Source organism: Trifolium pratense, linkage group LG1, assembly GCF_020283565.1.
Source record: "Trifolium pratense cultivar HEN17-A07 linkage group LG1, ARS_RC_1.1, whole genome shotgun sequence".
NCBI lineage: Eukaryota > Viridiplantae > Streptophyta > Magnoliopsida > Fabales > Fabaceae > Trifolium > Trifolium pratense.
This window is the reverse complement of record NC_060059.1, coordinates 52,241,152-52,385,330: the sequence shown is the minus strand read 5'-3', so window position 1 is coordinate 52,385,330 and position 144,179 is coordinate 52,241,152. Positions and strand designations below refer to the sequence as shown.

The window sequence follows — 144,179 nt, the reverse complement described above, 5'->3', positions numbered from 1 at the left end:
ACTGACTGAAGCGAGTCTGAGTAACATGTAACCCGACGGAACCCACTATCCCAACATATGTGTAAACCATGTAACACAGCCATGAGTTCTACGAATAAGATACTTCGAACATTAGCAGCTCCGTAGAAACCCGAAATAAAAACACCGTTATGATCCCGAATCAGACCACCGTAACCAGCTATATGTATGCAACATACATATTTAATGTTTGTATCTGAAAATTTCATATATTAGTTTTTTTTTTTTTGGTACATAATTTCATATATTAGTTAATTAGTTTGTATCTGAAAATTTCATATATTAGTTAATAACTTTCGTTATTTTTTTTGCAGGAGTATAAAACATTCGTTATTAATTAGCAAGTATATATGCTATTTTGTTTTATATGAGTATAAATATTATATTGTTTTTTGACTAAAAATATTATAGGCTTAAATGCAGTTTTATCCCCCATGTTTTGAAAAATGCGGAATTTTATCCCTCCTATTTTAAAATGCGAAATTTTACCCTCCCTATTTTATAATTTGTTGGATTTTGCCCCCCACCAAAATTCTGCACAAAATCTGCTTCTGAGCCTCAAGTTCAAAGCTTCGCACAGAACTCAATTTGGATCAATAATTCACAAAATTAATACCAAAATGACCGTAATCGAGTTAGCTTTCCATAAAATCAAACCCCATTAAATTTGGAGTTACACAGAAAGATTAATTACCGTTTTAGTGAAGGTCTGTCCAATTACTAATTCTGCAGAAATCTACTTGTGACCTTCAAATTCAACATCGTCTATCGAACGCATCGTCACTCCAAATTTGACGAAATTGAAATGCCAGCAAGGTTAATTTCGTTAGCTTTCCATAATGTAAATACTATTAAAAAATGAGCTACAGGGTGAGAGGCATGACGAAAATACCAGTATTAGTTTCATACGATAATTAATTTGGACAAACCTTCACTAAAACGATAATTAATCTCTCTCTGTAACTTCAAATTTAGTGGAGTTTGATTATGTTGAAAACTAACTCGATTGCGGTCGTTTCGGTACCAGTTTGGTGAATTATTGATCCAAATTAAGTTCTGTGCAAAGCTTTGAACTTGAGGCTCAGAAGCAGATTTTGTGCTGAATTTTGGTGGGGGGCAAAATCCAACAAATTATAAAATAGGGGGTAAAATTCCGCATTTTAAAATAGGGAGGGTAAAATTCCGCATTTTTCAAAACAGTGGGGTAAAACTGCATTTAAGCCAATATTATTGTTTGACCACTTGGAAATTTTGCTAAATTAGTTTTTATAAATTAGTCAAATTTGTAAATATACATTATGAAGTATAAAAATTATGTTATTATTATAAATAGATTTTTTGTTTGTTACAATGTTGGCAATGAAGATCGAACCTAGGATCCATGCATACTACCCAAATCTCTCACCACTAGACCAAACCTAGTAGCTTATAAATAGATTATTTATATGATTTATATTTATCTTGACTAAAGTAAATATTTATTTTGACAAAATTATATATTGTGCAAGCAGTTTCAATTTCAAATGTCAGAGATACGATTTAAATTATTATGATTAAAATTGCATGTATAAAAATAAAATGAAATCAAAATATAAATATAGTGAAATCAAAAGTCTCATATTAATTAGTGGTTAAAGTCAATTCCTTGCAAAGTGATGCAACATTTAAAACAATATCTTCTCTTGATTGCAAACCAGCAAATTGAGCTATCCAAATAAAAGATTTACCTGTCTTGCATAGTATCTCTCATTTGTTTTTTCAAGACCAAGTGGTTGACCAAGTGAGTACCAAACAAAGTTTAGCGCTTTATTTATACCGATAAAGTAGTGAATAATCCCTCCGTCCCAAATTGAGTGACATAATTGACTATTTATTTGATTGGAAAATTGATATAATTGTTACACATTAATATCATATTTTATAGCAATCCGGATCCTCGGCTACCAATTTCTCTGCAGCCACTTCTGCTGCACTGTTTCCAACCTTCAGATTGATCGCATGGCTGAAATATAAAACTCAAACCAGAATAAAAAAATTGCAAAAACACATTATCGTCCCCTTTTCCATTCGCGGTCTGCCAACACAATGATATGCTAAGACTGTTGAACGACTGAGAGAGGAAGAGGCTATGGCCACTTTACGGTAATGGTGGCTTCAACTTTATTGCTGCGATCGAGAACTTAAGATTTTAGCTTTCATATTGTTGTTGTTAAATAGAAAATGAATTGAAAATGGATTATGAGTGTTTGACAAAATTAAAATGAAAAAGATGATTAATCAATGTTTAGATGGAGAAAATCGTGTGATAGTGGTGGTGAAAGAAGCCCGGCAAATTGCAGAAAACAAAGACGATGGATGGAAAGACATCCAAGTGGGTCCACATTATTTTATGCTAGTTTTTTATTCTGGTTTGTGTTTTATATTTCAGCCATGCGATCAATCCGAAGGTTGGAAACAGTGCAGCAGAAGTGGCTGCAGAGAAATTGGTAGCCGAGGATCCGGATCGATTTTATAGTGATATTTGTTTTCAATAATATTGATACCTGTGAAATTAAAGTGCATTTAATTTTTATAGATATGGAGTACATGTGATTACACTAACATGAGAGGTAATAGTAACATAAATATGTACAAAAATAGTCACATAAATAGGATAGTTTGTTTTGAAGTATCACTATAGTAGTTGAAAAAATAGTATACTCACTTAATTCATAAAATTACCGAGTGCAGCTTTGCTCCTTTTCCTAAAGCTCCTTTTCCTCCTTTTCTTTTTATAGATTGTAGACATGTGGCAACAATAGATCCAATGGCTAGGATTTAAGGAATGTAATTAAATAATTAAAAATGAAATACAAAATAAAATAAAAAAGTAAAGCGCGTTCAAGTTCACTGTTTGGACTCTCCATCTTCTTCAACCCTGCTAGCCACCGCTGCAGCCACCGCCACAACCACCGCCGCCCCTTTCCGGCCACTCCAGGGCGGCGGTTTTCCTCCCCTTTTCTCATTCGACCACCACGCACCATCTCCCCTTTTCTCAATGATATACTCTTTTTATCAGGCTGCATTAATTTGCAGTATGTTTGGTTGTTTTTGGATTTTCTGCATAATATCAAGTATGTTTGGGTGTTTCTGTTTGTCTGTTTCTGCATAATATCACATATAAAAAATAGTAAAAACCATAACAATCTCACAAACACACAATCCTGCAAATTTTAAGCTTAATTTGTTGAACAAAGATGTTGATGTGGTGCGTGGTGATCTATTGAGAAGAGTGGAAGAAAACCGCCGCCATAAGATGGATGGAAAGGAACGGCGGCGGTGGCTGCAGCAAGGGTGATGAAGAAGATGGAAAGAAGAAGTAAGACAGGCGGTTTGATTCTTTTGTTTTGTTCTGTATTTCATTTTTAATTATTTAATTACAGTCCTTAAATCCTAGCCATCAGATCTATTGTTGCCACATGTCTACAATCTACAAAAAGAAAAGGAGGAAAATGAGCCATAGAAAAAGGAGCAAAGCTGCACTCAAAATTACCGGACATTCAAAATAAATAAAAATAATTCCAAGTAAAGGCTAACACATAAGAAATTATACATACACATCATGGATAAAATATATATATTAAGTAGGTGACCACCAACTTTAATACTTTCACCCATGACATGTTTCGTTTGTGCTGTATATCAAAGGTACATGCAAAAAAAAATAGAAGATACATTAGGAACAATTTCACAAATTCGCACCTCAAAAAATATTAACAATATTTTAACCTTATACAAAAAAAAGAAAAAGAGTAGTAAATAGGAGTATTAGAAAAGATGTACGGAGAAAGGAGAAAGGAGAAAGGAGAAAGATGAAAAAAAAAAAAAAAAAACTGAATAAAAAAAAATCGATAGTTGCTGACAGAGGAGAGTAAGAGATACAAAGAACTTAAGCAGGCAGAGGGAGTGAACATAAAATGTTTGAACAGATTGGTAGCCAAATGTAACCTTCAATATCAAAGAAAGATGAACAGAAATCCAAAAAATCAAATTAGAGAAGTTAACAAAAATAAGAAATAAAAAACACTCAAAATCATTGTAACTACACCTATCTTGATTGGTTGAAGAGTCACACTGTGAACCCCAGCCCCACCATTGCAAAATATTAGAAAAGATGTACAACCAAAGATTAAAAAGCAAAAAAAAAAAAAAAAAATTAACAAAAAAACAAACGTGAAAAAAAATGGAGAGAAAGGAGAGAAAAATTCAGAGAGAGAAAGAGATACAAAGAAAGATTCGCATAAAAATATTTGCAAACCTCCCAATAATTGTAGAGCAAGTTTAGCAAATGAAACCATGTACCAAAACGAAGCAAAAAATAAATTTGTAAATCAAACCTATAAATCAAACCTATAAATCAAACCTGTAAATCAAACACTTGAAACGATTTTAGATTCAACACTTACAAATTAGAAATTCAAAATAAATAACTATAAGTAATAACTTACGAATCTAAATTGGTATTGTCATTTCTTTGCCACTAATAAAATTAGTGTTTCTTCCTCTCTTTCTTCATGATACCATATTGTTTAAAGAGATGATGTGCAGATCAAAAAATGGGGTTGAGATGTAGAGACAGAAGAAGAAAGGTAGTGAGAGAAAAGAGAGAGGGAGAAATAAGGAAGTCGTGAATAAATGGTTGGGGGGATGGTCATTAAAAGTGGATTAGGAGGGAAAAAATTAGGGTTAAGTGGTAAGGATAATTAGGGTTTAGAAGGTTGCAAAACATAAAGATAAAGATAAAGATAAAGATAAAAATATAATTTTGAATGATTTTTTGCAGACATATTTAGGGTCTGTTTCGATTTGACTTATTTTTAAGCTTATATAAATTAATAAATTTATGTTAATTTAAGTTTTTACTAACAAAAATTATATCTTTATAAGCTATTTTTAAGCTATTTGAAAATCGTATAAAAATACATAACAACTTATTTATCTGCATAAGCTGTTTTGCGTAAGTTTAAAAATAAACCAATCCAAACGGCCCCTTAAAATATTACAAAAAACATTTCTACACAAAATGAGCTCAAAATTTGATTTCTTGGCGAGAGTTTCTACAAAAAAATCCCTAAAAACATCCGGTGAAACAAATTGGCGAGAGCTTGCTTCTCCACCACAACAAGCTTCTTCATCTTCCCTTCTAGAGGTCTCCACTCTCAATCTAAGAAAACAATGGCTGGCATATCTCCAATTCTATGTTTGCTAACCTTTGCACTCTCATCATTTCAAAATTTGTCATGGTAAGTTTCTAAATAACTTTAATTTGAGATGAGTTTTATTGTGTTTGTGATAATAAACCACTTAACAATTATGTCATTGAAAAATATATATAGTATTTGATTTTATAATTTGTGTTATATTGTTACTGCCAATATGAAATACTCTGGGAGCATTCATTTTCTATGATTGTTCATACTTAGTGGCTTTATTAATTATGAACATTTGGTTTGGTGGCTGTGTGTTCCCTGTGTTCTCAATTTTTCTTTTACCAAGTATTGTTATCAATTGGAATGCAGTTTTTGGTTTATATTTTTTATTTTATTTTAAAAATTGTAGGTTTATTTATACAAAATGCAAGAAGATTGGAAGCCAAAAAAAGACATGGCTTTTGATAGCATTAGTGATGCTTGGAAGTTTTGGATTTATATTATGGCCGAAAAGTTGGATTTGGAATGAGAAAGAAAAAAATCAAGCCAAGAGCAGAAGCTAGAACTAAATGCCAAGTAAGGATAGGACTTAAGAATATGGTGAAGTTTGGATCATACCATGGCTTATCTACATGGCACTTGATGCAAAATTGTATCAAACACTTGAGCAATTCAATGAAAGGTGGAGCACATTTTCTGACTGACTTTAAAAAGTGCTTGTATGGCTATGACGATGAAGAATAATTTGAAGAAGGTTGGAGAAACCAAGTTTTTTGAACATGCTATTTTGGTATAGAAGCAATATCACTCACTTTAGTTGATGCAAGTGTAAACTCAAGATACAATATCAATAAAATATAAGCAAAAATTGGTGTGAATCAGTAGAGCTGTAAAAAGGGCTTTAAGGGGCCGGCCCTTTAAGGGGCGGACCCACTTATTCCTGATTATTAATTTTATTTAAATTTTAAACACAATTTTTTTAGGGTGCCGATCGTGGACAGTGCTGATTGAAGAAAACGAGAATAAGTTCACGACACTAGAAAAATTGTTTAAAATTTAAATAAAATTAATAATCAGGAATAAGTGGGTCCGCCCCTTAAAGGGCCGGCCCCTTAAGGCCCTTTTTACAGCTCTATGTGAATGTATTTGGTTCAAATCTTTAACCAAATTTCTTTGACTCATATTTGCTTATTATATTATGGGACGGAAGGAGTAATTATTTTCATTTAATACTCTTATAAATTTAAATGTATAGCCTTATTTAATTACTCTTAATTAATTCAATTAATTTACTTATTTTTAATATTTTCTCTCATAATAAATAAGGGCATAATTGAAATTAAACGTTTAAAACATTTGAAAATTGCTCAAAGTTTTTTATAGAAATGATCAATTTTTTTTGGGTTAATACCTCTTTACACCCCTACAACCCCCTGCAAATTTTTTTTTTTTTGCTTTTACCCCATGCAATTCAAATATTTTTTGTTTTTAGACCCTCACCGCACATGTAGGCATCTGACTGGACATTTAGGTGACATGTCTTGCCTACATGTCAAATTTTTTTATTTTTAAATTTTTTTAATGCTAGCTGGATATTCTCTTTTTCATCAAAACAAAAAATATATATTAAATTTCCTTTTTTAAACAAATAAAAAATATATTGAAATTTTGTAAAAAAAAAATTGAAATATAAAAAATAAAATTAAAACATTCATCTTTCTCCTTGTTCCATAGAAACCCAGAACATTCCATCTTTCTCCTCTCTCGCACGCATTCTCTCTGTTTCTCGCATGGGTTGGTACCACCACCACCATTTTCTGGGTTTAATTTCGATTTGTGATGTTCCTTTCACCGTCAAAATAGAGACCGATGTGAAGTGTGTAGTCAACCCTATAGAAAGCTTTCTTGGTAAGTCAATAATAAAATATTTTTCTTCAAACCGAGATGTGAGTATGGAAAGAAACAAAACAAGGGCAATGACAAAGGAGCAAAGTGCAACAAGTGATGCTGCAACATAGAGTTTGAAAGCAGACTTTTTTAGCAGTAGTGGTATGCGATACCACTAACCCAAACCCACACCATGAAATCGACTGTGACGACGGCAAAAACGAAATCGACGGCGACGGCGGATCTTCATCAGAATATGTTCGTTAATTTCGATTTGTGTTGTTTTTGGTGTTTTAGGGTTTGATTAATGTATGTGTTTTATGATTTTCAATTTTGCAAATCTGGTGTTTTGGATTTGCCTCGATGGAATGATTCAATTGTTCCTCTTGCTGCAACTATATTTGCTCCTACTGGTTGTCGTTTTAATGTTTTTTTTTTTTGGTTAGATGAAGAATAAATGTTCATTTTTTGTGTTTTTACTTAAGGAGGAAGGTTGTTAGATGAAGGGGCAGAACAACGAGAAAGATGAACGTATCAATTTTATTTTGTATGCTTTAATGCACTTTTGGTCCCCCTATTTTGAAAAACTTGAACTTTTCATTCCCTATTTTAAAATCCAACTTTTTCATCCCCCTATTTTGAGAAACTTGAACTTTTGATCCCCTATTTTGGTCAAATTTTTGTTGATGTGTCAAGCTATATGATGATGTGGCAATGTCAACATGGACAAATTATGTTCCATATCATTAATTTTTTTAAAATTAAATATTATGTTTTTTTATTATTTTTTTTTATCAATATGTTTTTTTATTATTAAAAAATAGCATATATTTATTTTTAAAAATAATTTTTTTAATAAAATTAAACAAATTCAGAATTTTGATGAACATACTCATCATGTTCATCAATCTTCCCTAGATCTCAAAGTAAAAAAATAAATAATAACTTAACAATATTCATCTTCTTCATCATCTTCAACCTAAAAAAAAGTCATACTCAAAATATAATTCTAACTCCATTATCAGGAACACGCAATTTGGTATTCATCTTTCTGACGCGAGTAACAATATCCATGGAATAACCATTATCAACAAAACTCATCTTTCAAGAACAAACAATTTCCAAAACTCTTACTCTATTATCAACAAAGAGATCCGAAAATCAAGAATCAAGAGCAAACGAGATCCAGAATAAAAAAAAAAAAAAACTATTTTGGTTGCTGAAATTTGTTTTTCTCTTGTGTCTTGCGTATTGGTCATGGAACAACATTTAGTAGGTCCTAAATTTTTGTGATTTTGAATGAAATTTATAGAACCACACATAACACCGTGGAAAGCGAGTGGATTGATCGAATGGATTGGATTTTGTAAACATAAGAAGAATTGAAAAAGGAATGGATTGATTGAATTGATTGGATTTTTATGATTTTTAATTTATGGGATTTTAGGTTTGAGTTTGTGGGTAGAAGATGAAGATGGAGAGAGAAAATGATGAATATTGTTTGAGTTTTTATTTTTATTTATTTTTATTGTTACTCGCATCAGAAAGATTACCAAAATGCGTGTTCCTGATAATGGAGTTACGATTTTATTTTGAGTATGACTTTTTTTTAGGTTGAAGATGATGAAGAAAGATGAATATTGTTAAGTTATTATTTATTTTTTTACTTTGAGATCCAGGGAAGATTGATGAACATGATGAGTATGTTCATCAAAATTCTGAATTTGTTTAATTTTATTAAAAAAAAAATTTAAAAATAAATATCTGCTATTTTTTAATAATAAAAAAACATATTGATAAAAAAAAATATATTAAAAATTCATAATATTTTTATTTTTACTTTTCATAAAAATTCATGTAGAGGGCTATTGCCAAAAAAAAAAAAAAACTAACCAACAATCAATCTAGGGGTAGTGATCCCCAAAACATCGGCTAACATAATGTCCCTAATCTCACCTGGACAATCATCAAAATACATAACATTAAAATCAATCGAGCAACCTATATTTGCTAGCGCATCGGCACATTTGTTTGCCTCTACGTAGAGATGTGAAATCTTTACTTCCCACTCCATCGGCACATTTGTTTGCCTCTCTGAAAGGCTATGTTATTGTTATTACAAAACTTGAGAGTAAGTTTTATTATCAAACAAGCCAACAATGTTGCTCATTTGCTAACTAGAGCATCATTGTTTTTTGCTAGTCAACAAGAGTTTGATTATATACCATCTTGTATTGTGAATGTTTTGATGAATTGTCAAAAAAAAAACATAGTCATAATAAAAAGGAAAATATTAACTACTCCCTCCGTCCAAATTTGATTGACACAGTTGATTGTTGTGCATTATTCACACATATTGTTTTGACCTTATTTTTCTACTAATAAACAAAAATAAATATTAGCATATAAGATGTTGTTTGATTCATCTCGATGAGTATTGTCAAAATATCAAATTTTTATAATTTTTACTATTATACAATTAAAAATATTAATCGTCAAAGTTATGCATCGGCATGTGTGAAGCAGTCAACTGTGTCAATCAAATTGGGATGGAGGAGTAGCTTATAATATGATAATATAATCTTAAAATTTGTGCATTCTAATTTTTAAAAATATAAAAAAAAAATACTGCGTAGTTATTATTTTTGATAAAAATTTTATTTATTTTTATTTTTTTAACTAATCCTCTGTTTTTTTTTTAAAACAAACTAATCCTCTAAGACCATTTCCAATGGTGTAGTACCTATTAGGTACTTATGGTACTTATTAGGTACTACTATTGGAGTACCACCCATTTGAGTACCTATTAGGTACTACTTCTAAAATAAGAACTCTCTCTCTCCTCTTTGACCCACCTTATTTTTCATTAAAATATTATTTTCATGAGCCCACTTTATTTTCTATATTCAATTTGAATTAATGGTACAAAAACACAATTTTATTTTTGTACATCACAAAAGCATAATTTTTGAATTGGCATGCCTCTAAAAAAATTTAATGCCAACCATATAGACGTTGGTGCAATATTCGGTAAATAGAACCTAATATAATATGGGGTATTATTTAGCCGATGGTATTTATCCATAATGGGTTACACTTGTCGAGAAGAGCACAAATTCAAGATAGGCGAACTCATCTTCAACTTCAACATGATCTTGTCGAGCATATTTGGCAACGTTTTGGGCATGATGATCAACAAAATTAATTGTTTTTAAAATTATGTAATGTTATTTTAAATTATTTTTAATTATCTAATTCTTAAAATATGGCAATATTATTTTAAATTAAATTTTGAATTTTAATTATTTTTCGAATTATAAAAAAAAATAGTACATACTAATTTTGTAATTTTATCATTCAATCAATTTATATTATAAAATATATAATTAAATAATAAGTTATTATAATGATGTGGAATTATTGATGGGACCCATTTTAGAACTTTTTAAGAAATGCTCCATTGGAGGGGTTGAGTACCTATTAGGTACTATTATTAAAAAATAATAAATTAGTGATGTGTCAATGTGGGACCCATTTAAGTACTCAAAGTTGGAGTGCTCCATTGTGGATGGTCTAAGAAGACTAGTTAGCAAAAATGTGGTAAACGGACAAAAATGTTTTATTGACCGGTGCATATAATCAAGGCACCTTTTCATATTCCAACTCTAGGAAATTTCCTTTTAAATTCCCAACGGTCAAGGTAATTAAAAAAATGTTAATTTCGATAATATTAACAAGTTAATCAGTCAAAAGAAAAATAAAGAGTGAATTTGTTTTTGACTAAATTAAATTGTGCGTAGATATCAATAAAAAATGTGAGTAGATACTAAGTACTGACTTCTATAAATTAAGAATTGTAAAGCAACTTGTATCATCCATATCATTATTAAGAAAAGAGGGAATATGTCACCTTCAAAATATTTATCCTTGTTGCTCACCATTTCAATGATCTTTATTTCTCATGCCAATCCACCAACATCTAGCCCTAAATTGTACCAAAATGTATGTAAAGAACCAGGTTCAAAAGACTTCGAACAACGTTGCTTGAAACTTATAGAAGTCTACCCTCAAATTGCTTTGGCGAAAGATTATCTAACTTTTTGCAGGTTATTTGCAAAGACGGTGGCGATAGAGAAGGCGACAAAAGCCCAAAATTACGTTAAAGAAATGATGAAAAAATATCCTTCTTCTAAAGCTATCAAAGAATGTGCAACCACTGATTACGATTATATAGTTAGTGAGTTAAAGGCCGTGTTGATTGAGGATCCGGAAACTATAAGCTTGGCTGCTAGATATGCTGCAGATGGAGTTGAGATGTGTGAACGTAACTTAGTTAATGAAAAAATAGTTAATGTTTCTTCCATTCATACACTAAATAACAATATGATGTTACTTGCTGGCATTTTAATGACAGCCTCTGGCCATTTATAAATCAATAAATTTATATTTGATTAATTAATAAAACCACATATTTCACCTTATTATTTGTATTATTTTTCTTAATGCTTTTGCTCTCCATTAATTAAGGCATGTTTCATTTAACATAGCAGAGGGGATGATGGATTATAGAATCTTTTATAATCATGAAACTAGTATGACTCATTATTTGTTAGCAATGTTGTGATGTCTAGGTTTATGGATGTAGTATTTCGTAGGTTGGATTTTGTTATATAGAAAGGTTTAGCGGCTCAACTTGTTGCTCGTCTACCTTTATTGTTTTGGTATATTCTTATCGGAAATGTTCTTTGGGAGTTTGGGTAGCTTTTGATTGAAACCAATTTTATTTTTGGTATTTTCTTGACAAGACCGTTCTTTGGGTAGCCAAATCACTTGTATGTTTGATTGTTTGTCTGGAAAAATCCATCATTTGAATAGGGTATTACCTGTCAAATGAATTCTTTTGCAACATGGTGTGTTATTGAAGTAGTGTGTTATTGAATAGGGTAGTTTCTTGACTTATGGAAAATACAGAACAAATTAGTCTTATTGAAGTAGTTCTTCATTGTGTAAATAGACTTTGTTGGTATTTGCCTTGTAATTGAAAAACAGGAAAATTGAAGTTTGCTGCTGGTTGCTGCGCTGGGCGCAGCCTGCATGGCGCCAGGCGCCAGGCGCCGGGGCGGGATATATATTATGTTCCTTCATTTTGTTTAGCCGACAAGAGAGAGAAAAATGTAGGTTTTTAGAGTTCTTATATAGGTTTGAGAAAATGGTAGAAATAGGGAAAATCTATTTCTTGCAACTCTTTTGTATTGAATCTTATTGTAATCAAGAAGGAAGTTTGATAGTGGAACAGAGAGCTCTCTCTCCCCCATAGTAGGTTGATTTTAACCGAACTGAGTAAACAATTTTCATCGTGGTCTTTATCATTTTGGTAGTTTAGCTTTTGTTGATTTATTGCTCGTCCGTTTTGATTTGGTTGATTCAATTCATTTGTCCCACACATCAAAATATTATTGGTGTTGTTTTTTGTTCGAATTTACAAGTTCCCTTAAATAGTAAGTTTTTTATAGAATTTATATCGGAATGCGTAAAGTCAATGCATTGAAAATTGTAGTGTTTAACTTTTTGAATAAAAAGTTTCTTTAAATAGAATACTTAAAGAGTGCCCCGGGGGCACTCGTTAGCAAGACCCTTTTAATATATATCCCATCTCTCGGCATATGAGGGGATTGGATCACATGTTGCGATTCACCAAATTTACGTTTGTTGGCAGCCTGTCACGAAAGAGTCTTCACGCAAAAATAGAAATCATCAAGGGAACTTGTTTGTGCCATATTAAGTCTTATGTGACATCCAAAGTAACAGACTCGTAGGAAGTTAAGAGTTGATAAACGCCACGAACACGAACAAAACAATCCCTGACTGGACCAAGCTGCCATTGCCACTTATCCGAATAATGAGTCTGCAAAACATTATCATGAAGTAAAGCCTTATATATTCCATTGGCTTATTGTCGGGCAAAAGCTAGGTTGTAACTAGCATTAGATGAGATAAGTGACATATAAATAGACAATAAGGATTCAAGCTCGTTCAAATAAATACAACCATTTGTTATTGCATTCACAGCTGTTGTTTGACAATTACTCTCAAACTTGACACGCTTGAAACCACAAGATACAACTATCAAGAGAGCATGTTGCAACACAGTGGCCTCACATTTAATTGTTGAAGCTATGAAAGAGAACACCATAGTGTGAGCTTCAACGGGAAAATTTGAACTGTTGTGGAAATAAATATCAATACCAAACTTCTCTTTTACCAGAAATTGCACCATCAACATTATAATTACAGGAGGTTTACGCTTCTTACTTAGATAATCTTACAAGATGGGATTTTTTAATGCAAACAAATATTTGGTTTGCCTGTAAGTTACTTAGTAGCTCACACTCACACAACTTGGTTGTTTATTTATTCAGCACCCAAAAATTGGAGGACCTGGTCTTGTTGGTAGCTGTGAGTTTCCTGATGGATATGTAGAGTAAGTACGTCAATATTTTCTGTAGCTTTGAAGTACAGAGCTTTTATTTCTTTTTATCCAAAAAATAACTGATTTCTATGCTGATTTTTGGCTCCACATTATCTTGTCTTGATGTACATTACGACCTGGTGAGGAAAACCTTGTTCAGAGATTCGACCCATCATCTCCCCATTATACAATTGGATTCTTCATTGCAAGTTTGCTGTCGGATCTAAAGATACCTGACAGCTATTTGCGATATGGTTAGCTTGGATCTATGTCTGTTTTGAGAATTTCAACTGAAGGAAGTTTTTAAAATTGGCTTCTGACTACAGTCTGGGGAGGCTTCACATACGTCCATTCGGTATTTTAAAGGTGCATTCGAAAACTATGACTACGACTGATTTATTTCATTGTTACAATCTGGATGGACAGCAAATTTCTTACATTTGAGGTAATTTAATTGTAACTTATGGTTTTTCCTTTGGTAGTAAAAAGGAAAAAGATTGTTGAAAATATATTTGGTTAAACAGAGTTTGGTTCTAAAATGTCAGAACCATTAATTGTAGCTCCTCTTTTACTTATGCACGCATGTAGTCATTTTTAAACCTTGTGCATAAGTAGTTTAACTCTGCTTTTCATTATTGAGTTTTCCTATCAAAATGTATGCTAGTGTTTAGACTTTAGAACATAGTTGGCTTATAGATAAGTAGCAATATTTTATAAGGTTGCTCTATCCTCTATGACTTTTTTTTTCTTCTTCCGAGTTGATTAGTTTTTTTCAATTGCTTGAATTTGGCGATGTGACACTCACCTTTTAGACATTTAGTCTTGCTTTGTTCATGTGTGATTTTCCTATCAAAATTCTTTTTTTTTTTGAACAAGCCAAAATGAGATATATTAACTGAATCAGTCACCCTGGCACAAGATGTACCGAGGTAGACTACAAAAGTTTACAAAGGAGTCAAAACAATAAAAATATAACAAAAATCATACAAGGCCCAAACAAAGTAAAGGACTAGACCACCAGCTATGGTAGTTTAAAGCTAACGTAATACTCGTCGACTTCAACCACCTAAAAGAAAATAGCTTGATCTTGTCCAACAAAATATGGGGCATATCTGCTGAGCCTCTGAACAATCGGTGATTTCTCTCCGTCCAAACAACCCAAACACAAGCTAGCCAAATGAGCTGCAGAAACGATCGACGTGCTCGAGATCCACCTGCTGAAGACGTGAACTGAACAAAATGATCACGCAAAGAAACGAAATCCACCAAAGGAATGTCAATCCACGAACGCACCAAATCCCAGAGAGAGCTAACAAAACCACAAGATATGAATAAATGATGGGCCGACTCAGCCTCACCACATCCAAAAACACACATATGAGCTGTAGGAGATAAAACCCGTCGAGTAACCAAATTCACTCTCGTGGGCAACCTGTCTCGCAATAAACGCCACGCAAGGATGGAAACCTTCAAAGGAACCTGAGAGTGCCAAATGAGGTTTTCCGCAACATCCATAGTAACCAAAGCATCAGATATCAGGAGCTGGTAAGCTCCCCTAACAGTATAACCAATATCAAGATCAGGATACCACTGCCACCTGTCCAAGGAAAGAGCCTGCAAGGAAATGTTAGAAAGTAAAGACTGACACTCCCCCAACAACTCCTCCTCCCACGCCCTCAGCTGCCTCCGCCACTCCCACGCTCCTCCATCTGCACCCCACCCTAACGCAAACATCTCTGCCACCGTACAAGATTTGTTCGCCGATAACTCAAACAGGCGCCCAAACCGCTCACACAAAGGAGTATCATCCACCCAGGGATCGGTCCAAAAAAAAGTCTCTAAACCGTCCCCCACCCTCCTCACAACATGCTCCCTAAACCACCTGCCCCCTGGCTCGCCACCTCCCTCCCTAATACGCACTATCTCCCTCCACCACAGGGACCCCCGCTGACCTCCATCCCGAACTCTACCTCTCTCAACCCCATACCGAGCTGCCAACACTCTATACCACAACCCCCTCTGTCCACCAACATCCTCCAACACCACTTCCCCAAAAGGGCCTGGTTAAACTCCCGCAACCGCCTGACCCCCAAACCTCCATTCTCCTTAGGTAAGCTAACAGATTTCCAACCAACCCAAGAAATTTTCCTAGAATCCTCACACCCCCCCCCCCCAAAAAAATTTAATGAAAATAGATTCAATAGAGGAAATAATACCTGAGGGAGCTTTGAAGAAGGAAAGGGCATAGACAGGTAGAGAGGTCAAAACAGATCTCAACAGAACCAGACGACCACCAAAAGACAGGAAGCGACTCTTCCACCCCGACAATCTACTCTTTATACGAATCAACATCGGGTCCCAAAAACTCAGACGCCTCGGATCACCCCCAATCGGAAGACCCAAATAAAGGAAAGGGATCTTTCCCACCTTACAGCACAAGACAGACGCAGCTTCGCCCAACCAGGAATCAGAAATATTAACCCCAACCAACATGCTTTTATTGAAATTAACTTTCAGACCTGACATAGTCTCAAACAACACAAGAACAGCTCTCAAAGCCCGAACATTTGCCCAACTTTTGACCCCTAACAGTAGAGTGTCATCCGCAAACTGGAGGTGCGATACTGAAATCGAACCATGCGCACTAATGTTGTACCCTGTAAACAAATTTCGCGCTACCATAGCCTCCATTAACACATTAAGACCCTCGGCAGCCAAGAGAAAGAGAAAAGGAGACAACGGGTCGCCTTGCCTAAGACCACGCCTAAGAGGGAATTCATCAGTCGGGCTACCGTTGACCAAAACAGACGCCGTAGCCGTACAAACACACTCTCTAATCCACTTCCTCCACAATGCAGGAAAAGACATCCTCCCCATAACAGCATCCAGATATCCCCAGTCCACAGAATCATAAGCTTTCTCAAAATCTACCTTGAACAGCATAAGTTCCTTTTTAGATCTCCGAGCCTCATCCACCGCCTCATTAGCAACGAGAATGCCATCAAGGATTTGCCTATCCTTTACGAATGCAGTCTGAGCCTCAGAAATCACGCTCCCAATTACAAGACGCAACCTATTCGCTAAGACTTTTGCCAGAATTTTATAAAGACATCCCACAAGCGAGATAGGCCGAAAATCATTCAACCTTTGGGGACTATCAACTTTAGGAATCAGAGCTATGAAAGTGGAATTTATACCCTTAGTAAGCTTTCCATTTCGATGGAATTCAGAGATGAAACGCATAATGTCACCCCGCAACTCAGTCCAGAAATCTTTAATGAAACCAAAATTAATCCCGTCAGGACCAGGACTTTTAAAGCTATCACAATCCCACACAGCAGATTTCACTTCTGCCTCCGTAAAAGGCTTAATTAAACTTCCATTCTCCACATGGTTCAAACTTTTAAACTGGAGATCATCCACCCCGGGCCGATCCACATTAGCGGCCTTAAAGTGAGACTCGAAATGCGAAAACACAGCCTGCCTTATTGGTTCCACACCCTCAATATTAACCCCATCCACCTGAATAACTGACATAGCATTCCTTCGGCGGCGACTCGCCAAAACCGAATGAAAATACTTCGAATTAGCATCTCCATCCTTAAGCCACAACGAACGAGATTGTTGCCAACTGATGCTTGCATGCAACCGCGAAAGCGAGTGAATATCCAACGAAACCCCACGAAATTCCACTAACTCCTCCTCAGAAAGAGCCTCTTCCTCACCCTTCTCATCGAGGGCCGAAAGCCTAGCTTTCAAACTGTCAATTCGACTAGGAAGGTTTTGAGAATGAACCTTATGCCACTCTTTCAGCCCTGCCTTAATCAACTTAAGTTTTTCTTTAAGCACATAACCACCCCAACCATCAACCTGGAGCGAATTCCACTGCTCTCTTACGAACACGTGATAGCCAGGCACGTCCCTCCAACACTTAAGCATCCTAGACGGACGAGGTCCCCACTCTTCCTCATTCGTAGATAAGACCAGGGGACAGTGGTCAGATAACCCTCTCAACCTAGCTACTTGCCTACAGTTAGGCCAGACCAAACACCATTCCTCAGAGAGGAGAAATCTATCAAGGCGACTCATTGATAACCCATCCCCTTTAAACCAAGTAAACTTGCGACCAATCAAGGGAAGATCAACCAAGGTGTTATCTTCTATGAACCTGCTAAAAGGAACGTGATCCAAGGAACGATGACCACCCCGAACCGATCGTCGTTCATCCACATGTTTCACGGCATTAAAATCCCCACAAACACACACTCTCTTCCCCGCTAATGAGTGAAGCCGCTCCGAAATAGTCTCCCACAACCGTTGTTTAGCCATATCATCACAAGGGGCATAAATGTTCGCCACACAAAACTCCTCTCAGGACTTAGTGAAACGGCCATAACACCACAAGACATGTTCACGACTCTCTGTCCACCACATCTCCACCTCAGAAGAATCCCACAGGGTTAAGATCCCACCTGAAGCCCCCACCGACGGACGAAAGGAAAACCCGTGAGAAGAGCTACCCCAAAGATTAGAACAAAGGAAAACATCACAGTTTTGAATTTTCGTCTCCTGCAGGCAGAGAATAAAGGGTTTCAGATCGCCCACCAATTTGCCAACTTCCTTCCTCTTCTCTAACCCACCCAACCCTCTTATATTCCAAGAAACAATCTTCATCCACAAACACTCTCCCCCCAGACAAACAGAGATCCACGCACTAGTTCTCGCGCACACTACGTGGTCCTCCCATCGAAACCCGACCTGAGTTTGCCTTCTTGCCTTTGCCCGCCCTAGACAAAATATTAAACATGTTTACGTTGTCTCCCTTAAACTTAATCCCGATCGCTTTCCCTATACCCCAAACATCATCCACCGCCATTTGGTCATTACCTTGAACAGCCACCCAGTTCTTCCAATCATTATTAATGGAACCAGAAGAGGAAGACTCCCCCCCCGGAGACTTGACGACTCACTGTACAAGAGCGATTAAAATCATCCCCACCCCGTCGCCGACGGACACTCTTTTTTAAAGCTTTTAGAACCTCACTCCGATCTTTGGTTGGTATCCTAGCGACTTTTTTAATACTATGAAGCGGATGTCGAAGGACCCCGCTAGCCTTCCTTTTCAAAGGATCTTGATGCCCTTTCGAATTAAGACTCGGGACAGGATGATTCCCCTTCCTACCTTTTTTGCTCGCTGAAAAAATCACACCAGCATCCCCGTGATTCTGGTCATTTAACCATTCCAAACTCCAAGGCCCCGATATGACAGAACGTCTCGACACAGGTGGGCAAGAATTAGTACGTTTATAACGAGGTGCCCGAACAAGGGGACGAACCTGTGGCTCCACTCCACCAGATGGCTTGTCTGACCCAACAGCTTGAAATAAGGGCGCTCCCTGGGAGCACGGTCTCGCGTTAGACGAGGTCTCGACACTAATGATCGGAATTACGGGTCTCTGCTCCAGCACTACCTCAGATTCCTTTTCATTAAGCTTAACTAAAGATTCTTCCTCTCGCAAAACACGGTCAACAGCACAGGCCTCCTCCTCTAGCCCTTCGGAGATATTGTTAATCAACATGTCAACTTCACGACAGGCCTCCGGATCCACGTGTCCCTCACCACACTCTGATTGAGCCGCCTCCGACTCGCTTTCCTCCTCAACAAGACAACAGTCTTCTCCCATAGCAAACCCCCACTCCTCCACGATCTTAACCTCCACCTGAGCACCATCCACCAGAACCCTCTCAACTCTATTAATGATGTTCAAGTCTGGTGTAGCTATCAAAACCCGAGCAAAATCAAGTCTACCCTTTTCAGCTGAATAACAATCCGTTCGCATAAAACGACCACAATCAAAAACACACAGTTTGAAAAAATCCTCGTTCCAAGCGTGAAGTGGAATCCCATAAAGACGAACCCATGCACCTCTCCGATAAGGCTGCGCATCTGTTTCCCAACGAGACCAATTCGAAAAGCATAGTTGAAAAAACTCTTTGGCGTTATTCACCATCCACATAGCTTCTGCACCCGCCGAGCTACGCAAGAAAACTTTGTCAGCCCCCATAGGAATGAGAACCAGGTCATTAAAACCTGCATCCACTATTCTATCCTGCACCAAAGGAACCGCCTCTCCGTTGATAATAGTAGCCACTACGCCATTGCTAACCCACTGCGCATCTGCAGGTTTAGTGCGGTAGCTCTTCATAAAGCATCTACGATCCTTCACAGTGTCTGCTTGCGACTCAATCTTCTCCGGAGGCAGTTTTTTCCCCTCTTTTTGGGCTTTCTTTGGGGATGATTTGACCTTCCTCGCCCCGAGCTCAACAACTATGTCCCCCACCCGTACTCCTTCCTTAGGGGCGCTAATTTCCATCTCCACTCTTGGATCACTGACCCCTTCGCGGTGAGAATATCGCTCCGACAGCTTGATACCTTCCGCCTCAAATTTGGGCACTTCAGGCCTGATGGATTCTTGCTTCCCATCCTTCGAAGAAGGGACATTGAATTGTTCCATTTCGGCCTTTAGTAGCTCCATTCTCCTATCCACCCTCGAAACGTTCCGGTCGAACAAGGCCACACTTGCTTTAACGCGGAAATTACCGAACCAAACATTGTTCAAGGCTTTCGTCATTTTAGGAACATTCTTAACATTAGAGAATTTGACGAATCCATAGGGTTGGCCAAACTTATTCCTTTTTTTAGCGACGTACACATCCTCCAGAATACCACAAACTTCAAAACCTTTTCTGAGATAAAAATTTGGTAGTTGCGCCGGAAAATTAGAAAAGTAAAAAGATACGTACCGCTTAAGGTTCGGACCCGAAAAGTTTACTTCACATTGCTTAAACTCAGCCTGCACTCCATCTCCTACCTTTTTCCCCTTGCACCGACCTTCATCAACAACACCATCAATGGGCTTGCCGTCAAACCTGCCATCACCACCGTCAAGCTTCGTCAACCTGTCAACACTACTTCCACCATGGTGCTGCGCTCGGTTGTTGGCCTTCCCATCCTCCATAACCCTACGTTCATCTCGATTACGCTTCCGCCGGTGCCGTTGAGGAGAATAAGAGTGATTGAATCTCGCATTATCACGTCGTCCTCTCAGTCTGCGATTTTCCTCCTCAATATCACGCTGATACAGTCTGCGATTTTCCTCCTCAAAATCACGCTGATTCAACCGCCGTTCAAATGGAGAAGGATGTCGTGATCTGAAGCTTCTAAATCCTGAAGCATATCGACTGGTTTTCTGGTTACCATGTCGTGCAAAACCACGTTGATCGTCGCTGCAGAAATTCTGAATTCCTATCAAAATTCTTAAATTTGATGGTATAAGTTAGGTCTATTTTGATGGGTTATATATTTTGTGGGTTATGTATTTTGTGGGATATTTTGGTGGGTTATATATTAGTGAGTTATATTTTGATTGATGGTAAGTTAGGACTATTTTAATGGATTATATATTTTGCGGGATATTTTGGTGGATGTAGACATTTTTTGTTGACATTATATATGGTTATATATTAGAAATAGAAGGTCTAGTAAAGAACTACTTAATTTGTATTTTAGATGTACTAATACTAATTGTTTGTTGATTTTCCATCAGCTACAAAGCTATATTTGAAAAAAAAAAAAAAAAAGTTTGCGTCTGCTTTTAGTTGACACTATATTATTCAAAAACTAGTTTATAGCATCTAAAAAAACCAGACGCTAAGCTTAGCGTCTGCTTTTAGTTGACACTATATTATTCAAAAACTAATTCATTGCATCTAACAAAAGCAGACGCTAATATTAGCCAATAGCGTCCGCCATATATTCAAGTCACTAGCTTCAGCTTTGCGTTTAAAAAGACAGACGCTAAAGTAGCGTCTGCTGGACGCAACTGCTAGCTTCAGGCAATTAAGCGTCCGCCACGACACAGACTCTAGGTAGACGCTAAACCCTTGTAGCGTCCGTTTTTTGGTATTTAGCGTCTGTTTTGGCGGACGCTCCAAAGCAATTTTCTTGTAGTGGTATGCGTCCTACTTAACGAGTTACCAATTGTAGTCGTTGGTCATGTCCATATTTGACTCAATATATCTAACTTATTATAAGTGTTATATTTGCAAAATAAAAAGAATATCTAGAAAGAAAAAAAAATGTCCTTTTACATAGTATTATTATTTTTATTCAATTATACTCTTTAACATTACGAAGTCACTCTCAAATTATGTATTTATGATTTTTTAAAAACAAAATTGTGTATTTATGATAGTGAAAAATATACCTCCAATTAACAATTTAATCCTTAATAAAAAAGTTAATAATTTAGTACAATCACCCACTCGTACTCTTCTAAAGCCATTGTGGTGGTACTATTTTTTTTCGCAATGAGAAGGGGCTAGGCCCAAAAGGAATTATACTAAAATAATGCGGGGAGTAGAAACTCCCGAAGAATCAAAGGAACACAATTGATCTACTCCTAACGGAGGTGCATCAAATAAAATAAACGCATCTTGCTGACAACCCTAAGCAGCTAAGGCATCTGCAACTCTATTTTATTTTTACTATTGTTGTGTTTTTTTATAAGATTTAATATTGTTGGTTTGTATTAATAGTCGTTTTTTCATTAAAAAAAAAAGAAGGCAAAGCCTAAGAAAGAAAAAACTATAAAATTAAGCAACTATTTTGAGGCATGCAAGCGCGGGAAACATCATAAAAAATGCGACTCTGAAATTCTCTAGGATGAGTCTCCATTAGAGCTGTCAAAAAGGGTCGGGGCTATCGGGCCGGCCCATTAGCCCTATCCTTTTACACGGGTCGGGCTTTATTAAAAGGGGGTCAGGCCTTATCGGGCCAGGCCTTATCGGGCCGGACCTTATCGGGTCAGACTTTTTCATGGGTCGTCATGGGCCGGCCCACAGGCTTTTGTGCCGGCCCTATTGTTATATTTTGGTCCTATTTTTATGCATAAATTCATATATAATTTTTTTTATTATTTTTGTTGTTTTATTGTTATTATTTGTGTTTTGTTCCTATCTATAAATTGTTTTATTCCTATTTTTAAGTATATCATCTTTTTTTTTTTTTTTTTTGCAATTACAACGAAGGATATAAAACTTGGAATATGGTTATTTTAAGTCTATCATCTTTTTATTGTATTTATTTTATATTCTTTCTATATTATTTTTTTTACTTAAATTACAATGGATGAATGAAAGATATAAAACTTGGAATTTTTTTTGGATAGTAATAATAATAATAATAATAATATGACAAAAAACTTATTGGATTAGAATGAGATTATTTGTTAGAGATTTGTTTGTTTGTTTGATGAGGATAAAGAGGAAGATATTGTTGTTTGAGAGATTATGTGAGAAAATATAGGGATATGAATTACCTTCTTGAAGATTTAGTTGAGAAATATAACATAAATTTAGTAGAGTATTTTTTTTTTCAAAAAAAAAAATACTATGAAAATTAGTGTGCCGGCCCATCGGGCTATGTAGGCTTTTGCTTATCGGGCCGGGCTAAGTAGGCCAGACCATGAAGTTAACGGGTCGGGCTGGGCCGGCCCTTTTATTTGATCGGGCCCCTCCAGGCCGGACCGGGCTGGCCCCTTTGACAGCTCTAGTCTCCATTACATGCAAATTGAAATAGTTCAAATTAAAACTAAAGTTAGCTAGTCAATCAGTTGATAGGTTTCCTTCACACCATATATGACTAATTTGAACTTGCCAAGTTATATTCTTAAGGTCATGAATGCGTCGACTTAGAGTAAAAATATTCTTGTTAATACTACAATTCCTATTACCATGTCAACATAAACCACTGAATCACTTTCAACTTGAAGATGGATAATCTCCTAACTTTGGGTCAAAATCCATCATAATAGTTATGGTTATTCTGTGTTTATTTTTTGTCTTTTAACTTTTAAGTATGCTCTATTGTTTCATGCAAAACCTCAAAAGGAGTTTCGCATTATTGAATAATTTTATGTGAGAAACTTTATTTAATTTGGAAAGTAAACCCTAATCTTGGAGTTTATCTTTTTATAACTATTTTTACAATCATTTACAATTTCTTTTTAATTTGTATAAAAAGTGAAACTCACTACTATGCCACATGATGAGACAAAATTTCTTTTTAATTTGATAAAAAGTGAAACTCACTACTATGCCACATGACGAGACAAAATAAATCTAGAAAGTAAAAGGCAACAACCGAAATATATACATTTTACTTTGAGTTCTTCTTTTCGCGCTCAGAGTCTTTCATGTGTCTTCCGACCTTTTAATTCTACTCCATCGTAACATAGGATGTGATGTGTAAATTGTAAAAGTTGGAAAAAAACTGTTTGTATCTTAGGATGTAAATCTTATAAAAATTTAATATTTTTGTATGTCTCACTCTTCCTTTGCCCTTATTTAATAAGGTTCGTTATTTAAGTAGCGAATTTTTTTTTCTCCAAAATTTACGCTTCCTGAATTCGCTACTTAAATAACGAGAGGATATTTTTAAAATTTTCAAAAGCGCGTAAGAACATCCAAGGACACAAAAACAAAAACACTTTTACTTTTATTTCAAAATGAGTTTCAAAACAAAATAAAGCAAAAATTGTATTTCACTACAAGACTCAAACTTTCACTTCAATCAAGAACTTTGTTTTTTCAGCCTCCAAAGACTTTCAACTGTAAGAACCAAACAAACACTTGAAAAGAAGATAAATTAAAATTTTTTTGACAGAAAAAAGAAGATAAATACTAATAATCCGAAAATAAGATAATTTTAGTAAAAAATTAAAAAATAGCATACTTGGAAAAAGAAAAATAGGTAAAAAAAAATAGTTGTAAACCTAAATTCCAGCAAATCAGTGTAGAATCCCAATCATCAATTTTCCACCTTTATCTTTTATTTTTTTCTTTGCTGTAGTAGAAAGAATCATATAATATTTTCCACCTTTAAATTCATTCTAAAGTTGTGCTCTCTCTCTTTCTATCTCTCTCTAAGAGGAGAGAGAGACCAATCATCTAAAAAACAAAATCAGACGAAAATTCTTAAAAGACGACAACAATAAAAAAAAGGAAAATCACTTCTCAAGAAAAAAAAAAAAGAATTTTTTTAGGGCTTTAACAAAAATCCCAAATTAATTTTCTTCCTTCAATTTTTATCCTTGTTCCCACCAAACACCATTCCCGCTCCTTCATTCATACTTTCTTTCCAAGAAAACGTGATTTTCACGCTTTTCGGGTCTTGTCCAATTCCTAGTAGTTGCTTTTTTTTTTCTTTATCTTTTTTTTTTCCTTTTTTTTAATTTGGTAATTTTTTGGGTGGAAATTGATTACCGTTTTCTGCCTCCGGCGACTCCTTCGCCGCCGGCTGCTGTTGATTCGCCGACGGTGTCTCCTTCAAGGTGAGTTTCTCAATTTTGGTTTTTGTTTGTTGAAATTTTCTCAGCTATGGGAAAATTAGTTTCTTCTGTTAGGTTTTTAGGTTGTTTAGAATACGGTTAAATTAAAAAGAATCGATTTTTATTTTTGGGGTTTAAGGTTAATTTGTTAATATATTTTGTTAATTTTTTTTGGTTTAGGTGTATTTTTTGTGTTTGATTTGTTGATCTGCTGGAGAAGGTGGGTGGCATGAATATAGGGGGAGAGAATGGTTAATGGTTGGAAGAAAAATTAGAAGAATAAAAATTCTGAGGATTTTTGTTACCCGATTTGTCATTTTGTTGAATTGAAACCATTGGTAATTGTTGGATTGTTGAAAGGTTTTGACTACATTTTGATCTATGGATTCGGAAACAGTTACATCTCCCAAGGATTTGTTGAAATGTTGCGACTGCGGATGTAGTTGCTCTTTGTTGGATCAAAATTCTGCAACTTGGATGCGTTCTGTTAAACGGAAGCATGATGAGTTTAAAGTGGAAAGCCAATTACCGATGCAATCGGTTGCGCGGGTTGAAATTGGGAATGAATGTGTAGCATTACGTGAGATGGTTGGTGTGCAACAGAGAACTATTCAAGATCTGAATGAAGAATTGGATGAGGAGAGAAATTCTTCTTCCACCGCTGCGAACGAGGCGATGTCTATGATCTTGAGGTTGCAGAGGGAAAAGGCAGAGATTCAAATGGAAGCTCGTCAATTCAAGCGTTTTGCGGAGGAGAAAATGATGCATGATCAAGAGGAACTTATGTCTTTGGAAGATTTGTTGTACAAGAGAGAACAGATAATTCAGTCGCTTACGTGCGAAGTTCAGGCTTACAAGCATAGAATGATGAGTTTTGGGTTCACTGAGGATGAGTTGGAGGGTGATCAATATGACATTCTTCCCTACGAATACCCTCCTTTAAAATGTAATGTCATTCATAATGCCATGGATGCTGATAACGACGATACTGATATTGAGAAATATGTATTTGGCGAAACTCCTAATGACCGTTTGAGGAACTTGGAGAATAGGATTTCTCAAATGGAGAAAAGTCCCACTTACAGCCAAAAAGATGGAGATTTAATAGGAAAAAATGTTCTAGAGAAAGTAATTGTTGGACAATCTCCAAAGTTGACGAGGCTCTCGAAGAAAGTTTCCTCTGACTCATCAGCTTTCGGTGGGATGGTTAGAGAAATCGGTTCTGAGTTCCCTGTGGAGTCTCCGATGAACAATAGCAACTATAAGAAGGATTATTTCTCTCAGTCAGAAGACCATTCTAATTTGAAGAAGGTAGATAATGCTTCGGAAGGTGATGATACGAGTGACAGAGTTTATACAATTGACTCTGTTCATTCTGGGGCACCATATAATGGCTTTACAGGTTCGAAAGCTGGAGCCTTCGAAGATTATGCAACCAGTCCAAAGGAATCAGGGAATCATCATGCTGAATTTGAGGATCCCTACATAAAGAAGCTTTACACGAGGCTTCAGGCACTTGAAGCTGATAGGGAATCAATGAGGCAGGCAATCATCGCAATGAGCACAGATAAAGCACAGGTTGTGTTATTGAAGGAGATAGCTCAGCATTTGTGCAAAGAGATGTCACCGCAAAGAAAAATGAGTACCAGCAAGCCATATGTTGCTACAAGAACTCCATTCTTGTCAATTTTTAAGGTAATTTATAAATCAAATTACTTACTAATACTATCAATGCAATGCATGCCTTTCTGCCATTTATCTAATGGAAATGACACCCTATTTAAGTTATTCAGTTTTTAGGTTGTATCTCAAGTTTACATTGAGATTATCTTTTTAATCATTCTTCTTATCATTGTTTGCCTTTCAGCTTATTAATGATTTTATTGTAAAGGGCTTTCGGTAAACCAAATTTTCTATTCCAATTTTTCAAACATGCTATAATTTCAGGCTAAATTATGAAGTGAATGAATGGGAAAAATACTGTTATTTAATGTCACAAATAATGGGTGCTAACTGTTTCTCCCTTGTTCTCTCTTGAGGGTTCAATTTTCCTGTATGTAACATTTTGTTGATTATTATAGGCATTGCCTTTGTATACAAAATACTATATTCTACTGTGTGCATGTGTGTGTCTCATCTGGCTATACCTGCAATTTTGTTGAATATTAAATACATTTCATGAAATATTTTGCATCGACACTGACACAATTTCATTTTTTGTGTGTTCAGTGGGTCACATCAGTTGTTCTTTGGAGAAAGAAAGCGCAAGAAAGCAAGTAAGTGATCGTAACATTTTTTCTGGTGACTCAACATACTTTTGCACAAAATTATTTCTAAGTTTGTCATTGTTAATAAGTATGTACCCTATGCTAAGTTATAGTGAAGTGAAAATAAAATAATGCATCATTCTCATGACGACTTTACCTAGAAATCCTTTTATAGAGAATGTGGTTCTTTTGAATTCAAGTAGCCAGTGCTAAGTTATTTCAAAGAGAAGGCAGTTCTTTGAAAGTTCACCTTTTGCCCTTGAAACTTCACAGCATCTGGCATTGATTTTCAAAGTGTGTATGTAACAACATACACTGGTTAGGTGATTGGCAATTTGGCATTATCATAAATTCATATTCTCTTTTCTGTACATTAGTTTCTTCTTTCTAGGCAACATCAAGTCTATTAATTTTGAGAGAAAAGTTTTTACTATGCATCTTGTTATGGAACTTCTTAGGTAGTTTTTGAAATTTGGTGATTCCTTATTGATACAGTTCCATCAATGCATATAGCATAGGAATTATATTTAAATAGAAATTGTGAGACCGTCTGTTAATTATGCTTCCGGGTTTATGAAACTACCCTATGAAATATTACCAATGTTAAGTTTGATGACGACTGTTAATTATGCTATAATATTTCTTAGAAAACTTCTAACAACACATTCTGTTCTATAAATTGAAATTCAAATGGGTCTCGATATTTTGGAAATTGGTCCCACTAAATCATGTGGGGTCTCACAGAAATTTGATGACTCTTGTGAATTTCAACCAATAGAATAGTGTGTGTTAGAAAGAGGGTTAGAGAATATCTTGCTAGCATAACCTCGAGGTCAAAAAAAAGTTTGTTGTGTGTTTATCCTTGAATGACAATGCTTGACAAGAAAATGTCCATAAGCCCTTGTTTTTTTGTCAACAAAAATGTCCATCATCTAAAATTTGCTTGTGACTGCTGTAGGTATATGTTAGGGCTACCAACTGACAGTATGGGCTTGCTGTTGCTCCTGGACAAAAGAACAAATGCAAGGCCATGGAGATGTATTTCAAGTACACAAGTGGGAGATTAATTCTTCATTTTCAAATTTGGGAGCACCAACTGAATTTTAGTAACCCTATGCGATAAGCTTGTTTTCTTAATTTTTGGTTATCCTCCCCAGATCTTGCTGGAAAACGGGGGTGTATTGTGCAGTGTTCTTTAACTCCATTTATTTTTATGTGAAATTGAAATTAATTTGTTTGTTGATTTGTGAAACTTGGATTTGATATGACATATGAGCATTCTCTCATATGGTTCGTCGTTGGTCAATCTTCTCTTGTACATAACATATTGCTGGAAGCTCTCTCAAGCTTCATGCAATGCCTATTCTCAACCTGGATTCTACCAAGTGTGGGGCAGATTTTTGTGTTGAGTGTTGAACATTCAAATGTACCATAACTTCCACTTCTTCAGTGCAAAAGTGATAATCTTGCATATTACCTATTATTCTGTTATATTTATCGATTTCGTGCTTAGTTAGTTGGCTCTCATCTCATCTTTATGTTTTTAAATTAGACTTCTGATCCCTTTTTGTCATACTAATAATGTAAATTGTTAGATATTAGTTACTGTTATAAGGTTGAGAATCAATTACTGCAGATGGCTGTTTTATGTTTGCTTTCATCTCTACATGTCGGGAATGGATTCTCTCAAGTGTAATTTACACTTGAGAGAATAAAGTGTGGTTTGTTACCATTGATCAAGAGAGAGAAACATATAAAAATTTAGAGAAAATGAATTTAGATGGTGTTAGATTACACTTTATTCTTTCAAGTGTAAATCACACTTGAGAGAATCCATTCCCCTACATGTCATAGAAAAGTTGTGTAAGTACCATCAGAGTCTAGTGCAAGTTCCATCAGAAGTTGTGTAAGTACATCGGAGTCTAGTGCAAGTAGTTAGTGTTCAGGGTGAGTATTGTAAATGTCGGGGGGAACTCGGTTTGATTCCTGATAAAAATGAAAAGAGGCTGTATAAGGACTATCATAGTACTTAAGCATTTTGGTGAACATGATACAGCAAGCTTTCATTTCCCAGATTCTGACTCTTTACAATTTAAACCAACATTCAAGCCAGATTGGGTTAGATTCCTTCACAAAACTGTAACTCTCATAACATAGAATCAAACATCATTTAGGTTGGTATTAACAAAATGCATGATGCAACTTGTTTTGAGTTGTGTATAGCATAATTCCATCAGATCACTCTAACAAATGATCAGGTATAATGTTACTTGTGGTCATTAAATTTTGGTTATTTTGTTCAGCTACTATGCACAGAACAATTAGGTTACACAATCAATTAAGAAGAAATGAAGAATTCAATTTGGAGAGAAATATACACAACATAGTTTGAAAGAAATTTAAATTTTGTTTAAATGATTGTGGAATAAACTATCCACTTTTTGGGGAGAGGATCCTCTCTAGTGGATTTTTCTGTCTAGTCAAATCACAACCTCGCATTTTATTGTAATTATAATTTTTTTATTTAAAAAATCAATGGTTGGATTAAGCACTGAACCTCCTTAAAGAGAATCCAGTTCCCACTTTTTGTCACTTGTTTCTCTTTAAATAGAGTTCTTCGTATCTTTTGATAAATGAAAAGATTTTAACTCCGGGCAATGCAACTATGGAGTAGTGGCACTACATTATCTTGAATGAAAACTTCTTCGCCTTGTTTAGGCTTATTTAATACTATTTTCATTAGACTTAATAATTTGTGCAAATCACTCCGATTTGGATCCTCAGCAGCTGCAGCCTCTGTTGCGGTGCCTGTTGCTTGATCTTGACCCTTCAATTCCTCCTCTATTTGGTTCTATATTTTTATTTTTTTGAAACGGTAAAATTTATTAAGCAACTCCAGAATAAGAAAGAAGTACAAGAGATGCAAAAACAAAGAAAAGAAAAAAACAAGGCCCCCCCTTGGGGATACAAAAACAACAGAGCCAAGAAACTCCCTCCCCTAAAACACAGAGGTCCTGCTAAATAGGGTTGGGAATAGGGTAGATCAGGTCAGGCTTTGACAGGCTTGAGCCTGGCCTACGATTTTTCTTCAGGCCTAAGCCTATCAAATACAATTGTTTTGGTCTGACCTGAGTCTTTTTAAAGTCTGGTCTGACCTTGTAGCCTGTTTAAAAGCCTGTATTACATAAATGTCTCTATATAGTTTTTTTTTTTTTAATCACTCTATATAGTCTTTTTAAATAGGTGAAACATGCCTTAAAGCCTATTTCTCATTTAAATTTTTATAATTTCTACAACATTAAGAAAAAACTAATAAAATGATTAGCACAAGAATTAAAAGCTAATAAAATAACAAATATGATTACGACAAAGTTAAGTATGCCATAACAAATATAGTTTTTTTTTTTAATCACTCTATATAGTCTTTTTAAATAGGTGAAACATGCCTTAAAGCCTATTTCTCATTTAAATTTTTATAATTTCTACAACATTAAGAAAAAATTAATAAAATGATTAGCACAAGAATTAAAAGCTAATAAAATAACAAATATGATTACGACAAAGTTAAGTATGCCATAATAAAATTATTATATAAATAATAATAATATTACATAAATAATAATTATTAAATATAAACAGCGCGGCCTATCAGGCTTTGTAGGCTTTTTTAAAAGTCTGAGTCTGACATATTTATGTAAATAGGCTTTTTTCAAAGTCTGAGCCTAGCATTTTTAATAAACAGGTCATGCCAAGTTTAAACAGGTCAGGCCGAAGGCGCCTGTAGGCCGCCTGGCCTATTCGCAACCCTACTGCTAAACAACACACACCACATTTACTAAAAAAACACACACACACCACATAACGCCACCCACCGAAAAAAACACGCAGACAACAAGTGTTGCCACCAGAAAACGCAGAAACTCACCCTCCCCTCCAAACGGACTGAAACAAACAGCACCTGGACAATAAAAGGCAATGAATCTACATTGCCCCATCTTCAACCTCACAAGACTCACTTCCAACTCAAAACTTTGATTTCATCGACTATAGCACTTGAATCTATCACACCATTGAGCAAATAAAGCTATTTCTCGCCTTCCAAATCAACCAAATAGTTGCATGCCAAATCATCAAGAAACCATGGCGGACTTTCTTGTTTCTAACCGCTCCCCTAACCACCTCAAAGAGAGAAGCTAACGATGGAGGAATTACAACAACCACCCCGATCCATCTAAAAATCTCATACCACACCAAAACTCTTCTATACTTTCACATTTTTCGATGATTTTTTGTATTCCCTTTTTTCTTTTCATCCTTAATGCCTCGTTCTAGATATTTATAATATTATAAGAACATCTCCGATAAAAATTTAGAATTTTTTAATATAAGATGAATTATTTATAAAATTTTTTGTGCAACAAACTAAAAAATTCATATTTAATTCATCTCTTGTTAAAAAGATTTAGAATTTTGCAAGAGAGTTTCAAATAATGGACTAAACATGACTGCAGAAAAAAAAATTAAATTACGAATAATATGCACGAGTTGAATGAAAAGTATGGACTAAAAATCATGACACGAACTACATCAAGGACCAAAAAATGCGAAAAAAATCTTTAAGGACTAAAAATAAAATTCTGAAAAATTATAGGACCATTTACTTATTTAACCCAATAAAAAAAACTAAAACAAATAGGTCATTATTAAAGAAATTGAAAATTCGAAATTCAGATTCTCCATTTCTCACACTTATGATCTGTGAGTATAGTTACTACAGTACTTAAAAGAATACCACAACTAACAAGTTCTACCGAAGAAAAAAAAGGTTTAATTAGTATTTTGGTCTCTTAAAGATATTTTAGGTTTCATAATGGTCCCTTAAAGAAAAAAATGTTCGGATTAGTCCCTTAAAGACATATCCGTTTGTCACATTGGTCCCCTCCGTTAATTTATCAACCACAAATGTATTAGATGGTCCAACATTGAAGGTGGTCCACCATATACCACGATATATTTTTTAAGAGAAATGATTAATTGCACGACATATGTTTGTCGTCTAAATGCACGACGCTTAAATTTCTCCCTTCCTTAATTTGTTTTTTTTTTTTTCAACATCACTCTCTTAAATTCAATTTTTTTTTTCTTTCACCCTTTGGTTCCTAGAGGAAGGAGCCCTAGTAGTCCAGATTTTGGTCTCTTGTCAGCTCTTGGATTGACTCTTCTTTGATGACTGCTCAGACTCCTTTTGGATCATTCCGTTCAGTTCACTGCTTCAGCGGGTGGTCTTCGAGCACGACGTTCCTTCATGCAACTCATATGTCTTGTTTGTGTGTGGGTTGTGTGGACCGAAAGAAACCACAGATTGTTCAGACTTTTTGCTTATTAATATATCTCATTTTGACTTGTTAAAAAAAAAATTAAAGACCTATACATGCATTTTCCCAAATGGAAATACTAGGGTTCGAACCACAGTCCTGCATATTACATGCAATGAAGCACGAACACCTCTATAATTAGGCGTGTCACGGTGTCAGACCCGTGTCGGTGTCTGACACGTGTCGGATAGCTCAAACATGTGTCCAAAAATAATTATTTTTTTCTTTACTCTAACACTCCATATGTTGATGTTCGACATTTGTAAGACACTCATACAACACGTCTCGGACAAGTATTCTAAAAAAAATTATTTTTCTTTATTTCTACTTTAGTATTTGTTTCCACTCTTACCAGTTTAATTTGTCCAATTTATGGACTCTTCTTTTACTATTTGTTTCCACTCTTACCAGTTTTGTCTAATTATTGAGTACTTAAATTAATTTTATTAGCACTGTCGTGCAATTTTAACGACAAGGCTGTCGTGCCATATAGCATGGCTGATTTTTTAATCTTAACCATTGAATCTTTTTAAAAGAAAAACAACCATTAGATTTTACATGTCAACCAATAAATTTTTGTTTTGATTTCTTCATCTTCTTCCTCCCTTACTGCATCATTTTTTCTTCTACCATGGGAGCCTCAATCTTCTTCCAACAGCACATCCCTCTTTCTTCTTCCACGACCCTTCTTTCCCTTTCTTCTTCCAACAGCACCACCTCCCACTTTAAATCCACCCTCACCTGCTCACCACCACCATTTTTCTCATTTTTTTCAGTTTAAAATCTATGTAGCATGGGTACTCCTAAAATGGTGAAGTACCCGTACCGGGTACGTATCAGTACCGAATACTCTATGGTACTCGTATGGTACGCACCGATTCCGTACCCATTTTTATTTGGTTGATTTATGATGATGAATAGGGAAAAAACATATTGGCTGTTGAAAAATCTCTTAAACTATTAAGGTCCGTTTGGTGCGCAGGATAGCATAGTGACAGGATAGGATATAAAACAGGATAAGGATAGGATAGGATAACAGCAGGATAACAGTTATACTCAGTTATCATATCCTATGTTTGGTGCACACAGAATAACAAACATGATAATTATTATATTTTGTTTTAAATACATACTTGCTCATAATAATATGATAAGATATATAACATATTTAATTGACAAAATTACTCTTGTAAAACAATTGTTATTTTTTAAAAATTATTTTGTAATACTTTGAATTTTATAAACAAAAAATATAAATAAGTAATCAAATAACTTTATATAATTTAAAATAAAAATCATGAGAAAATAATCAAGTTTAATTTTTTATATGAATCATGATCAAATAAATAACTCAATAATATATACATGTTAGATAAGCCAAATAAATATATGATATATCTCATACGTAAATTATAAAACTACTATTGCAAAAGAATTATATTTAATTTTTTATAAAATTTAAATTAATATCCCTATTTGTCAATTTTTTAATAATCATTTTACTTTAAAATATTGTAATTTTAGTAAAATTTTGATTTTTTAGAATATATAAATTACAAAATTACCATGTGAGAAAATCACATATATATTTAAAAATTAATTATTTTATTATTTATATTTTATTAATTTTATTTTATGTATTTTAAAATATATTTTATAAAATAAATCAGTAATTTTTTTTTCTTCTTATCCTATCCTGCTGGTAACCCAGCTCAAATTCAGGATAAGAATTATAACTAGAGAGACAGGATAGGATAAGCTTCAGGATTAACTTATCATATCCTGCTGTATCACCAAACACTGGATTGCGGCAGGATATGATACAGTTATCATATCCTGTCTCTTATCCTGTGCACCAAACGGACCCTTATAATTTTTTATTATATTTCAATTATCTCTCATTTTTTATGAAAATAGTTGAGACGGTAGACAAAAAAAATTAAATCTTCAAAGCATGATGATAATAATTCACTTAAAAATAATTTTTCTAATATTTTATAGTAACATACTCGTACCTTAAATTTTCTAAAAATGTCGTACCGCGTACCAGTACCGGATACCGTACCCGTACCTAGGCAACATAGTTTAAAATTGAAGCTCCAAAACCCATATCCAAAATTCACCCTCTGTAAAATTAAAGCTCCAAAACCCAGATCTAAAAAAGCGTGTAGAGATTTTAGAATTCCAAAATCAGTTTAGTGTTATTTTTTGAAGCAAAAACAAATTGTTCCCTGTTTCATTTTTTTGGGTACAAACCATTGCATTTTTTGTGTTATCTTTTAGAGTTGTTTGATTTAAAATTGAGTTCAGTTTAATGTTATCCACAGAAAACTTGTTTGCTAACTTATCATGATAGAATGGAGCAGTAAGTCACAGCCGACCATATTTCTTGTGGAGGCTACACCGGAATGAAAGCGGTGGAGCTGTGGAAGAAGGTTGCTGTTCTGTTCCCTTCTACTGCAATTTTTTTGTTTTATTTTATAATTAGAAAAAGGTAAAACATGTGTTGTAATATGAGCAGTTGGATTAATCTGGTGGATCAAAATAGTTGAAAGGTATGCCGTTCCTATAAAAAAAAGTAGAGGATCTCTACCATTTGCCATATGTGCAACAATTAACGATTTTTACAAAAAACTAACGGAATGTACCAACTTGGCAAACGGTAATATCTTTAAGGGACTAAAATAAAACTTTTTTTCTTTAAGGGACCAATGTGAAACGAAAAATATCTTTAAGGGATCAAAATATTAATTAAGCAAAAAAAAAAAACTAAGCTTAAGTAGGGGCTTAACAAAACTTTTATAGTTCTTTTGTAATACCGTGACTCCGTGAGCATGGTTTCAAAATTCTAACCGATGATCGACCTAGTTAAATCATTGAGTCATTGGATTACTGGTCAAACTAGTGGATCAATGGATTACATTATTTGTATAGTTTCTTTTGGTTTCTGTATTTTTTTACTCTAGTGTAACATTATCTGGTCGTTTTTTGCACGTCTTGTGCTGAGAAGACTTTTTGTTTATATATATATATATATATATATATATATATATATATATATATATATATATATATATATATATATATATATATATATATATATATATCATTTTGGCTTGTTAAAAAAAATGGATTACATTATTTATTTGCATAAGTTGTTCTATATAAGTTAAAAAATAAGTCAATTCAAATAGATCATAAAATTACAATATACTAACAATTAAGTTGGGTGGGTCGAGAGGTATAATCTTGAACCCAGATACGTGAGGCCGGTTCATCTCTGTCTGGTTGCAAATTTATCATTTTTTGAAAAAATTAATTCAAGCTCTAAATTGGGTCCGCGGCCGGTCCGGTTCGAGTTTTAAAACACTAACGGTGAGTTTATAGTATTTTCATTCTTAATTTTTTTTTAGTCAGTTGTATTATTTGTTTAAGATGCTTAAATATTAGTAATATAATTAAAATTGGTATGGGCAATCGTGTCAAGTACGGACTAAAAATTTAATTTTATTGACAAATTTAACAAATGTTTGTCATATATTTATTTTGTTGCAAAAATATGATGAAATTTCAGTTTCCGTTCAATTAAAATATCAAGAGCAATTTGATTTCACGGAAGGGGTTAATCTTTTATCGTCTGAAAAATAAAATCAAACCCGTGTGAAAACTAAAGCAATTTAGATTACAACCTTATAGCTCGCATCTTGAATATTTTTGTAAAATGTTAAATTAAAATATTCAAAGGAATTTGATCGAACGAAAAAAGATAATCTATTACAATGTGAAGAACCAAATCAAGTCCGTGTAAAAAGCAAAATCATTGAGGCCATAACATCGAGACACAAAACCATCATATATCATATTTCACATTCAAGGGTCAACGAGGCACAAAGACATCATATACCATATTTCGCATTCAAGGATCGTCGAGTCACAAAGCCATCATATTTTGCATCTAATGTGTCAAAAATCTAAGACCATCATATATAATATTTCCCATTCAAGGGTCATCAAGATGCAAAACCATCATATATCATCTTTCACATTCAGTGGTCATTGAGACACACAACCATCATATATCATATTTCGCATTCAAGTGTCATTGAGACACACAACCAGCATATACCATATTTCGCATTCAAGTGTCATCGAGTAACAAAACCATCATGTTTTGCATCTAATGTGTGAAAGTTTAATATCATCAATCAAACTTTTCGAATACTGGGTTATCTAATCTCAAATATCAACGAAAAACAATGTCTTCTTTTTTGCAACTTTAACATTCAATGGTCAATGGGGAACAATAGCATCCTTGCAATTTGTTGAATTTAGAGTAATATAAACTAAATATCATATTTCGCAATCAAGGGTCGTCGAGCGACTAAACCATCATATATCATATATTTCACAAGGGTCATCGAGGTACAGAGTCATCATTTATCATATTTTTCATTCAAGCAGCATCGAGCCGTAAAACCACCATATATCATTTTTTGCATTAAAGGGTCATCGACACACAAAACCATCATATTTCACATTCAAGGGTCACTGAGACAACAAACCATCATATATCATATTTCACATTCAAGAGTTATCGAGGCACAAACCCATCATATATTATATAATATTTCTCATCTAATGTCTTAAAATGTAGGGTCATCTAATCTCAAATATCAACATTAGCATTCAAGGGTCAACGATGCACAATATTATCCTTGCAATTTATTGAATTTAGAGTCATATCGATCAAATATCATATTTCGCAATCAAGGTTCATCGAGTCACAAAACCTTCATATATCATATTTCATATCCGAGGGTCATCGAGGTACAAAATCGTCATTTATCATATTTCTCATTCAAGAGGCATCGAGCAACAAAACCACCATATATCATTTTTCGCATTAAAGGATCATCGAGGCACAAAGCCATCATATATCAAATTTCTCATTCAAGGGTCAACGAGGCACAAAGCCATCATATTTCTCATCTAATGTCTCAAAATTTAAGACCATTCCTATTTTGGCATTTCTTATTTCTGGAATATTAGCTCCGATTAGAAAAGGGCCAGAAAAACTTTCTAGTTATGAATCCGGAATAGAACCGATAGGCGATGCTTGGTTACAATTTCAAATCCGTTATTATATGTTTGCTCTAGTTTTTGTTGTTTTTGATGTTGAAACAGTCTTTCTTTACCCATGGACAATGAGTTTTGATGTATTGGGGGTATCCGTATTTATCGAAGCTTTCTCATCTAATGTCTCAAAATTCAAGACCATCAATCAATCTTTTTTAATGTAGTGTCATCTAATCTCAAATATCAACTTTAGCATTCAAGGGTCAACGAAGTTGCAATTTATTGAATTTAGAGTAATATTAACTCAATATCATTTTTCACAATCAAGAGTCATCGAGACACAAAACCATCATATATCATTTCACATTCAAGGGACATCGAGTTACAAAACCATCATATATCATATTATTCATTCAAGAGGCATCGAGCCACAAAACCAGCATATATCATTTTTCGCATTAAAAGGCACCGAGCCACAAAACTAGCATATATGATTTTTCGCATTAAAGTGTCATTGAGGCACAAAATCATCATATATCATATTTTACATTCAAGGGTCATCGAGACACAAAACATCATATATCATATTCTCATTCAACGGTCATCGAAGCACAAAGTCATCATATATCATATTTGACATTCAAGGGTCATTGAGGAACAAAGTCACAATATATCATATTTCGCATTCAATGGACATTGAGGGACAAAGCCAACATATTTCTTATCTAATGTGTCAAGATTTAAGACTATCAATCAAACTTTTCGAATGATCGGTCATCAAATCTCAACTATCAAATTTTGCATTAAAAGGGTTAATGAGGCACAATATCATGCTTCCAATTTATTGAATTTAGAGTCATATAGACTCAATATCATATTTTGCAATAAAGGGTCATCAAGACATATAATCATCATATATCGTATTTCACATTCAAGAGTTATCGACCATAAAACCATCATATGTCATATTTCGCATTTAAGGGTCATCTAGACACAAAGTCTTCATATATCACATATAATGTCTTAAGATGTAAGATCATCAATCAAATTTTTCAAATCTTGTGTCATCTAATGTCAAATTTATTGAATTTAGAGTCATATAGACTCAATGTCGTATTTCGCAATCAAAGGTTATCGAGGAACAAAATCATCAATCAAACTTATCAAAGATGTGGTCATCTAATCTCAAATATCATATTTAGCATCTAAGGTTCAACGAGGCATAATTTTAACCTTCCATGTATCATCTTTTATATTTAAGACGCTAGAACAAGTGGTGTATTTATTAAAAGATGAATCTAAAACGTCCCCGTGAGCTTAGCTCAGTTGATAGGAATATAGCGGCGTTATAAACGCAGGAGCCGGGGTTCGAACCCCGGACACTCCACTTATCCGCCTTTAAGGTGGAATTTCTAGCCGTTAGGCTACTTGACCAAAAAAAAAATGAATCTAAAACAATAAATCCTAATAATTCAAAGCAACTTAGTATAATATTGTACCGTTATATTTTGATAAATAATAAGCTAGACTTATGCTAGTCTTAGTTAATAAAACATTTTGCCTCTTAGATATCATTATATGGTAGTCTCTGTAATAAAAAAAAAAAAAAAAAAAAACTATATCTCAGCTCCTTAACTTATGCTAGCAATAATCACTGTCACTAACAGATGTTACTACACTCACATGTCACCTCCTTCGCAATAGCCGCTTATAATGTATATACAGTCCTCTTACAAATCATGAAAATAGCATACGGACTTTATTATCATCTCTAAAAGTAAAAATGAAAATCAAAAGAGGGGGAGGGGAGTCTATGTTCTTACCTTCTCCACCCAAGCATCTTTGTACTCCACAACTAGTAGGACACCCGTGCGTGACGCACGGGGTCGCGGCGTTGACTGAAAATATGTAATCTAACAAAAAAAAGTAATTTAAAGAAAAGTAAATTGAAAGAATAAAATAAAATATGTATCAAAGGAATGTTAAAATTAGATATAATGATTTAAAAAAAGCTTAAATCAAAATAAATTTAAAAATATTAGAGATTAATAGAAACTGCGAAAGAAACATATTTCAAACTGTGAATTCACCCTGTTTCGATCCACCCTGTTGACTGGAAGATGGAACAGTGTAATTATCAGGAAAACTGTGAAAGAAACACGTATTAATAGAAATAGATATGTTGCATGAAGTTAAAAATAAATTAATGATTCAAAGTATTTAATTACGTTTTGATGAAATCTTTGATTTCTTTCAACTCTTGATCTACAATAAGCTTTGTACCGTTCCAAGCATTTGTAACAGTGAGTCATATTGGCCTTCATGACAAATGAAATAGTTATTTATTGACAATGAAGTTAATCAAATTGTGTAAAAAAAAACGAACCAACTTTTTATTACCTTCAGGCTCCTTGATTTTAGCATGTTTGAGTACAACAATAAATGGTCCGCTATTCCCATGCTCGTTAAAATTCTGTGTGAAGGTTGATCCAAATACTCCCCACAAAGTAACCAGCATAGTTTCCAAACTAAACATGTGTAACATCTAAGTTAATAGGTTTGTCTATGGGCATGACGCAGGAGACAAAAATGTAAACTTGCAATTTTACCATGCATCAACTAATCTGAAAGTTGTGGGATACTTCTTTCGAGCGGTACTTAGTTTTAACAGCTCCAACATCATTAACAGCTCCTATAATGTCTGTGATAAGGTAAGTTAATTGATTAATGTCGTGCAAAGACAAAGTCAGTAATGATTGAGGTTGTAAGGTATAGTAAGAGTTACCAACTAAGGAATTAGCCTGATATTCGCCACGTTTGATGTCTGAGAATGACTTGAATTCAAATTTGTGCAACGGGATGTTTGGAATATCTTTTGGAGTTATACTTGTTCCGCCTTCACCGCCAGTAACAACCAATTTGAAAGGATGGTCAGAAAACTTGATTTTAAAATCATTCACTTCGACCTTAAAATTTTGCATGACATAAGTTTGGCCGTCTACCAAGTTTTATCGCCATACTGGACACAACGGTGTCGGTAGCAAAACCTGAATGTTGTCCCCCTAAAAAATAATGAATGGAAAACACAGTGTAAGATTTAATGATGTATCATCCAATAGTTTTGAAAAAAAAAAAAAAAAAAGAAGAAGACTTGACCTGTTTGTCTAATATCAGGAATTCAATGTGTTCATTCCTAGTTCCAGAGTAAAGTGTCCATATATCTTCAAACCGAACAGCAAGTTTCCAGAGTTCCTTGGTATCATTGATATTTTTAATTGCGTCCAATCCGCGAGACATTGTTGAAAATCTTTGAACAATATGTTATTACGTAAAAAGTAGTTAGTTAAGCCCACAGTCTATAACATCACCAATGTAGCTAGGTAAACGACATTAAGCCACTAGGTTTGGTCTAGTGGGTGAGGGATTTGGGTAGTACACCATAGGTCCTGGGTTTGATCCCAAGCTCATTGTAAGCCAAAAAAAAAAAAAAAGACATTACCTTGTTATAAGATGTTAAGTAATAATCAGTATTAGTCTGGAGTGCAAACTTGTAATAAGAACTGGTTTTGGATCATTTTATTTTGTTTCTCTTTCTATTGATTTAACATGAAAAAGGCTCAATATTTACTGATTTAACAAAAAAAGTAAAGAAGCAAAAAAAGTAATATTTTAGAGTACAATGTTGTTTGAGTTATTTTTGGATATATATATATATATATATATATATATATATATATATATATATATATATATATATGTCTTTTTGAGGTATTTTTGGATCTAATCTTTTGTATCTCTTTCTATTTAACAAAAAACTTAAGCTGGTGTGAAAAAGTGAGTAAAAAGTGTAGAAATGTGTTAGTTTTTGCCATACACTGTAAAATCATGTAACCTGCAGTAAGCCAACACTTGCAGCCTAAACTAAAGGCAACAATGGAAAATAGAGACTGAATGTAAATGTACAAATATTGACGATCAAACGAAAGGTTGTAGTGTTTCAACAGATACTAAACTTAAAAAAGAGTCATGCAAAACGAAAAAATGAAAATAAATTTCGAACCTGTGAGGTAATGGAACGCCTGAATAATGAAGCTGAAAAGCGAGTAGAAACTGAATGTTAGCGTTGATGAGTAAAAGAATGAATAAATATGAATGTTAAGTGATGAAAGAAGTAAAACTGATATTTTGAGCTTCTTTACTCACTTGGGGGTTGAAGAAGGAAATGATTTTTGCATCTAATGTATCACGATTTAAGACCATCAATCAAACTTTTCGAATGTAAAATTATATAATCTCAAATATAATTTTTAGCATTCAATGATCAACGATGCAAAATATAATCCATGCAATTTATAGAATTTAAAATTATATAAATTCAATAACATTTTGCGGGTCACCGAGCCGCAAAACCATCATATATCATATTTCACAATCAATGGTCAACAGGGTACAAAGTCATCATATATCATATTTCTCATTTAAGAGGCATCGAGCCACAAAACCATCATATATCTTTTTTCGCATCAAAGGGTCATTGAGTCATAAAACCATCATATATCATAGTTCGCATTCAATGGTCATCGAGACACAACCATCATATATGATGTATCAGATTTCGTATTCAAGGGTCATCGGGGTACAAAGCCATGATATATGATATTTCTCATTCAAGAGGCATCGAGCCACAAAACCATCATGTATCTATTTTCGCATCAAAGGGTCATCGAGGGACAAAACCATGATATATCATATTTCCATTCAAGGGTCATCGAGACACAACAATCATATATGATGTATCACATTTCGCATTCAAGGGTCATCGAGACACAACCATCATATATGATGTATCACATTTCACATTCAAGGGTCATCGAAGTACAAAGCCATCATATATCATATTTCTCAATCAAGAGGCATCGAGCCACAAATCCATCATATATCTTTTTTCGCATCAAAGGGTCATCGAGGGACAAAACCATCATATATCATATTTCGCATTCAAGGGTCATCGGGGTACAAAGCCATCATATATATGATATTTCTCATTCAAGAGGCATCGAGCCACAAAACCATCATGTATCCATTGTCGCATCAAAGGGTCATTGAGGGACAAAACCATCATATATCATATTTCGCATTCAAGGGTCATCGAGACACAACCATCATATATGATGTATTACATTTCGCATTCAAGGGACATCGAGACACAAAACCATCATATATCTTTTTTCGCATCAAAGGGTCATCGAAGGACAAAACCATCATATATCATATTTCGCATTCAAGGGTCATCGGGACACAACCATCATATATGATGTATCACATTTCGCATTCAAGGGTCACTGAAGTACAAAGCCATCATATATCGTATTTCTCATTCAAGAGGCATCGAGCCACAAAACCATCATATATCTTTTTTCGCATCAAAGGGGCATCAAGGGAGAAAACCATCATATATCATATTTCGCATTCAAGGGTCATCAAGACACAACCATCATATATCTTTTTTCGCATCAAAGGGTCATCGAGGGACAACACCATCATATATCATATTTCGCATTCAAGGGTCATCGAGACACAACCATCATATATGATGTATCACATTTCGCATTCAAGGGTCACCGAGACACAACCATCATATATGATGTATCGCATTTCACATTCAAGGGTCATCGAGACACAACCATCATATATCGTATTTCTCATTCAAGAGGCATCGAGCCACAAAACCATCTTATATCTTTTTTCGCATCAAAGGGTCATCGAGCCATAAAACCATCATCATATATCTTTTTTCGCATCCAATGGTCATCGAGACACAGCCTGACAGCCATCATATATGATGTATCACATTTCACATTCAAGGGTCATCAGGGTACAAAGCCATCATATATATTTTCATTCAAGAGGCATCGAGCCATAAAACTATCATATATCATATTTCACATTTCAAGGTACAAAGTCAACATATATCATATTTCTCATTCAAGAGGCATCGAGCCACAAAACCATCATATATCATTTTTCACGTTAAAGGGTCATTGAAGTACAAAGTCATCATGTATTATATTTTGTATTCAAGTGTCATCGAGACACAAAGTCATCATATTTTGCATCAAATGTGTCAAGATTTCAGACCATTAATCAAACTTTTCAAATCTTGTGTCATCTATTCTCAAATATCAAATTTAGTATTCAAAAGGGTCGAACAAGCACAATATTATTCTTCCAATTTATTGAATTTAGAGTCATATAGACTCTATCATATTTCACATTAATGAATGGAACAAAACCATCAATCAAGTTGCTCTTATAAAGTGGATTCACCACAAAACATGAGGATTCAATGAAGTGAGCTTTTAAAATTAAATTCTTATATAGAGTTAGGAGCAAAAACATTTGTAGTGTAAAATTTGTCAATGTACATGGGATGTCGGAATCTGTGCATATGGTCTTCCCTTTCTCAAATTTCAACACTACCCTATCTTGTTAAAAATTGGCCTGCAAAAACACTTCCAGGTATGCTATTTTATAGCAATATAGTCTACAATCTAAATTCTATAGTTACCCCATTCATGACCAATGGGCAAGGGTCCAATAACACTTAATACCACCCTGTTTTCCCTCAGACATCCCTTCCCAAAAGACTGGTTTACTAAAAGGCTTCCATAAAGCAACTGTCCATAATCAAAAGCTTGGAATCAGTAGTGAAATCCTCATGTTTTCTTTTCAAATTATAACTATTCAGTTAGAAATAAAATGCATAACAGTTCAGGTAGGTCCTTTAGTCGCATAATAAAAATTATTGTAATGCTCCAATCTTTTTCTAGTTAAATTTCAAAACCCACATCAGTTGAATTTTTTATAATGATATGACAGTAACCAAATTGATATCAGGACAAAAAAATTCAACATCAGCTTTTCAAACAAAAACAACATGCATATTGTGATTCGGAGGCTGCCAGTGAAAATCAACTTGCTTATGTCATAACAATATTGTTGTATGGAAGAGTTAATAAAAACAAAGCCTACAACCAAATAAATATATCAAGGTCAAATCCATTTGTATTATCTTTTGGTATGTATCTATTCATATAAGGTGTAGATTAACTTAATAAATAACATTTTTTCCAAATGAATTCATACTATGAAATCATAGAACAACACTCCTTACTATTTAAGCACCAGCAAACTTGCTACCGTGGTTTTTCTTGCAAATAGTTTAGGCAAAAAGTTAAATCATGTTTAGAACCACAAAGAAAATTGAACCTTTTGCAACTGCAAATAGTTTGAAAAAACATTTCCATTGGAATCTAACCTTATTTAAACGAGGAACAATGCGCATGACTTCAGGTCCTATGCTATCAATTCGAATATTGGACCCAACAGCATCAGTAACATCAATGGTCTCTGTATTCTTCAACTCCCAATTTCAGGCTTTAAATGCAAAAGGTTTTGAAGTGAGTGATCCCACATGACAAATATCTATCATATATTCATATTTCTAGAGAGTTCACTTGTCATGAGTTTTTCAACATACGTTCCAATCTCTTCTCCACTGCCACGAGTTAACATGCCAACGCAAATCCAACACACCTGTCGAAAGAAAGCGGTATTCCACCATATCCATTAACACTCAGATAGCATTGTTTTTCAATACATCTATGGCATTTAATTTAATTGATAACAAAAACAGCATGGTTCCCAAATGTTGGAAATTAGGGTTTACAAAATTGCTAACACCTATTGCTACCAAATGTTGCTAACATGAAATTATGTAAGAAAATACAATGAAACTAAATTATCACCCCATAATGTTACTCGATCCATCAAAAACAATAAATTGATCAATTTTTGTTACTCCGCCGTTTTAGGGTTTTTCAGTGTACGACGGATCGGAAGAGAAGAAAACCCTAAAATTGAGTTTCTCTCTCGTGAATTGGAAGTTGATGCAACTCGATGGAAAAATCAAATTGGGGAAATCACCGTTCAAATTAAAGAAATAAAGAAAAATTAGAACAAGAAACGTAAATAGCGGTGAATAATACGAACCGGTGGTTTGAAAATTCAAATCAGAACTGCAACGGAATCTTGAGCCAAGACGGGAGAAGAAATGGAAACGAAGTGAATAATACGAACCGTTGGTTTGAAATCAGAACTGCAACGGTCGCAAGTGTCATCAGGCTCTGTTCAACCCAAGGATAATATGTCACGACACGGCATAAGGTATTGTTTCTATTGCCATGTCACGATAGTACTAGTTGTCATTTGTCGATACGTTTTGAGTTTTGACAATTTATATTTAGGCAAATGCTAAATAGTGCTCCAGGGGCACTAGTTAAAAATTCAAATGTAGAAAGTTTATCTTGAGTATTGTGTAATCAACACATGAAAAGTCTAAATTTTGATTTTTTCAATGTATAACTTCTCTTTTATTTCCTCTTTTAGTTCCTTAACTAGTGCCTCGGGGGCACTAGTTAGCAAGACCCTTAGAGCACCCACATCCATTGTACTCACTTGAGTTCTTTAAATGGGCCCCACTTAATTTTTTATACTATTTTACATTTCTCAATTATTTAAACAATTCACCTACATTTTTTAAATATCCATACAATCCATCAAAAAATCTAATATAGGTCCCACTAAACCCAAAATATATCCTTATTTGTATGATAAAAGAAGTATAAATATTTGAGTAGACCCCACAATATTCCACATGTAATGGCACTATGGCACCAAAGTAACAAAAGAGACGTTGCCGAACAGTAGAACGTTTGATAATGTAGCAACGCTTTACAAAGCTAATTATCGGTTTCAATCTGACACATGGGTAATAACAGTCTGTAAAAACTCTAAAATTTCAGGCGATATTCATGCTCTTATATTTATATTTATCTTGCAATATCATTGTTTTTTTTTTTAATAATTTAAATTTAGTGTTGCGTCAAAAAAAAATGTAAATTTATTGTGAAGAAATGATGTCTCGATCTAAGATAAGAAAGACTTTAAAGTTCAAAGAACGTTTACAAATTTATTTATACTTACCTCCCTCCAAAAAACTAGCGGGACTCGAATTCGGGATCTCTCGGATTCAAGACCCGTATTTTTACCACTATAGACCAAGTCTTTGGAGTTTGCAATATCATTGTTATGAACATGTGTATGACCAAATAGAGGGACTGAGTTCTTGTGACCACCTAAGTCTTCCTATTTTATCCTATATAAATAATGACATTCACTTTTATTAGGTTTAGCAATAATTTTATAATATTTTAGTAGGATTTTAAGTATAATTATATGATAAATATAAAGATTTTAGTTCACCAGAAGACAACACAAAAGCTTGAAGATAAATCACAAAATGGAGAAAACTTTTTAAAAAAAACCCACGCCACGGTCCATCTGAACTGTGACACGACTTCAAGTAGCCAAAAAGAGAAAAGTAACCGGAAAAAATCGTAGCACGGAAATTACAAATCGTGGTGCGATTTGGTCCGTAAAAACACAGCCACATGGAAAAAAAATTAAAATCATGGCACGATGCAAGAGCTCAGTGGCGCAACTTTTTAGCACTTTTGAATGTCTATAGAGACTCACACAAGACTTTTGAGTAACAAATTTTATAGGGAAAAGACGGCAAGAAGCACTCTAGAGACCATAGAACAAGGTTTTCATCATTGGTAACAATAGTGAAGATTGTTATTAACGTGTAATGTGTATAACTCTCAAAACTCTTTTGTGATGTTATTATCAAGGTAATAAAAATCGGACCTACTGATTGAATCGGTTGAACTGCAAACCAGACCTTGGTTTAGGGACGGACCTGTTCAAGGCTTGGTGTGGTTATAGCCACACCAGTCCGGTCCAAATTTTTCTAAAAATTAAAAATAAAAATTTTATAAATAATTTTAAGTCTTTTTTGTATACATATTCGTACAAATATTAATGTAAATATTAGTTTAGAGTTTATTATTGATAACTGTAAGTCTCTTGTATACATATTAGTTTAAGTATTAGTGCAAATATTAGTTCATAGTCTATTATTGATGATTTCAAATTTTTGGTTATACATGAATTATTATTTTAAGTTATATAGTTTAATTTTATAATCATCAACTTTGACATTTTTGTCAAAATATAGTGGACCACTAATTGAGTTTATAGAATTGGGTAAAATTAGCAATTGAACTAGCATATAAATATGACATGACATAAAAAAAGAATTTAATTAATATTTAATCCTTTATATATCCTTTATCCTTTATATATTAAAACAAGAAACACTGTTCATCTCAATTAGCGCCAAAGCTGCCCGCCCAAGTGCTCCTCCATCCCTTCAACTAATTCCTTTTTTTCTTTTTTTAATAAAAATGAATGTTTCTGTGCTTTTAATCAACATCATGTCATCAATTCACAAACACCACTTAAATAATTCATATGTTGCCTATACCTCTCACCTTATTTATAAGCAATATTCAATCAAAATTTTTGGCCTTAAATATAAGCAAAAGTTACCTAAGTCAACTTTATTTAATATTATTCTTTCAAAAGTAGTCTCATTAATTGTTCTACTTTTTAACATGATTGTAGAGTGACTCTAAGTCCCAATGCAAATTTAATACTCACTCCGTCCTAATTTGATTGACACAGTTGACTGTTTCACGCATGCCGATACATAACTTTGACGATAAATATTTTTAATTGTATAATAGTAAAAATTATAAAAATTTGATATTTTGAAAATATTCATCGAGACGAATCAAACAACATATTATATGCTTAATATTTATTTTTGTTTATTAGTAGAAAAATAAGGTCAAAGCAACATGTGTGAATATAGTGCACAACAATCAACTGTGTCAATCAAATTGGGACGAAGGAAGTATATTATAAGATCATTTTTGTCATTGTAATAGAAATTTTACATAAAATCAAAATAAAGAAACTTTTTAATAAGTGTGCAAATTGATATATTTGCTTAATATTGAGGCCAGAGGGAGTACCATAAATGCAGCTTATAACCTCTAAAAAAAATTATGCTAATTTTTCCTTTATTCTCGGAAAAAAATCCTCAACAAAAAAAGTTTTGGAAAAAAATCTTTGAAATTTTTTCGAGAAAAAATTTATTGAGTTATCTTGAGAGAAAACGTTTTGGAATGTTTTCCGGAAAAACTCCTGGAAAATTTTTTGGGAAAAAAGTTTCGGAAAATTTTCGAGAAAAAATCCTCGAAATTTTTCAAGAAAAAAAGTTATTGAGTTATCTTGAGAAAAAAAGTTTTGCAATGTTTTCTGGAAAAACTCCTGAAAATATTTTCGAGAAAAAAGTTTCGGAAAATATTCGGGAAACAATCCTCGAAATTTTTTTGAGAAAAAAAGTTTGGGAAATTTTTCAGGATAAAAATCCTCAAATTTTTTTCGAGAATAAAGTTCTGAAGTTATCTCGACAAAAAAAGATTCGGAAAGTTTTCGGGAAAAAATTCTTGAAACTTTTTCGAGGAAAAATTTATTGAGTTAACTTGAAAAAAAAAAAGTGTCGGAAAATTTTCGAAAAAATATCTACGAAAATTTTCTATCACACTTTTAGCTATTTGTTACTCTCTCTTTTTTCAAATTTTCAATTTATCTTTTACACCCCATTAATAAAGGACAATTTTGTAAATTAATTCATAATTTATCTTTTTCCTATAACATTAATTACATTTCTTAATTTGTTAATATGATCAAAACAACTTATAATTTGGTACGAATCGTAAGAAATGATGCTATTTTCCTTTTCTTTCATTTATTTTATCCACGCTTCATTTTTTACTTTCTCTGTTTTTGCAATTAATAAAGTATTGGGAATATAAATGTGAGTCAAGGTCATTGTACACTACAAGAAAACAAGGTATTACTGGCGGCCAAAAGCCCTCAATAATGCACAAATTTCGTCAAAATTGCATGCATTATTGGCAGCCCAGGACCGTCAATAACGTTACTGGCGGCCTGACAAACGCAGGAGATGTGACAAAAGGAAGGTCATTTTTGGCGGCCTGCAGCCGCCAATAACGGAATTCGAGGGTGAATTCCTAGCGGACTACAGATGATGAAGTCTTGTTGATTTAGATTTGATGATCTCTGTCGATGGTATTCGGTGAAACCAGTTTGTTGATGATTTCTACTGTTTCCGCCACTACTGCTTCCACTTGTTTGCCCAACAGGATCAAAAAATTGCAAATGAACTGGATCATTAAGCATTTGACTCATATCCTCTATGCTCATACTCAATATCGGATCACCCTCTCGGTACTCCGGCAGCTGATTCAAATTGTACATGCTATTCAAATCCGGTCGATATTCTTGTTCACCGGCATTTTGATTTTGTTGTGCCGATCCCTGAGATGATGATCCTTGCCCCGCTGCCCTCATCTGCGCAATGTATTCCAGAAAACGAAGTTCAACTTGTTGGTCCACCCGCTCCTCAATTGTTGCTTCCAACTCTCCGTGAACTTCTTCTCGAATCGTGGCCCTCATTCGTGCTATATACTCTTCATCGGTTTCGTCTCTTTGAGCTGGCCGAGATCGTCATGTACTCATACTAGATGTGTAATTGACATCTCTCAATCCACTTGGGTCACTTTCATACAAAGAAGATGTAGACTCAACAGCGAATTTGCGACCTCGATTCATACCACCAGCATTCTGAACAAAAGCCAGCGAAATCTTATTTGCGATCTCGCCTATGAGGTGGTAGTCTTTGTTGCTTGGCATTATATTCTTCAACAAAAATCTGCGTCAACCTCTACAATAAATTAAAAAATAAAGAATCATTAATTAATTATAATGTTTAAATATAATTATAATGTTTAAAAAATAATGTTATAAGAAATAAATAATAAATAATATATATTATATATATAAATACTTACCGAAACATCTTCCGCCCTTGTCCTCGTCCATTCATCGGAGTCTGCATACTTGTGCATCATTTCATTCATTTCCAGAAAAGTGGGTGGACGACCAAAACGTTGAATGAATTCAAGGCGAAGTGTTGCGGCAGATTTTTCGTGGCTGATACTTGAGTATATGGTGTAAATCCATCTGAGCATAACCCAAGTCGAACATTTCGTGGCTCCGAAGCAAATTCGGGATAAACTTGATCAAAATGCTTCCAAGCCATTCCATCAGAAGGATGTCGCAACTCACCTGACATTTTTCTCCTTTCATAGTTTTCACGATGCCATGTCATTTTACTGGCAGTTTGCATCGATGCATACAACCTTTGTAACCTTGGTATTATGGGTAAATAGAACATCGCCTTTCTTGGGATTGGCTTCCTTCTGACTGACCGTGAATTTCTTGTTACACGATATATTGGTTCTTGACAAAATTTACATTCAAGTAATGCACCGTCAGCTACACCAAATTCGTTGTTATAGTACAACATACACCCGTTAACACAACAGTCAATTCTCTTCGCTCCGAGTCCTAACTTTGCCGCTAATTGTCTTGCTTCATAATAATTTTTTGGCAAATCAAAAGGGCGGTCTATTGTTATATCCAACATCAGTTTCGTTTTCAAGTCCATGGTGTATTCTGAAACAAGACATTCAGACTTGATACCCAAAAGTCTAATACACACTGTTAACTTTGAGTCTCGATAGCCTTCACACAACGGTGTATTTGTCTCTTTCAAAAGATCAAAAAATCGCTGGGCTTCCTCGTTTGGTCGCTCGACGTTAACATCAGCGTCATATTCATCATCAGCAGGGTCGTCGACGTCATTTGACACATAAATCGGTGTATTAAACCCAAGGGCATTAGTTATTATATTGTCCATCTCATTTAACGGATCATAATGCTGATTATAATATTCGGGGACAACAACGGGCTGAAAAACACTACTTGAAGCACGATTTTGATTCACGAGAACACTCGTGGAACGTCCCTCGCCATGACTTAACCAAACCCAATAATTAGGTTGAAATCCCTTTTTATATAAATGAGACCTAATTTCATCTTCGCTACATATTCTTGTACATCGAAAAAGTACACACGGACATCTAATTCCCCCTTCACGTATCACAATGTCATTATATTTTACTGTATTGATAAATATTTCGACCCCTAATTTAAATTCCTCTTTAACTCGTCCTCTCTTTCCAGGATTATGTCTATCGTACATCCAATTACGATTGGTAAAATCCATATCTGCGTAGTTTAATTAATATATAATTAGATCAATGTATTAAATTTACTTTATTTTTCAAAAGTATTTTGGACATATGTCTACTCAACAATAACATATTATATATTTTGGGTCAACAATAACATTTTAACAAAAATATACTAAGTTTTTATTTTATTTTATGACATAAATACTGACTTTTAACATTTTTTTAAATATAATATTTATCGTTGTGTTGTTTATTATTTCAAAGAATACTAACTTTTTATTTTTATTTTTTGACGCAAATATAAACTTTTAACATTTTATTTTTAAAGTTTATGGTTTATTAAATCTAAAAAATACTAAGTTTTTTTGTTGACAAAACTACCGACTTTTAACATATTATCTTTTTTTAAATATAATATTTTTCTTTTATGGATTATTATTTCACAAAATACAATTTTTTTGAAAAAAAATAAATTCTTTTTTTAAAAAATATTTACTGTTTTCGAAATTTTCAAATTTAAATATACTTTTTTTATTTTTTTTTACAAAAACAATAATTTTTATACATAGTGATAATAAAATGTTAGTAACAAATTACAAAGTATTAATTAATAACTATTACTAAGTATACGGTCAAAAAAAACTATCACTAAGTATTATAAATTAAAATTACATTATTTACTTGGGTGCCGAGTAGATTCTTACTTGGCGCGCTCCTAACCACAAACTCCGCTGCTAACCCACGACCTCCGATGACCACGAGAATTTGCTATTAAAAATGGTAAACAACAAATATTAGAACATATACATTTAAATAACAAAGCAAAAATTTTAACTTTGTAAAAGTAAAACACAAACACTTACCACTTTTTGGATGGTGATATGAAAATTACATTACTTTTTTAAAAATACACAAACTGTTAAGATTTTTCTTTTTTAAAAAGAATTTTTTAAAAATTTCGGTTTTAAAAAAAAGAATATAAATTTACTGTTTTTTGAAAGAAAAAAATATTCTTTTTTTAAAAAAAAATTTACTGTTTTCGAAATGTTCAAAATTAAATATACTTTTTTATTTTTTTAAAAAAAACAATAATTTTTATACATAGTGATAATAAAATGTTAGTAACAAATTACAAAGTACTAATTAATAACTATTACTAAGTATACGGTAAAAAAAAACTATCACTATGTATTATAAATTAAAATTACGTTACTTACTTGGGTGCCGAGTAGATTCTTACTTGGCGCGCTCCTAACCCACAAACTCCGATCCTAACCCACGACCTCCGATGACCACGAGAATAAGACTTGCTAATAAAAATGGTAAACAACAAATATTAGAACATATACATTTAAATAACAAAGCAAAAATTTTAACTTTGTAAAAGTAAAACACAAACAGTTACCACTTTTTGGATGGAGATATGAAAATTACATTACTTTTTTTTTTTTGATGATGAAGAGGGCAAAAGCCCTAATTACATTACTTTTTTAAAAATACACAAACTGTTAAGATTTTTCTTTTTTAAAAAGAATTTTTTAAAAATTTCGGTTTTAAAAAAAAGAATATAAATTTACTGTTTTTTTGAAAACAAAATAAATTCTTTTTTTAAAAAAATATTTACTGTTTTCGAAATGTTCAAAATTAAATATACTTTTTTTATTTTTTTTTTACAAAAACAATAATTTTTATACATAGTGATAATAAAATGTTAGTAACAAATTACAAAGTACTAATTAATAACTATTACTAAGTATACAGTAAAAAAAAACTATCACTAAGTATTATAAATTAAAATTATGTTACTTACATGGGTGCCGAGTAGATTCTTACTTGGCGCGCTCCTAACCCACAAACTCCGCTCCTAACCCATGACCTCCGATGACCACGAGAATAAGACTTGTTAATAAAAATGGTAAACAGCAAATATTAGAACATATACATTTAAATAACAAAGCAAAATTTTTAACTTTGTAAAAGTAAAACACAAACACTTACTACTTTTTGGATGAAGATATGAAAGTTAAAAGTATGAAATTTAAGATAGAAGTTAGAGAAAATTTAGAGAGAGAATGAAAATGTAAAAATGAAGTGAAGTAGAATGAATTTGTTGAGGAGTTATATATAGGAGAAGTAGGAGAAGTGGATTAAATAAAATATTCACGTAACGTTCATATTTGAAATTCGAATTTTTACATTACTGGCGGCCCCTGACCGCCACAAATTCTCAACGGTAAATGTATTACTGGCGGCATGTAGCCGTCGTAAATACTGACAACTTTTACGTCGTCCAAGATGCATTACTGGCGGCCCCTAGCCGCCACTAATGTTCAATTTGACCGTTTTGAATTTTTACGTCATCCAAGATGCATTACTGGCGACCTTATACGTTATTGGCGGCTGAGAGCCTTCAATAACCCACAAGCCCTCAATAAGTTTGGTCAATAATGTTATGTTTTCTTGTAGTGGTAATGATGTACTTCATCCGGTCCTTAATATTAAAAGTCCAGTTTTTAGATACATTAAAATATTAATGTATTTAGACAATAATATAGTGTAGATACATCAATGTATCTAAAAAATAAACTTCTTTTTATATTAAGGACCGGAGTGAGTAATATTTAGTGTGTCAAATTATTTAATATATATTGTAAAAGTATTTAAAACTATAGTAATGGAGTTAGACTATGGCTACGTTTAGATTTTTGGAATAAGATGAAATGAAATAGAAAGATATGAATTTGAATAATGTTTCATTGTTTGGATATATATTGTTTCATCTCATACCACTACTTACCTTCAATTTTATTCATCTCCTTTTAAAATATCCAAAAAATGAAATGAATGATTTATTCTATTTCGCTCTATCTAATTCCACTCTAATTTTTTCCACTCTGATTCATTCCATTATATTCCAGCAATTCAAATAGAGCCTAAGAGTGTGTTTGACATGCTAAAAAAAATAAATTGCACAATATAACTTTAGTTGTATTGTATTTAATTTTAAAAATGTTTCTGATACTGGAAAAACTACGACCAATTGTGGATTAAAACCATATTTAAACTTTTACATAAAATATTTAAACTTTTACTGTAAAAAAAAAAAAAAAAAAACTTTTACATAATATATAATTATTAACTTAAAACACATTTTTATTCTTTTTCATAATCAATTTTATTTTTTTTGTTGATAAACAAAATGACAAAGTCATTGAAAACTCACACACACAAAGTGGAATGACCAGTGTTCGAACCTCAGTCATGATTTCATAATCAATTTTTATAAAAAAGATTATTGAAATATATAACTCCTCAAAAATTCACACGTGCATCGCACGGGTAGAAGAACTAGTTTTTTCAAGTAAGATAATACAGTAAATTTGGAATAAAAATTAAATACGGGTAAATTTGGAATAAAAAATTGGCAAAATTACACTACAGGTCCTTTATCTTAGTTTTTTGTAACACTTTAGTCCTTTATCTTTTTTTTGTAACAATTTGGTCCTTTATCTTTTTTTTTGTAACATTTTGGTCCTTATCTTATTTATTTATAAAAAATAAAGGACCAAAGTGTTACAAATAAAAAAAGAAAAGGGATCAAACTGTTACAAAAAAAGAACTAAAATGTTACAAATAAAAAAAGTAAAGGACTAAAGTGTTATATGTAACACCCTTAATTTACCCCTTTATTTTTATTTTCAAAAAAGTTAATTTCACTTATTTAATAAGGATGTCACACTTACTCCAATTAACTAATCCCTCAAATGATTAAAAATCATGCAGCGGAAAATACAAAAATAATATAAGTTTCAAAGTCCGAATTGAAAATACTGAATCAAGTGACATAGTTCAATTGTTATAAAAATTTAACAACATAATTAAATAAAAGTTTCTCCCAACAACATCCTAACAGAGCGACTCCAAATAAATAGCAAAGCAACAGCGATCCGAACACACCATCTATTATTCGTATCCTACCTGAAAATCTATGGTTGCACACCGTAGGGCCAAGCCAGAAGGGGGAATGTAAAGGTGAGTCAAAATACATCAAGAAAATAACTGAATTAAAACAACATCATAACTAGCAACATCATAAACAACAACAGCGCGGATGGCCACGCGCATTCATCAGCCAACCACAATCATCAATCAACAATTAAATAAAAAGAAATAAACAACATCATTTAAATGACCAATATAATTAAAATGCATGCAATGCGCCTAGACTCGCTACATGCATGTGGTACCAATAACAACGTCATTTCCAGTTTTACATCATGGAGGATCAACATCATTATAAGCCACATCATTTTCAACTTCATTAAGCAACGTCATTTTCAACATCATTTATACAACTTCAATAGGCAACGTCATTGGACAAATGAATGAATGCATGTCATGTTATAATAAGCAACGTCAATAGGCAACATCATTTAACAACTTCATCGTCATTATAACAACATCAACAATCAATGGCTTAATCACGGAACAACACCAATAGTCAACGGCTTAAAGACAACAGCTTATGAACAACGGTTTATTATAGCGGCTTATAAACCACGACTTATAACAACAACGGCAACACGACAAACAGGAACACAACAACCACCATAGCAATCAATGACAACAACGATAATTTATTTTTAATACACTTAACTTTGATTCACAAATGTTAATTCAAAGAACTTAATCCTCTCTATACTTTTATTTGTTTTCTCTTTTTAATTATTTATTTACTTTTATAAGTTACTCAAATCATGATCAACTCACTTCTCAAACAACAACAAACACACTTCAAAGAAAACTAGTTTATTTCTATTAGTTTATTTTTAATTATTTTCTTTTAAAAGATCAAGACCCTATTACCACTTCACAGCACAGTTACTATCAACGAGCAACGACTTAAAACAACACCGCTACAAAACAATTATTAGCAACTTCGATTACAACGCCAACTAAAATTTATTAACCCAATTAGTCATTCACTCCCCTCAGGGCAACAACTTATTACTCGTCTTATCAAAACCTTTAACCCAATTTAACTCGGTTTAGTTTATCAACGAAATGTATGAATTTTAAATCAATTTAATTAATAACAATTGTGAAATAAATTCAAAACCTTAATATTATATAGAACCAGGGAGAGTGAGATACACCAGAGGATTCCAAAATATTCAAAATACCATACATAAAATTTTGGGAAATTTTCACGAAATTATAATATTTTTAATCACCTTTTTACTATAAATAATTAATTAAAAATAGCTACGAGTGTCCAAAAATTACCAAAGAGGTACCAAAATTTCAAGAAAATTATTTACTATGTTTTCGTAAAAACAATTTGTGAAAACGAGATATCCTAGACAGCTCACGCGCCCCCACGCGCCTACTGCGCGATTGGGCGAAGGGAGATGACACTGTTCATCGTCCCTGTTACCCGGTTTTGCAGAAAAACGGGTCGCGACGACCCGCTACTTGACCCGACTCGTTCTCCCTCGTTTCTTAACGAAAATTGACGCCCTAGGTACCGTTTTGATCGTCATTAAATTTTAGAAAGTTTCGCCATATTAGTTTTTAAACTCGGCGATCGAATCATATATAAAAAGGAGACTAAAGTTCTCTTTGAAATTCAACAACAACACCATTAAAATCATGCAAAAGCTCTCGGTTTTTGATTAGTTTTCAACCCTTATGAATCCCAAAAGTTTAAAAGATTTATAGACACGTTTAAAACACATTAGAATACTCGAAAACGTTTTAAAATTGAGAATCATTCAATTCCGAAAATTCAAACTCTTAACAACTCAAGAACAAATCCCAAAATTGTAACAACTCTCTTAAACTGATTTGGACACTTAAATTATTATGAAAACTGAGTTTTGTTTATTAATAGGCCAAAATCACAATTCATCCGATTTTAGTGTTTTTCTTTTACAAAATAATCAACACCACCCTTGAACCCCCAAGTACCTCTTATTCACGAAATAGAACACACAAATCATAATACAAGGAAATCAGAATCGGATTTAGATTCCTCTCAAATCAAAACAACAACGACGACAATAACAACAACATCAACATCATAGAAAAAGGAAGCATAAGAGCAACAACTTAAGCACACACATAATAAGTACATCGAATATTCCTATTGAATTCAGAATTTCAAGAGTATAAAGCTCCCTTACTTGGATTGCAGTGAATTCCCTATATTGAGGTTAAGCTTTTCATTCCCTTGCTTCTCTTCACTCTCCCATGTGCTATTTCTCCTTTCTCTCACCCACTAACACTATATTTTTTTTTGTTTGTTTTCTTTTGTTTGTATGAGTATATCAACTCTTCTCAACTTCACCACCCTTTAAACCATTTAATTACAAGGGACAATATCATTATTATTTTTAAAATGATTTAATGGGAATTAAAATTGTGTTTCTTCTTCTTTATTCCTTTCTCTACCATTTTCCTATCTACACCCCCTCTATGTTCTCAACATCTCTATATATAACTTTCTACTTCTTTTTCTTCTTTTAATTTTTATTTAGCAACATCATTATTTTTATTTATCAATTATTTAATTATTCGCCACAAGATAATTAAATAAACATCGTCAATCAACACCACAACAAGAAAATCAACACCACAACAACTAAATAATTAAATAAAATGAATCCTAATTTTTGGGGCGTTACATTATAAATAAAAAATAAAGGACTAAAGTGTTACAAAAAAAAGATAAAGGACTAATGTTACAAAAAAATAAGATAAAGGACCTGTAGTGTAATTTTGCCATAAAAATTCATAAGATATAAGCTGATTGAATTAAACAAGTGATATGCATTTAACATATATTCAATACATTAGTAGTTTTTTTTTTTTTTGAATAGAAATTTTGTGGCTTTTTAGATATAGTTTGTTGGTTTATTTTTTTGAATAAATATTTTTCGGTTTTTTTTTTTATATACATGTTGTATTAGTAGTAATTTCACATATTGTTTGTTGTTTAACTGAATTATTATTGGGACGAAAAAAAATTGTAATGCCTAATTTTTTTAGCCCTACTAGAAATTTATGGCTAGGTCCGCCCCTGCCTTGGTTCAGTCCGGTTGAGCCTAAAAACCGTTGTGTCAACAAACCGGGAAAACAAATTGAAAACCGATAGAAAATCGGAAAAATCGAACAATATTTTTAAAAAGAGAAAAAAAAATAGGCCCCATTTAAAACTTTAAACTCTTTTAAAAACATTAAAAAAATGAAAATGTATTGCTTAGTAGTAGTAGGAGGAGGAAGTAATATTCCCCTTTTTCTTTTGACAAATTTTTTTTATAATATTTTTTTATCATATTATATTTTTTTTATCATATTTAACAATATTATTATTATTATTATTATTATTATTATAATTATTATTATTATTATTATTATTACATTACATAATTTGCATTGCATGCATGCAATATTTATTTTCTCGTCATGTAATGAGGTGTAAGTAGACGATCATGGCCATCGTCTTCTCCATTTCCTGAATCAATCCTCCTCCTGAATAAAATAATAATAATCATAATCATAATCATAATAATCACACACATTAATCAACCACCACAATTACCATTCTCTTTTTCTTCTTTTTTTTCATCAATTTTTCCAATCAATTTCTTTCAACCCAAGCATCATAATTCATAATATTCCGATTAATATTATTAGATCTCTTCACAATTCTCAATTTTCAACCTCTTCAATTTTCTTCCACATTTCATCCAACGATCACAAATCTCGAATTTGGATCAATTTCACAATTTCCAAAATCGTTCTTCATTTTCCATCGAACCTGGAATTTTCAAATCCAAAATCCATTTTAATTTCGAGATCCGTAATTTCAAACAAGAAATTAGGGTTTCTCGTAGCTCTTAATACTCACCGTCAATGGCGTCGTGGAGTGACTGAAACGACGTCGTTTTTATATTTTCATGGGCAACAACTGCGTCGGACCAAACATCGGCGGGAATGGTGGTTTCCTTCAATCCGTTTCGGCTGCCGTATGGAAAACACGTCCACCGGAGCCAAGGCTTCCTGCACCTGACGACGACAAAGACAAAAATCAGTCTCCGGCAAATGCTGCAACAGAGTCGACTGCCACCGGAAAAGGTTCCGAAGGTTCTAATAATCCTCCCATGCCGGTTCAAAGTACGCCGCCTGAACCGGTGAAAATAGCTGCTGGAGAAGCAAAACCGCTTCCGCTTGACCATGAAAAACCCGTTAAAGCTAAACCAGAGGTAGTAAATAATCCACCACCAGCATCTAGTACTACCGGTGGCGGAGGTGGTAGTGGAGAAGCTAAGAAACCTACACATGTGAAAAGGAATTCAAGTGTTGGACTTCAGGTAGAGTATGTATTGGGTAGAAAAACAGAGAATATAAAAGAATTTTTTAGTTTGGGAAGAAAATTAGGGCAAGGGCAATTTGGGACGACATTTTTATGTATGGAGAAAGGAACTAATAAGGAATTTGCATGCAAATCAATTGCAAAGAGGAAATTAACAACACAAGAAGATGTTGAAGATGTTAGAAGAGAGATTAGGATAATGCATCACTTAGCTGGTCACCCAAATGTGATACAAATAATTGGTGCTTATGAAGATGCTGTTGCTGTTCATGTTGTTATGGAGTTATGTGCTGGCGGGGAACTTTTTGATAGGATTATACAGAGAGGGCATTATACTGAGAGAAAAGCTGCTGAACTTGCTAGGTTGATTTTAGGTGTTGTTCAAGCTTGTCATTCTTTAGGTGTTATGCATAGAGATTTGAAGCCTGAGAATTTTCTTTTTGTTAGTCATGAAGAAGAATCTCGGCTTAAGACAATTGATTTTGGACTCTCTGTGTTTTTTAGACCAGGTAAAATTTGTTTTACTTTATTTTGTCATTTGACAAGCATTGTTGTTCTTGTTTTTTGTTTCTTTCTGAAAACTCTATAACCGGCCTACTAACTAATCTCAGGGGTCCAATCTCACCGTCCACAAGTGGGTCCCCATTTAAAGTCAGGGCTTTCTCTATATAGACTAGCCCACCGAAATTAGCACTAGAGGGAATCGAACATGAGACTTGAGAGGAGCACACTCCAAGGTCCCAAACCAACACCACTAGGCCAACCCAAACGGGGTTCATTATTGTTCTTGTTAACTAGTTGAATGAAAATGATGATTTAGACTATAGTTGACATAAGGGATTGGTGTTTAATGCTCATGAAATGCTAGGAAAGTCATTATACTTATGATCTGTGTATTGTTACTTATGATCTGTGTATTGTTGAACAGTGTGAGCCTACTATTCTACACACATGATAACCCACAATTGACATAATAGCTTATACAAGGCTTTGATTAGGGAGTTTTATCTATTCAAATTGGGTGTACAACCCATGTGCCTAGTATCGAGATTATCAAAATTTTCAGTTACACCTAGTTTTGATTTGTATGATCTTTGTCCGTTGAAAATGGATTATTTGCTGTTTATAGGAGCCAGTTATATTAAACAAGTGTAATGATGGTGTGTGAAGGAGAGACATAGAAATGGAATAGAAATAAAGTGAGTGATGTGATTGGGATGAGAAGTAGAAGGTGAGATAGAAAAGAAGATTATATGTGAAAGTGTTGTTAAAGAAAGGAGGAGACATGAAAAATATAAAATCAAATTTGTTCTTACCAAACATTTCTTTCTTGATGCTTTAATATTTGTCATATCAAGGACTAGGATGACTGCTCTGCAAATGCATAGCTATGCCTTTTATCACCTCGGCAGGTTCTCTACTAAGAATCATGTGAAAGAAATTGAATAGTAAAACGTAGTTGTTTATAGTGCTTGTGTTTATAAAATTCAATGGTGAAGAGAGAAAGTGGACTGACTGAACATGTGGGCAAGGTATTGGATATGCATGCAAGTGTATTATAAGGTGAGTGCATTTTAGTTGTTTAAGACTTTTAAGTCATATAAATAGGACATCATGCTACTCCATATCGAAAAACACATTCTTTTGATTAACTAGGACGACCTTAGCGATTTTGTTTAACTGTGTTAAAGAATTCTACTTTTCCTTTTATTTTGGATTTCACTTTTTCTAGTTCAGATTGAGAAAAATGTCCATTATACAGGTGAAACATTTACTGACGTGGTTGGGAGCCCATACTATGTGGCCCCTGAAGTTTTGCGGAAGAACTATGGTCAAGAATGTGATGTTTGGAGCGCTGGAGTGATCATTTATATTTTACTCAGTGGAGTTCCTCCATTTTGGGATGGTGAGAATGCTATGTCAGTTGTTTTTGTTGTTTGTCCATAGCAGTATTAGTTGTGTCTGTGATGTAGCATGTGCCTGATGTGTTTGTTCTTTGTATCAGAAACGGAACAAGGAATATTTGAGCAAGTATTGAAAGGAGAGCTTGACTTTATTTCTGAACCATGGCCCAGCATATCTGAAAGTGCAAAGGATCTTGTTCGAAAAATGCTTGTAAGGGATCCTAAGAAGCGGTTAACGGCACATGAAGTTCTTTGTGAGTATGCATACATCTTTGATGCTAAATGGCTTGATCTTTGAATAGTTTGCAATTTTTTGTGACCAGAGATCTATTAAGTCCAATTCTACAAGGTTATCTTTTTTAACACTGTTATTTTCATGGGCAGATTATTTGGTTTGTCGCAACGTAATACTTTAAACTTATAGCTGCTCTTACGATTCATATTAAAGACCGAGAGCCTTTTCATTTAAATAAAATAAAATTATGGCCTGTTTGCTTTTATTACCCCGGGGAAGGGTGAGAAGGGAGTAAAACATGGTTCTCAATAAAACTTGACAACTTGAATTTACAGCTAAGATGAGCATGAAATGTACTGGGAATTAATTTCATGTTCCATATGTTGGACAACAAAACTTTGATCTTTGTCATGTCATTGGACATTCACATTTGGTAATATTACGCCTCCATATCATTTTCGCGTAATGTAACACCCTAACCCATACTACCCTTAAAAACGTAATTTTAAAAACTTTTCAACAAGTGTAAAGGCAGAGTGCCACGCGGTAATTAAAACACATGCATACACACAGAGCGTCATGAATTTTAACATGAAAAGCAACAGCGGATTCAATCTTGCCAAGCATGCATATATATACATATATATATACATAAGCCATATTCATCCCTAAGGATGTCACTTATACAAGAACTAGCATATCAAAAAGGTAACACCGATATACGATGAAATCCAAGCGTAATCCCCGACTCGATGTTACATTACCAGAGCATTTACTATTTACAAACTCTAATCAAAAGCTAGTACTAAGAGGAGTAATCTATGCTAAGTCTCCTCACCAAAAGGTATTTCAACGCCCAGCTAGAACAGCAGTCTAAACGTCGGCACAGTCCTCAGCCTGAATATCTGAACCCCCAAAGGTCCAGCAAATAACACAAAGCAGAGAGTTAGAAAACATAATCGCATATCATACGAGTATAAGAAAGGTCTTACACTTTCGAACTACATCATGCATATTCTAACTCACGCCAAAACATCGCACTAAACAATTATCAATTAATAAGGTTCAACACATTTCAACCCCATAATGTCACATACCATTTATCAAATATATGCGCATTTACCCTAAGGTATCTAATGTCAATTAATTCACTGTCATGCCATCCCTAGACATAACTAAATGCATGTGGTACCAAAGTGTCTCACCAACGGTGGACCAAGAACAGTTTTATATCATGCTGGATATGTCGGAACTTACCGAACCATCTTATCTCCCTTGGATAAGCCAACACAGTTTTATATCCTGTTGGATAGCAGCTCTGGACTCATGGATTCATCTAATCCGATCCTCGGCTTCATTATGGACACATAATCCATTTTCGTTATTGGAACCCAAGTTTCCAATGTTCACACACAATCATGAATGCATGTATGCATACACATATCAACCATATGATATTCTCTAGCTCGAAGCTACTCTTTTATGAATGCGGGAACACAATCCTAACACATTCACTTAACATTACAAACTAATGCCAAAACATAACATTGCTCTCTTTAAGCTACAACTTATTGCATACACGTTTATCATTCATATAACGATTAACAATAAGTATTAACAGTATCAACATGTATCAACAATCATGTAAGGATACCCTTAAACCATGTTACAAGTGCCTAATCACACTTATAAACATCAACAAGAATTGCTGTCACAGAGGCCCTCGCTAAGCGAAGCCTTAGCGAGACATAGCGAACCTCACCAGGAAGTCACCTGCTCATGGCGAGCATTGGCGAGCTTCAACGAACTATTCGCTGAGCGAAGGCTTAGCGAGCCTACGCGAACCACACCCGGAAGTCACCTGCTCATGGCGAGCATTGGCGAGCTTCAGCGAACCTGTTCGCTACAGCGAACTCCTGGTCGCTTAGCGAACTATACCAGAAAAATATCTGTTCTTGAGTTTCAATAAGGCGGTTTAACCTCAAATCAACTCAAAAATTCAACCAAACATGTTATAAATTCTTATAAACAGCCATTCCAAACATATATGGTATCAAGGAACATTAATCATCCCTTCCAAACATCCAAATATCTCTAACAATCAAAATCAAGCCAATTTCTTGGGTTTTAAGTAACTTTCATAAACTTAACAAAAATGATCCCAACACATACATATTTATCATGGAATCAAGCTAGTGATTAACACATACAAAGTAATGATGAAGAACATCACACTCACATACAAAAGCTTAATCAAAGTCTAAAAGAAATTGAGTGGGAGAGTTCGGGAATGGAGACATAGACAATCTCCCCTCTCCTTGCCACTCAAGAATCATGAATTCTAATCTCTTACCTTAAGTTTGGTGATGATCCAAGCCTTCTCTTGCTCAAGCTTTCTCTCTTGATCAAACCCTAGCTTAGCTTTGCTCTAGCTCACTCAAGGAAATGAAGTTATGATACTATTCAAGGTTGATATTGCTACTTATACCATTCCCTAAAGTCATGGACCAAGCCCAATTGGCTTAGGCCCATTGCCTCTCACGCCCATTAAGCCCAAAACCAAGGTTCTCGCGTCTAATAACTTACGTTCGGCTAAATAATTATTCGTCGCTCACTAAAATAATAAAAGCCAATTAATAAATAAAATAACATTTAATAAAATATACGAATACGAAAAATGGGTCGTTACAATCCTACCCCCCTTAAAAGAATTTCGCCCTCGAAATTACCTAGAAACAGATCGGGATAAGAATCTCTCATCTTGCTTTCCAACTCCCACGTCGCATTCTCACCAGCCGGTCCTCCCCACACGACTTTCACGGATGCAATCTCTTTGTTTCTCAACCTCTTCACTTCTCTTCCTTCGATTCTCAAAGGCACAGTCTCGATGGTCAAGTCATCCCTCACTTGAACATCGTCCGATTCAATCACATGTGTCGGATCAGACACATACTTGCGCAACTGTGATACATGAAAAACATCGTGCAAATTCGCCAATGATGGCGGTAATGCAATCCTATACGCAACTTTCCCAACTCGCTTCAAAATCTCAAACGGCCCAATAAACCTCGACGTCAACTTCCTTGACTTCAACGCACGTCCTACTCCAGTAGTCGATGTAACTCGTAGGAATACATGATCCCCCTCTTGGAATTCAATGTCCTTCCTCCTCTTATCATGATAACTCTTCTGTCGACTCTGAGACGCTTTCATCTTCTCACGAATCATCTGAATCTTCTCTGTTGTTTCTTGTACAATCTCTGGTCCAAGAATTGCACCTTCTCCTGTTTCATACCAACACAGAGGTGTCCTACACCTTCTCCCATACAAAGCCTCAAACGGTGCCATTCCGATACTAGAATGGTAACTGTTGTTGTATGTAAACTCTACTAACGGCAAACAAGAATCCCAATTCACGTTTTGCTCCAAAACACAAGCTCTCAACAAATCCTCTAAGGATTGTATCGTCCTCTCCGACTGACCATCTGTCTGAGGATGATACGCTGAACTCAACCTCAACTTCGTTCCTAAAGCTTCTTGCAAGCTTTCCCAAAATCTAGAAGTAAATCTCGGATCTCTATCCGAAATAATACTTGTTGGAATACCATGTAGCTTCACAATCTGCTCCACATAAATCTCGGCCAACTTAGGCACCAAAGTACCTTTCCTGATAGCAATGAAGTGAGCACACTTCGTCAGACGATCTACCACTACCCAAATCACCTCGTTACCTTTCTTGGTCTTCGGTAAACCTCCCACAAAATCCATTGCAATGCTATCCCATTTCCATTCGGGTATAAACATTGGTTGCAACAAACCAAACGGCTTCTGATGCTCAATCTTCGATTTCTGACAAGTTAAGCAGGAATAAACAAATTCAGAAATTTGCCTCTTCATTCCCGGCCACCAAAATAACTTCCTCAAATCCTGATACATCTTGGTTACTCCAGGATGTATACTCAAACCACTCCTGTGACCTTCTTCCATGATCATTCTTTTTAATTCGGGTACATCCGGTACACAAACTCTTCCGTGAAATCTCATGACTTCACTCTCGTCAATCTTGATATTGGTCTCCTTGCCTTCATTGATGAGTACCATCTTCTCCATCAATTTCTCATCCGATTTCTGACGTTCTTTAATATCTTCGAGAAAAGGATTCGTCAACTTTAACATTCCAAGCTTCACACTTGAAGAAGTAACCTCACACACAAGACTCAAGTCTCGGAATTCTTCAATCAACTCTAACTCTCTCACCATCAATGATGACATATGCAAAGTTTTCCTACTTAATGCATCGGCCACTACATTGGCTTTTCCGGGGTGATAACTCAAATCAAAATCGTAGTCCTTTAAGAATTCGAGCCATCTTCGTTGCCTCATATTCAACTCCTTCTGGTCGAATAAGTATTTCAGACTCTTGTGATCACTAAACACTTCAAACCTCGATCCATATAAGTAGTGTCTCCACACTTTCAAAGCAAACACCACTGCGGCTAACTCCAAATCATGCGTTGGATAGTTCCTCTCGTGAACCTTCAGTTGCCTTGAAGCATATGCTACCACATTACCCCCTGGCATAAGCACTCCGCCAAGTCCTAACTTCGAAGCATCGCAATACACGACGAACGACTCTTTGGCATCGGGTAAAATCAACACGGGTGCAGTAGTCAATCTTCTCTTGAGCTCTTGGAAGCTCTCCTCACAATTACCGTCCCAAACAAACGCTTGATCTTTCCTTGTCAACTTGGTTAACGGTAAAGCCAACTTCGAAAAACCTTCGATGAATCTTCTATAATAACCGGCTAAACCAAGGAAACTTCTAATCTCTGAAACAGATTCCGGCGTTCCCCACTGTGACACAGCGTCAACCTTCGCAGGATCTACCGCGATTCCTCCACTTGAAATTATATGCCCTAGGAAACTCACCTCTTTCATCCAAAATTCACACTTTGACAACTTGGCATACAACTTCTTCTCCTTCAAGACTTGCAAAACAATCCTCAAGTGCTCTTCGTGCTCTTCCTCGGATTTTGAGTAAATCAAAATGTCGTCGATGAACACCACCACGAATCTATCCAAAAATGAATGGAAAATTCGGTTCATATACTCCATGAAAACTCCAGGTGCATTGGTCACACCAAACGGCATAACTGAATACTCGTAGTGCCCATACCTCGTCCTAAATGCAGTCTTAGGTATGTCTTCCGTCTTCACTCTAATCTGATGGTATCCAGATCTCAAATCGATCTTACTAAACACGCAAGCTCCAACTAGTTGATCCATCAAATCATCTATCCTCGGAAGTGGATATTTATTCTTGATCGTCACTTTGTTCAACTGACGATAGTCTATACATAATCTCATGCTTCTATCTTTCTTCTTCACAAGCAATACCGGCGCTCCCCATGGCGAAACACTCGGCCGAACAAACCTCTTCTCAAGCAGCTCTTCAAGTTGCTTCTTCAACTCATTCAACTCTGACGCTGACATTCGATACGGCGCCATCGATATCGGACTAGTCCCAGGTACTAGGTCGATAGAAAACTCTACCTCTCGCTTCGGAGGCACGTCAGATATATCATCTGGAAACACATCTGGGAATTCACAAACGATTGGTAACTCTTCTATCTTAACTCCTCCTTCGAGTTTCAATGATGCAAACATCATGAACATCTCGGCATGTTCTTTCAACGCTTCCGATACTTCCTTCCCGCTCATCAATTGCAAGTTCTCCTCCGGCTTCGGAAAAACAACGGCCTTCTCACGACAGTTGATATGAATTCGGTTGAAGATTAACCAATTCATACCAAAAATTACATCCATACCACTAAGTGGAATACACACTAAATCCATACCAAGTGCCTATCAAAAATTGTTACGGGGCAATTACGACATACTTGTCGAGTAATCACTGAACCATTAGCAGGAGTTTCTATTTCCATCCTACCCGTCATATCCGTTAAAGGAATACTAAGACGCTTCGCACAATCCAAAGAAATAAAAGAATGCGTCGCTCCCGTATCTATAATCGCAATTAAAGGAGTGTCATAGATGAAACACGTACCTCTAATGAGATTGTCCTCAAGGCTAGCATCCTCTCCACTCAAAGCAAACACCTTGCCCATCACCTTCTTGGGCTTCTTACAAGTCGGACTCTTGTGGCCTTCTTCACCACAATTGAAACACACCACTTTTGTCCTACACACCTCGGTCTTGTGGCCCAGCTTTCCACAATTCTTACACCTATCCCCTTTCTTCGGGCAATCATAAGACATATGACCCCTTTCTCCACAGTTGTAACAATTCCCATTCACCGGCTTCTTACCACCACTTGTATTACCCCTACCGCGGTTATCATAAGGTTTTCCGCGCTCTTGTCCTTTCCCTTTTCGGTCATTCACAGCTTTGTAGTAGTTCACCTTAGCTCTACCATCCTCATCACAAATCCTACTCTTGTTCACAAGGGTCGCAAAATCCCTTATCTGTGAAAATCCAATCATATGTTTAATGTCTGGACGTAGACCACTTTCAAACTTCACACACTTGTCGTTCTCCGCTTCCAAAGTGTTGTAATGCGGACTAAACGCACACAAAGTCTCAAACTTGACGGCATAGTCAGCTACCGTCATATTCCCCTGTTTCAGTTCCATGAATTCCACCACCTTCTTATTCTTCACATCAACAGGAAAATACTTAACCAAAAATTCTCTTTTAAACATTGCCCATGGTATAGCCATACCACCGGGTCCTAGCCTCAACTTGGCGTTCTTCCACCACACATTTGCTTCCTCACGCAACACATATGTTCCAAGGGTTGTCTTCCCTTCCTCGGAACAATCCATTGCTTCAAAAATTATTTCAAGTTCCTCCAGCCACTTGTGAGCTCCATCCGGATTGTAACCTCCGGTAAACGTTGGCGGTTTCTGCTTCATGAACCGTTCCAACCTCATCTCTACCTCTCTTCCAGGTTGATGATCTCTAACCACTATGTTGGTGAGTGCGGCCAAAGCCTCCGCAATCTGAGCATTCGTTCTCGCAGCAGCCATGATTCCTGAACGAATCACAACTAGACGTTAGAAAGTACTAACAGTGTTCCCTACACATGCTCATACGGGGAAAAGAAAAGTCCTAATTGGTTGACACGAACCGACCTGCTCTGATACCACTATTGTAACACCCTAACCCATACTACCCTTAAAAACGTAATTTTAAAAACTTTTCAACAAGTGTAAAGGCAGAGTGCCACGCGGTAATTAAAACACATGCATACACACAGAGCGTCATGAATTTTAACATGAAAAGCAACAGCGGATTCAATCTTGCCAAGCATGCATATATATACATATATATATACATAAGCCATATTCATCCCTAAGGATGTCACTTATACAAGAACTAGCATATCAAAAAGGTAACACCGATATACGATGAAATCCAAGCGTAATCCCCGACTCGATGTTACATTACCAGAGCATTTACTATTTACAAACTCTAATCAAAAGCTAGTACTAAGAGGAGTAATCTATGCTAAGTCTCCTCACCAAAAGGTATTTCAACGCCCAGCTAGAACAGCAGTCTAAACGTCGGCACAGTCCTCAGCCTGAATATCTGAACCCCCAAAGGTCCAGCAAATAACACAAAGCAGAGAGTTAGAAAACATAATCGCATATCATACGAGTATAAGAAAGGTCTTACACTTTCGAACTACATCATGCATATTCTAACTCACGCCAAAACATCGCACTAAACAATTATCAATTAATAAGGTTCAACACATTTCAACCCCATAATGTCACATACCATTTATCAAATATATGCGCATTTACCCTAAGGTATCTAATGTCAATTAATTCACTGTCATGCCATCCCTAGACATAACTAAATGCATGTGGTACCAAAGTGTCTCACCAACGGTGGACCAAGAACAGTTTTATATCATGCTGGATATGTCGGAACTTACCGAACCATCTTATCTCCCTTGGATAAGCCAACACAGTTTTATATCCTGTTGGATAGCAGCTCTGGACTCATGGATTCATCTAATCCGATCCTCGGCTTCATTATGGACACATAATCCATTTTCGTTATTGGAACCCAAGTTTCCAATGTTCACATACAATCATGAATGCATGTATGCATACACATATCAACCATATGATATTCTCTAGCTCGAAGCTACTCTTTTATGAATGCGGGAACACAATCCTAACACATTCACTTAACATTACAAACTAATGCCAAAACATAACATTGCTCTCTTTAAGCTACAACTTATTGCATACACGTTTATCATTCATATAACGATTAACAATAAGTATTAACAGTATCAACATGTATCAACAATCATGTAAGGATACCCTTAAACCATGTTACAAGTGCCTAATCACACTTATAAACATCAACAAGAATTGCTGTCACAGAGGCCCTCGCTAAGCGAAGCCTTAGCGAGACATAGCGAACCTCACCAGGAAGTCACCTGCTCATGGCGAGCATTGGCGAGCTTCAACGAACTATTCGCTGAGCGAAGGCTTAGCGAGCCTACGCGAACCACACCCGGAAGTCACCTGCTCATGGCGAGCATTGGCGAGCTTCAGCGAACCTGTTCGCTACAGCGAACTCCTGGTCGCTTAGCGAACTATACCAGAAAAATATCTGTTCTTGAGTTTCAATAAGGCGGTTTAACCTCAAATCAACTCAAAAATTCAACCAAACATGTTATAAATTCTTATAAACAGCCATTCCAAACATATATGGTATCAAGGAACATTAATCATCCCTTCCAAACATCCAAATATCTCTAACAATCAAAATCAAGCCAATTTCTTGGGTTTTAAGTAACTTTCATAAACTTAACAAAAATGATCCCAACACATACATATTTATCATGGAATCAAGCTAGTGATTAACACATACAAAGTGATGATGAAGAACATCACACTCACATACAAAAGCTTAATCAAAGTCTAAAAGAAATTGAGTGGGAGAGTTCGGGAATGGAGACATAGACAATCTCCCCTCTCCTTGCCACTCAAGAATCATGAATTCTAATCTCTTACCTTAAGTTTGGTGATGATCCAAGCCTTCTCTTGCTCAAGCTTTCTCTCTTGATCAAACCCTAGCTTAGCTTTGCTCTAGCTCACTCAAGGAAATGAAGTTATGATACTATTCAAGGTTGATATTGCTACTTATACCATTCCCTAAAGTCATGGACCAAGCCCAATTGGCTTAGGCCCATTGCCTCTCACGCCCATTAAGCCCAAAACCAAGGTTCTCGCGTCTAATAACTTACGTTCGGCTAAATAATTATTCGTCGCTCACTAAAATAATAAAAGCCAATTAATAAATAAAATAACATTTAATAAAATATACGAATACGAAAAATGGGTCGTTACACGTAACATATATGTATACTCTGCACATCCAAATGAGTTATAAATTTGGAACCAGAAATTTAATTAAGATAATACTTGTTGAACTGCTAATTTTGTTTCCCCTTTGCTTATTTCTATCATTTCATACTACTATTTTGCTCACAAATTAGTTTGCTTTTATTCTTTAATCAATCATCCTTTGATCCTAGGAATTCTCTCTTACTAGTTTAATTTAATGTTGAGAGATTGATATAGGATTCTCAGAAGTGGCATAATGATTTTCAGTCTGCATAATCATGACAGTGATCTCATTGTTTTCAACGATAAACATAATTTGTGTTCTTTTTTGAAATTAAAATATTAATCTTAATTTTAAATATAGAAATACATTAAGTTATGATTGATGATGTGCAGGCCATCCTTGGGTTCAGGTTGGTGGTGTTGCCCCTGATAAACCACTTGATTCTGCCGTCTTATCTCGTTTGAAACAATTCTCTGCAATGAACAAGCTCAAGAAAATAGCCATTCGAGTGAGTATCCACCAGTTATTTAAGATTAGAAGTATCACATGTCACATGAAAACTGTCTATGTACAATCTTATATTTTTGCTCTAATGCAGACCCCTCAAAACTATTTGTTTTGGAACATATAAATTGTAATAGATCATAAAATTACAAGCGTAACTTCATTGTGCTAAAGAATCATCACATTTTATTGTTGAAATATAATTTTCCAATCAAGGCTTTTCTGAAAATTGTTGAATCATCGCTATTATCTGTGTAATTGATTGGAGGCATAGCCAACCATAGAATAAAACAAGCAAAATCTGCAATTTTTTATTATGTCGAATATTTTATCAATGTGAAGTAATCTCTTTGTTCAAGAACAAAAAATGTGTTTCATAGTTTATTCCAAAAAAAATAAAATTATATAGCATGACTTTCTCTAATATATCCCTTGTCAGGTAATTGCTGAAAATCTGTCCGAGGAAGAAATTGCAGGACTGAAAGAAATGTTCAGGATGATAGACACAGATAATAGCGGACAGATTACTCTCGAGGAACTGAAAAATGGTTTAGAGAGAGTTGGTTCCGTTCTTAAGGATTCTGAAATTACCTGGTTAATGCAAGCGGTGAGTGCTTGCTTGCTATCCAAATTTGCTGTTCTATGATTAAAACTTCTAAATGAGTGACTGGATCTAGCTCATTATAGTTCAAAATTATAAAAGAATGACTGCACATTGCTCATTCTTGGAAACCAAGAATGCCCTTCATTTTCCTCCTTTTAGATAGGAGAACTGCCCTTGAACTGTTTGTATTGTGTTCAACAGAGTGATTGATTTTGTTTCATATTTCATCGGATTGATCTTTTCCTTGTTTATAATTCAGGCAGATGTTGATAATAGTGGTACCATAGACTATGGTGAATTTATAGCAGCTATGCTTCATCTAAACAAGATCCAGAAGGAGGATCATCTATTTGCCGCCTTTAACTACTTTGACAAAGATGGTAGTGGATACATTACAAAGGATGAGCTTCAACAAGCCTGTCAACAGTTTGGCCTACAAGAGGATCATCTAGATGATATAATACGTGAAGCTGATAAGGATAATGTAATGGATCTTAATTTTTTAACACCTTGTTTCTCTAACATCACTTTTACATCTCCTCTCATCTCCTTTGCTATTTCTTTCATCCTTTCCCATTAAATCATCCATTACATCTCTCACTTTTTTCTGTCTTCCTTTTTATCTGTCTCATACTCTCAATGCGTCCATGCTTTGTTTGTTGTGCATATATTTTAAATGTGTGTAAAGTATATAAAAGATAAGAAGTATGAGAGATACGGAGATAAACACATACAATGTCACATTCAGTGTTAGTATTTTCATGATAAAATAAAACAGTATGTTTTACTTTTACTTCCAAATAACATTTAAGTTCTTGTCTTTTATTTATTTGACTTGTATTTTGCACTGTTTCCAGGATGGACGCATTGACTACAGTGAATTTGTTGCAATGATGCAAGACACTGATTTTGGCAAAAAGGGGATATAAACAGCATGAGAGATTTTTTGGATGCCTTCTGGTTTTAGCGAACTCTTGATCTTGCCAAATGAGGACTTGGTAGATGACTTTGAGTGAGTTTCTTCTCTTCTGGAAGCTGGCTAAATTATGTAAGTGAATGCACTTAGAAACTGTTAGAGCTTCAGGGAGAGAAAGCATGAATGGTCTGATATAATAGTGTTTATGTATTTAGTATTTACAACTTTTTAAAAATGTAGTCAAGTATAAATTTTCCATTTGAATCTCTTACCCTTATTTGGGGTAAATGGATGGTAGAATGATTTCTCAGCATGGAATCTAGCACTGTTTTATCAAGTGTTGGTTCACACTCAACATCAAATTGAGGACAAGTTTCTAAAAGAAGTGTTGAAGGATACATTTGTGCGATACGAATGCTCTTCCAGCTGCACTGTCCTTGTGTCTTCCTCTGATATCATGCCATTTCTCAGTCATAGACCATGTGTTCATGCCGAATATCATGTTGTATCAACTCATGTACCCTGTTTGCATTCATGTATAGAGCCAAAACATTTGTACTTTTTCGGTTAGTGATGTTTTCATTTTAACTTTTAAGTGTATAAACTCTAATCAGTATTTTTTAGTAATGACTTATTTTTGTTAATGATAAGAGGTGATGTATTTGATAAATGCAGTCTCTTTGAGAACTCAGGATTTGTTTCCCCATCACCTTCACTCTATCTTGTTTGGTTTAGTTATTAACTTTTTTGTTCTCAACAAGAAGGATCATTAGTTGAAGCAAGTTTTGTTGGATGGTTGTCCTTACTTACTCTCTCCTTGAATAACTGTCAACACGATAACATGAAAGTAAAAGGGAAAAAAAACAGCAAAGGTTATAATAATATTGTTTGTGGGAGTGATTGTTCGGAAGTTGATGAATTGTTAAAAAAAAAGTTGTTGAACCGATCAATGTTGAACGAGATAATACCTTGCACGTTTATGTTATGGACATCCTTCACATTATAGATGCTCTGTACGAGATTGATAGTATTACTCTGATGCATGTTCTTATGTAACAAAATATATGCGCAAAATTTATGACAAAGGGGATCACATTTGAAGTACTCTGTCCACTAAATTTGCGCCCCGCCTGATTTAGAGTCCTTCATTTTAATAGATAAAGCTTGAAACTTAGCATATACATATTTTCTATTTTTTCTTTTCTTTATCTACGTTACTTTTTGTAACACCACAAAAAAATTAACATTTTAATATTGAGATTAAATTAGTTTTTTTTGTCGGGACTAGCCGTTTGTTATAGCTTATTTTAGAAAAAAAAATCATTTTTTTATAAAAAAAATCACTTTTAATTGTTGTTTGTTATAAATTTTTAAAATAATCAGAAGCTAAAAAAAGTAAAAAAATAGCTAAAAATAAGAAGTTATTAAGAGCAGCTTATAAAATAATAATAAAAATTTAGAGAAGAGAGAAAATAAATGTTAAAAGCATAAAGTTATTTGTAATTAAAAAAACCACTTTTATAATTTGTATCCAAACAAACTAAAAATTATTTTATTTTAAAAAGTGATTTTTATTATAATAAACAAACGCAAAATAAATTTAACTTTTTTAAAAATCTCTAAATTATTTGAGATTAAAATCATTATTTTTTTAATCCGTATCGAACAGAGCGCGCCCTCACTTCAACTTCATACCGCCCTCGAGTCCCACAATTGCCGCGATTCTCCATAGTAGAGCTCGATTCCGCCGCCGCCGCTGAACTCTCCATCGTCAACCTCCAAACCTTCTTTCACCGCCGTAGTTGATAGCAAAGACGCAATCGAACTTTAGTTCACTCCGTTCTTCCGTTTTTCCGTCATTCAAAGCCTCTTCTAAATCCAATGTTCAACAATGCTTCCAAAACTCATTCAATCAACTAGTTCTTCTCTCCTTCAAAGAATCACACATACACATACAACCACACTTTTCCGTGTTTTATACTCGACTGTGTCAATTTGCGATAATATTCCAAGAAAACTCAAAAAGTTTGAGAGGAAACCATTGGTAACAAGTATCAATGAACTAAAACGTGAAGGTAGAAAGAAGAGAAAGGAGAGACAAAAAGTGGATGAGATTATTTTACAATCTCGTCAAAATGGTTTATTGGTTCAGAAATTGATTCCTGTTGCTAAGGAAGTTTATGCTGCTAGGTCTCAATTATTGTCTTGTGTTTCTAGACTTGTTAATCATATCGCTATTTATACATGCAGGTAATGTTATAACTCTCAACTTTTGATTTTTTTTTCATTTTTGTTGTTTGAGATTTTAGTATGTTTGTTACATGTAGAATTTTTATTCAAGTATAATTAGTTTGTAATGAAGCACAGATGCGGACACCAACACCCGACACGATTTGAGAAAATGACATAATTCAATGTAATCATAAGCGTCAGTGTCGACATTAGGACATGCCTAATCAGAGGAGTGACTGTGCTTCATAGGTAGTCAATAGTTCACTATAGAGGCATAGAAGAGCTGCCGGTTGGCTGCTATTGGAAGTTTGTAGTAGAGCGGTTTGCTGAAAAATGAGTGAATAGGCAAATTGATCATATAGGAATTCGTAAGGCCAAAATTGTCTCTAATTCTTAGAATTGGCAAATACATACTTGAAATGGTGGAGTTTCAGTCAAATTAATCCCTATGTTAACTTTTATACCGTTAGGGCGTATGATACGATATATGTTATGCTCACACTGATGTGGGATCACTGTGCAATATGTGTCTAGTTAGCGTGCTATGTCATAGTCTCTAAGACATAAGTTAGCAGATGGATCATTTTGAATGTCTTGTTACAGTTTCAGGGGTGTATTTGCCGATTTGCAAAAATGAGAGACTATTTTGACCGTTGCAGCATTTTGAAGTCCAACTTGCCTGTTCATTCTTTAGAAAATATGTTGTTAATGTTGTATTAAGGATATTTTAGGTATTTCCTTATAATATAGGGATATACATATTGAATTTCAACGTTTAGTTACTTTTTAAGCTATAGATTCTTAAACTTATTGGGATTTTTGGATATACACATTCTTCGTTGATATTTTGGATTCCTTGCAGCATATGTGGAGACGTTCATGTTGGTGATCCACCACATAAAATTAGAACATGCAATGTTAGAGGAAGCTTGTCAAGCAAAGAACACAGTTGGGTCAAAGGAGGTATTGAACATGTTCTGCCTCATGTAGAATCATTTCATCTGTATGATAGAATTGGGAGGGCTGTTTCACATAATGAAATGCTTCAAGTGGACCGAATTCCAGCAATTGTTGAATTGTGTATCCAGGCAGGTGTTGATATACCTGAGTACCCTACCAGGAGGAGGACCTTTCCTGTTTATTGTGTTGCTGGTCGGATAATCGATTTTGAGAAAAGATTTCCTAAAGAAATTTCCCTTGAAAAAGATATAGACGAATATGGACTTCCATATCAGAAAAAGAGATCGGATGAAGACACTAATTCTATGGAAATGCATTGTGATGACATCCAAGGTTAATGAACACATATTTTTTCTTCTGTCACTCTATATTATTTGCACAACATACATTTTGTCCAGTCAACTCGGCTAACTATGTGTGTGCTTCTTTGCAGCTGTTGCTGTCCGAGGCATGAAAGCCTGGAAGAAAATGTGCACAGGAGCTTCAAAACTTATGGAGACATATGCTGTCCAAACTTGTGGATACTGTCCAGAGGTACAGGTGGGACCTAAAGGGCATAGAGTGCGAAATTGTCAAGCATACAAACACCAGATGAGGGATGGACAGCATGCTTGGCAGGAGGCTACAATAAATGATTTTGTACCTCCAGTATATGTCTATCACGTTCAAGATCAGCCTTTGGTAAATGAGTTGAAAAGGTACTATGGTATGTTGCCTGCAGTTGTTGAGCTATTTTCACAGACTGGGGCTCCGGTTGAAAAGAATTATGCACATACAATGAGGGTAGATGTAGTAGTCCCTGAAATGGATGAGGAAAAGTGGGTTGTTTAGCGTGATGGGTTGAATGAATTTCCATGCATGAAGGAACCATTTGGACATTGGAAGAGTCTAATTAGAAAATAAGGTTTAATTTAGTTCAAATCGTAACTATTTTCTATGCTGGCAAATATAGAGGCATATTGATGCTACTATATTTAGTATTAGTTTAGTATTTTTCTGGTGTACAAAAGGAAAAGAAAACTTTAGGCTATAGGATTTGTTTAGTATTTTTCTGGTGTACAAAAGGCAAAGAAATATTTGATGATACACTAGTAAAGAGGAAGAGATGGCTTTCTTGCCAAAGTACCTATTATTACTAGTAGAAAAACAACTCCTAGATTTGTATTAACAGTAGTAACTAGTTTCTGGTTCCAACTCCATCAATTTCTCAAAATGGTATATCCTCTACTTTTTTGTAAATATTTTCTTCTTGTTTGCCTGAATATACCTTTGGTTATGTTGAGTGAATGATTGCTACTATTCTGTGTCTGAAACTCTGAATTTGATGCAGTAGTAATTTGTTTAAGCTATTTTTGTGTCATTTGTTGTAATTTCTTCCATTTCCATTAGTCAGTTGACATTTTTTGTGCTGGTGTGGCAAAGGATGTCATTTGTTTGGTTCAGTTTCAGTTGCAGAACTTAACAAAAGAATTGGCCCATTGAGGTTGCATATAAAGCATTGTCCTTATATTTAGAGTTAGAATCAGCTATTCGATCACTCTCAGCAACTCCCTCTCTTTATTCTTCTGCATTGGCTAGATTGGTTTTCTTACCCAGCTGATCATGCTTTAGTGTTTAAACTCTCGATATTAGCCTTGAATTCCTGAGCCGCATCACTGATATTATTAGACTTCTCAATATTGGGAGCTTGAATGTTTAAAAAAAAAACTTCATCGATCAATTAAATAAGTTCATTACTATATTATTCTCTGTCCTTATTAATTAACCCAATAGGAGCTTGATTAGTTTTGTTGATGGCAGATTCCACCAGCCATCAAACTGTAATTTGAGAGATGGAAGAACGTCTCACCAAGAAGATTAATGATTCAAATTATCTGGTTGATCAAGGTTATGTTCTTAACCTTGTTATTTGGGCACGGAAATTATAGAGAAATTTTAGGATCTCATAGGTTCATTCACAATGGAAGAAACTCAACCGACAGGGACCTTTGACTTTTGGTATTCCACAAGTTCTTCATTTTCTGATAGGCTCACAAAGGTATATTTCCCTAGATTAAATGGTGAAAAATATTTGAGGAATAGCTCTCCAAATGTGAACAATTTGTTTTGCTTGACAACTATTGATGGAAGAGCCATCTCAGAAAGATTTTGGAATGTTTATGATGATTCATATCGATGATCCTATGTCAGTTTAAGGCAAACAGGGACTGTCAATGAATATTTGGATCAAATTTGGACCCTTTTAACCAGGGTGTAGTTGAATGAAGAGTACGAGTCACTAATAGATGACGATAATTGTCCTCGTTGCTAACAGGGATCAAAATCTATTTTGCATGTCTTAAGAGTTGTGATCAAGCAAATGAACTCTGGTACCCAATCATCAAGCAGGATTATTGGGCAAAAGTCTTTAGCCTAGGTAACATGTCTTGGCTTGAATATAACCTTGAAAATGAATATATTGAAAATACGTATGTCTTGCAGTTTGCGTTTATATTAATGTTTTGTGGTTGGATCGTAAGAAATTGATGTTTAACCAGTTCTCCAATTTTCTACAAAATTGGCTCCTTCAAATAGTTATACAAGTGCAAATGCTTTGTGAAAGTATGGCAAAACATGCGGCATGGATAACTTTGGTTCCATTATCAATAATTCTTACAAGGGAATTGAACCGAATGGGAATTTCGAGTCCTCCTGTCGTCCGTGGCTTTCACGCTTCATTTCAACTCCAACCCGCTGCGTGGCGTTCACGCTCGCGTCGACTCTCCTCTGGTCTCCTTCGTTGCCTTTTCGTCTGGATTTTGTAAGCTTTTTCGGCCGATCCTTTTTAGTTCGTCTGGATTTGGCGGAAAGGAGTTTGTCAGTAAACTTTTCATTTGTGTCAGATGCAGGCTTTCAATTTTGCAGAAAAGGATTTGGCAGAAGGTTTCCTTTTCGTTTTTGTATTCTCTCAAATGGCTGGTAGGTTTGATTTCTTCATTAATCTAAATCCCAATTGAATATTTATTGTTTTTTCCCTGTTTCATTCTACAGGTTCTTGCCAGATTTGTTTCATTGGTTTGTTGTGATCTGATTTGTTCTTCTTTTTTTTTTTTTATTACTAATTTTTCCAGTTTTATTGTGTATTCATTACTCTCGTATTTCTTATGTTTGGCCTGTTTTTGCTGAGGAGTTTATGTCCGACCTATTTGTGCATACTAGGTATGTTTCGCTTAACAATCATTCTCTTTTAAGGTCGCTGTTTTGATTGTTGGTTGTGCTGATTTAAGTTTTTGGTATATAAGTTGTGCTATTTGATGCTTTTCCCCCAAATTTGATTTTTCAACTAACAATTTCCTTTGCAGATTCAGCTAGAACTAAAGTTAATGGTGAATCTTGAAAGAAGTAAGTTCTCTATTGATTCTATGACTATTGTTTGTTTGGTAGAAGCTCAAACTATTATCTAACAGCTAAAACAATTTTTTTACATCAATTTCTGATTCTATCGAATTGTTTCTTTGAATTTACTTGGGTGAGGTGGTTGAATTCGAACCTGATAGCTTTTTGATAATTTTTTTCGTGTTGTTAGTTTGAGCACTTACAAGCTTTAAACAAGCAATACTTGTTAAGTGGGGTCGTTAAAAAGTCGAAGAATCACTTTGTGTTTTGTGAAAAAAGGAAGGGTTTTTATCTACTATGTTGCTTTGTTTTGTTTGGTTTTTGAGGCTTTTGTGAATAGTTGTTATTTTTTTTGGAAGCAATTTACTTCACTTTTGAACGTCATGGTTTTTAGTGTTATCATGGACTTGCACAATGTTCTCTTTTGATCCATTTTACATCTTTTTTCTTTTTGGAGTTTGAGTTATTTTTACTTGTGAAACGTGTGAAATTTGTGTCTTTTATTTATGGTGTTGGAATAATTTATGGTGATGGTTATCAATAGCTTTTGATGATGTTTTAGTTTTGGTCTTAGGAGTGAGGTTTCACTTTCATCAAGTTTTTTGAGGTGGAATCTGAAGAGGTAATGGTGATGGAGGACATAGGGTTGTTTAATCAAGTTTGGCAATGGGTTAGGTCGCGAAAAGATGCCGGTTGGCATGCTCGAACTATGGTGGTTTGTTGTAGAGACAGAACTTCGATGTTTGTTGAACGCCACTGGCCTATGGTGTGTAGGGGTTGCTGAAAATTGGGGAGCTTGCTTAAGTTATCATTGATTTTTTTGGAAGGATTCTGCTATAAGGGGGTTTCAGTCTTTCATTAGATTTGGTTCAGTGATGCTACTGCTAATAATATGGAGCTTTCTTAGTCTCACTTCTATGTATTGCGTGGCTTATGTGCTTGTTAGCATGGTATGTATTCATTTTTTGCTGCTGTTTCTGGTTTTGATCTCTATCATTATACCTATATTCAATTTATGATTTTTTTCTGGCTGTTATTTGAGTAATTATTATTGCCTACTTAAGTAAGATACCGTTTTTCAAAGCGTGCCTATTAGCTTATCGTTTAATGGTGTGATGATTTCAAATTCAATTGAATGCTTCAGGTTGCTGCTGGGGTTGCTGTCCAATACTTGAGCTATACTCCTGGGATTTTTGTTGTAGGGCTCTTTGGTATCCTTATTTTGTGGATGTATGCTAACTTCTGGTGGATCACAGGATTATTACTCGTAGTTGGAGGTATGGTACTCTTATTACCGTTCGCGTTTTCAGAAGTGTTCTGCAGTAACCATGATAAAACAAGAGAGGGTATGCCTATTGTTTTATCATCTGTTGTACTGCATACAACATTCTATTAAAATTTCAGAGCTTTATAGTTTATACTCTAGCTGTAAGCATAGTTCCTGGTTGAATTATAGATTCTTTATAGTTGCGGGTTTTGCCCCTTAGTTATTTTGTTTTTAAGTTTATGTATTGTTGTAAATAAATAGTAAATATTCTATTATTAGGAGTAATCTTCTATTAGTAATTTGTATTTGGCCCATGAGCCCATTAGGTTAGAATAGCCTATATAAACACATTAGTGATTGTAAATGTTGGAATATATTTAGTTTCCTAATTTGTTATTTTAAACATATCATTATTTCCTTTTATTTCTCCTAAAATCAAGGAGATAGCCAGTTGTACTTTTATTATAAATACCAGCCTTGAGCTGAGGAATAAAAAAAAAAAAGCATTCTCTCATATTTTTAACATGGTATCACGAGACCTAGGTTAGGGTTAGGGTTAGAGTGCTACTGTAAAGCATTCTCTCATATTTCTGTTCGACCCGTTATTTTACCCGACCCATTCCCATACCCGTTTAGCCTCTCATGGCCGACCACAACAAGTGGCCTTCCCTAGGCCAGGCCTATACCGGATCCTCGGTCAATAACGATGGCCAACCTGCAAGTGCTGGCCGCGGAAACGGAGGAGGTGGCCGCGTAGAAGGAGCTGGCCGCGGAGACGGTGGTGGCCGTGGTGGTGGGATACCAGACTTCGGAAAGATACCAGACTTTATCGCTACCAGTAGCGGTAATGGCGGAAACAACGAAAACAAGAATAAACCTGTTTATGGTGACAGAGATTTCAACACAGGCTTCAAAGACAAGGAGGGTTCCTCCCTCAAGGTCGATATTCCTAAGATGAACGGGAATAACTATAATCAATGGGCCCAAACTGTTCGATTGGTATTGGATGGCAAAGGAAGACTTGGTTTTTTGACGGGTGATTTCGCTGAACCGGCACAAGGAGACCCACTTCACCAACAATGGAAGTCTGAAAACTCCATGATTATTGCCTGGTTAGTAAGCACTATGGAACCTGGCATAGGCAAGCCTTACATGTTTTTGCCTTCAGCAAAGGATGTGTGGGAAGCTGTTAAGGAAACATACTCTGATATCCAAAACGCCTCTCAAATCTTTGGTTTAAAGTCACGATTATGGCATGCTAAGCAAGGTGACCGGAATGTAACTACTTATTACAATGAGTTGCTGACCTTGTGGCAAGAGTTGGATCTTTGTTATGATGACAATTGGAAATGCGCAGAAGATAGTGTTTTATTTCTAAAGAGGCAAGAGAATGATCGTGTGTTCATGTTTCTCGCTGGGCTGAATAAAGACCTTGATGAGGTAAGAGGTCGAGTTTTGGGAAAGGTTCCATTGCCAACTCTTCGTGAAACTTTTGCAGAAATAAAAAGGGAGGAGGCACGACAAGGAATTATGATGGGCAAGACACCTCGCATCTCTGAATCTGAAGGCTCAGCTTTGGCAACTAGAAACCCCTACGAAGGAAAAAAACCAGACGAAGTTCCTCGATGTGATTACTGCAACCGCGAATGGCATACGCGTGAAGAGTGTTGGAAGCTCAAAGGCAAACCTCCTAACTGGACTCCTAATTGGAAGAAGAAGAAAGGTGGTCGTGCATTCCAAGCAAGTAATTCTGATCAAGGACAACAATCTACTTCAACTCAGGGTCCATTCACTACGGAACAACTAGAGAAACTGTTCAAACTCCTCGAGTCTCAAACTCCCTCTTGCTCTGTAGCAACAAAAGGTAACTCTGTTTTTCTTAGTGTTAGTCCCAATCATACTTGGATAGTAGATTCCGGTGCCTCTGATCACATGACAGGTGAATCCGCTTTGTTCTCTTCATATAGTCCATGTGCAGGTAATCAAAAAATAAAAGTCGCAGATGGCTCTTTTTCAGCCATTGCCGGTAAAGGGTCAGTTGTGTTGTCTCCAATGTTAACTCTTAAAAATGTCCTTCATGTTCCCAACTTGTCCTGTAGTCTAATGTCCGTTAGTAAGTTAGCCCAAGATATAAATTGTCAAACTAATTTTTTCCGATCTCATTGTGTCTTTCAGGATTTGAACTCGGGAAAGATGATTGGCAGCGCTGAGGAGAGTGGAGGACTCTACTACTTTGACATTGGATCTGCATCACAACTACCTTCTGAAACAATAAGTTCCTGCTTTGAGTCTTTTTCTGTTTTGAATAATCATGATGACAATATTATGTTATGGCATTTACGATTAGGTCATCCTAGTTTTCCCTATTTAAAACACTTGTTTCCAAAGTTATTTCGTAATAAGGATATTTCTTTGTTTAAATGTGAAGCATGTGAATTTGCGAAACATCATCGTTCCCATTTTGCAATACAGCCTTACAAACCATCAAAACCTTTTTCTATTATTCACAGTGATGTTTGGGGCCCTAACCGTACAAGTACACTATCTCTTAAGAAATGGTTTATCACCTTTATCGATGACCATTCAAGGGTATGTTGGGTGTACTTGTTAAAGGGGAAATCTGATGTTTGTCAGGCTGTAAAAGATTTTTGTACAATGGTGCAAAACCAATATCAAACTAATATTCAAGTCTTTAGAAGTGATAATGGCAAAGAATATTTTAACGCTAATTTGAGTGATTTTTTTCTTAAAAATGGAATTATACATCAAAGTTCTTGTCCTAATACTCCCCAACAAAATGGAGTTGCAGAAAGAAAAAATAGACATTTATTGGAGGTAGCTAGAGCCTTACTTTTCTCAAGTAAAGTACCAAACTATTTGTGGGGTGAAGCGGTTTTGACTGCTGCCTATTTAATTAACAGAATGCCTTCAAAAGTTCTCAATTTTCAAACTCCAATTGATACTTTCAAAGAATGTTTTCCTAGTACTCGTGTTTCAAATGATTTAATATTAAAAATTTTTGGTTGCACAGCCTTTGTACATGAACATAAGAATGTTGGAAAACTCGAACCACGTGCTATAAAATGTGTTTTTGTTGGATACTCCCCAACCCAGAAGGGATATAAATGTTTTGATCCAAAAAACAAGAAAATGTATGTCACTATGGACGTTACATTTTTTGAAAACAAGTATTTTTTTGATGATACTCATCTTCAGGGGGGGAATTTAAAGGAAGACTCGTTTCAAACCGAGGACATGAGTTTTTTTAATAATTTATCTTTGCCGGAATCAGAAAGTTCTAAGACTTACAGTTTTGCACCAACAGAAAATGGCCATGATTCTTTATCTGAGCCTACTCCTGTTATGAGTAAGGAACTTGGTGAATCTGAGCCTACATTTTCTCATGAAGAAAATCATGAGAATTTTCAAAGTAATAATGATGATCTAATTGAAATGCCACAAAGTAGTGAGTCATCTAAAGAGAATAGGTTTGAAGCAGAAAACAACATTTGGAAAGGAAAGGTCTTTGTGAGAAAGAATCACAAAGGAAGTGATGAGTCCACATCTCAACAGTGTCATGAATCTGAACCGGGGAATGATCAACCTCCTAAAAACCGAAAAGGTAAGTCTATCTCTGTTTCTGAGAGTCGTATCTTGTATCCCGATATAGATGATCCAGTTGCTGTTAGAAAACCTGTTAGATCTTGCACTAAACATCCCTTGTCTAATTTCATATCATATTCAAAATTGTCTTCATCATTTTCTGCTTTCACCTCAAAATTGTCTAGTGTAGAAATTCCAAAAAATGTACAGGTTGCTCTAGAAGTTCCAAAGTGGAGGGAAGCTGTACTTGAGGAGATGAAAGCCCTTGAAAAGAACAAAACTTGGAGTATTATGACACTACCGGATGGGAAGAAGACAGTTGGATGCAAATGGGTGTTTACTGTGAAGTATAATTCAGATGGGTCAATTGAAAGGTATAAGGCTCGATTGGTAGCTAAGGGGTTTACTCAGACCTATGGTATAGACTACTCAGAGACATTTGCTCCTGTTGCTAAATTGAATACTGTTAGAATTCTCTTATCTGTTGCAGCTAACCTGGATTGGCCCCTACATCAGTTAGATGTTAAGAATGCCTTTCTCAATGGTGATTTAGAAGAAGAAGTATATATGGACATTCCTCCTGGTTTTGAAGACAGGTTTGGATCAAACGTATGCAAACTAAATAGGTCTTTGTATGGATTAAAACAATCTCCTAGAGCTTGGTTTGAAAAATTCACTCAGTCCATGAAGAAACAAGGGTACGTTCAAGGGCAGGCTGACCACACCTTGTTCACAAAGTTCTCCCAAGATGGGAAAGTAGCTGTCCTGATTGTTTATGTTGATGATATTGTTCTTACCGGAAATGATACAGTTGAAATGGGAAGAGTAAAAGAGAAATTAGCAGCAGACTTTGAAATCAAGGACTTGGGATCCATGAGATATTTTCTTGGTATGGAGGTTGCTCGATCAAAAGATGGTATTGTTGTTTCCCAGCAGAAATACATCATCGATTTATTGAAAGAAACGGGAATGAGTGGATGTCGACCGGCAGATACCCCTATGGATCCTAATGCAAAACTTTGGGAAAAAGGTAATGTTCCTGTTGATACCGGAAGATACCAGAGATTGGTTGGGAAATTGATTTATCTGTCACATACCAGACCAGACATTGCGTTCTCAGTTAGTGTAGTAAGCCAGTTTATGCATTCTCCTTTTGAGGAACATCTTGAGGCAGTCTATAGGATACTGAGATATTTAAAGGCAACTCCCGGAAAAGGATTATTTTTCAGGAAGACTAATGAAAGAAATGTGTCTATCTTCACCGATGCTGATTGGGCAGGTTCGATTACTGATAGAAGATCAACTTCTGGATATTGTGCCTATGTTTGGGGTAATCTTGTGACATGGAGGAGCAAGAAACAAGGAGTTGTAGCAAGAAGTAGTGCAGAAGCTGAGTTTAGAGCTATGGCTCAAGGAATATGTGAAGGATTATGGATCCATAGAGTCTTAGAAGAACTTAAGATGAAAATTGAGCTTCCGTTGAAATTGTACTCTGACAGTAAAGCTGCCATTAGCATAGCTCATAACCCTGTTCAACATGACAGAACCAAGCATATTGAGATTGATCGACATTTCATAAAAGAGAAGTTAGATGCTGGAATCATATGTTTACCTTTTGTAACTTCAAGTCAACAAACTGCAGATATCTTAACCAAAAGTTTGGCAAGACCCACCTTTGAGCATTTGATAGGCAAGTTGGGCATGACAGATATCTATGCATCAACTTGAGGGGGGGTGTTGGAATATATTTAGTTTCCTAATTTGTTATTTTAAACATATCATTATTTCCTTTTATTTCTCCTAAAATCAAGGAGATAGCCAGTTGTACTTTTATTATAAATACCAGCCTTGAGCTGAGGAATAAAAAAAAAAAAGCATTCTCTCATATTTTTAACAGTAAATTATTTATAACTTGAAATATAATAATATATTCAGTTTTCACATGGCATCGGAGCTCTCGTTCTTTGAGGGCCTTGCTTCCGCATAAACCCTAGCCGCCGTCATTGCGGTCATAAACCCTAACTGCCTTCATTGCAGGATTAGGATTTGTTACTACTGCCTTTATTGCAGTTTCAGCAAACAGGTGCGAAATCACTGTTCACACACATACTGTTCATCCGCAACACTGTTCACGCGCGAACTGTTCATAGCAGTACTGTGCGTCACTGTTCATTCAAAAAAAAAAACTTGGATTTTTTTTCTATTTTGTTCTCCTTATTAAGACAATCACATGACATCGGTCAATATGTCAAAAAAAGGATTTGTTCCACTCAACCAAGATGAAATAAAGAGGTTGAAATCTTTTCTTAGTGAATTGGAGACACCAACAACGGTTACAACTTCTCTGGCATATTCAGGTATGTTTCCGTTTCCACTTTCTCTTGGTAAGTCTCAATTTTCTGTTGGATTTAATGCTTCGGATACACCCTATAAGTATAACCAATATTGGATACTGGATTCTGGAGCCACTGACCACATGACACCCTTACCCACACAATTTTCCACTTATTCACCTTGTCTCAATAACAAGAAAATATCCACAGCAGATGGTACCCTTTTAACTGTAGCAGGTCAAGGAGATATCCAAATAAGTCCATCTATAATCCTACGAAATGTCCTTCACATTCCCAAATTGTCTACTAGCCTAATTTCCATACAAAAACTCACCAAAAACCTATCATGTAATGCTATTTTTTATGACAATGCTTGTGTTTTTCAAGATAAGCATTCGGGGAGGACAATTGGAAATGCGAGAGAATGGAATGGTCTTTATTACTTGGATAACCAAAATCTCCCCCCAAATCCACTCAACAACAACAACTCACTTTTTTCGGAATCAATTAAGACCAACAGGGATAAGGTCTTTCTATACCACCGTCGTCTTGGTCATCCTTCATTTAGAGTCATGAAACAAATATTTCCTTCCTTTTTTAAAAATTTAGATGTTGAGAGTCTTTGTTGTGAGGTGTGTGAACTTGCTAAACACAAACGTGCCTCTTTCCCGGTCAGTAACAAAGTGAGTACTTCTCCATTTTATTTAATTCATACTAATGTGTGGGGTCCTTCTAATGTTCCAAATATATCGGGTGCTCGATGGTTTGTAACCTTCATCGATGATTGCACTCGGGTTACATGGGTCTACTTACTAAGACAAAAGTCCGAGGTTACCTCTGTGTTTCTACATTTCTTCTCATTGGTAAAAAACCAGTTTGGAGTGAGTATTAAGAGGGTCAGGTCTGATAATGCCAAAGATTACTTCAATCAAAGACTTAATTCCTTTTGTCAAAAAGAGGGTATTATTCATGAGTCCTCTTGTGTCAAAACACCCCAACAAAATGGGATTGCTGAGAGAAAAAACAGGCATTTGTTAGATCAAACACGTGCTATATTATTCCAAAATAAGGTTCCCAAGAAGTATTGGGGAGAGGCGGTTTTAACCGCATCGTATCTCATAAATCGTTTACCTTCTAGTGTCCTTGCCTCTAAAACTCCTATGGATGTTCTATCCTCATTTTATCCTGATGTGTCCACCTCTTGTAATCTCATTCCTAGAATATTTGGGTGTAAGTCGTTCGTCCATATCCATAGTGATGGTAGAGGGAAACTTGATCCTAGAGCCTTAAAGTGTGTCTTTATAGGGTATTCTTCCACCCAAAAGGGTTACAAATGTTATCATCCACCGTCTCATAAATTCTTTGTCTCCCGAGATGTCACCTTCCATGAACATGAAAGTTACTTCATTCAAACTCATCTTCAGGGGGAGAGCACAAGTAAGGAAGATGAGTCTCTTATACTCCCTGACCTTAATTTCGGGCCAGAAGTTGAGGCTGAAACTAGAGGTGACAATGTTGAGACTGAAATTGATCTTGAAAATATTGAAACTAAAGTTGACAATGTTGAGACTGAAATTGATTATGAGAAAGATGAAAATGTTGGTGTTGATGTGAGATATGGGAAGAATTTAGTATACACAAGAAAAAAGACCATTCCTGAATCTACTCATATCCATGAGTCCGATCCAATATTACATGAGGTAACTTTCCTTGACCCTTCAAACTCTAGTGATTCAATTTCAGAATTTTCTCATACCCAGGAACCAGAATCTAGCTCAACCATACAAAGGGAACCAGAATCCATTCTGATAAAACATAAAAACCCAAAATCTAGAGAAATAACACCAGTAGACTCTAAAGATTTACATCTCCCAATTGCCCATAGGAAAAATACTAGAACCTGCACCAACAAGCCACTTTACCCTCTATCCAATTACTTATGCTTTGAACAATTATCAACTACCCATAAAGCCTTCCTCACAAGTCTAAACACTACCACAATACCTACTTCCTTGTCTGAGGCATTGTCTGACAGGAAATGGAAACAAGCCATGGATTTGGAAATGGAGGCACTTGATAAGAACAATACTTGGGAATTGGTCTCTCTACCAAATGGAAAGAAACCTGTAGGGTGCAAATGGGTATACACTGTAAAATACAAGGCTGATGGATCTATTGAGAGGTACAAGGCAAGATTGGTAGCCAAAGGGTTCACTCAGACTTATGGAATAGATTACTCTGAGACATTTGCTCCAGTTGCAAAAATGAACACTGTTAGGGTGATATTATCTTTAGCAGCTAATTACAATTGGAACTTGCAGCAATTTGATGTAAAAAATGCTTTCCTTCATGGAGAACTTGAAGAAGAGATCTACATGGATGTACCCCCTGGATATCGTGAAGATATTGCTGCCAACACCGTGTGTAAGTTAAAAAAGGCTTTATATGGACTAAAGCAATCACCACGAGCTTGGTTTGGAAGATTCACCAAAGTTATGGTTGGTTTGGGCTTCAAACAAAGTCAAGGAGACCATACTTTATTTGTTAAACACTCTAAGTCAGGGGGAGTCACAGTGTTATTGGTGTATGTGGACGACATTATCGTAACAGGCGATAATGAAGAGGAGCAGCAAATGTTAAGTCAACACTTAGCCAAGGAATTTGAGATTAAGACCTTGGGAAAATTGAAGTATTTTTTGGGAATAGAAGTGGCTCACTCTAAGAAAGGAATTTTCATATCCCAACAAAAATACATTACCGACCTTTTGCAAGAGACTGGCAAGACAGCATGCAAGCCTGCATGTACACCAATTGATCCAAATATAAAGTTGGGGAATGCAGAAGAAGATGTTGCGGTTAATAAGGAAAGGTATCAAAGATTGGTCGGCAAACTAATATATTTATCACATACTAGACCTGATGTTGCTTTTGCTGTAAGCTTGGTCAGCCAATTCATGCACCAACCAAAGGAGATTCATCTACAAGCTGCACTCCGAATTGTTCAATATTTGAAAGGAACTCCAGGTAGAGGAATTTTGTTCGAACGAAATGGAAGTGTGGGACTTGAAGCATATACTGATGCTGACTATGCAGGGTCAATTGTGGATAGGAGATCAACTACAGGATATTGCACTTTTTTAGGTGGAAATCTTGTGACTTGGAAGAGTAAAAAACAAAGTGTGGTATCCAGATCTAGTGCTGAAGCAGAGTTCAGGGCAATGGCACAAGGTATATGTGAATTACTATGGCTGAAAAGCATCTTGGAAGACTTGAGGATAAAGAGTGATGAACCAATGAAACTCTATTGTGATAATAAATCTGCTATTAGCATAGCTCATAATCCAGTGCAACATGATAGGACCAAACATATTGAAGTTGACCGACACTTCATCAAAGAAAAATTAGATAGTGGTCTAATTTGCACTCCATATGTCTCTTCCCAAGGCAACCTTGCAGATCTTCTAACTAAGGGGCTGAACGGCAATAACTTTGAAAGAATTGTTTCCAAGTTGGGAATGATAAATATTCATTCACCAGCTTGAGGGGGAGTGTTGTAAATAAATAGTAAATATTCTATTATTAGGAGTAATCTTCTATTAGTAATTTGTATTTGGCCCATGAGCCCATTAGGTTAGAATAGCCTATATAAACACATTAGTGATTGTAAATTATTTATAACTTGAAATATAATAATATATTCAGTTTTCACATGTATATTTTTTTCCTGTTGATTAGTTATCTGTTTTGACTTTGGTTCTCGGTAAAATTATCGTGTGCTTTTGGTTGTGCTGTTGTTTGATTGTAATTGTGATGCAAGTGAATTTGCTATTCATGTGTGGTGTGAATCATTGTTGAACTTTAGCTGTAAAGATTGAGGAGAATGAATGATGTGTTCTTTGTGAGCCATGATTTTGCTTGCATGTTTGGTTTCTCTACATTGTAGCTGATCTTGGGTTGTTTTGCTTTTCTGGTATTACGCACTGTGATGAATGGCTGGCGGTGCTGTCGAGGTCGAGGTCAATGAAGTGCAAATCTTTGTTTTTGTTTTGTCCATGGCTGTTATGTTTTGATCTTTTTGCATCCTTTGGTTTTTCCTATTTATGGGATTTGCCTTTCATTAGTTTCATTATGTTAGGATTTCATGTGGTTCTCCCTTATGCAGGCCTTGTAATTTATTTTAGGAGGTCTCTACCAAGGAAACTAATGGCAGGTTTTGCCTTGTTCTTTTCCATGGCTACAACAGTGTTGGTGTTTAGTGCAACAATATTGGTGAACATCAAGTTAGATAAGAACAAATGGACTTCAAGCTTGACTTATTGTGCAGCATTCTTTCCTGTCAGCATATTTGCAATGATGCAGTTCTCTTTATATGTTACTATGAAAGGATGTGTGGTGACAGTCTTTAGGAAACTAAAGAAGATTGTTCCTCGTTTCTTACTCAAGCATATCAAAAGGAGCAAGAGAAATAGACTATGAGATATTTGATGTTTAAGCATTTTCAGCCATAATTTCTTTTGGTTGAGTACATTTGGCTATATAACATTTTGCTTTTTCTACCATTAGATAAATAAGAACATACTTTCTCCGTATATGGTTATGCATTTCTTGTGATTTGTGGTAAAAAAAAATTAACAAATACACATTTCCATCATAGCAGCCAAGAATTGAACTGAGGTAGTGATCAGTGTAGTTAAACGCATCAACAAGCGCAATTGCATTAGGACGAACCTATCCAAACATTTTATTAGTAAATTTCATGAGGTAAAAACCTACGTACTAGATGTGACCTATGGATTGCTATCATTTAGGACAAACCTGTGAATACAAGGATCTGAGCTGGTCATTGGCCCAGTGAACCCTGTTTGGGAGTGATGCAACCAGTAGAAAAAAAATCACCATAATGCTTACGAAGATGAAACAAAGCATAAATGCTACAAAGAATTTGTAATTGCTGTTTCACTCCCTTTCCTTGTGTTCCTTGTTAAATTATCAAATAAAGGACATGAAAATAATTCATTTTGACCCAATTGCACGATTTTGGCACTCATTGAATCATCAAATAATTATATGCTAATAAACTTAAACGGGCTAACCGTGTACCATGTGTGGTAGCACGTATTTTAATCAGACTTTTTCAGATTGCGCTAAAAAGTCATACAATAAGAATTAGATGTTTTCTATCCCGACCTTTTGCCTTTCTTTTCTATCTTCTGAATTTCCGTTTTTGCCCTTGGGGGTAATTTGGTTTGTACGAACCGAATTTTTTTGTCATGCTCAAAAAATTCGGTTAATATAAACCGAAATTTTGTGTTCCAATTTTTTTTCTAGATTTCCTGCATAAATTCAGCATGAGACCCTCAACTTCCACAATTTATTTGAAATACTAAACGATGTTCGATTTGTGTAAACGACCACTCGTTGGAAAGCTTAGGGTGTCAAGATTACAAATATAATTTTTGTTTTGAGGGTTAACTATCCAATTGGTTCAGTTTGACCAAATAATGGGTACTGGTACAAAAACAAAGTAGAAATTTTTCTCAAACTTGTAGGTAGATTTTCTCATACTATACTTAATGAAATTTAACAATTCCGGTGTCAATCCTGTAGTAAATTTTGTATTCTTTACACTAGATTAAAAATCATTAGCATACGAGTTATATTCAGAGAGATATGCTAAATTTACCACGGGTAGTTCTACACGAATTTTCACATGAATCTTTCTTCTTTTCTTAACATTTATGTTATTTCGGTTTATATAAACCAAATTTTTTTTTCCATGTTTAAAAATTTCGGTTTGTATAAACCGAAATAAGTTGGCCAAATTTTTTCAAACCGCAAGGGGCAAAATGAGATTTTTGGGGGTATAAAAGAAAGGCGGGGGTCGAGAGAGAAAACATCTAAGAATCAGGCTAATATTTTAATGTTTAGGTCTTATATATATTCAGGTTTGGCGAGCGATCCCAAGCAGGTTAGTCCATTTTAACAGTTCTACCTCAAAAATCAAAACTTTTGTATTTTATAATTATTTAAAACAAGAATAACTTTTTTTAATAAAAATTGTTGCTATAAAATATTTGGGACCGTTGTAATGGTACTATTTAATGTTGTTTGTTAGTTTGACTATGGATTATCCATTAAGACTTCTACGCAGATTTATTGTGGGGAGACCAGTTTGACGAGCGATTTCTTAATTACTGGATACTAATGTTGTTTTAGTGCTTTGTATTTAGCTCCTACTTTTATTTGTTCTTTTTTGTTTGGATTAATATTTTCTTTTGATTTTTGTGTTTAGCTTCGATTTTTATAGTCTTATAAAATCCGATTTTAGGTTTAATCCACCCTTGCGAAGCACGGGTCACACCCTAGTTAATATCAAATGGGAGACCCTCCTACCTTAAGTTTAAATTTAATGTTGATGGAGCTGGTGGCGGAGCAAAAAAAATAGTGTGGGTGGAAAAAAAAATTATAATATATAAATGACTTAATCGTATTTTTGGTTTTCTATTTTATCAAACTCAAAAAAATAGGTTCTATTTTAAAATCGAACTTTTTGGTCTCTCTTTTCATATTTTGCAATTTTGGTCTCAATTCATAGTTTTACTCTAAAAATTGTGATTTTTAGCGTCATATAAGACGATTTATTGTCTCTAACATTAAATCTAAAGATGAAATATCTCATTTAAAATCAAAATTCACATTTTTATGGCATTAAAAGTCGCTACTTTTATGGCGAAATAAATGAGTTAGGAATAAAATTGCGACAAATATGAAAATAGGGGACTTAAAAAATTAAATATTAATTAAACATTTTTTTATGTCATTTCATATTTATATATATGTTTGTACCGGGTAAAAGAGATCAAGCCCAACGAACAGCCAGGGCCCACTCTAGCACCATGTCTCAATCCTTGAGCCTTGTGCTTGGAGGGCCGTGGACCGGGCGACCAAATAAGGGCCCAATACATTCAGGCCCATTACAATATTGATACTAGCCCATAATCCATAAGGCCTTATAGGCCCAAAATGCCTAGTTGGCTCAACTCGCCCGTTAGGCCAAATTCACCCACGATGCAGCCAGTCGAACCCCACTACTCCATAATCTTGGAACGTGGGAAATGGGGGCTTCAAAGACAAAAACTAACTACCTCTAAGGCCTATAAATACCTCATCCCTTGGCCATTACAAGGTACGTTCCAAATTAATACTAACCAGAGCAATATACCTATTCGATTATCCATCACTGAATCAACCTCCCTAGTTCTTTAGCAGGAACAATGTTTAATTGCTAATTTTATCCAATACTATAAACTCAATTAGTTATCGACAAACAAAGTCTTAGTATCTATTACCAATATATTAAAATCGATTACCACCAAAGTTACTAATTTATCCTTATTACTTTAAACCACGTTACAAGTTTTATATCATTCATTGTAATTTTACTAAAAAAAAATATAGAAAGATGATACGCTTAAAAATAGGAACAAAACAGATTATAGTTAGCAACAAAACAGAATAATCTATACATAAAAATAGGAAAAGAATACAGAAAAAATAAGAAGAAACCCCATAAAAATAGGAATATAGAAATAAAAAAAATACTCTATAAAAAAGAAATATAAACAATATTTTTCATCAAAAAAAAAAAAAGAAAAGAAACATAAACAATTTTTTTTTATAAACGAAACATAAACAATATTACTACAAAGTTTACTACTAACCATTAATAATAATATTTACTTAAAAAAACATTAATAATAATATAATAAAGTTAATTAATTTCAAACTTACTACATTACCCTAAATATTTATAATAAAATTTTTAATTTTTTATTACAAATATAAACGAGACCATTATTTGTCACTGAAACAAACCATTAATAATAATATATTAAAGTTAATTAGTATCAAACTTACTAAATTACCCTAAATATTCCTAATAATTTTTTTAAGTTTTTATTAAAAATATACACGAGACCATTATTTATCACCGAAACAAAAAAAAATTGAATAAATAAGTTTACAAGAATTAATTAACACAATAATTCTAATTATATTTTAATAATATTTTAATTAACACAATAATTCTAATTATATTTTGATTCGGAACTCTGACGGGGCGTGGGTGCACGGTTTTGCTGGAAATACAGGCTTTTTGAATATCCTTCGTGCGGAATTATTGACAGTGTACCATGATTTAGTTTTGGGTTGGGAGCTGGACATTAAGGATTTGTGGTGCTATTCTGACTCCAAAATTGTGATTAAGTTGTTATCTAATTATGTAAATGAGTGGCGCCACTATGCAGCGATTATCTATAACCTGGAGCTCGCAATCCTGAAACTTATTTTCCTATGACTGTTCCGCCGAATGAAATGAGTCTTCTCCTCTTGCTAGCTGATGCTAGTGAGACTATTTTTTCTTAGATAATTTTCTTTTTATCTTTTCATTTTTTCTTCATCTTGTACCAAAACTCAAATATGATGCGAGTCTTTAAACTAGTTATAAAAAATAATTGGCTTAAATGCAGTTTTGGCCCCCCAAGTTTCACAATTGCTTGATTTTGGTCCCCCACATTTTAATTGCTTGATTTTAACCCCCTAAGTTTCACAATTGCTTGGTTTTAGCCCTCCAAGTTTCAATTGCTCGATTTTGGCCCCTCAAGTTTACCCCCTTTTGCATTTGCTAGCCCCCCGTTGAATATTTTGATTAAAAATTGGTTATGTGGCATTTTAAAATTAAATAAGTATTTAAAAATAAATAAATAAATTACAAATTGTTTTTTAAAAACTAAATTATAATTTTTTTTATTATTATATATAGTTTGTAAAATAATTTTGTTATATAAAAAAGTAAAAAAAACATTTTATGAATTATTTTTTAAAAACTTTGTAAACTTTTTTTTAAATAAAAAATAATTATTAAACTTTTTATTAAAAAAACAATTTTTAATACATTTTTATAAAAGCAAATATTATTATTTTTTAATTAAAAAATATTTTTAATTTTTTTAAAATGTCACATAAGCAATTTATAGTCAAAAAAGTCAACGGGGGGCTAACAAATGCAAAATAGGGTAAACTTGGGGGGCCAAAATCGAGCAATTGAAACTTGGAGGGCTAAAATCAAGCAATTGTGAAACTTAGAGGGTTAAAATCAAGCAATTGAAATGTAGAGGGCCAAAATCAAGCAATTATGAAACTTGAGGGGCCAAAACTGCATTTAAGCCAAAATAATTTAATAAAAAAAACTACCACCGAAAAAAGAAGAAAAAAAAAAGAAAGAAAAAGATTGGAATATTGTTGGCATACATAAACTTACGCCTCTTTGTTTTGGTGTTTAACTGCGTGCTCCACGAAACCCTTGCAGCGCAGCGCAGCAGCAGTATCATTCTTTTCAGATTCTCGTGATTTTCTTCTACCATACCATGGGTACGTTTTCTTCATCTTACATCCTATCCTATACCGATTTATTATCCTCTTTTATGCAATTAACTTCATTCATTTCTTCCCCATCAAAGTTATATGTTTCATTTTAATCCGTTATAGATAGATTACTTAGATCTTAGCTTTATCAATCGTTGATCGTTCAATATGACTTCGTTTTGCTTGCTATGGTTTCATTCCTGCTTCATTTCTAGTGATTGCAATTCCTTGTGCGTTTGTTAATAATTGGGCATGTGATTTTCACTTTGCATGATTCTGCTCTGTTCACACAAAGTGTTATACTGTGTTTTTTGTTATATTACTCTACTTGTAGTTACAAAAAAGTAAACGATAATCATCAGATGCAAATACAAATTCAACATCCCTAAAAACAAAAAGATTATTGTGAGTTGCATGTTATGGTGGTTGTCTTTATTAGGGCTGTGACTTGATTTATAATTTTTTTTTGTCTTTATTCGTGTGATGTTACATCTAAATTACAACTGCATAAACAGAGAAAAAACAGAATTTTTTTCGGGAAGTTGCTCAATTCAACGACCAAGTTATGGGTAGTCTTAAATTTGTTTAGCACGAGTTTTAGTTTTGTCCTCCAATGTTTTTGATTCTTTTCCATTTTCTCTCCGTTTTCTCAATGTTTTAAAAACCGGACCGGAGATTGAACCGGTGAGACCTCCGGTTCACGGTTTAACCGGTTGAACCGCTAATGAACCGGATAGCTAATACATATAAATATAGTATTAAAGAATAAATAATAATGGTATGTCTAATATATTTAATAATTATTTTTTATTTGGTTAAAAAGAAGAGTAGAGAAAAAAGAAAAGTAGCCTTCTTTTATAATATTTTGGGCTATTAATTTTAGTTAGATGGCTTCTCCTTATGCCCCCGTGTTTCTTTTCGGCCCCTAAAACACACGAAAATATTCGGTTTCTAGAAACCGAAGTTTTTTGAAGTGTAAAATTTACACTAAAAAAACTTCGGTTTCAAGAAACCAAATTTTTTCGCGTGTTCTAGGGGCTGAAAAGAAACACGGGGACTAAAGAGAAGCTTTTAGTTAGTTTTGTTGACCCAAAAGCCCAAATAAAAGTTATAACCCTGGAATTGAAATTTCCTTACTCACTCCTATTATTACACAGCCTCTCTATCTTCTCTCTTCTTCTCTCTGTTACGATTTCTTTCTTTTTTCTGTATTTTCTTTCTTTCCTCTCTCTATTTATCCAGATTGGTTCTTTTCTTTCTTTGTTGCTTAGGAAAATATAAATTACAATTCCTTTTGATTCCATCAAACTCGAGAAAATAAAAATTTAAAACAATTTTATTGCTTTTCGTTAATTCAATCAAAAGCATTTTCTTGAAGGTTTTAAGGAATCAGGGGAATCGGAGGTAATGTTTTTATGTTTGTTTGGATGGTAGATCTTGAGGAGGACATTCGTTCTTTACAGCTTGACTCAGCAGGTAATCCATAGGCTAATTTTTTTTTTTACTATGTATTTGTGGCTGTGTATGATTTTTTCAATTTTTCTATCCAATCTTGATTGTTTTAAAGCAGAAGACATTAATGGGGTGGTAAATCCAGAGGATGAAAAGCCAGATGTTGATAAGATGGATGAAGGTTTGTTGTCAGGAAGTGGTTGGTTCTGTGTTTTTTTTTTGCCTTCCATTTTCATGTTTACATTTTCATTGTTGATTGTTTTATTGGTTACTTCTGTAATAAGTATAACTTAACGAGGGAGATATGAGAGATTTCAATTTGACTGTTTCAGATCCAAAGCAGGAGGTTCAGGCTCAGTCCGTTGAGGCCGAGCCAAAAGGTATTGAAATGTTTTTGGTTTTCTAGTATGTCATAGCGCATGTATTGCACATTTATATTGTTGTTTTGAAGTTAGACTACTCAATGCCAATTAAGATATCAACATCTATTTTCATGTCCTCACTCCATGACTTTGATTTGTAGCCAAAGTTAAGGAAATTCTTTCCGTTCAAGATGAAGAAGATGAGCTGATGAAGAAAAGGCACTTGAATGTTGTGTTTATTGGGCATGTTGGTAAGTTGATGAATAGCACATGGTTGCTATACCAGTATAATATATAGGTTAACAGGTTTCCTTTTTTGTCTTTTATTCAGCTTTTATCACTGTTCAACTTCAATTAAATTGGTCAAGATTATGGTCTTTCATCACTATCATCAGTGCATTATAGGCTTGTATTTGAATGTCCATTGATTCAACTGCATATCAAATGAATTTTAGATTTTGGTCATTGACTACTAGAGGGGTTACCGTTGTTGCCTCTCTTTACCTGTTACTGCCCTCTGAATTTGGATGGTGGGTTTTCACTCCTCACTTGTTATTCATGTGGCAGTTCACCTATAATCTGTATATGTCTAGTAACTTGTTTGGTTTGATTAGTTTGGGAGGATAATCAATTTTTTATGATGTTTCTGAAATATACTAAGCCAACCCCAAACACAGAATAAAGTTGCTTTGAATAGGTATGCACATATTATTAAACATGTGAGGAAAAATAAAAGACTTATGGTAGTAAGAGAGGAGAGGTGGAAGGGAATATGTGTGGGGGATTTGTTGTAATTGCCTGGATATGTGGCAGCACGGGAGACAAGTCTGGGAGGTGTGAGTTCAGTTTGAAAAAAAAAAAAAAAGCTTAAAAGAGGGCTGAGGGAGGACAGCAGGGAGAACTGCATAAAGAAGAGGTGTTGGGGATGAGGATTGTGTAAGTTGTAAGGAGCTAGTCTCCTATCTACCATTTGTCTAATATAAGAATAAGGACTCAGTTCCTGTTACTTTCTTTTTTCATATGGCGATTCATTTGTCTCAGGATTAATCTACAATTCATTGGCTATTCAAGTAGTATGGGTCTTTAACAGATTTTAAAAGCAGCTTTTCTCGCATGGTCTGTGTTCCTGTGTTCTTTCAGTATAATGTTGTTCTAGAGGTGATTTTTTATTTATTTATTCTTCTTGCTCTAGATGCTGGCAAATCTACAACTGGAGGTCAGATACTTTTCCTCAGTGGGCAAGTTGATGATCGAACTATCCAAAAATATGAGAAAGAAGCTAAGGACAAAAGTCGAGAAAGCTGGTTAGTACTTTGTATCGCAATTGTTATATTATCCAAATTCTGCTTTCTTCATCATCATTTGTTTGCTGCAACTTAGGGTCTTAATTAATGTAGTTGGCAGGGTACTGCACTGACCGGGTTGAATTATCACGATTTAGAAAGTCGTAGAATTTGTGTTGGACTATTGATAATTACCGAATTTGAGAGTATAATCTAATAAATTTTAATGGGATGATACATGTTACTTAGAATGTCCAATAGTTTTCTACCTTTGGTACAAAGGTGTCATGCCATCATAGGACAGTAACATTCAAACTCCGGTCTCAAGCCGCAGTTCGAAGGATTTGATACCATTTTCAGATTGAGATGAGAAAAATATTTGCTGAGTTGCTTAAAGAAGCCCTCAGCATTAGCAATCATGACATACACACACAAGCTTTAAATTTTAATATAGGAAAGTTCATAAATTATGTTGCTGTTGTTTGCTTTCAAACATGGTTCTCTATTACGTAGACAATTACTTTGCATTTTCCAGTAGTTTATAAATTTAGAGCAGTATCATTAATTAAAATTTCAGTATTTTATTGTGTTTGTAACTATTGGACTCCTAATTGAAGCATGGCTACATGGCTTTGTGTCAATGTTTCTTAGCTTCTTTGTTGTATGTATTTTGTATATTTCACTTAAACAGTGCAGCTGAGGTGCACAAACTATGAAAATGTGTGATGCCGCTAATTTGGTTTTAAATTTATTATATATTTTTTTTTAATAGAGCAGGTTTTTCCTCTTTTTGTTAGGGGGATTGAACTCTTCTAAGGTGACACTTTGCTTTAGAGTGTAAATTAAGTAATATCAACCTGTTTGAGATTACTTAATTTAGTCTCAACTCACTTTAGCGCAGCCAAATCTTGTTGGGAGAGGGGATGGAACCTTTTAGCTTAGTTAATATAATTGATACTAATATCAAGTTAATGATTTGAAATTTATATGCCAGGTACATGGCCTATATTATGGACACAAATGAGGAGGAGAGAGTTAAGGTATAAATAAATTCGCGGATAACATTTAATTGCTTTATCCCATTTAATGTAGATCTCCACTTTTGGTTAACCACATGAATTTGATTTGGACTCATAATGAGAGTGAAGTTGTGATAATTACAGGGAAAGACTGTTGAAGTTGGAAGAGCACATTTTGAGACAGACACAACAAGGTTTACCATTTTGGATGCACCTGTGAGTATATGTATTGCTTGATTCTCCTCAGATCAGTTTTCTGTGTCTCGGAATGCATATTCTGTTGCGTAATAATAGTTTCCTGTTTTTGATTGATTATTGCGAACTTTCTCTGTCTAAAAGTCTGTCATAGTATCTTTGATTTTAAACAGCATCATTTTATGCTAATGTAGCAAACATTTAATATTAAATTATATTGTTTATGCAGGGCCACAAGAGCTATGTTCCTAATATGATCAGTGGTGCATCTCAAGCTGATATTGGAGTGTTGGTAAGTTGATATGTGACACTCATTCTGTTTCTTGAATTTCAGTATATGATTCATCACAAGCATTTGATAATATGTTTGTCTTTTCCTTTCCGTGATCTATGCTCATCAATCAGGTAATTTCTGCTCGGAAGGGAGAGTTTGAAACTGGATATGAGAGAGGTGGACAAACTCGTGAACATGTCCAGCTTGCAAAAACATTGGGTGTGACTAAGCTGCTTGTGGTTGTCAATAAAATGGATGATCCTACAGTAAACTGGTCAAAAGAAAGGTTAGAGCTCTCTCTCTCTCTCTCTCTCGCTGCCTGTATGAGCTTATGTGGAATTGTAAAGAGATAACTTACTGGTGGTGTTCTATTAGGTATGATGAAATTGAGTCAAAGATGATTCCATTTCTAAAGCAATCAGGATACAATGTAAAGAAAGGTATCTTCTGCCTTTTATATGCTGAAGAATGTGGGAACTTATTATTTTGCTTGTCTGTTTATTCTTTTTAGATGTTGGTGTAAATGATAAATAGTGGGTGGGTTATGTTGCTTTAACACTGGGAGCATGACCGGGATGGTAAACTGTCTACCACCGTAGTTCACTCCTAAAAATTTCTTATTCTCGTCTAGAGGGGTGGCGAATGCTGTGTTTGGTGGATGCTCCAGAGCTTGGGACATGTTGAAGATTGCTGAAAGGTTGATAGTTTCTTTGTGCACTGAGATGCATACATGATGTAGACCTACTATTAAGTTCTCAAGGGATGGATACATGATGTAAACCTACTATTATATGGGAATGAAAAGAAGCTCTCTTTGCTTTTAGGAAAGTAAGGATTGTGATCTGATAGTATTTAGGTCGTGCAAAGGCTATCCTTTTCCCACCCTGCAAGTTCTTGTGTGGGATTTGAAAAGATTATAAAAGGATTCCAAAGTGTCTTTTTTTAAAAATCATTTCCTACCAATAATTCCATTTTTTTTTTGACAAAACCAATAATTTCATATTTTGTGCACGCCTTTTCCCGGTTTAACGGATTATGCAAATAGACTTAGTTTAGTAATTGTTTTATTTAACAGATGTCTCATTTTTACCAATATCGGGGCTCATGGGTTTAAACATAAAAACTAGATTGGATAAAAGTCTTTGTTCATGGTGGGATGGACCTTGCTTATTTGAATCCCTTGATAGTATTGAAGTTCCTATGGGAGATCCCAAAAGTCCTTTCAGGTACTGCATTTTAAACATTTTGTTGCTTCCTTTTCCCTCCTAGAGGTCCTTTATAATTCTTTATTTTTAAAGTTCAACTTTTGTTTTTTTGTGATTGAACTTCTCATGTGCAGGATGCCTATAATTGACAAATTCAAAGACATGGGAACTGTTGTTATGGGCAAAGTGGAATCTGGTACTATTAGGGATGGAGATTCCCTTTTGATCATGCCAAATAAGGTAGTCTTTTTAGTGTGTTGTGGGTTTTGTCCTTCCGTTCTTTCGTCTGCTTTTTCCTATTTGTTGAACTAGGTGACAACGGTACATTATTTTGCAGGATCATGTAAAAGTTGTTGCTATATATATCGATGAAAATCGGGTTACACTCGCTGGACCTGGTGAAAATTTACGGGTTCGATTATCTGGCGTTGAAGAAGAAGACATATTGTCTGGGTTCGTCCTGTCTAGTGCTGGTGAGGAGTTTTTTTTCTACCTCATTAAATTTTGCCGCATTTGAAAGATGCATCCCAACAATAGTACATTTTAGAAGTTATTGGAGAAGTTTTATTAAGAATGTGTTATAGAAAGCATAATTAAAAAACAATTTTGATGCAACGCGTAAAAGCTAGTTTATTTTGGAAGTATTTCATTTCTTTTTCTGATATGAAAAGTTAATCCTCCTAGTATGCCATGACAATTAGCCTAACTAATATACTATGACCTCAGTTCCCATTCCAAACAATTTCAAATTGTATTGTTTTGTTTGGATTTGAAATTTACCCATAAATTTATAATGGGTTTAAAAAATTGATTTGATCATAATGATTCCAGACGGTGACTGAAGGACCTTTTCCTACCATAAACGTGCTTCAAGTACTACTCAATTAAATATCGAGACCTATGTCATTTATGTTGAGATCCATGTGCTGTATGGTGGTTCTTACGCAGTTTTTGACTTTTTGTTTTCCCCTTTTTGCAGCAAATCCAATATCAACAGTTACTGAGTTTGTTGCTCAGTTGCAGATCCTTGAATTACTGGACAATGTGTGTATCCTCTCTTTTTTGCATTTGGAAGTTAGCAGTAGTTTCTATTGTCAAAGAAACTAACATCTTTATATAAATTCTGCAGGCTATTTTTACTGCTGGATACAAAGCTGTTCTGCATGTCCACTCTGTAGTTGAGGAATGTGAGATTGTTGAGCTATTGCAACAAATTGATCCAAAGACAAGGAAGCCTATAAAAAAGAAAGTTCTCTTTGTAAAGAATGGCGCTATTGTATTATGCCGTGTTCAGGTACATTTTTTACATCACAAATCTGGAAGCTAATTTGTATCTTTTTTTTATTGGTGGCCAATCTTTTGTTTGACACTAAATTGGTGGACAATATTAAAAGATGCAATGTCACAGTCACATTACCCTAATGTTATGCAGATAGCTGTTATATTCTGTTAGCGGAATCAGTTGTTAGTTAGTATTCTTCTGTCACTCTAGAATATTGTGTAACTAGACATATTGTACCTCTAATATTGATTCGGTGAAGTAATTCCTCGTAGACCCCAAAAGCTAGCTGATGGGGTGAAGGTTGTTCACTTGTTCCCACTTATAACCTCTATTTAGGTCATATCACTATCTAATGTGGGACCTTTGCGCTCAGGACTGGGACATTTGCTGGTGGCCCAATGGATCCATGATGGCTATATTACCATCATAGGATTTGAGTTTCGGTCTAATTCAACCCGATATGCTAGCTTGTGGGGCAAGTGTTGCCTTCGTTGCTGACAATTGTGAGCCGACCACCTCCTTAGTGAATTGTCATCTTGGAAAAGTTGGATGACAAGATATTCTTGGCTTGGAAACAGGTAGAAAATGCTCCGAAGGGACACACTGTCCACCATTTTGTCGCGAATCAAGCCATTCCTATGTGATGTCTATCAGTTCTTCAAAAAAAAAAAGTGATGTCTATCAGAAGATGATTACGATGTAGGTTGCATCAACCTGTCATACAAAAATTGTGAGCAACAGGACCAACTGTTGCCCAATGGTTACAGTCACCACTTTCATCTACCATTAGGCTGTCTGCCATGATCTTGGTGGTTTTACTGTTGACCCTTTCCGTGAACCTGTGCTATTTGTCACCCCAAGTTTCCCTTTTTATTACATTGCTGACTTGCTGTAGGTGGGATTCCCAGGGCTATGATAAGACTTCTACTTCATCTAGAATGTGCAGAATAGCTCTGTAGTCTTAGAGAGAAATGCTTTCATCGTTAAACCTAGTTTTTTTTTTTCTTTCCCTTTCTTCTTCATCTGGGCCTTGCTAATTAGTGCCCAAAGGTATTTGTTGAGAAACCTAGAGATAAACATTATTTAATGAATAGTATGGTACTTGATATGTTAGCCTTAAAAAGTTTATATTTTTCATTCAGTACTTTTCATTTTATAACCCTTAACAAGTACCTCAAGGGTACTCGTTCACATTTCTGTTATTTATTTATTTATTTATTTGTTTATTTATTTATTTATTTATAAGTGCTTATTTTCATCCTGTTTTTGTGATGTGCTTGCAGGTTAATAACGTGATATGTGTTGAGAAGTTCTCTGATTTTCCACAACTAGGGAGGTTCACTCTTCGCACTGAAGGTAAGGATTATGACGATTGTTCAACTTGCAAATGTATTTATGATATTTATTTATATATGTTCAAGCTGTATGACATACTCTGTTCTGCAGGAAAAACTGTTGCTGTGGGGAAAATCACTGCTCTCTGAGTTGGTAAATTTTTTGACGTGAGGTACAAAATATTTCATATGCATTGTTGACATGTTCTTGCTTTTAATGGTCAACTTTGTAAGGCTGTTCATCTGGGGATTTGGATTCCCTAAAGTCATATTTTCCTACATTTCCTACATTTAGGCAAAACTTTAGGGTATTTTTGTCATTACAACACACATAAATGCACTTAGATATGCAATATTTTCTTTCTTAGTTAATATTTGTTTGAATGTAGATGAATTTAGAGAGATCAAATGTAGAGAATCCAAATCCATCTGGTTTGGATTTCCATGGTTTGATGATCCTAGTATTTACTTTTCTTTTTTTGTTAATTTTGAAGTTAATTAGAAGAACTTTCTGTTGTCTTTCTCTTTTGTATCTAGATATATTGTTTGATCTGGAAATGGACTTGCAAATGGTTGAGCCTAAAATATCAAATATTTTGTTTTGCATTATGTTCCGATCGTCGTGTCTATAGATTTGTTTTGCATTATGTTACGGGAATAGACTAGGAAATGAATTTGCTAATACCACTTGGTCGCTTGCATGTGAACAGTCAGTTTTAATTTTTGGTTCTGGACTTTGTTTTTTTCAAATTAACTACGACTAATCGTGTATAACATTATAGAGGAATTACCATCAAAATCATAATATTACTGAAAATAAAGAATGAAAAAATTGAAGAGTTGGGTTTAGCACTTACATCAACAGTTGTTTAGCTTCAGCAAATTAAAAAAATAGTTGTGTTTAGCTTCCCATAGCTTCAAACCAGAGGAATGATAGCTTCTTATAGCTTCGAAACAACGGTGTCATTACACAATTATTTCATAGTTGTGAATTTCAATATGAATTTGCTCAACTTGACTAGTTACTAAGCGTCTGTTTGGTTTGGAGTTTCACAACCCCAAACGTGAGTCTTCCTTCTCCGAACGTGATTCTGGCAGTTTCTGGTTTGTTTGGCTAAAAGCAAAATTGATTCTCCTTTACACGGTTTACTGCCCAGACGTGAGTAATTTGGAAGCCACAATTTGGAGCTTCCACGTCAAAGCAGAATCGAATCCAAGCTATTAATTTTCAGTCACATGTATACTTACCTAACTACCCCTAACTTCTTCTTCTTCAATTTCCTCCTCCACTGAACATCTTCAAGCTTGAATAGTGAGGAAAATAAGCAGATCTGATGGAAAATAAAAATGAAAGTGGAAGATGAAGAGAAATAGTGAGGAAAACAGTCAATTTCATAGAATCTTCGACAAAAACAAGGGATTTTGCCAACAAGAAAGAGGAAAGAAAAGGTGTTGGTGGGTCTAATGTTGTTGTAGCCAACAATAAAGTTCTTGAAGAAATACACAGGTTGAGAAATTTCAGAGACAAAGTTGAGAACGAGGGAGATGAAAGATGGAATTTTTAAGTTCTATCATTTCATTGGAATTGGAAAGATTAATTAAAGAGTCATTTTTATTTTTTTTATTAATCAAAATTTAGGTTCTAGAGAATTCTTTTACGTAAAATAATAAAATCCATGTATTGAAATAATAAATTATATTTACTTATTTAGTTTTAAATATACACATACTGATTGTAAAAAAAAAATATATACACTTATACCCTTTTTTTTTGGTATTACACTTATACCCATTTTGGTAATTATACATTCAAAATCAATTTTAATTTCAAATATCCAAACAACATGAATTGGTCAGAATCACTTTTGTACTAATACATCCAAACATAAATCAATTTACATTCAACTCACTTTTAATCAAAATCAATTCTGTCAAACTCAATTCTATCAAACTCAATTCTGACCACCGCTAAACCAAACACATACTAAATCATTTAACTAAAAAAACATTTCAAGACAAATGAAAGAATTATAATACAGCATGTTCAAACATCATTTCAACCACTCATCCTGATTCCACCCTAGTTACTAAATCATATAGAGCAATTGAATCTAAACAACATCATGCCATAATAATCAAGGAAGTGTGAACTACATATGCATTTAAAGTGGATAAATAAGACTGAATAATATAGTAAAATAACAATCTGAAGTGATAACTAAAAAGATATACACATAGTCAAGGATAACAATGTGAATTGTGAACTAACTAAAAGTTCCAAATTCTCACTTCAAAAGATAAAGGGGTCGAGAAATTTCATGAAATGAAGAAGGGGGTGAGAAATTTCATGCCGATTGAAAAGAGACGGAGGTAACTGGTGTTGATATGAGACGAAAGATGAGAGAGACGGTGGTGAAAAGAAGAGACGGCGACAATATTTTTATTTTTGTTAATGACTTATTTTTGTTAATGATAAGAGGCGATGTATTTGATAGATGCAGTCTCTTTGAGAACTCAGGATTTGTTTCCCCATCCCCTTGACTCTATCTTGTTTGGTTTAGCTATTAACTTTTTTGTTCTCAACAAGAAGGATCATCTAATTAATTAGACTCAATTGAAGCAAGTTTTGTTGGATGGTTTGTCCTTACTCTCTCTTGAAAATTTAAGACAAAGGGTGTCTATAAAAGATTCGTAATAGCAGTAGATTTTTTCGAATTAATTTTTCCTATCACGATGCATCTCATCGTAGCATGATATGTGCTCAGCAGATTTTCTTCAATTTTTGGTTTTTTATGTAATTTCTTCTATTCTTATTTCTTCCTCAATTAACTTAATTCCTTAGATCTTTTCCATACTTTTGGCTCGTAAAAACTAATTTGGAAAACATTATATAAATTTATGTCATCAACAACCACAAAGGGAATTGTGTGGCTGACTATTCTCACTATGATGTTGGAGGTGATGCGATACTGGCTGAGTTGCGAGCTATTCAGATTGGACTTGAATTTTTTCGCAGCAAAGGTTATAATAATATTGTTTGTGAGAGTTATAATTTTTTCCGAATTCGTTGGACCGTTAAGAAAAAAAGTTGTTGAACTGATGAAGGTTGGACGAGATAATACCTTCCATGTTTATGTTACAAACATCCTTCACATTATAGATGCTCTGCATGAGACCGATAGCATTACTCTAGTGCATGTTCTTATTGAACAAAATTTATGCGCTAATTTTATGGCAAAAAATGGATCACATTTGAAGTACTCTGCCCACTAAATTTGCCCTGCCTGATTTAGAGTCCATCATTTTAAGAGATAAGCTTAGAACTTAGCTTATACTTATGGGAAATTTTATGGTACACCTATCAACTTTCAATGTACCGGTATAATAGATCACTAAATTACTAGATAAATGAATATCTTTTCGAAATAAATCATTTTTCTATTATTTAAAATATTATAATAACTAAATACTATTTATCAAAATTGTAAAAAAAAATAAAATTTTATATTTTTTTTAATTTTTTATCACTCATAATAGTTACAGTATTATTGAATTTTTTGAGAAGAAAATGTAAAAATGTTAGCATAATGCTTATAAAACAATAAAATCATGTTTTTTTTCTTATGAAATCATCATTTATGAAATATAATAATCGACAAATAGTATTTTAATACATAAAATAATAGTTAATTTAGTAATGATTTGATCTAATGTACCAATACATTCAGGGACGGATCCAGAAATTTTAACAAGTGGCATCAAAGTTATTTGTCATAAATATTTATACAACATATATTATATGAAATTTTTGTGGTTCCAATTTATTTTTTGACTGGATTGTATTGCTATTTCTTTAAAAATCAATTAAAATATTTTTTGAGAATTGTTTGAGAATTTTTTTGAGAAGAAATATTGGTTAGTAAAATTATGATAGACTAGTTTGGTTTTGTTCTTAAATCTTGAGTTGTTAATGTTAACATTGTTAAGGTTGTAAAATTGTACCTAAATGATTTGTGAATCCTAGAGAGTGTTCAATCCTCATGCTCTGATAAATATCTGGGTGTGTGCTGTCTTGGTTATTTGTTGAAGCATGAGGCTTCTGGTGTATCAGTCAAGGGGAAAATTTAGGAGCTTAAGTTAGCATGGACTCAGCTTAAGTTAGAGCTTAATTTTGTTGATGATCAACTTTAACTTTATGCTTATTAGTTGTTACAACTTAATTTTTTGGTATATAATATAATTTGCATTTTTGATTTATAAATTAAATTTTTTTTACAGCCCCCCCCCCCCCCCCCACACTACTTTTGGCCTCCGCCACTGCATACCGCCCTCTCCATCGTCAACCTCCAATCCTTCTTTCACCGCCGTCATTGATAACAAAGACACAGTCGAAGTTTAGTTCGCTCCGTTTTTCCGTCTCATCATTCTAAATCCAATGTTCAACAATGCTTCCAAAACTCATTCAATCGACTAGTTCTTCTCTCCTTCAAAGAATCACACAAACACATACAACCACACGTTTCCGTGTTTTATACTCGACTGTGTCCATTTACGATAATATTCCAAGAAAACTCAAAAAGTTTGAGAGGAAACCATTGGTAACAAGTATCAATGAACTAAAACGTGAAGGTAGAAAGAGGAGAAAGGAGAGACAAAAGGTTGATGAGATTATTTTACAATCTCCGCAAAATGGTTTATTGGTTCAGAAATTGATTCCAGTTGCTAAAGAAGTTTATGCTGCTAGATCTGAATTATTGTCTAGTGTTTCTAGACTTGTTAAATATATCGCTATTTATACATGCAGGTAATGTTATAACTCTCAACTTTTGATTTTTTTCATTTTTGTTGTTTGAGATTTTAGTATGTTTGTTACATGTAGAATTTTTATTCAAGTATGATTAGTTTGTAATGAAGCACAAACACGTACACCGGACGACTTGGACACTGACACATCAATACCGATAATAATTTGAGAAAATGATATGATTCAATGTGATCATAAGTGTCAGTGTCGTGTCCTACACTGGGACATACCTAATCCAAGGAGTGTCTGTGCTTTATAGGTAGTCAATAGTTCACTGTAGAGGCATAGAAGAGCTGCCGGTGGGATGCTATTGGAACTTTATAGTAGAGTGGTTTGCTGAATAGTTCAGAAAAATGAGTGAATAGGCAAATTGATCATAGGAATTGTAAGGTTAAAATTGCGTCTAATTTTGTAGAATTGGCAAATACATACTTGAAATAGTGGAGTGTAGGTCAAAATAATCCCTATGTTAACTTTTATATTGTCAGGGACTATGATACGATATGTTAACTTAGGGTCCTTTTCGATTGACTTATTTTTGAGCTTATGCAAAACAGCTTCTGCAAATAAATAAGCTTTTATGCAATATTATAAATTTTTCAAGGTAGTTTATGAGAAAAAACCTTATAAAGATACAATTTTTGTTAGTGAAAACTTAGGAATTAACATAAAACTTTATTTATTTGCATAAGCTATTTTTATAAGCTAAAAAATGAATCAAATCCAAACAGGCCCTTACTGTGGTTCATCCATGCTGATCCCACATCAATGTACCACACCAACGACTAATTTGTTTATGAATTTAGGTCTCTCATTGACTAATTTGTTAATAATTAGTTCCCAATTGCAGTTACTGGCAAATTTGTCCCTAATATGTCCTAAATTTCATAGGCAAATTAGTCTCTAATAAGCTCACACTGATGTGGTGGGATCAGCGTGCAATATATCTCCGATTAGCGTGCCATGCCATAGTCTCTAAGACATTAGTTAATGGAAGGATCATTTTGAATGACTTATTACAATTTCAGAGATGTATTTGCCTGTATTTGCCAATTTCCAAAAATGAGGGACTATTTTGACCGATGCAGCATTTCGAGGTCCAACCTGCCTGTTCACTCTTTAGAAAATACGTTGTTAATGTTGTATTAAGTATATTTTAGGTATTTCCTTCTAATATAGGGATATAAATGTTGAATTTTAATGTTTAGTTACTTTAAGCTTTAGATGCTTAAACTTACTAGGGATTTTTGGATATACATTCTAAGTTGATATTTTGGATTCCTTGCAGCATATGTGGAGACGTTCATGTTGGTGATCCACCACATCAAATTAAAACATGCAATGTTAGAGGAAGCTTGTCCAGCAAAGAACACAGTTGGGTCAAAGGAGGTATTGAACACGTTCTGCCTCACGTAGAGTCATTTCATCTGTATGATAGAATTGGGAGGGCTGTTTCACATAATGAAATGCTTCAAGTGGACCGAATTCCAGCAATTGTTGAATTGTGTATCCAGGCAGGTATCGACATACCTGAGTACCCTACCAGGAGAAGGACCTTTCCTGTTTACTGTGTTGCTGGTCGGATAATCGATTTTGAGAAAAGATTTCCTAAAGAAATTTCCCTTGAAAAAGATATAGATGAATATGGACTTCCATATCAAAAAAAGAGATTGGATGAAGACACTAATTCTATGGAAATGCATTGTGATGACATCCAAGGTTAATGAACACGTACTTTTTCTTCTGTCATTCTATATTTATTCGCAACATACATATTATCCTGTCAACTCAGCTAACTATGTCTGCGCTTCGTTGCAGCTGTCGCTGTCCGAGGCATGAAAGCCTGGAAGAAAATGTGCACAGGAGCTTCAAAACTTATGGAGACATATGCTGTCCAAACTTGTGGATATTGTCCAGAGGTACAGGTGGGACCTAAAGGCCATAGAGTGCGAAATTGTCAAGCATACAAACACCAGATGAGGGATGGACAGCATGCTTGGCAGGAGGCTACAATAAATGATTTTGTACCTCCAGTATATGTCTATCATGTTCAAGATCCGCCTTTGGTAAATGAGTTGAAAAGGTACTATGGTATGTTGCCTGCAGTTGTTGAGCTATTTTCACAGGCTGGGGCTCCGGTGGAAAAGAATTATGCACATACAATGAGGGTAGATGTAGTAGTCCCTGAAATGGACGAGGAAAAGTGGGTTGTTTAGCGCGATGGGTTGAATGACTTTCCATGTGTGAAGGAACCATTTGGACATTGGAAGAGTCTAATTAAAAAGTAAGATTTAATTTAGTTCAAATTGTAACTATTTTCTATGCTGGCAAAGATAGAGGCATATTGCTGCTACTACAACCAAAGAAAACTGTAGGCTATAGGATTAGTTTAGTATTTTTCTGGTGTACAAAAGGCAAAGAGATAGTTGATGATGCACTGAGTAAGGAGGAAAAGATGGCTTTCTTGCCAAGTACTTGTATTACTAGTAGAAAAGCAACTCCTAGATTTGCATTAACAGTAACCAGTTTCTGGTTCCAGCTCCATCAATTTCTCAAAATGGTATATCCTCTATTTTTTCGTAAATATTTTTTGCTTGATTGCTTGAATATACCTTGGTTATGTTGAGTGAATGATTGTTACTATTCTGTTTCTGAAACTCTGAATTTGATGCAGTAGTAATTTGTTTAAGCTATTTTTGTGTCATTTGCTGTAATTTCTTCCATTTCCATTAGTCAGTTGATTTGCTGTGCTGGTGTGGCAAAGGATGTTATTTATTTAGTTCAGTTTCAGTTGCAGAACCTAACAAAAGAATTGGCCCATTGAGGTCGCATATAAAGCATTGTCCTTATGTACAGAGTTAGAGTTAGCTATTGATCACTCTCAGCAACCCCCTCTCTTTACTCTTCTTCTGCATTGACTAGATTGGTTTTCTTACCCAACTGATCATGCTTTAGAGTTTAAACTCTCGATATTAGCATTGAATTCCTGAGCCGCAAAAAAAAAAAAAACTTCATCGATCAATTAAATAAGCTCATTACTATATTCTTCTCTGTCCATATTGATTAACCCAATAGGAGTTTGATTAGTTTTATTGATGGCAGATTCCACAAGCCATCAAACTGTCATTTGAGAGATGGAAGAACGTCTCACCAAGAAGATTAATGATTCAAATTAGCTGGTTGATCAAGGTTATGTTCTTGACTTTGTTATTTGGGCAAGGAAATTTTAGAGAAATTTCAGGATCTCATAGGTTCATTTACAATGGAAGAAACTCAACCGGCAAGGACCTTTGACTTTTGGTATTCGTACTCCACAAGTTCTTCATTTTCTGATAGGCTCACAAAGGTATATTTCCCTAGAATAAATGGTGAAAAATATTTGAGGAATAGCTCTCCAAATGTGATCAATTTGTTTTGCTTGACAACCACTGATGGAAGAGCCATCTCAAAAAGATTTTGGGATGTTTATGATGATTCATATTGATGATCCTATGTCAGTTTAAGGCAAACAGGGACTGTCAATGAATATTTGGATCAAATTTGGACCCTTTTATAACCAGGTTGGAGTTGAATAAAGGGTACAGGGTCAGTAGTTTTAATCTTAGGTTTTGGAGTATGAAATTCAACTTCATGTAACTATGTTAAACTGAATTCTATTGGTTCAGCCTGACGCAAGACTATCTAAACTTGTTGAAGTAGCTAAAGCCATAAAACCAGTATATATATCCATCCATTATATTCTAAGGCCATAACTTTTAGCACCAACTCACTGCATAATTGAGCCAACACAAACTACAACAATCAACCGTTTAGTTCCCTCCAAACCAAAGATTATCAAATCAGATAAGCCTTAACCACCAGACAAGCTATATAGAACCTACTCTGCTGCTGAACCAAATGAAAGGAATATCAACTTTACCACTCATCACATTTCTAAAATTAATGCATGATTTTAGAAGTATACTTCTAGACAGGACAAACATTATTAGGGTTGTTTAACTGGTTTGAGCTTGATTACTTTGATGCGCATGTTGCCAAGAATAAAGTAAGTCTCGAGCTCTTATGATGACACCTTTCTCTGGTTCAAGCTTTTTCATACCAAAGTTTGGTGTTTCATCTTTGTCAAATACTCCATGTGATGTAATCATAGAAAATATTGACCAAGAACGGATAACATATATCAAAAAAAGAAAAAGATAAAAGATATAACGTGAACTTAAACCTATAATACTTTGCTTCTAATGGTATCATGTAGGAGAAAGTACAAAGAAATCACATCGAATGAGGAGATCTATATTTATCTGGTCACAACTTGCTCTAGTCTGCAAGTTTGCTCTATAAGGTCGACATTTCCTCCCAAGTCTGCACAAGAAGGTTTTGATCATAGAAGAAATAGGTAAACTCCATAGTAGAGTTCAATCTCCTTGAACCTTAAGCTCATAATGTTGATTGCATGAAATCCAATTTATATTTTTGGTGTATGTTTCTTTTTGCTTTCTCATTCGTCATACCATTAGAAGCGAAGTATTGTAGGTTTAAATATATGTCCTACTCCTAGCTCTTAGCTCTCTGCTATCAAACTTGAATCTACAGAGTTCCATTTAGATTTTTCAAATCGGAGCATTTCTACCAATGCTAAGTTTTCTCTTGACTCTATTCTCATGGACACAAATGTCAATGAGAAAAATGATTCTCACCAATTCAAGTTGGTTTAAAAATGGAAATGTCTTAATATGATTCGTTCTTTTCCTTGTAAAGTAGTTTATGGGAGACCTATGACTAATGAGGAGAGACACAAAATCAATATAATAGACATTCAATGTATATTGCGATCCTTCAAGTTTAACGTTGGTAACACAATGGTCCTTTATGTTTTTCTTTTCTTTTCAAATTGGTCCTTTATTTTTTAGTTTTTTTAACAAATTGGTTCTTTAAGTCATAAAATGTAGGTAAATTCTAATATGGACCACTTTATCAAGTGGTCCATGGTGGACCAGTCATGAATAACATTATAACGAATACGAATTTTATAAACTCCACCGTTTGATTGAAAGTTAATATCATATAAATCATCCATAAAAAAATTTAGAAAAATTGAAAATCATTTGATATGTTATTGAGACACATCAAGATTAACGGTTTATTAAATAACGTAAATCTTGATGGGTCTCAATAATATATCAAATGATTTTAAAAAAAATTTAAAAAATTTATGGATGATTTATACGATATAAATTTTCAATCCAACAATGAATTTCGTAAAATTCATATTCGGTAGATAATTTGTTCACCGTAGCATTAGCCATAAAATGTATTCACCATTACCCTTTTTTATTCCAATTTCACTGAAAGAGTTATGTGTCCTTATAATGCTAAGGTGGAAGATTCCAAAAGTCCTTATGACACAAAAAATGATTATTTATACTCATTTTCTTCTTCCTTCAAAATTTATACCTAATTTGATAAATGACAATTATCATTAACAACATTATAAATCAAGTAATTGATTGATTTTATTTCAAATCAAGATTCAATAATACACCTATGAACCTCTGTCTTTGGAGCAGTAAATTTGGATCTGTCACTTTAGCATTAAATGGCTACATAAACACATTTTAGAGAATTTGGATGAAAAAAGGGAAATGTAGATATTTTATGACTTAAAAGGACCAATTTGTTACAAAAAAAAAAAATAAAATTAGCGGACTAACTTGCTGAAAACATTTAACTTAAATGGCCGTTAGATGCATTTGGCCTATAATAGATGACAATAGTTGTCCTTGTTGCCAATAGGGGCCAAAATCTATTATGCATGTCTTGTGATCGAGCAAATGAACTTTGGTACCCAATCATCAAGCAGGAATAATGGGCAAAAGTCTTTAGCCTAGGTATCATGTCTTGGTTTGAATATAACTTTGAAAATGAAGATATTGAAAATACGTATGTCTTGGAGTTTGTGTTTCTATTAATGTTTTGTGGAAGGATTGTAACAAATTGATGTTTAACGAGTGCTCCAATTTTCAACAAAATTGGCTCCTTCAAATAGCTATACTAGTGCAAATGGTTTATGAAAATATTGCTAAACTTGCGGCATGGATAACTTTGGTTTCATTATTAATAAAAAATGGGAGACTCTTGCTACATGTAGCTTTAAGTTTAATGTTGATGGAGCTCATAGCAAAAGAATGACTTTCCAACTTGTGGCAGATTACTTAAAGACGCTCAAGGTAGTCTTATCCAAGGTTCTATTGAAATCTTGGTAGCAATAATTTTCATGGCGCTAAAATGTGGAGCTTACTTCATGTTATTCGTATTGCTCATTATCTCCATTTTGATCGTGTTATTTTTCAAACGGGTTCTACTTTTTAGTTGTTGTCGTTAATCGTTTTATCATCATCATCTCTTATCTCAAATCTATCATAAAAAAGAGATTCACGATTTACTACTTCTTCAATATTACGATATGCTACTATTTAATATTTTTTTTAGAGAGACCAACTAATATGAAGATTTATTAGAGCAAAAAGAAAAATATTTGATGTTCCTTTTCTTCATATATAGTTTTAGTTAATCCACATTGTAATTTTTGCATGCATTTTTGGTGTTAAATTGTGTTAAATTGGAAGGGTGTGTGCCCACCTGTTTAGGTCGTTAATTTTTCTTTTTTATTATAAAAGTAATTTATATTAATTTTTTTATTTAAATTTTATGTGGAAGAAAGTGGGAGAAATCGTTGCCAGGTGCTAAGGCATTGTTTGCTTGTTTAATAAGAAAATAGCCGACCCACTAAAAAGGATAAATGATGGACAGTCCTAATTAAGTTGTGCGCAGTTGATTCTTGCCAGCAAACTTAGCAAGAGTATGACGCCTTAAAATCTCAACTTACAAATTATTTTACTAAAATAGTAGTTAAAAGTTTAGTTTCTTGATTGTTTTTTATTTTAAAAGTTTAAAGTTCAACGATTGTTTTTGTTTTAATAAGTTAATCACTTGGTGTTTTCCTCAAGTAATAATGGTATCATAGTCTATAATAATGGTATCATAGTCTACTAGTTGAGTTTTGGATCAAGGATGTTAGGGGTGGGCATGGTTCGGTTTTTAAGGAAAACCGAACCGAATTGAACCAAACTGTTTTCAAAATTCATAATAATCGAATCGAACTGAACCGTTTGTCTTTTAACCGAACCGGACCAAACTGTTAAAATGGTTTGGTTTTATGGTTCTGAACCAAACTATAACTAACTTTTGACTAAAAAGAACTGAACTATTAAGATAACCGAACCGAACCAAACTGATAATCATGAACCGAACCAAACTGTTTCATTTTAGTTTTAAAACTGTTAGTTATGGTTCAATTTTTTTTGTTTGGTTCGATTTAATTCTACAATTCGGTTCAATTTTTGGTTTTTTTTGCCCACCCCTAAAGGATGTAGTGTCAAAGTCAATAATTTGATCGCTCTTAACCCATTATTGTGATCTCTAGTGTCTTACAATTAGTCTTAATGACTAACGTCAAAGTTGAGGTTCTGATCAAGAGAGGAAGAAAAGTAGTGTAGTGTATGAATATTAATTTGTTTTAAGAGGGTTTTGATGGTGCTTTGGAGGAACAAAAAGCGTTGTTATTGTTAGTAAAAGAAAAAAATGTGAGACTTTGGATGAGTGGGGATATGTTGCGTCAAAATAGATAATTATCCAAATCTCACACCAAGTAGTAAAACGGAGTATAAAATTATTATAAATATGAAGAGTTGGCATAAGTTTTCTTCTCTTTCTTTCAGTAAGCAAGAGATTTTATTAAACGAGGGATACTCTAACCCATTACATCGAGAGACTTGCGATTTAAGAATACAAGCAAGAAGAAAATTTACACCATTCAACTCAAATGATACATCCACACCCAAGTGGCTCGCTTAATTTCTCTATCATCTTGGCCGGTAAACAATACCCTTATTATAATTTCACTCATATCATATCATATATATATATTTGAAGCAGTCTCATTGCTATAGAAATTGATCTTTTAAAATGAATAAATAGAAGATCTTGCGTTCGAACTCTAGCTCCGCAATAAAATATAATATCACTATCAATTGAGTTATGCTCATGAAAACCATAAGTTGGAACAAGTGAAAAAATTGGAGGGAAGTTGGTAAAAAAATAAACTCCTATGTTGAACTACTAGTGTAGTGTGAATTGAAAAAAGCTTATTTAAATCCCACATTGAGGGAACACACACGTAAGTAGTGTTTATATATGGGAGGGTGACTTCTTAGGGTCCAAGGGGTACCCCGTTTTATAAACGTGGGACTCCGCACACAATCTTGACTATCACAGACTCACCGCCGCCGTCCTTGCAGGCTTGAGCCTTGGTGATATATTACTTTTTTTGTATTTTACTGGTTTTTTTTTTTTTTTTTTTGTGATTTCTACTATTTTTTTTTACTTGTTATTGGAGGTTTATTGAATTTTTCTATATTTGTTTATGCTATTTAAAGTTATTTTATTTATTTATTTCTACTTTTTTTCCCTATTCGTTTTGATATTCTTTTTGTCATTTTTAGAATTTTTTTAGTAATTTTTTCATTCAAAAAAAAAAAAGATAATATTTAATAATAAATAATTAATGACATGGAAAACAATATAACACATAAGCAAATATAATAGGGGGGCAAAATCCAAAAAAAAATTATAACAAAGTGTGAAAGTCCGGAATTTAAAACAGGGGGTAAAATTCCGGTTTAAACAAAACGGAGGGTAAAACTGCATTTAATCTTACTTTTGAATACCGCAATTTAATTAAATAATTTTTTAATTAATTACAGTGTGCAGATTAACGCACATGTTTTTAATGTGTGTTGTCTGTTTCAATTCGTATCAATCCACTTCAACTCGATTCTGATTTTTTTCTGAATGGATATCCCATATACATATTCGTTAGCGCACAATTCTCCATGATTCGATGAATCCGTTACGGAGCGTATCCGTTTCTGAGCTGATTCGTTTTTCTGGATTCTCTTCGTTTCGGTTTCCCACTTAGTGTATAAGTAGCGGAGTCCATCTTAGTTGAATTTTTACTCCAAATCATTTTTAGATTTTCAAAATATTTTGTCTTTTTCTGTTATTTCAAAGAGTAGTTTTGTCGTATCTCGTATTAATATTGGAGTGGTTCATCATACCATAGAAGGTGTAATTCTGTTCGGTTGCTACAATGCACTACCAAATTGGTATACAGTTGAAATGAGTTATTTTATTCTCAGAACTTCATAGTTGATAATCTATCTTGCACAGATTTCTTCCTGCAACTAAAAGAAGATTACTTCAGGGGCCACTGTGGCATGGCTGAATGTAAAGCAGTCCGATTTTAAACAATGCTGCAAACGTCTTAAAGAGTGCAAACTGCAAACACTGATCGAACAATTTTTTCACCATATCAGAACACATATATTAACACAACTATGTTTTTCATCCTCCAAATAAAACATTGCATTTAACTTAACCAAAAAAAAAAAAAACATTGCATTTAAAATTCTAAAATCAATTAGTGAGTTTGAATAAAAATATAGTAAAATAATGTAGTGTTTCAAATGTAACGAATGATTGTGAATGAGTGGATACCAATGGTCCTAAATTACTAGTAAGCTCCTATTATCACTCTCACAAAGGCACTTTTTTGTGAGTCAACATCACATGACTTTCCCTCCCACTTAGGGCACCGCCCACTACACGTAGGCAGCTGTTTATGCGTTGGATTGGATCATTCTCTCTTTCTCTCATTATTTTAATTATTTCCCCATTATTTTAGGAGTAAAACACTTTTAAGTTGAGCTTGCAACTAAAGTTATAATTACTGTTGCTAATGTTTTTTATTTTAAATTGTTTGGTACTAATGATGATAGCCATATAACAATTTATGTGTCAGTATGAATATGGAGTCGACAGATCAAAGAATTGCCGATAATAATTAAGTAAAGAAAAGAAAGTATTGCCAATAATAATTTAGTAAAGAAAAGAAAGAATTACCAACAACAAATAGCCGCATGATGATTATACTCTCTCTCCATTTTTGTATAAGTATTTAGTTAGAATGATAATACCAAATTAAGAAAGTGGATTTTTACACATTATCTTTTTATTATACAACCCTCGTTTGTTTAAATCTGAATATAATAAGGAAGCAACAAACTTTCCTATAGTAAAAAAAAAAAAAACAAACTTTCTTTTTTTTTTTTTAAAAAAAAACTTTAGTTTTTCAAATATATATAAAAAATATATTGAAAAAGATAACAATAATTGACAAAGGATATAATTGACAAATCGTATCCTTAAAACACAAACTTGACATTTTATTAAAAACGCTGAATATGATAAAACTTGACACTTATACGAAAACGGAGGGAGTAGTAATTAAAATATTCCTCCGAATGTTGCTAGTCTCTCTGTTTTTTTTTCCCCCTTTTTTTCTAAAGTATGAAAAAAAAATGAAAATCTATTATAAAAAAAGGAAAATATGAAAATTTTGTTAATATTTGTTTGATAGATGAAATGACAAAATCATTATAAACTCGTATACATAGGGACGGAGCTAGAAGGGGGACCAACAGAGGCCACGATCCCTCCAAACATTTTTTTTAAAATTATATACTAACATGTTATTATACATTTTAGTCTATATATTTTATTTTATTGAACTTTAAATGTTTAGAGGACACGATGAATGAGTGAGAAAGAAATTGAGGAAATTTTCTTCAAATGATAAATATTTTATACGTATTTGCTAGGAACATACAAAATGAAATTAGAAAAGACATTAATCGACAATAAAAAGTTTTGATTACTTTGTTAATGAAGCTCCTGTGAATCTATATGAGAACAAATCGCTCTAGTAGGTTCGACCGGTTAATAAGAATACATTTGTCAAAGAGAGTTTTTTATATATCGTACATGTGTTAGATAACATATCATCCATCGTTAAGCAATGGATAACATTGTCTCATCATAATCTTAACACTCAAAATATTTGAGGTCAAGGATATGATGGATCTAGTAATATGTGTGTAAAGTTAAATGGTTTACAAACTTTAATTCTTCATGAATGTGTAATGTCCTTATGCATATTATGTTCATTGAATGATTTATCCTTTAATTTCAACTTGTTATTTTTGGATCATCTAAAAAAGTAACTTACATGTCCCCGTGAGTTTAGTTCAGTTGGTAGGGACATCACACTGTATGTGCGGGAGCCCGAGTTCGAATCTGAGACACTCCACTTATTCACCTTAATTTAAGGTGGATTTTCTAGCCACTAAGCTAATTGACCCAAAAAAAAAGAAGTAACTTACGTTCATACTTTTTTTCAAACTATGAATATAATTGTCAATGTTGTTTGTTCTTGTAAATACAAAGATGAGTTGCAAACTGCGCATAAAATTGGAACTTTCTGTTTGTTTGAAATTATCTAGCTTTTTAAAAAAATTGTATATGTTGTGCATTTTAAAATTTATTTTTCCTATATTAAATTGTACCATTAAATTTGGTCCCCCTAAGTTAAATTCACGGCTCCGTCCCTGCACTTACATAAGTGGAGAAGTCAGGATTTGAACCCCGATCATGACATCCGACATAATAATTTCAATATTTTTTATCAGTTGAGTCAGGACTTGTGAACTGCTCGTGTTTTTTAGAGATATGAATATAAATAATTTTGTCGAATATATATATTTTGACTCTTAATTAATGTTTTTAATTTGATTTGTGGCATTTTTTTTTTTGATAAGCAAAAATTGAATTATAAGGAGTACAATGGGGTACTCAACCCTTACAATTCTTATAGCAACCATTACATGCTAATAATGCATTTTAATGGATCCTTACACCAATCTGAAAATACACAAGAAGACTTACTAGCTATTTTACCTATAAACCAAAACCATGAAATATAAATAATCTTGTCTTCTAAGACTTTCCAATATATAGTTTCTCCTCTAAAAACCACATTGTTACGCGCACGCCATATACACCTGTTAGAAATAATATAAAACCATTGATATGGCTCTATCCTAACACCTTAAGGTTTTGGGATAATCGGTTATTTGACATGGTATCAGAGCCTCTATGACTAAGTGGTCTAGAGTTCGATCCCCGCTCCCCTCACTTTCTAATTAAAAAGTGGAATTTAAGCATATGGTAGGTGGGCCTATGCATTATCCACGCTTCAAGCCCAAGTGGGCTCTTGCGTGAGGGGGCGTGTTAGAAATAATATAAAACCATTGATATGGCTCTATCCTAACACCTTAAGGTTTTGGGATAATCGGTTATTTGACAACACCAAGTGGTGGCCAACCAAATAACGTGACGAGCTTTTTCATATTTCTTATTTTTCAATAAAGCTCCAAAAGAGGAAAAATGTTTCCACCCGTCATCAACAGAGATGAAATCCACATTCATCCATTTAAAAATCCGCTTCCACAACTTTTGAGAAAAAGAGCAATTAAACAGCACATGAGATAATTCCTCTTGTTCTTCAAAACAAAAAATGCAACATTGCTCATGCGGATTAACAAGGATAGATTTTCTTGCCAAGACCATTCGAGTGGCATTATGATCCGTTGCTCTAAATTTCTTTTATTAAAAATAAAAAGTTACAACAAAAAATAAAAGGAAATAACTGAGGTGAATGTTCTTTCTTAATTAGTATTTCCTTTATATTATGTAAATACATAGACAAAATTTTTGTCAATCGAATTTTTTCATATGCAAAAAGATTAAGTAAATAAAATTTAAAAAGGATTATTTCACTATTTTGTTCATTTATTGGGTAGCAAAATATTAAAAGCAACAAGAATATATAGGATTTTGACTAAATTTTAGTTATTTCACAATTGAATTTCAAATTATTGTGATTTTTTTTCTAAAAATCAAAAAGTTAATAAAAAAAAAAACAATATTCCGAGTTTAAATTAAATACCTTGCTAGGACCCATGCAGCAAAAATATTAGACATTGTGTACGCTTTATTTCCTGAAATTTGTTGAATTAGTAGCATCTTGAAAAATGCTATATCAAAAAAAAAAAAAAACTATTGCCATGCCATTTTATCTTTATACTGTATTTAACTTTTTTTTTGATACGCAAATATTTGTATTAAGGAAGTACTAGGGGTACTTCAACCCTTACAATTACAAAAAAGCATGAAATACCTTCTAAACAAGCTAGAGGATTAGTGCACCAATTGTAAAAAATATAACAAGAATTGTGTCCTCTCCTATTAATAAACCATTGCCAAGAGAAAAACTTGATTTTAGAAATCAAAACATCCAAGCTAATTACACCTCCTTTGAAAATAATATTGTTTCTCAACATCCATATGCTCGAAGTTGTTGTACACCAAATAAGGTGTCTAACTTTGTTGTGCCTGCTGCTCTTAAGAAAGCTTCCAAAAGCCAAAAAGTGTCCCCATCCATTTTCTAAGGAAATGAAGTTAGTCCCCATCCAAGAGTGAATACCATCCCACACCCTTTTTGCCAAAGGACAAGAGAAAAACAGATGATCGCAACTCTCAATAACATTAAAACAGAAAGTACAGTATCGAGAGACAAAATCAGTGATAATTCCCTTGGCAGATAGATTGTCACGCGTTGCCAGCTTGTTTTGCAACAACCTCCAACAGAAAACACTAACTTTAGAAGGGATATCATTCAACCATAGCTCATGTAAAGCCCTCTCGACGTCGGGTTGAAGTATATGTTGATTAAAGATAGATATCAAAATCGAGTAGCAAGATTTGACAGAATAGATACCTAAGGGGTTTGCAATCCACCGGTGTTTGTCCTCAACGTTCATATCCGGTGTGATGCCTACCAAAAACCCTTCTAAAACAACCAACTCTGCTGCTGCGTCTGGCGAAAGAGCTTCACTCCAATCCCAAATCCAACGCCATATTCCTATGTCCCACCTACCTTTGTTAGCGACTGTAGCGTCCTTATGTCGCTCAACACGGAAAAGATTAGGAAACGTAGAACACAGAGGTTCTGATCCAATCCATTTCTCGCGCCAAAAAATGATAGAAGAACCATCTCCCAACACGCTATTAACATTGCAAGTGAACCAACCCGCCTCTTCGTCCGTTTACTATAATCTCTTAATTACTTGGTTCAAGATTTCAATTTTCAAAGGCGGAGGATGAATATATGGAGTACACTCTTGGCTACCCCTTTCTCCTAACTTATTTTTAAAAAATTACTAAGTTAGTTTATTTTTATGATTAAATAATCTAATAATATAGATTTAGGCATTTAGCTAGTCACTCTATATAAGTTTACTTGTGAAAAATGAGTAAAACTATAGAGACAAATATACTTGAGTCATGTAATCTTTTAGTCTAGGGTTCAATTCTTGTTCCGTGTGCATGAACTTTTTTATTAAAAGATATCAATCATTTAAATAAATCTCAGTTATTCAATTTCGAGATATTAAATTCTGACGTTGCGTATATATGATATGATATCCAATTTACAAAGAATTTTGTTATAAAAGTTTTAAATGAAAATTTGGTTTGAATAGTTATTCTTAAAATGTTATTTTAGATATTTGATCATTTTATTGAAACTTTTTTTGGATGTCAAAATTTCGAAAAATCATTTAATTTTGAAGCTATTTCAAATAGATTTTCATAAAAATCATTTTTGAAATACAACTTTGGCTTAAATGCATTTTTGGTCCCCCTATTTTAAAAAAATTGAAGTTTTCATCCCCCTATTTTAAAAACAAACTTTTTAATCCCCCTATTTTAATTTTTTTGTTAGTTCTGGTCCCCACTCCATTTTAGAGTCATTTTTGCTGATGTGGCCTATTACTAATGACGTGGCAGTGCATAGTGGACAATTTATTACATGTCATTACTAAAATTTTAAATTAAATAATTTATTTTTAAAAAATAATAAACATTTATGTGTTCATCATGATCTTCAATATTGTTCATTGTGTTTATCATCTTCTTTGTCAATAAACCCAAAATTTTCAAATACCACCTTCATCAAAATCAATAAACTCAAACAAATCAAGATTATCTTCAAGAAACCTAAAACATCTTTATCAACTTAAAAAATCTAAATCCCCACATCTATACCCTAAATTTTTCAAATCTTGAAAAATCCCAAAATTCCCTCATTCACAATCTGATTATCAACTCTTTTGGGGGTGAATGTTAGTTTTATGTGGTTATATATCAATTTTAGATCACCTTTGCAAGCTCCATAAGTATTCTTCGACCTAACCCAACCCAACCCAGTGGTCGACACCTCACGCAGTTGGGAACCTGCATATACCCCCACAATTTTAGGTTCAATTTTCCAGCATATACCCACAAGTTGGTTGTTTGATTATAATGCATACTTCTTTAATTTGGTTGCTCTATCTACTATACTGTGCTTACTTCTTTTTTTCCTCAAAGATCAATTGTATGTTTGATGGTATATTAAAAATTTGTATGTTTTAGGTTTCTAGATGATGATTTTGTTTTGTTTGAGATTGATTTTGATGAAGGTGTTTTCTAAAAATTTGGGTTTATTGATAAAGATGATGATGAACAATGAAGATCATGATAAACACATTAGATGCTTATTATTTTTTTAAAATAAATTATTTAATTTAAAATTTTAATAATGACATGTAAAAGAAATTTGTCCACTTGGCGCTGCCACATCATTAGTAATAGGGTCACATCAGCGAAATTGACTCCAAAATGGAGTGGGGGACCAAAACTAACAAAAAATTAAAATTGGGGGATCAAAAAGTTGGTTTTTAAAATAGGGGGATCAAAACTTCATTTTTTTTAAAATAGGGGGACTAAAAGTGCATTTAAGCCTACAACTTTTTAAAAAAAATTGTGATTTTGACTATGTTTTGATCTTCAATAATGTGTGTTTATGTTATATGATGTCAAAATTAGTGTTTGAACTTAGAAAAAATGAATATAAAAAAAACTTGTAATATTTTGAAAAATGGTTTTAAAAAATCTATTTTAAAAAATACAAAGAAAAAATCCATTATTTTAAAACTGAAACAAACAGACTCTATATCAAGTTGAAGAATATGGATTTTTTAAGAAATCTCACATTGAATGTGAGATAGTATGGGTTTATGAAGTATATGCAATTCTTACCTTACAAACTAATTTTGTAGGATTGAGTTAGACTCAATATTCGATTTTAAAATGGTATCAAAGTCTCTCCAAGATCCGTTGGGTCACTTGCTATCAGGTTTCCGCTATCAAACCACCACCATTTATATCCACGCACCAAAATCCAGTAATGCTTGACATGATAGGGTGTATTAAGAAGTCTCACATCGAATGTACGTGTGACATGTGTATGAGTTTCTATATTAGAGAGAATTTTAACCTTATAAATTGATTTTGTAGAGTTGAATTAAGTCGATATAAAAATTTTAAAGTATTTTTTCTATAGTACTGTACTTCGGTTACTACATGCATATTTCTTTTTATACATAGTAGGATACTACATGCATCAGAACAGATTACCTCCCGTGCAAAAATGACCACATGAAGTGTAGTGCTACTTTTCTAATTAATTCTCACATAAATTGAGGGTAGGTGCCCTATGCTGACATGACACAAATTAAATTCAGCCATATGTGTCAAGTCAAACATACATAAGTTTTTACCAAAACGTAATTTTGACTACTTTAATTTTTAAATAATTATATTTTAGATTACTACTTTTCATTAAAAATATTTTAGATTACACATATTCTTATAATTTACTAAAAAACACTTTCCACAAATCTTATTCATCTTTTCTTACAGATTCATATTTTCTCTCTCCGTAAGATCAAACTTTTCGCCGGCGCTTCGCTTGTCGCCATCGCTTCACTTGTCGCCGTCGCTGCTTCACTTATGATCCTTGAAGATCGCCGCTTCTTTAGGCTCTGTAATCACTTCTCCATCATCGGTCTCTTTACAATTGTCTTTCAGAATTTTGTTTCAGCCACGTTTGTTCAAGAATCGGTTCATCTAGGTAACATTGATTTTATTTTTTATTCTCTTGTATTTTTTAACCACTATTTGTCGACAGAGAGCGATTAACAATTCAAATAACAATTACAAATCCCTCAAGGAATTAAATCGACATAGAGTGATTAAAACATACAAGAGAATAAAAAATAAAATTAATGTTACTTAGATGAACTGATTCTGGAACAAACGTAGCCGAAATAAAATTCTGAAAGACAATTGTGAAGAGGCTGATGATGGAGAAGTGATTCCGGAGCTTAAGGAAGTGGCGATCTTCAAGGATCACAAGTGAAGCAGCGACGGCGACAAGCGAAGCGCCGGCGAAAAAATTTGATCTTACGAAGAAAGAAAAGATGAATCCATAAGAAAATATGAATATGATTTGTGAAAAATGTTTTTTAGTAAATGATAAGAATATGCGTCACCTAAAATATAATTAATGAAAAGTAGTAAACTAAATATAATTGTTTGAAAATTAAAGTAGTCAAAATTGCTTTTTTTTTGTAAAAAATTATTTATATTTGAGTTGGACATATATATGACTGAATTTGATTGATATTATGGCAGCATATGACATATACCCTCAATTTATGCGAGGATAGAGAAATAATAATGTAATTTATAATATAAGATACTGTTCACAATGTAAATATAAATGACCATGATTTCGTTTATAGATGATGTTACCGGAGAGGATCCCTTCTCCTACCTGCATGTAGCAAAAAGCTTGATTGTCAGTATTCTAAATGAGGTACTATGGTTATTTACCAAAATAAAATAAAATGAGTTATTACGGAATTTCAACACAAAAATATGTACTATAATTTTATTATTATATAGTACTAGTATAATACTAATTAATGTACTTTTTTTATAAAAGATACTAATTTAATGTTTTACATCACTAATTAATTTGAATTATATATCTAGATAACTCTTTGAAAATAAGCAAATAAATTTAGTTTAGTAGTGAAGAATTTAAATAGTATGCATGAGAAATTATGAAAAAAAACTCTTTGAAAATTGGAGTATAATAATACAACATCATTATGAAGACAATCAAATCAACAGAAAAATTGAAGACTTCAATTAATTTTATTCTTTGAAATTCAATCAACAGAATAAGCGGATAAGTACAACTCCTTTGAAAAATAAAATTAGAAAATAGAAATAATTAATTTGATTGGAACAAGTGTATGATAATCCAAAATAGTGGGATTACGTATAATCCTCTTTGGATGAAATGGACATTTGGATGGAAAGAGATCAACCATTTACAACCAAATGTCACATACTCATAATACACAAACAAAATCTTAATCGTACATGAACCACCGAACCAAACAAGCCCTTTTTAATTAGGCCAGCATTTTTGTTGTCCACGCCCTTCTTAATTTGAATATAATTGAACAATTTTGTACCGACCATACTTTTTGCCACAAACCGCTTCGATGCGTGAATAAGTGTTTATATATTAGAGGCAATTTTTAGCTTACAAGTCAATTTTGTAAGATGTGTTAGGCTAATCTAATATGATATCAGAGCCTATCATAGATTCATTTGTTATTTCTTGTAGAGACCTCCCATATTTGGGCTACCCGTTGTTTTTTTTTTTTTGAAAAAGCTAAATTAGCCCACCCAAACTGGCACCAGAGAGAATCGATCCTCAGACCTTAAGAGGAGCACACTCCCAGGTCCCAAGCCAATATCAATGCACCAACCCAAGTGGGTTCAGCTACTCGTTGTTGTTGATTCCACGTTCCAGCTTGTTCAGCTCTGGACGTGAGGGTGTGTGTTATAAGTCGCACATTGGCTAAAGATATGACATGAATAACTTTTATAAGTGTAGTTCAAACCTCAACTCTCAAGCTAGCTTTTGTTGTTGAGTATAAGTCTCACAAATTCTAAGATGATATCAGAGTTTCTCCATGATCCATTGAGCCACATCATCAGGATTCCGCTATCGGACCACCCACCGTTTATATCCACGCACCAAGCCTAATAATGCTGAGCGTGAGAGGGTGTGCTAAGAAGTTCCACATCGATTGCAAGAAGGCCCGAATATAGTATTTATATATACTAGATGCAATTCTCACCTTATAAGTCAGTTTTATAAGAATGAGTTATGCTAATCTAATACTCCACTTGACTGCTTGTTTGTTTTTACTCATGACATTTGCCAGACATCATCAATTCGATCATTTAGTACAAAATTGCATCATTGTACTTATCACATTTGCCAAACATCATCAATTTTGGATCAATAATGAGAAAATTGTATATACATCTTTACTTTTTTTTTTTAAACATCTTTAATTGTTTGTTTGTATTTTTTTTTACATAGGTTAATGGCTATAAATTCAACCTTAAAGGTGAATAAATGAAGTATCTGAAATTCGAACTTCGGTTCTGCGTATATAATGTGATGTCCTTACTAACTGAGTTAACTCAACGACATTTGTTTGTTTGTATTTATTCCCCTACAATGATAGATAAACAAAAACAGACTAAATTACACATATTAAGGAATGTACTCGATCACATTTAGGACCCATTTGAATTAGCTTATTTTTTAGCTTATACAAACGGCTTATGCAATTTTTATGTATTATTATCGGTTTGTCAAGGTAGTTTATGATAAAATAACTTATAAAAATATAATTTTCACTAGTGTGACTTATAAAATAGCTTTTTTTTTTACACATAAAATAACATTAAACCTAATTTTTATTACATCAACTGTTTGGATAAGCTCAAAAATAAGCTAATCCAAAAGAGTCCGAGTCAACGGTCTAAGTTACCCTCCATAACTAATAAATTGGTTAACTAGAGATATGCCCGCCATAATTACTGAATGCTTTTTTTGCCAATAAATTTTTAGGGTCTCAAACCTGTTAATAATATTTTGGACAAAACTTACATGCATTTCCATACATGTATTTCTTACTTTTCCACTCACAAAGAGGTGGTTATTTGCGTTTTTTCATTTTGAAAAAATAAAAGAAAATTATTTTTAATAAAAAAAACTACCTCTTTGTAAAAGGAAAAGTAAGAAATGCATGTAAGTTTTGTCCTAATATTTTTGTAATTGGTCCGTTAGTAATATTTTTCTAATTGGTTAGTAATTATAGTTTTTTAGTGTTTTTTTTTAACAGCGAAATAGAAATATATATATAAAAATAATGAAATGGAGAAAGTACAAGAGATACTCAATCCATTCATGCAGGAATAGTACAGGTAGTACTCCGCCCAACCCAATTCCTACCAAAAGCTATCTAGTTATACAATCAAAAGGGTCAATACACCATTCATAAAACACACTCCATGCAAAACTACAAGGAACTACTCATGTCATATTATATATGTGAGTAAAAGTCCAACCATTCGTGTCGAAGTGTGAAAATTTTGGGTGCCATCTAAAGTTATTGTTTTCCTGTGACAACTTTTCTAGAATAGGATTTCATCTCGCTAATTTTTTTTTGTGAAGAGTGATTACGGATATTAATAATATCGCTAAAATTGTTTTACTATTATTGTTGGATATGCCTTGAAATCTCAGTTACAAGAAGTCAAAAAAAATCTTTGTTGAATCTTTTTGCATCTTTGATGTTTTGAAGATTTTTTGGAAAAAAAAAAAAAAATTTCTTGGAAGATACTTTGACTTGGATTTGTTTTATTTTAAAACAGATTTGTTACTAATTTTTTGGTATATTATTTTTCTATAAATAGGGAGTGCTTTATTCATAGAAAAATTGAGAGAGAGAGAGAGAGAAAGGGAGCAACAATGTAGGGTTTTCAATTAGGATTTGCCGCCGACACAAGGCTAGGGTTTTAGAGAGAAACAAGAGGGGTTGTCTCTTGGTATAACTCTAGGGTTGGGCAAAGGGGATTGATTACACCTTGGGAAACACTTATCAAATTGAGTCTCTTGGCCACGGGAAGAGATTCGGGTTTTGGGTAGAATTAGGATTAATTCTTGTAACCCAATTGGGAATTTCTTTGTAGCGTTACTCTTTGATATAGTGGAACGGAGGGGCTGCTCTCTCCCCCAGACTAGGTCATTATTGGACCGAACTGGGTAAACAAATTATCGTGTTCTTTCTTCTCCTTTATCTTGTTTATCTATTATTATTATTATTGCTTATTCCGCTTAATCATTGGTTGCCGTTCTATTGCTCCACACATCAAGTTCTTTTATTGGTGTGATTTTAAGACGAATTCACAACAATTGGCGCCCACCGTGGGGCAATTGGAACAATTTGAAGTGAGCACCATGGGTTATAAGTCGGATATCGAGGGACTTTCCGAAAGCAATTTGGAATTGTGGAAAGTGAAGATGGAAGCAATTTTAATGTTCGGGATGATGGGTAAAACATGGAGTGTTGTTATCCGGTACCTCGAAGATAAAAAGTTAATGGAGATGGTGAAGAAGACGGTCGGCCTGGAGAGGCGGTGGTAATAATACTCGGGTTACTTCTGAAACAACAACTTTATTATGAGGATGCGGAGATGCTAGTGGAAGTTAGGAACCGGTGGAGTGTTGAGTCATGGACGTTGGATACTCCTATCACATGTGGTCAAAGAAGGAATACTTTGAGACTCTAGAACTAGTTGAAGATGGAGTCGTTCATCTTGAAAACGTATAGCTTGAAGGTTCAAGGTATGAGTTCAGTTTGTCCTACGAAGTTTGGCAATCATTAGTTTCTTTACACGATGTGAGGTATGTTCCTAAACTTAGATGCAAAGATAGTTGGTCATGCATCTATAACTAGCGGTGATTCTCATAATGTGGTTGAGTTGTGGGACTTCGGGTGGACCTGTTAGTGACATGAGTTTAGTTGGACTAGTGAACAAGGTTTACTAGGTGTTGAACTGAACTGGAATTGTTGGAGACTAACAATAACTTGAAGTATGTTTCAGAGGAGTTTAAGAGGTCTTGCGTGTTACAAGGTGGAGATCATGGTGAGTATACTTTGGTGGAAACTCGGTTTGAGGTGGAGTCTTCCAATAGTGGTAGACAGTCAACATTAGCTCTTGGCTATCTAATCGGAGATAGGGAGGAGAGTGGTATTGTTGAACCAAAGGGGATGACCATGGAGACCTTGTGGGTTATGTTTCAATTGTGGCTGAAGAAGTGCAAGACCTTAAGAGGATCTTCAGGGAGGCAATTGAAAGCAACAGGTGATCAGACTTGGTAACTTGTGAGACTGCTGGAGGTAGTTGGATACAAGGAGAGTTTGATGTTGCAGCTTGTGGAACCGCCTAAAATTCCAAGGTTGGTTTGGAGCCAAGCAAAACTTCGAGAGTACGGAAGGCATTCCGGGGTCGAAGAGTGGTGAAGGCTTGTAGGGCTATCGCAAAAATCCATGGATAGTCGGAGGCAAGTGATTCTTCAGGAGGACGGAAAAGGCACAATCCGGGGGCTAAAGAGGGATGGTGGAGCTTGTTGAGATATCTAAAATTCCGATGATAGTTGGGAGCAAGCGTTTCTTCAGGGAGGTACGGAGTTGACCACTTCGGAGTCTGAAGAGGGTGCGGTGAATCTTGTGGGGCTACCTAAAATCCTATGGTAGTGGGATGCAAGATCTTCATGAGAGCGGAAGGCATTCCGAGGATGAAGAGGGAGGTACGATCCGGTGATCTTGAATAGAGGTTCAAGATGGAGAGAGCAGCACGGTGGTTGATCGGATCACCATCGATTTAAAGGCAAGGTGGAGAATTGTTGGATATGCCTTGAAATCTCAGTTACAAGAAGTCAAAAAAAATCTTTGTTGAATCTTTTTGCATCTTTGATGTTTTGAAGATTTTTTGGAAAAAAAAAATATATTTTCTTGGAAGATACTTTGACTTGGATTTGTTTTATTTTAAAACAGATTTGTTACTAATTTTTTGGCATATTATTTTTCTATAAATAGGGAGTGCTTTATTCATAGAAAAATTGAGAGAGAGAGAGAGAAAGGGAGCAACAATGTAGGGTTTTCAATTAGGATTTGCCGCCGACACAAGGCTAGGGTTTTAGAGAGAAACAAGAGGGGTTGTCTCTTGGTATAACTCTAGGGTTGGGCAAAGGGGATTGATTACACCTTGGGAAACACTTATCAAATTGAGTCTCTTGGCCACGGGAAGAGATTCGGGTTTTGGGTAGAATTAGGATTAATTCTTGTAACCCAATTGGGAATTTCTTTGTAGCGTTACTCTTTGATATAGTGGAACGGAGGGGCTGCTCTCTCCCCCAGACTAGGTCATTATTGGACCGAACTGGGTAAACAAATTATCGTGTTCTTTCTTCTCCTTTATCTTGTTTATCTATTATTATTATTGCTTATTCCGCTTAATCATTGGTTGCCGTTCTATTGCTCCACACATCAAGTTCTTTTATTGGTGTGATTTTTATAGACGAATTCACAACAATTATTATAAGGGAAAAGCTGAATATAGCTGTTATTATAATTGTGTCAACCAGTTACTTTGATTTAATTTATTATTTTGACGCAAGACTTCGGTTTAAAGTTGATTGCAAGTATATGCACATATTGACATATGGGATATCAAAATTAGCTTTTGTTATTCAAAGAAAAATCGGCTTATGCCAAACAGGTCCTTCTCCTAATTAATACTGAATATTCTCGACCTAGGGAAAATATTGTTTTCTTAAATTCTAAAAGTTTTATTTCGGAGCTAATATATATGGACTAAATTTAAACTCTTTGCATAAAAAGTTCAATTTTGTTTCTTAATAGAATCGGAAGTTGAGTCTAAGTCAACCATATAAAATCGACTTTTAAGATGAGGACTTCTCAACACTCCCTTACATCCCGCACTATTAAATTTTGTGCGTGGATATAAATAGTAAGTGATCCGATAACGAGAATCTGATAGCAGATGACTCATAAGAATGGATGAACTCACACTTGAGGGGAAGATTGGTAAAAATGTGGTGTCTAACCCACTTCTGTAGTTGTTCAAGACACGATGTGATGATCTCCGAAATCCTCATGACCCAACATCTAATACCATCTTAAAATTTGGAAGTTGGGTCTAACTAATTAACCCTACAAAGACTTCACTCTCAAACACCATATGACCTCACCACACACACACTCTTCAAAGTAAATATTTTAACTACATTTCAAATACTCTAAAACAAGAGCATAAGAGAAAAATAAATTAAGACACAAATACAAACTTAAAAGTGTTTAAAGGTGCTACTGTTTGGTGTTTTGAAACAAGGAATTTAAAGTATATATATATATATATAGCATTAAACTCCTCCACCCTTCACTTCTTTAAGCAACATGTGACTTCTCCAATATAATTTCCTTAACATTTTTTCCTTCATTACCAATGTGAGACTTACATTGCAATCAACCCCTCTATATTATGTTAGGTTAGGTACGTAGAGTATGATCGGATACATGCACGTAAAGTCAAGGCATATTTGACTATATTATAATTTTTTTTCAATTTTCCATACAAAGCCATATAGTGTTTGAGTGTTTTCTCTACCAACTAGTTCTTTGAGTTTGACGTTTCAGATAGAGATATAGCAATGGTTTCTAATTTGTTTTTGATGAATTAAATGAGTTTAACATTATGTGGTCACATTAAAGATGGATCCATGGCTCATATGCCGGCTAATAATGTACTCCTAATGTGACATAAGCTAGCAAACGAAGTTGTATTTGCTGGGTTAGAGAGAGACCTTTGCATTCTACATTTGAGTTCTAATTGCTATTCCTAGATTACCTATACAAGAGGTAAACTTGTTTTGGAGTTTTGTGTACAAAAATAGTGTGGGTATGAAGAGTATACATTTTTGTTCTTAATTAATATATAGTATATTAGCAATGAGGTACGGTGAATATATATTTTTGGATTTATGATAGCTTTGAGGATGTCAAGTGTTAATCAATATCGTCCTTCCCATGTATTTTTTCTTCAATATGTAAGAACAAATTCATGTTTACGAAGTTTCGTGGAAACTTCCTAGATGATACAACTGTATGGACTCTAAAATTTGGAAAAAGAAAGTTACTATGTTTGGTTTAGTGTTAAGAGATTTGGGTAGTATGCTAGGTATCGTAGGTTCGATCATCAGCTCCATTGTAAATAAAAAAAAAATTGGAAAAAGGAAAAAAAATTTGGGTATTTTGGAGTTTGTTATTTATCTATACTCTTGGAGTGTGTTTAGATGGAGTTATGAATTTTAGAGTGTCAATTCTACTATGTATCCAACAAAACTGCATGATACTATGTATCCAACAATTCTGCTAAATGTGTAAACTTTTAATTACATTTGATTATGGTGATACGAGCTCGTGTACATTAATTTGTCATGTTCATGCGACTTAACTAACGTTCATATACATTTTTGTCTTGTTATTCATATTGTTTATAATGGACATCGGGAATTTTGTGTCTTCTATCCATATTGAATCGATACCATACTTCGAAATTTATTTATTGATTTCCTTTAGTTAATTTTTAGGTTTATTTATTCTTCCGTGAATTTTCATTTTTTTTTTGGTATTCTTATATGGTATGCAGGGTCATATTTGAAATTCTAGAGCTTTTTCTCAAGAATTTTAAAAGTTAAAACTTTGAATTAGAAGATCATTTTGAAAACGAATTCAGTGATAAATATATTGGACTTGTTGGGAAAAACAGGCATAGAGAAAATAAAAGAATGCAATCACAACACAATAGAAAAAACCACGACCATTGTCAAAACCGACAACCAGATAATAAACACTATGTGAAAATTGTTACAACATATAGACTTCACTCTCAACCACTCCATGCCCTAGTACACTCACACTATCCAAAGTAAATATTTGAGAATAAACCACGACCATTGTCAAAACCGGCAACCAGAGAATAAACACTATGTGAAAATTGTTACAACATATAGAATTCACTCTCAACCACTCCATGCCCTAGTACACTCACACTATCCAAAGTAAATATTTGAACTATATCTCAAATACTCTTAAACAAGAGCATAAGTGAAAAGAAAAACGACACAAATATAAACTTAAAGTGTTTACAAAGTGCTACTGTTTGGTGTGTTGAAACAAGGAACTTGAGGTCTCTTTATATAGCATTGAGCTCCTCCACTCTTCACTTTTCTAAGCAATGTGGGACTTCTCAAATATAATTTCCTTGACATTTTTTCCTTCATTAGCAATGTGGGACTTACATTGCAATCAACCCCAACAATCTCCACCTTGATTGTAATGGTCTTCAATCTTCATTGTCTACACCGAAAATCAAAATTCTGCTTCCATTGTCTATACCGACAATCATTGTCTTCACCGACAATCATAATTCTTATTGTCTATACCGACAAATTAAATTATCATACTCCACCATACAAAGTACACTCCACTTGGAACTAAACCATCCCAAGAATTTTCTTCACTTGGAACTAAACCATCCCAAGAATTTCATCTCGAAACCTTGCTGAAAATTAATGGTGTAACTTCCATGTTAGCTTTCTACGGAAGTTCATCAACCATCGAGATAACCGCGTACCTTGCATCAATGCCAACCAATGCCTGCAAGCTTTCATCACACAACTTGCATCCATGTCAACCGATGCCCATGTGCCACCTGAACAACTTCAAACTTCTCTGAAACCACGTTCAGACCATTGTTAGGCTCCAACAATTCCAGTTTAGTTACATCACCTAGTAAACTTTGTTTCACTAGCCAAACTAAACTCATGTCACTAACAAGTACCCAACCAAAGATCCATAACTTAATCAAAACATGAGAATCACCGCTAGTAACCGATGCATAACCAATAATAGTAGAACTATCTAACAAGTATCTACCTACTATCCATGCATCAAAGTTCAAGAAAATACCTCGCATCGTGTTAAAAGAAACTCACCCATACCTTGAACCTTACAAACTTTCCCGTCTTCAAGATGAACAACTCCACTTTCAACTAGCTCTAGGGATTCAAAAGTATTTCTTCTTCAAACACATGTGATAGGAGCTTCCAAAGTCCATGACTCAACACTCCACCGATTTCGAGCTTGCACTAGCACCTCCGCATCCTCATAATAAGTTGTTGTTTCAGACGTAACCCGAGTATTATTAGCACCGCCTCTTCAGACTGATGTCAAGTATTATTACCACCGCCTCTCCAGACTGATGTCGAGTATTCTTAGCACCGCCTCTCCAAACTGATGTCGAGTATTATTACCACCGTCTCTCTAGGTTGACCTTGTGTAACCTAGATTGCATCAGCACATCCTTGACTTGATTTTCCACAAGCCAAACATCAATTTTCTCTAACCTAAACTTCACAGCGGAACTCCCTCCTCCTGAATCAAACCAGGAGCGCTGATACCAGTTGTTGAGAAAAACAAGCATAGAGAAAATAAAAGAATGCAATCACAACACAAGAATATAACGTGGAAACTCCAAAAACGGAGAAAAAACTACGGCCGTTGTCAAAACCGACAACCAGAGAATAAACACTATGTGAAAATTGTTACAACATATAGACTTCACTCTCAACCACCTCATGCCCCAGTACACCCACACTCTCCAAAGTAAATATTTGAACTACATCTCAAATACTCTTAAACAAGAGCATAAGAGAAAAGAAAAACGACACAAATATAAACTTAAATTGTTGATAAAGTGCTACTGTTTGGTGTGTTGAAACAAGGAACTTGAGGTCTCTTTATATAGCATTGAGCTCCTCCACTCTTCACTTTTCTAAGCAATGCGGGACTTCTCAAATATAATTTCCTTGACCTTTTTTCCTTCATTGCAATCAACCCCAACATGACTTAAATTAGATTTTTGTTGGATTCTTAATTAACAGGTTTGCGATATATAATTTTGATTGTCTTGGTGTTTTTGATTACCTAAATTCTAAAGTGCCTGAAATGTAAATTAACGTAAAAAGTAAAATTGCCCTGAATGCGAATGGTGAGTTTCATTAATCAATTGAGAATTACAACCACTAAGAATGTATCCTTTGTTCGTTTATATGTGTTTGTGTGTGAGTATTTTTTCTGTTTAGGCAGATTTTCTTTTTTGGAAATGAATTGTCGAAATTTTATCTTGATATTTCTATTTATAGAGAAATTAGGAAAAATGTAAAACCGTTTTCGATTTTGCATGCTTGCCAAGTGTATGTCAGCATAAAATGTAAAACCGTCTTCTTATCTCCGATGGATGTTTAAATTTGAACTTCAAAGTCCGAGAAAAGACTAATTTTTTACCTTCTTTGTTTAGTGTTTCAAGATCTAGATGCTCAAAATTCTTTGAGCTTGTTAGTTGCTAAGACCTAATCTCTTCGAAATATTTTTTTTAAAACTTGGTATCCGGCCTTAGAATCGAGTAATCCAAGGGGACCAATCCCACCCCACTTGCGGGGATCCCATTTAAAGCCAGAGTTTTTTTGCCCACCGAAATATCTCTTTGAAATATTAGCCATATAAATTTTACATATAAGACATTTGTTGCATTAATGGTTAAAAATGTAGATAATAGGCTATATATTTTCTAAAAGATATCCAATTCAAATTAGAAAAGGGTACGTATTATCTAAAAAATAGTCTCTTCATATTTCATATCCCTCTAAACAATGATATAAAAGTAGAGAATGATGAATAGAACAATGATATAGAAGTAGAGAATGAGTAACAAACTTGATTATAACATTTGTTATGTGTTACCTTTTAACATAATGATTTGTCTTTGCGTGTGTTTGGTTTTACGGTGACAAAACTTAATTTTAAAAGAATTGATATTTAGTTTAAAATAAATTAAATATAAAGTGATTTATGTTTGATTAAATACGTTCATGTAAAAGTGAATTGAACAATAAATTTGAGACTTAAAACGAGATAAAGACTCGCAATTATAATTTCAAGCTAGATCAATTATAAAGATTGTAAAAAAAAAAAAAATCAACTATAAAGATAAAACTAATTTTACTCTAAAAACATGATATAAAGACGTCAAAATTAATTTCATAAAATCAATTTTTGCATTCCCTAAAAGTGGAACAAAATATACACAAACTACTTTTTTAATATTCATATCCATCCATATTAAAATCATTGAAAAAACTATACAAGGGCAGGCAGATGATATTTTCAAGGAAATACGAGGGTAATTTTGTAACTTTGCATAGGTGTCTTTGCTTTATTAAGCTCAATTGGTCTCACATTCCATTTTCATATCTTCTTCTTTGAAAGCTTGAAACAACTCTTATTATTTCTCAAGGTAATTATAATTTATGTCTTCCCCTATTCCTTTTAAGCCAGCTTAAAATGCTAATGATATTTTCAATTATCTTCCTATATATGATTAGCCTATAAAATATACTACCTACTATTGTTAAAGCATCTATTTATATATGTTTAAGCAATATATATCTTGTGTTAATTAGTATTTAATTTATAATTACTTCTTCTAGCCTTTGAACTTTGGAGTATATATATAATAATGTATGATTGATATGTCTTACTTAATTACTTACTCTTAAGCAAATAATATATAACATAGGTACTCTATTCACCAAGAAAAAATAACACCACTACTCCAAGTAAAGATTGATTTCCTTCCATCATAATTTTTCTCCACTAAGATATGCTTATCTTAATCTTATCTAATATTATTACATTTTGTTTAATTTGTGGGATAATATTTTTTTTTAGTTATGGAGAAAGGAAATACAATGGGGATATCTAGGACAAAATCAGATCAGCTGGTGGAGTCGATGGTGGCGGCTCTAAAGTCGCCACAATCGAGTGATCACTCGGCAAATGGAGCAGTGGAAGGGAGCGGAGGATTGTCGAGGAAGTCAAGTCGGAGGATAACTGCGGCATCGCCGGGGCACAGCGAAAGGAAGAACACACACATAAGGAAAACAAGAAGTGCTCAATTGAAGATTGATTTTGATGAGTTGGGTAGCGGCGCGGCTCTTAGCCGAGCTTCAAGTGCAAGCTTGGGTCTCTCATTTTCATTTACTGGATTCACTATGCCTCCTGATCAAATTGGTGATACAAAACCATTCAGTGACGATGATATGATTCGTAAGAGCTTCTCTCCATTAATCTACTTTAATTTCATTCATTATCTCACAAGATTATGGTACAAGATAAATTAATTTTTAACATGGCATTTAGTTTAAAAGAATAAGATTTATTTTGCTTTAGGCAAAAATAAATTTTAGGATATGCAAATGAGTTTAATTGGTATGCACGGTGGGCAAAAAATAATGGAAAATTTTAACTAGTGCTATGATAAAATGGTATTAAAAATGCACAAATTTTTTTATTTTGATGTTGTAAATCTATTAAACCCTATGCAAATTGTATATGTGTGTGCGCGTTTGTAAATATGTTGATTAAGCGTCACAAAAAACTAGCTAGATTAATGATTGAAAACTAACATAAATCACTAACATTTATCTAAAAAAGTTTACTTTGGGTTGATATCGTATCCAACTCAAAGTAAAGTATAAGAAAGGTGTAAACAAAAAAAAAAAAAAAGTATAAGAAAGGAGAGATCTCTTTATTTAAAGTGTCAAATTAATAGTTATATGACAAAATGTTACATATATGGTGCTCTCTTTTTCTCTTCTTTTTTTTTTTGCATGACGCAAATGATGCTTTTTTATCTTTCCCTTTTTTGATTAGGTGTTTTGTTTAATAAAGTAGTATCATTTTTCTGTTGTTTTATTTTTAGCAAATTGTTTTGTACATCTATATTAGAATTGTTATTATTTTTTTTTATAGATAGATAAAATCACAAAATTATTACAGATTTATAAACACAAATAAAAGAATCGGAATTCGAATCATGATCATAACGTCCGACCTAATATTTTTGACATTTTTATTAGTTGAATTACTACTTGTGTTTGTGTATTATTAGAGTAGTAATGAGAACAAATGTTACCCATGCCTAAGTAAGGCTTCGTGCCGCTATGGTGACCACAAAATATATGGGTGGTGGGGTTGGTGGTCTCTGATTTACTTTTGTAGATGTTGGTGGATTTCTCTTTTCTAATTAGCAAACACAAAAAAAAGTATGCAATTAATTTATTATGAAAGTGACATTTGGGTAAGGGCTAAACAAAATCTATTATACGTGTGAAACGCAAGAGTCAAACGAGTGTAAATCGTCTTTCGTCCCAAAATAATTGTCATTTTAGGAATAAATTTTTTTCTTAAAATAATTGTTATTCTCACTTTTTAATGTAATATTTTTCAATTGTATCCCTAATAATTACTATATGCATTATTCTCAAGGAAACAAATCAATAACTAATAGGGGTAATTTAGTAAAAATATTACTTCTTTTAATAACATCATTACATTTCTTAATATGTATGAAACAACCTTAAAAGACAACATTTTTGAGACGGAGTGAGTATCTATGAAGCATGGAGTCCGGCATGAATATCACGACACGGACACGGACACCACGACACCGTTAATGTAAAAAATATAGTACACGACAACGCTACATATTTATAAAACATATAAATTGAAAACCAAAATATATACATGTAAATCTAATTTGAGCAAGTTATTTTTTAAAAAAAAAGTTTTAAACAATATATGAGAGTATTTTACCTTTATTTATCCATCTACAATCGAAAAAACTAAAAATATCGTAATCAAAATGTAATGTCTTCAATCTCTCATTGATTAATATTGTTGTTTCTACACATCTTTAACTTTTGTAGATATATCTGATATGTGCATAAGGAGTGTATAAACAAAGAAAAAATAATTATTTGTGAGACACTTGTCCGACACGTGTCATACGAGTCTCTTACACGTGTCGGACACCGATCAAAAGAGTGTCAAACTAAAGGAAAATTTGAATTTTTTTTAGACACCGATATGAGCTATCCGACACGTGTCGTACAAGTGTCATACGAGTATCGGACACCGCGACACGCCTAATCATAGAGGTGTCGGTGCTTCCTAGATAAATATAGTAGTATAACCGTTCAAATTTATTCATAAGAGTATCATATCGTAAAATTTCACAAAAAATAAGAATTTTTTTTTTAACAAGTCAAAATGAGATATATTAACTAAAACAGCCTCCCCAGTAAAAAAAAAAAAAAGTTGAATAGTAAACTAATTTCATAAGCTAAATATCTACCGGTACACTTGTTGAAGTGGACAATTGTGATAGATTCACAAATAATATTTATTAATTTTTTTATATTAAACACTATTTATGGATCTATTAGAATTGTCGATCTCAATAATATACTAACATATGATCAAATAAAATGAATACCGGAGTGTTAACCAAATATTATATAGTAATCATTTCAAAATTTTTTCCATACAAGTTCTTTTATACATAAATTTTTAGTCTTTTAAGTTTTAAATTTTTGAATGATTTTTTATAAATATGTATAAAACATTATAAAAATGTCTTCCACAAAAGTTTGAAATTTTTAACTTTAGATGAATTTTTCTGAAACAACTTGAGATAAATTAAATATAAACTTTTCTTTGCCATATTAATTACTACTAAAATAGAAATTAACTTTTTTTACTTTGGTAGATTTATATTTTGATTTCTGACTGTTATAGTAAGATGTTGTAACAGATTTGGGTTGTCTAATTTAAATTTTACGATGGAGATCATTTATAGTAATTTTTTTTTATTTCAACCTTCTGGTTTTCGAAGAAAAAAACTAATAATTCAGAATTCGGTCCCGAAATAAATAAAGTTGGTTAAAAATTGTTCCAAACAAAAATCAATTTCAGATTCTCCCGAATGTCATTTATAAAAATTGTGTAAATCTAAACTTTTCATCTATAATTATCGACTTAAATTTAGAGAATTACTTTTGCCACCCTACCGATTACTCGCGCGCCCTACACGTTTTCCATTTTACCCTTCGACTACTTAAGTAGCGGACATTATAAAATAGCGGACGAAATATTTTGATAATTTCGTAGGGCTCACCCCAGAATCGATAGAGTGGCAAAAATAAAACTCTAAATATAAATAAGTGTAATAATTGTGACTTAAATTACAGAAAAGATGTACCAAAAAAAAAATTACAGAAAAGAATCTCAGTCCGTTGGATTTAGTGCAATAGTACAGAGTGAGTACAGTTACTTCTATTTTGTTGGTACGTCCGTAGCTAAATAAATTAGTTGGGCTGTATTACAAGTGAAGTCATGTGAAGCAACTAAATTTGGGCCCTGACTGCTCACTCACTAGGTGGTCTCCACTCTCGAATATAGAAATTAGTTTTTTTTTTTAGGCTTTTTTTTTTTTAAATTCTTTTTTTCTTTCTTTTTTAGGTTTAAATAACACATTCGTCCATATATGTACGCGATATTTTGATTTTAGTCCTTGTATTTTTAATTTTTTTAAAACTCATTAAATGTGCAAATTCATTTGGTTTTAGTCTCTAACGTTATTGTCCATTTCAAAAATGCTAATATGACAAACGGTTTGACATTTGGCAACGATGATGTGGCAAATGAACCTGGAATCACCATGTGAATCAGCGATCCTTGTCATCTAATGAATCACCCACCACATGAATCAACTTCATTTGCCACATCATCGTTGACAAATGTCAAACTGTTTGTCATATCAGTGTTTTTGAAACGTAACATGATGTGTTTTTGGAGATCATAAGAAGTAAGAGTATGTCACACATTAATCTACAAAGTGATTTTTTTTATAGTCAAATAATTTAGTGGCCAGAATTTCATTATTTAAATAAGTATAATTTTGAATTTGAACTCCAACTCTTATATAATGCAATCAGGGTCATCTCTGACTATTTGGTGGCCCTGCTCGAATATTAAAAATGATCCCTAATAAAAAAATGCAAAAATAATCATTCTCTATTTAAATTGTAAATAACATAAAAACACAACAAAAATAATTATCCTCATATATAACATCAAAAGGACACATCATAATGACTAGAACTAAAATCATGAAAAAAAAAA

At 34.1% G+C, this 144,179-nt stretch overlaps 6 protein-coding genes and 1 long non-coding RNA gene across 22 annotated transcripts in view; 6 read left to right on the top strand and 1 right to left on the bottom strand.

Annotated features, from left to right (window-relative positions):
* The first annotated feature begins 24,476 nt into the window (after positions 1–24,476).
* LOC123905970 (myosin-binding protein 7-like) lies at positions 24,477–28,696 on the top strand. The gene is made up of 4 exons (XM_045955786.1): positions 24,477–24,956; positions 25,134–26,648; positions 27,183–27,229; positions 28,179–28,696. Exons 2-4 carry the CDS (start codon positions 25,335–25,337, stop codon positions 28,285–28,287), a joined length of 1,470 nt encoding a protein of 489 aa, XP_045811742.1. The 5' UTR covers positions 24,477–24,956; positions 25,134–25,334; the 3' UTR covers positions 28,288–28,696.
* Positions 28,697–39,156: 10,460 nt separating this feature from the next.
* On the bottom strand, positions 39,157–45,928 carry LOC123905958. 4 transcript variants are annotated; one of them, XR_006808653.1, is made up of 10 exons: positions 45,724–45,928; positions 44,990–45,267; positions 41,732–41,763; positions 40,828–40,978; positions 40,674–40,733; positions 40,457–40,567; positions 40,281–40,372; positions 40,072–40,199; positions 39,900–39,989; positions 39,309–39,817 (listed from the first exon to the last, which is right to left on the bottom strand). It is a non-coding gene; the product is annotated as an uncharacterized LOC123905958 (long non-coding RNA). The 4 variants fall into 4 exon arrangements; XR_006808652.1 differs by having other exon boundaries at positions 40,457–40,733; XR_006808657.1 differs by having other exon boundaries at positions 39,309–39,584; positions 40,457–40,733.
* Positions 45,929–59,263: 13,335 nt separating this feature from the next.
* On the top strand, positions 59,264–74,472 carry LOC123905938 (calcium-dependent protein kinase 20-like). The gene is made up of 7 exons (XM_045955747.1): positions 59,264–60,713; positions 61,967–62,110; positions 62,210–62,362; positions 72,132–72,247; positions 72,683–72,850; positions 73,107–73,331; positions 73,705–74,472. Exons 1-7 carry the CDS (start codon positions 59,789–59,791, stop codon positions 73,774–73,776), a joined length of 1,803 nt encoding a protein of 600 aa, XP_045811703.1. The 5' UTR covers positions 59,264–59,788; the 3' UTR covers positions 73,777–74,472.
* Positions 74,473–75,426: 954 nt separating this feature from the next.
* Positions 75,427–78,154, top strand: LOC123905948 (APO protein 3, mitochondrial-like). Its single transcript, XM_045955757.1, has 3 exons — positions 75,427–76,013; positions 76,858–77,288; positions 77,389–78,154. The coding sequence occupies exons 1-3, from the start codon at positions 75,655–75,657 to the stop codon at positions 77,784–77,786; spliced, it is 1,188 nt and encodes a 395-aa protein (XP_045811713.1). The 5' UTR covers positions 75,427–75,654; the 3' UTR covers positions 77,787–78,154.
* An 18,655-nt stretch (positions 78,155–96,809) lies between these two features.
* On the top strand, positions 96,810–105,971 carry LOC123905880 (eukaryotic peptide chain release factor GTP-binding subunit ERF3A-like). Of its 11 annotated transcripts, none has more exons than XM_045955709.1 (18): positions 96,810–96,962; positions 98,391–98,432; positions 98,527–98,589; positions 98,741–98,788; positions 98,932–99,021; positions 99,963–100,074; positions 101,048–101,093; positions 101,217–101,288; positions 101,497–101,559; positions 101,673–101,827; positions 101,917–101,981; positions 102,617–102,767; positions 102,881–102,986; positions 103,084–103,219; positions 103,726–103,790; positions 103,876–104,040; positions 105,312–105,384; positions 105,475–105,971. In XM_045955709.1, exons 1-18 carry the CDS (start codon positions 96,959–96,961, stop codon positions 105,510–105,512), a joined length of 1,494 nt encoding a protein of 497 aa, XP_045811665.1. In that variant the 5' UTR covers positions 96,810–96,958; the 3' UTR covers positions 105,513–105,971. The 11 variants fall into 11 exon arrangements, with proteins under 11 accessions (XP_045811665.1, XP_045811643.1, XP_045811656.1 ...); XM_045955687.1 differs by having other exon boundaries at positions 98,527–98,607; XM_045955700.1 differs by having other exon boundaries at positions 98,524–98,589.
* A 3,337-nt stretch (positions 105,972–109,308) lies between these two features.
* On the top strand, positions 109,309–114,645 carry LOC123905871 (APO protein 3, mitochondrial-like). 2 transcript variants are annotated; one of them, XR_006808565.1, is made up of 4 exons: positions 109,309–110,166; positions 111,455–111,885; positions 111,985–112,726; positions 113,269–114,645. XR_006808565.1 is itself a non-coding variant. In XM_045955644.1 (3 exons), exons 1-3 carry the CDS (start codon positions 109,808–109,810, stop codon positions 112,380–112,382), a joined length of 1,188 nt encoding a protein of 395 aa, XP_045811600.1. In that variant the 5' UTR covers positions 109,309–109,807; the 3' UTR covers positions 112,383–114,645. The 2 variants fall into 2 exon arrangements, 1 of the variants encoding a protein (XP_045811600.1); XM_045955644.1 differs by having other exon boundaries at positions 111,985–114,645.
* A 24,709-nt stretch (positions 114,646–139,354) lies between these two features.
* Positions 139,355–144,179, top strand: part of LOC123902374 (ABC transporter G family member 22-like) — an 11,649-nt gene continuing 6,824 nt past the window's right edge. Inside the window, exons 1-2 of one of the 2 annotated variants that reach the window (XM_045952081.1) lie at positions 139,355–139,449; positions 139,884–140,261. In XM_045952081.1, the coding sequence (XP_045808037.1) occupies positions 139,886–140,261 (376 nt within the window). In that variant the 5' untranslated portion in view covers positions 139,355–139,449; positions 139,884–139,885. Of the gene's footprint in view, positions 139,450–139,883; positions 140,262–144,179 lie in introns of those variants that run through there. The other variant, XM_045952089.1, reaches the window with a different exon arrangement.

What these genes read in the sequence shown, in the direction of transcription:
- LOC123905880 (XM_045955661.1), top strand. Translation starts at nt 98,372, where the DNA reads ATGTTTGTTTGGATGGTAGATCTTGAGGAGGACATTCGTTCTTTACAG. An exon ending in CGTTGAGGCCGAGCCAAAAG is followed by an intron (nt 98,789 to 98,931) that starts GTATTGAAATGT and finishes TTTGATTTGTAG; the next exon opens with CCAAAGTTAAGGAAATTCTT. An exon ending in GACAAAAGTCGAGAAAGCTG is followed by an intron (nt 100,075 to 101,047) that starts GTTAGTACTTTG and finishes TTTATATGCCAG; the next exon opens with GTACATGGCCTATATTATGG.
- LOC123905970 (XM_045955786.1), top strand. Translation starts at nt 25,335, where the DNA reads ATGGATTCGGAAACAGTTACATCTCCCAAGGATTTGTTGAAATGTTGC. An exon ending in CATTCTTGTCAATTTTTAAG is followed by an intron (nt 26,649 to 27,182) that starts GTAATTTATAAA and finishes TTGTGTGTTCAG; the next exon opens with TGGGTCACATCAGTTGTTCT. An exon ending in AAGAAAGCGCAAGAAAGCAA is followed by an intron (nt 27,230 to 28,178) that starts GTAAGTGATCGT and finishes TGACTGCTGTAG; the next exon opens with GTATATGTTAGGGCTACCAA.
- LOC123905948 (XM_045955757.1), top strand. Translation starts at nt 75,655, where the DNA reads ATGCTTCCAAAACTCATTCAATCAACTAGTTCTTCTCTCCTTCAAAGA. An exon ending in ATCGCTATTTATACATGCAG is followed by an intron (nt 76,014 to 76,857) that starts GTAATGTTATAA and finishes GATTCCTTGCAG; the next exon opens with CATATGTGGAGACGTTCATG. An exon ending in GCATTGTGATGACATCCAAG is followed by an intron (nt 77,289 to 77,388) that starts GTTAATGAACAC and finishes GCTTCTTTGCAG; the next exon opens with CTGTTGCTGTCCGAGGCATG.
- LOC123905938 (XM_045955747.1), top strand. Translation starts at nt 59,789, where the DNA reads ATGGGCAACAACTGCGTCGGACCAAACATCGGCGGGAATGGTGGTTTC. An exon ending in AACGGCACATGAAGTTCTTT is followed by an intron (nt 62,363 to 72,131) that starts GTGAGTATGCAT and finishes GATGATGTGCAG; the next exon opens with GCCATCCTTGGGTTCAGGTT. An exon ending in TTACCTGGTTAATGCAAGCG is followed by an intron (nt 72,851 to 73,106) that starts GTGAGTGCTTGC and finishes TTTATAATTCAG; the next exon opens with GCAGATGTTGATAATAGTGG.
- LOC123905871 (XM_045955644.1), top strand. Translation starts at nt 109,808, where the DNA reads ATGCTTCCAAAACTCATTCAATCGACTAGTTCTTCTCTCCTTCAAAGA. An exon ending in ATCGCTATTTATACATGCAG is followed by an intron (nt 110,167 to 111,454) that starts GTAATGTTATAA and finishes GATTCCTTGCAG; the next exon opens with CATATGTGGAGACGTTCATG. An exon ending in GCATTGTGATGACATCCAAG is followed by an intron (nt 111,886 to 111,984) that starts GTTAATGAACAC and finishes GCTTCGTTGCAG; the next exon opens with CTGTCGCTGTCCGAGGCATG.